Here is a 141,843-nt window from a genome sequence, read left to right on the forward strand (position 1 = left end):
GCCAGTGGTCTGCAGAGAGCTGGCTGGTCACTTAGTGTTGGCTCTCCTCCTTTTTTCCACCTACTAATTTGTATTAAAAGAGCTAAAATTATATTAAATAGTTTCCCACTGTTAATTTTCGATGTAAACAGTTGCTGCAGTTGGTACAGGGATATTACACAATCATGAATGGGTGAGAAAGTGGTCCACACACTCACAAATCACAGAGGAATTAGTCCATGAGACTATTCAGGTGTGGTCCATACTGTGAAAAGGTTTAAGGTCCCCTAGCTTGGTGATTAGAGCACAAGGCTGGGAGTTTGGGCTGCTGATGCTGAGCCCAAATTTCACTCTTCTTTACTCCACTGTGAGTCGTGAGTAACTGGGTTGGTACTTATGTAACAGGCTTCACCTTTGCAACATGGTAAGAAAGCCAAAAAGTGCTGTTTAAACAGCAACACTCTGCTGAATTTTCTCTGGTGTTGTGTGTGACAAATCCTTCAACGTGTATGTCTTTCTGCCTGATGTATGGCTGTATTCACATGGCAGAACTGGCCTGGTAGGAATGCTCTCTCCTCCACACACTTGATCTTGCTTTGGGCTTATCTAGAAGAAGTTGATTAAAGATAAATATATTTTCCTTGGAGTTGAAGAAAGTAGTAATCTCTGCCCTGGATAAAGTCTCAGGAGGGTTATTCAGCCCCTGCCAGATTGGGCCTCAGTTGTGAAAGCCTGAGAGAGTGCCTATTGTAAATGTCATACTGTTGTGTGTTTCCATTAGAGGTCATACGTCTACACTGCATTGTAGCCCAGGATTTGAACTCAGACTCAAGCCTACCCCCCCCCCCCCCCCCCGCTTTCCATCTATGCACAAATAGCACTAACCCAGGGGGTGGAGGGTCTAAGCCTGAGTCAAGCTGCCACCCAGGGTTCAAGCCCTATTGCTTTGCAATGTAGATGCATCCCCACTGGAGTTGTGCTCTGGGAGTCTGCCAAAAATATCCCACAATCCCATGGGTCAACTTTGTCCTCTAGACCAGTGCTTCTCAATCTATCTGATGTGGGGGACCGGCAATTTTTCCCCCCAATGTGCCAGGGACTGGTGTCATATTATTATCCTATTCGACACTCTTATGAGGAAACTCGCCGCGGACCGGCAGCCGATGGCTCACGGACCGGCACCAGTCCGCGGACCACCACTTTGAGAAGCACTGCTCTAGACAGTCAAGTTTTCCCACACTGCACCACAAACATAGGACTAAGGCAGCCACATTTTGGGATGGTGCTAGGAAGTGTGGGATAAGCATAGTTGGGCTCGGGCAATGTAGATGCTGGAGCCCAGGTTCGGGCCCAGGGTTCAGAAATTCCTAACCTGGGGTTACAAATGAGTATAGATGCTCAAGCACAAGGTTAACAACCCCAGGGTCTGCTCACTCGAGTGCTACTAATCTTGGGCTTACATTACAGAGTTGATATACCCTAGGTGTCCATCCCTCCCCCTTCAGCTCTTTGGTTATCCCAGCTTCCTCCCTCTCGGTTTTATTTGTTAACAACCCTTTAATGGATATAGAAATATAGTGACATTTACAGGAGAAAAATCACTCTGTACTGCAGACTGGGAGCAAGTCTGTGTTATTAACACTTAGCATATTGGATGGTCTTTAAAAATCACAGTTGAGATTTTCAGAAGTGACTAATGATTTTTTGGGGGGAGGGGGCTCTCCATTTTTGGGAACCTCACTTGAGGCTCCCCTAAAGGGTCCTGATTTTTAGGGAGTGTTGAGCACCTGCCATCTGTGGGGGGGGGAAATCTAGATCCTTTAAGGGGTCTCAAGCTGGACTCCCAAAAAAATCACAAGTTGCTGTTGAAAATCTTAGCTCATATTTTTTTAACAAGCTACAAGTTACAAACAATACCCAAGATGATTAAAACGGAAAGAATGTTTAAAGTCTCACTTAGCCTTCACCATTTCTGCTACTTATTTGTATTTTGCAATCCTCTCCATTTAGGACAATGAAAACACAGCATTGGAGATCACCAAGACTGCCTTCAATTGCTTTACACTGCAAACAACCCCTAAATCCAACCTAAATGCACATGCACAAACAGAGCATTGCAAAGCAGGGATGGGAAGATTCTTGCTAGTGACCAGTTGAGACTCCAAACTTGTTGAAGTGCTTGGAAGCAGCTGAAATACAGAATTTTTTATCTTAAAGTGTATTTGCACATACAGGAACACTGCACTGTTCAGACTACGAATGTGAATTAGTCTGCCAATGACGATCTACTTAAAGATGTAAGACCAAATGTCAGTTAGAACCCCTGGCTCATGTAGGATTTATACCTGTGGCAGCAGGGCTCCATTTGCATTACTTCCTTCTATTCCAGCTGCCAAGCTGTCCCAAATCAAGTGACTGATACTGGTTTGCAACTTGTCACAGAAGGATTAAAGTTACAGGTTTATCTTTCACCAAGATACTACTTTCAGTTTCTAATTTCAGATTAGAACACCAGTGTGCAATCTCCCCAGCATCTCTCCCAGACAGCCAGTTTTACATGTTGTTAATGCTACAGAATGCTGTCTGCAAGATCAGATAAACTAGCAGCTGTGCGGGCTCTGAGAAGCAGAGCCAATAGCTTTCTGTTTATGCATTTTTTCCCTAGAGCTCCGTTAGCAGTTGGACTAGATGATCTATAGGCATTTTCCTGTTTTAATTTCTATGGACTTCAAGACGCTTTGCCAAAATCATTGGGCTGATACATTAAATACTATCCTGACGCCTTCACGATACCCCCACTGAATCCATATACACCCACACACACCCCGCCTGGCTCCCCCCCCACACACACTCCTTCTCCCCCAAAGATGGTAAATGTAGACAGCCTTGAGTACACAAGGTGTGTTCTTATCTGACCCAGTAACTGTACCCCAAAACAATGAGCTTTTTCTTTGTTCGTTGGTTACTTCCCTAGATGATTAATTTATCTTCTAACAACTGCTAATGGGGAACTTTGAGATAATCACATTCTCCTATCATGTATTTAAAATTTTTCCTTCTTGATGTAAGATAATGTTATCTAAGTATAATGCTGTGACATGCATAAATGTGCATGTCATTTGTAAAACACTGATAAGAGAAGTGTCCAAGCACTGGAAAATTGGAAATTCTCAATCATCACAAGGGTCACAATGAACAGCTTACATTCATAATGTATTTGAAATTTTTTTTTGCAGTGTTGTAGCTATGTTGGTCCCAGGATATGAGAGAGAATATAGATGAGGTAACATTGTGAACTTAAATTCATAGCTCGGCTAGACACCATTGACTTAACAGGGCCTCTGCCTTTATAGCTTACTACAACAGTTTGTAACATACCACACTGCCTGATACCCTTAATTGCCCACTTCAACCCCTTTATGCATAACAATCTAACCTGCAATTGCCCACTTCATTCCAAGTGACCACCTCCACCATGTGTTACCTTGTCTGCTTAACAATCTTTCCCAACTTGTATTTACTTCAAGCCATGTCTACATTACAAAGTTAAATCGACCTAACTTATGTCGGCATATAGCCGCTACAGTAATTACATCACTTGTGCATGCCTACACTTTGCTTCTTGTGTCAGCAGTGTGTATCTCCTCACCAGGAGTGCTTGTATCGATTGTACAGTTAGTGTGGGGCATTATGGGAGGGCTCCTGAAAGCCAGTAACAGTCGACATAAGCAATGCAGTGTCTACACTGACACTGTGTTGACCTAACTACATCAGCCTTGACTCTATACTGTTCATGAAGGTGTTTTTAAGGCTATGTCTACACTACAGCCTACGTTGACAAAACTATGGCATTCAGGAGTGAATATTCCATCTTCCTGAGCCACATAAGTTACACCGACATAAGTGCTCATGTGCATAGCACTATGTCGGCAGGAGAGCTTCTCCTACTGACAGAGCTTATGCTGCTCCCGTTTTTTTATGCCAGTGGAAGATTTGCAATGGCATGCCAGAAGCTTGGGTATGTAACACAATAGGTTTGATCTTTGCTGACAGCGCCAATAAACCAGTCCCCCAAAGCCCCAAAAATGAACAGGGAACTTTTCAGCACTAGCTTGTCTTGAGTCCTAATATGCTTCATCCTCTGCCCTGTGGAGATCTCAGTAGTTGGGAATTTCTCTCTTCTCTCAGCCCTTCTTGCAAGGCTTCCCATGCAGAGTGTTGGAGAAGATGGGATCTAAAGAGCCCCTCAGCTTAAAATCTAGTGGGGGAAATGAATTCGCATGAAGAATCGGTAAGTGTAAAAGTGAGGATGGGCCTTTGGCAGGGGCGTCTCTCCTGTCTGATCACAGGATCAGAGAAAAAGATGGAGCATAGGATGAAAGCGTCACTGTGTGTGTTTCTCTGTATTAATTAGTGAATTTCAGTCAGAGCACTCAGCACAGAGGAGGCTCACAGATTCCTGTTGGAATCACTGCTCAGAATTACTGAGACATGCTCCCCAGCTAATGAGATGCATGATGTTATAGTGCCTCTAGCACAGCAGGCTGGGGCCTTTCATCTCCCCTGGCAGCTTTGATTTGCTCCAGGCTAAAGGGAAATGGGGAGGGGGAGAAGGGCAATGGGGACCTTCCCACCAGCCTGGGGAGCTCAGAACCAGACCCCATCATGTCTGCCCCTGAGTAACAGCTGGCTGCAAACAGGCACTTTCCCAGGGGGCCCCCACAGAATCTGGTGGGAATTGCAGGTGCTGGGCACCAGTGAGACTCTCCTCAGTGATGCAGAAGCCTGAATATCTTCAGGGAGGCCCCCTGTTGAGATTGGCCAAAGATTTTAGTTTCCTTCCCATCCCTGACAGCCAGCACCAAGCCCCACTCCTCAGAGGAGGCAGCAGCGACACACAAAACAAGGCAGCAGAGTGCCCCCCATCCTCACCCCCCTCCCAAAAAAACCCCCATGGCAAAAAGAGAGCCCAGTGTCAGAAAAGAAAGTGGAATAACACTGATCTCCTAGCAGAGCAGTTCCAGCCCCTTGTTGCAGGTTCATATGGGGCAGCTGTGAAAACAATTCAGAGCGTGGCCATGGCAGGAGCTGAGCTGAGTTGTGGGGCCCTGAGCCAGGAGGGCCACGTCATGCGCACAGGGACTTGCACAAACCCAGTTCCTATGTATCCTTTAGCTGCAGTTCTGGAATCCACATTCACATGCTCCACAGCAACAGCAGCACCGTCCCGCCTGGTTCCCACATGGAGAAGCCCCTGCAGGGGCTGCGGGAGCTGGACCATGCCACACACAAATCTCGACAACTGCACTCTCGGCTCACTCAGGCCCTCCAAGTCGTCAGGGTAAAAGCAGCCTGTGGGCCTAGCTCTCTCACCTGTGGGTTCTGGCAGGCCCAGGAGAGGTAACGGACGGGCTTTTGCTGAGCACTGGATGCGCTCTGTTCTGAGGCACTGCAGATGCAGCAGGCTACCATCTGCTACTCTCAGGTCCCCACTGCAGACCTGGGAAGGGAGCAAGGTGCTCTGATGCCCCCCCAAGGCCGTACCTAGCCCTAGAGTTGCTCTGTGCATGTGTCAAGGGGTCACAGAAGGGGCTGGGGGGTAGAAAGAGGATTGTCAAATAGCATTTAGCTGTTGCTTCCCCTGTGCCTCCTTTCACAGAGCTGCATCATGTCTTTAAGGGCACACACCTCCAAACCAGGCCCTTAACTATTACACTAGTGACACGTGTTCTCTTTCCCTTTGCTTTGCTGAAAACACATTAGCATAAAAGCAAGAATATCATAAACCCAAGCTGTTTCAGATTATATGTCTTCACACATGACCTATCTGGCATGGCTTCACATCCAGAAGAAGGATTTCAACGTATATTAGGTCACAAAACAATCTAGTTTTTCCATCCTGTGAACACTGTTCTACTGCAGCCTGCAAATGCTGAGGACTGTTTCTGGAGAGCACTGCTGCATTTCAGACTTCCTCTTCTCTGTGACACTGGAAACTAAGAATCACACTGGTCCTCCTTCCAAAAGCCTTCATCTGAAACCACTGAATTGACTCAAAAACAAAAAACAAAAACAAAAACTTAGCCGCATCAGATCAATCCCATCAGAACTGGGAATTCTTTTCAATACGCTTACTCCCTGGCAGCAAGATCCTTACCCAAAGGATTCACCTAGGCAGCAACAAACTGAGAATTTAACATATAGTTCCACTCTGCAGTGTGACTTTGTAAACTAGCTCTCATTTACACAGCAGGCCTGGTCCCTCTGGGCATTCCCTATCCGAAGAACTGATGATTTATTTGAGGCCCCTTGTTTTTTTTTTGTTTTTTTTTTTTTTTTAAACATATTACATCTGTTAGAGCCAATGCAGCTAACTACACTACCCGCCTGAATCGGCGGGTAGAAATCGATCTCTTGGGGATCGACTTATCGCGTCTCGTCAGGACGCGACAATCGATCCCTGAATCGACGCGCTTACTCCACCAGCGGAGGTGGGAGTAAGCGCCATCGACTGGGAGCCGTGGCAGTCGATTTTGCCGCCGTCCTCACAACAGGGTAAGTCGGATCTGATACGTCGAATTCAGCTACGCTATTCGCGTAGCTGAATTTGCGTTTCTTAAATCGACCCCCCCCTGTAGTGTAGATGTAGCAGAGAGACTGAGCTGGCTTCTGTTCCTTGTGCACCCGTAACACATTGGCTAGCCCTGTGCATGGAACTTGGAGAACATTCATGCTATTGCCGACTCACTGAATACAGCAAGTGTTGCACAGGGCCTCCAAGGTTTCATGTGGCCCTTTGTCAAATGTCTCTGGTTGGTGGTGTAAGCAGAGGATTCAGCTTGACTTTCAGATCCTGGGAGGTAGGAGGGTTATTGCAGTGCTGGTGTGCTCGTAAACTGCTGCACTGCCACAGAACCAGCCCAGCTTAGGTCAAAGAGAGAGAGGCTAGGGCCAAGATCAAAACATTCCTCCAAACAGCATTGTCCCAGCACCAGCAAGAGGAATGAACCCTGCTGGAGGCAAAGAAAGAGATTGAGCAATTGGAACAAGATGGGAGCTGCACTATAGGCTGCAGTTCAGTGCCTAGATAACCCGCTGACAGATGCTTTAGAAATCCTACTCAATCGTGAATAAGGGACACTCTACCACTAATGGATAGTCATGTTTTATATGCAAATACGAGATTCCAGTGCCAGAAAGAGATCATTTTGATGATCTAGTCTGAGCTCCTGTATGACACAGGGCATAGAACTTCCCCAAAATAATCCCTAGAGCAGATCTTTTAGAAAAGCATCCAATCTTGATTTAAAACTTGTGAGTGATGGAAAATCCACCAGGACCCAAATACAGTGCACTGGTTTAAGAGCTTGGGGCTTCCAGCTGCAACACATTCTGTAGTTGGAAAAAAGATGGGAAATTCCAGATCCCCAACGGGGGTATTTAGACACCTCCACGATTAGTGCAGTATAACAGCCCAGACAGTTCTTTATGGAGGTGACTTAAAAGTGCCACATGGTTCCCAAGATGCAGGATGTCACTGCATAGAGTGCAGAATAGACTTCTCAGTCAGTAGGCCAGTAGCTGAGCATGCATGAGAAATTCATCCCATCCCGTTCCAAGACCCAGAACTAGTGCCAAGTCTCCTAATGCAAAAGATTTCACGTCATGGGCTGACAGAGTTCCTTTCTTACCCTTCCTTCCGCCCGCACCCGTTCCGATAACTGACTACTCAGACATAGAGCTATTGGTGGGAGAAAGCTCAGAGGATGAAGATCCTGTCGCCTTACGTGCTAAGGAAAGAAGCCCCAGTGTTTTACTGTTAACACAGGAAATGCTGCCAAATCCTTCTGGACAATCCCATTGTTGCATTAGCAAATGTAGCCTTCACTCAAGGTGAAAATGACAGATGGCACCACTCATTGAATGGAATCAAAGAAGCTAGAGACGGAAGAGATCAAGGAGGTCACATCTAGTCCGTTCCCTACTGTAGGACTGGCCCTCTTGTATCTTTACTAGTGCTTTGTCCAGCCTGGTTTTAAAATGTCACAAATGATGGTGCAATATTCAGTTTAAGTTCCATTGAATTCCTCCTTTGTTCTAATGTAATTCTTTTTTATTTATACAGATTTAAATTTTTGCTCACTGAGAGCAGATGGGTGGCACAGCAAACTGCAATGTAACACAAACACCAAAGTACAAGACATACCGGACCACACAGAGTTTCTAGCTAGGATGCATTAATATCCAGAGGTTTGTTCCACAGCTAAGGATGCACACACGCATGCACAGACACTCAAGAGTCTTAGCAAACACTAAACCCCAGACACATCTAATCCACCTCTATTTCCTGTTTCCATTACTGTTCTCACCTTCCTCTGCCCATCAGGGTTGCTGTCCCCTACAGAATTATCACCACAAGGTACCTTTTCATAGGGGGCTCAAATCCATCAATCCAGCCAGCACATGTCCCCTGGCCATCACTTACAGTGCCAAAAAAAGCACCAGTTATTTATTATTTGGACTACACAGAGGCTCCCCAGCTGCCCGCCTACCTGTCAGTCATTAGCTAATCTAGGCTGTTTGTGCTTCCAGAGAGGTGAGGAAGATGCCTCAGCACCGGAGTCTCCCTCTCAGGAACGTGGAGTTTGTTCAGCCTAAACATTCTCCAGTCCCAGATTTACTGTTCACGTCCTAGAGCCAAATGGCGTTAGAGACAAAACAATGGGATAAACACCAGACAACATGTCCAGGTAGGGTGACCAGATGTCCCGATTTTATAGGGACAGTCCCGATATTTGGGGCTTTTTTTTATATGGGCTCCTATTACCCCCCATCCCCTGTCCTGATTTTTCACACTTGCTATCTGGTCACACTATGTCCAGGAGGAAAACAAAACAGCAGCAGAAACCATGAAGCAACTAAACAAAAAGAAAATGCTACACCATAAGGGCCCCTTCCATAAAGATTTTCCTTTGTTTTGCCAAGTTCTCTGGCTCTCCCAGGTGTGGCTGTAAGCAGAGATGGTTATGTTTAGCTCTAGAGTGTGGGGGTTTGTGCAGGGCTGAACTGTGGTTTCCTATAACAATAGAGAATGATCTCGGGACAAACCAGCTCTACATTGGCAAAAGGAATCCCTCTAACTCCGAGTCAAAGTAGCAGTTACCACTTTCCCCTGCACCCCAACTTCAACAGCAAACATGGTGGCAGCTTAACAAGGGAACTAATTCCTATTAAACCTCTGTAAATGCTTTCTATTTCCTGAAGGCACTTTGTATCTCAGATTCAGCATCAAAATCCTTCACCATCATGTGTTCCTGGTGTTGCCATGGTATTGAGCAGAAAATGGCCATGTAAAGCCAGCTTTACTTGAGTCCTCATACATGACCAATGCAGGGAGACATTTGACATACCAGCATCAGAAACAAAGCACCAATATACCAGATTCCCCCCACATGCAAAAGAAGCACAATTTGACCAAATATGCAACTCAGTCCTCTTCCAAAAGGGGATTTAATGCTAATGTGGCTGAGACAGGAATCCTTCCACTCACCTCAGTAGGCTGTGGACCAGGCCCTTACATTCAGAAATGTTGTCTGTACAGCTGCAAATCTCCAAAGCAGCAGTGCACAGCCATGAGGCACTATGCTAGGCATGTGCCTAACCCACATCCCAAAACTATACGCCCCAGGATATACACTTGGGATACATAAGGCTGTGTGCCTGCATGATCTCTTTGTTAATCCTTGTCTAAACACAAAAAGCTGTACCAGTTTAACTGAATTGGTTTAGAAACTGATGTAGCTAAATCAGTGCAACCTTCCCCACACACTTCTTGTGTGGACATTCTTAAATCAGTTTGAGAGAACCACACATCTCTGTGGCATAAGTCAATTCCTTACTGGCTTGTGCTAAATAAATACAAGGCTATCTTAAGCAGTTTTAAGTGCCCATAAAAAGGAGGCGGCACTGCTTCAGCTACATTAGTTTCCAAACTGATTCAGTTCAAATGGTAGCTCCTGTATGCACCTTAACATGGTAGAGCAGGTGGGTGAGCATGGACAGGTCTTCTAGCGAGCTGCAGGGTTATAGAATCACATTGGCACCCTGGACAGGTGTGACTGACAGGGTGAGGAAAACATAGCTTGGGCATTAAGATCCCACTGTTGAATCTGGAATTCTGATTCTTCTTCTCCACCTGAGGTTCAATTTCCCTCCTCCATTGGGGATTTACTGTCTAATGTGTGAAGCCTGATTCAGCCACATTTATCTTTACAGGGTTCCCTCCCACACCTTCCTTCTTGGTCTATTTCTGCCATAATTCAGGTGTCACAGGGATGCTTAGCATCTGCTCCACATACAAGTGAGATTTTATCACCTGCTAGGGATTGTAGGATGCTGTAGAAATAGAGAGCTCATTGGATGAGTTACAGCACTTTGCAGCAACCAACAGCCCATGCTGTCACTGCTGCTGCAAGTTATTGGCTTATTGCTAGAATGAAATGGAACTAATGTGTGTGTATCATTAGAGATTGGAGGGATGCAATGCCACAGTACCACATTCAGGACTTCTAGGCAGTAAACTATGCTCCGACTCCATCCCTTTTACGAACTGCTAGAGTAACATTGTAATATACTGATAGAATCTAAACATGTTTTTTGTAGGAGATAAAGGGATGAACTGATAAGTACTATGCAGGGCATGGCCAGTCCCACGGAAGGAAGAAAGTGAGCCTACACTTTGTGAGATGCTGCTGTTCAATGCACACAAATGGCTTTCCCTCCTGTGTCATTCACTTCCCTCCTTTTGTTATGACCCCCTTTGATGTGGCATCCTAAAATCAACAAAGCATGTGGTGTTGGGGGTCACGTTTTCTCTCCAACTCGATGCTGAGGGCTCCAGCAGCACGTTGTCCCAACGTACACTAGGAAATATCCCCTTTGCATACCACTCCTCTGTCAGACCACCACAGTTGAGATGGGATTCCAAAAGAACTGGCACTTCTCTAGCAGTTGAGAAGCAATGAAGAATGAAGCCTCACCCGTGTGAGGTATTATCCTGTATTTACAATGGCAGCAGAGCAGGGAAGGGATTTGCCCAGAGCCACATGGGGAGCGAATGGCAGAGCCAAAAATAGAACTCTAGGCTCCTGTCTGTTGCTTTCACCATTTGACGAACTGCCCCTGCTGGCCCCCGTTTTGGCAGGGTGGCCAGTCCATGAGGTCTAGTACACAGAGTCTTTGTATGGCATAGCCAATGGAAAACACCCAGGACCAGCTAACTGCTTTACCACCCAGCCATGGGAACCATTGTGTACAATGCTCACCTCTTGCTGTCTATGGACCTGTTGACACCCACAGACCATTCACCCTAAGAAATCCACTAAATCATCTGCTCCAGCTGTGGCCGGAGGACACGGCTCTGAAACAGATATTAAAAAAGTCTTTACCAAGGGTTACTGCCAACAGAGCTCAGACTGATTCACAGCCACTGTTGCTGCCAGGCCTGGAGGCTGCTGTGCTTATTGGCCTGACATGACCCAGGTCTCTAACAAAGGTTTTCACTTTACTGCCTGACAGCAGGTAGCCTGCCAAAACACCCAGCCTCTCTTGCAGAGAGGCACAGACCCATGCCAGACAAATGCATCTCATTAGGACTTCCCACTTCCTTGGGGAAATCAAGCAATTCTCCATTAACTGCCTTTGCTACTCTGTCTGTGACCGGGGGGGGGGGGGGGGGGCTCCTTGGAGTCTCCTGCTACAGAATAGGGCTGATAGTTAAAGCATCAGCTTATGAACAACAGTCCTTGCATCAGTCATGAGTAAAATCATCATTCTGCCCAGAAACTGTATCAAGGGCTTGTCTCTAGTCTGAATTCTTTACTTAGCAGGTGCTGGGAGTCTGCAACTTCTGAACTAGACAGACTGACCCATGAGGAAAGATTAAAAGCTACAGACTGACTTGGCTAAGAGAGGACTGAACTGAGAATACTGTAACAGTCTACCACTATTTGAAAGGTGTAAAAATTTAGGAGAAAGGAATTATTTAGGGTGGAGCATGGGATGAACTGAGGAGATGGAGTGTTTAGGTTGAATATCAAGAGGGCGGCCCAATCCTGGCCAATGCTCTGCCCCTTTGCAGCACACTCAGGCAAAGAAAATGGGCCCTGAGACCCCATGGTGTGGAGGAATCCTCAGATGAAATAGGATCTCTGGCTCCAGGCTCCCCCCATTCTGAAGACTGCTGGCAGGAAACTCTACTGGGTTCTGGAACTAGTGGGATTATTGAATTAATCTGAAACAAGTGAAGGTCACAGCTGCCAATTAACACAACAGAGTGATCCCACAAGAGGAGTTCAACTAGGTGGGAAAAAAACCAAATTTGTGAACAACAAATACTTCAGCTGCATAAGTCGTTACGGTTTGACTTGACGACTTGGGGGGGGGTCTGGCCATGGGTGGTTAATGTTTCTCATGAATTAACTGCTGCAACTGTTCATTTCTCTCAGGGCTTATTGCAGGTAACAGGCTGCTCAAAAATTAAGTCAGCATTTATCAGGAAGGCAGGTGAGTATCTACAAGAAAATGTGTTCTTTACAGCTCAACAAGTTTGGTAACCTATTTATGAATTAACACAGGGGGTCGGTGTAGATCAAATCGTACAATCAAAAAATGCTTTTTAAATACAATCGTTAGCACCTCTCCCAAGAAGCCAGTCTCTCGCTCGTTTCTCTGAATAGACAGCCCCCAAACAGTAGTCAGTCTCATTTTCCTACCAGCCTTGATTTTAGAGCATTATACAACTATTCTCAGCAATCCTGCTGAGAGTAACAGAACACAGCAGGCAGGAAGCACTAGTAACATGGCCACCTAGTGGTTCATAAAAGTGATCTCTTCTATTTCCTTCCCTTCCTCACAAGCGATTTAAAAATACTTGAACACCAGACACACCTATCTATCTTTCACCAGCAACTGCACTTAGAAGAGCAATGCAAGTCCTGCCTAATTTTGAAGAATAATTTTCCAAGTGTTTCTCTGGGTCTGTTTTGCACATACACAAGTTTCTCTGCCTTGGGACCTGGAAACTAGATTTTTTCCTGGATGGAATAGATGCTTTTCAAGTACTCTCATTCTGGGCTGGGCTTCGGATTCCACAGGCACAGCCTCTCTGCCCTCTACACCCCCCCCGCCTCCACTTTACCACAGTCACTCTCACCCTAACCAAGTATAATTTCAACAATACCACTCGTCTGATTCTGGACATAGTAACCCTTCACAACATCACGTGAAGTCTGATCAACTCTAGCAGGCTGTAATTGATTACTTTCTCTGTACATCACCACCCTACATCCTACAGAATGTGGATGCAAAGTGTTTGTCAACAAAATACAGCCTGGACCAAAGTCGGCCTTGACATAAGTGGGTGCAAGTCTCATTGCAGTAGATTGAGTTTCATCTGCTTACGGTAAGGCTAGAGTTGGCTCACTTCAGCCCTGATCCTACAAGGAGAACAGTCCAGGCTGAGCCCCATCATCCACGCAGGCCTAATGGGCTCCCATGTAGTTCTCACTGCAGGATCAGAGCTTAGATATACAATGCATTACAAAGGTAGCCCATAAAGAATTAGGAAGATGCACTTTTCAGCTTTCCTCTGAGAGGCACCAGATGAAGGCAGGAGTTTGGAACAGTGATAGTTTTCTTACAACGTGAAGTCATTAAGGAGGATTTGTGTGATGTTACAAGGTACACATTCTACTACGGATGGGTTTGCTCTTAAATCTACCTACATGATCTGCAGGAATACAGATCACCCCAGAAGCTGCAGTGTAGTACTGTGCAACATTCACTTGCTATAGAGAGAGAAGATGGCAGTTGCTTCTAATTATGAAAATCATATAGTAATAAATAAGTCCAAGAGAAACCAATACAAACTTGTACAAAATAGACAGCAATATACAGAATACCAACAGTAACAATTTGTAATAGTGAGAATGGTTTAAACTGAAGTGAAAGCAGGCAGTTTGCAGTACTGATGCTTTAAAAGTTAGGGCGAGAGAGAGACAGAATCACACACTCTCTTTATGAGCAGGTTGGGTGGGATGATTACACCACTCTCTTTTTCACCCAGTACAGCAAGCCAGCACTTCATCAAGAGCAGAATATGGCTGAAAACTTCAAAGTATCTCCCACTAGAAAAATGATAAGAGTTAAGGAAAGCAAACATGCAAATAAGCCTAGCTCAGAAGGTACATGCCGATTTTTTCCTTAAGTAAACGCCTTATTTAAAGAGAGACCAACTTCCTCAACTCTCATTTTATAGTGAAGCAACAAGAGGCGTAGGCAGGCAGGTCTGCAGAGTACACTGCATGTTTAGGGCTGAACAGCCGCCATCACCTGCTTCCTGAAGGAATGGAATAATGGTAAATGACACGCTCTGTCCTTCGGTTGGATGTTAGGGTTTGTGATTGTAAGAGGAGATGAGTGAGTTTGTTCAAGCTTCCCAAACTAGATGCTTCCAACCTCTGTCTTCTCCCACAATTCCAGGCTTCAGGAGACTTGAGTGACCAGCGTCCATTTGGCAGAAGGGCAAGGCTGTGAAGTTAATTTTCCTTCTTGACTCTCTAACTCAAGGGGACCCACTCAATAACAATGCTCCCTCCATATCTGCTACAGGCAGGTTACAAAGACAATCCTAGCAAGGGTCCTGTTAAAGTCAGTGGGTTTCTAAAGAGCAAATATGGTCTTTAATCCTTCCGTTGTGTACTGTGCTCCCTTATAGAGGAACAATAGCCTTAACCACATCTACCAAGGCACCTGGAATGATCTATTTCTAGGGATATTCCACTGCCATCTTTATTGCAGTTTCTTTCTCAAGAAACAAATAACCATATTAGCCAAGCAAAAGGGATATCGAGTGACCCAACTTAGGAAGCCTTTCACAAGGTGTCCCACCAACTCCAGTAAGGACACAAGGAAGGGATGGAAGACTAGGCCCTTGGTGACACCCTTCAGGATAGGATCAGAGGTAGGTAACTGCCTTACAGTGAGTGCTTACCAAACTGGTCAAAGAGACTTGCTGGGACTGAGCAGAGGGTCACATACTGTCTAGCTTCCTACCTGTTGCTCCTGGAGGCTATACAAGTTATCGGAGTTTAGGGAAAATTCTGATAAAGAGGATCATGCTAATAAAAATAAAACAAACTACAATTAACATTATCCAGAGCAGCCAGTTGACAGATTTCTTTGCATGCTGCTCAAGGCGTTCAGATTCATCCTTCAGCTTCTCAAAGTTATGGTCTGCCATCCTGAGAGAGTGAGATAATGTCTAGGGAACAAACAAAGAGCAAGCTGTAAGTCAGATTTGATTTGCAAGATGAGAAAGACGACATCTTAGTGCTTGTCATTGATTAAGCCAAGTTGTGTGGATGCAGCCTAAACAGTAGAAGCCATATTTCAACAATGGAGAAGAGATGATTAGGCCAGCCATAAATACCAAACACCACGGTTTTCAAACCTGAGTAGTTAAAGGTAACTACCCTAAAGCCATCTGTAGGCACCAGATTGTCAAAGGTGTCAAGTACCTACAACTGACTTCAGCAGGATTTGTGGGTGATCAGCACCTGAGAGTCGCACCACTTTTACATCAGGTTTGAAAGTTTTGGCTATTTATTACAAAACTAAAGAATCTATAGTAAGGACCAGTTACACTATGGAGGACGACAGGTCCTTCAAGCAAACTCCCCCTGCTCCAGTCATATTTAGAATTAAGTTACAGATATTCCAGTTTACGCCATATCTTCGCCAATTAATGTTATGGATTGCAATACTGAGAATCTGAATGGTTTCTTCCACTGCAATCCGGGCTACCTGGTTATCCTGTTTAATAACGTTCTGTGCTGCCAGGGTGTTGTTTTTGAGACTGCGCGCCAAACTCAACATTTCTTCAGCCAGCTTCTCCTGCATGCTGCGATGATGCTGTAACACGGCATCCAGCTCAGTTGCTGACGGCGTCTCTTCAGATGCAAGGCCTCTGCAGAGCACAAGGGAGGAAATTTAGGACTCATTGGGAGTTCTCGTGGACTGTTCTCAGTGGTTTTTAGATCACCATTAGGTGATTCAGAGTTGCACTACAGCTCACAAATCTGATTAGATGGCAAGAGCATTCAGAGCAGCAGTTTGTTAAAACAGCTAATAAGAAACCATTCATGTTTGGTGCGTCTACCAATGGGCATTTAAACCTTCCTAGCTGAGTTAATAAAGTACATTCAGGAGTCAAAGGCCCTTGCTTCCCCATCAAAGAGTCAAAATATTAAACTATGACTTACTTCCGTTTCCTTACATTTAGCTCCTCAGACTCTGGGGGGGAAAAAAAAAAAAAAGTTTGTATTTTAGCAGATAAAAATCTCCAGGCCTGGATCTCTTGTGGAAAGCTGATGCACCAGGAAACTAAGCAGGTAGAATTGAAAACTGCAGAAACAAAACTAAAGACTCTGTAAGAGGTACGGGGGGCAGGGGAGAGAAGAGGTTTAAATCTAAATTTAAATTTAATAGGTCCATCTAGCCCAGTATCCTGTCTTCTGACAGTGGCTAATGCCAGGTGCCCCAAAGGGAATGAACAGAACAGGGAATCATCAAGTGATCCATCCCCTGTCGCCCATTCCCAGCTTCTGGCAAAAGCTTGGCTTGTTGCCTCTAGTCCTAAGTTAGATTTGTAAACTGTTCAGGGTAAAGACTTCACTATACAGAATCTAGCCCAATGGGTCCTTGATCCAAACTGGGAGCTACTGCAATCTCAGTAACCAAGCAGACACTTTTAGTTGCTTTATGTGGTGGCTCACGAGAAGAGTCCCAGGCTGGCAAACTACTAAAAAAAACAACAGAGCATGCTCTGGCTTGTCAGGCAAGATGTGTCACCCCTTGTTCCTCCCCTTCCACCTCCCCACACACATTCCAGCCGTCTGCTTTGAAATAAACTTACCATTGACAGACAAGGGATCCTGGGGACACGGAGGAGGAGAGGAGAGAGAAACACAGTAAGATTACACATGCACAGATGCAGTGACTGCAGCCTTGCATCAAGCAACCCCCATGCCCTAGAGTATCCTTTGTTCCCAACATTTCCGATCATAAAATCCAACACCATGAAGCAGGGGCCGGCTCTCCAAGAGTCCAGCACAAGAGGTGGAGAGCGCCCAGGCTCAGAATTGTAGCTCAGCCTCTGAAGGGCAGCACAGAATCAGAACTGGAAGGGATCTTGAGAGGTCACCTGGTCCAGTCCCCTGCACTCATGCTGCCAGCCGAGTCTGTGCTCTCCCAGGGAGAGGGCTGGTTTAACCTCTGTACAAGGGGCCTCAAAGCATGAGTTTCCATTTCACCCGAGTCTACACGATTCCCCTTGGCTCTGCTCCTACCCCCACGCTGGAACTAGATGGCTGAGCACTGCTACTAGGCAGGGTCATATGGACCTGGTCACTTTTGGGTTGGAAAGGGAGTGCCAGGGGAGCAGCTGGCTGAGGCAGCAGATCTCTCTTGAATTAACAGTAGCGACGGGCCAGCAGCAGAACGTAACTTACCGTACCAAGCAGTTCACTCCTCATCTTGCCTGTGTAGCGAGCCTTTGTCTGCAGATGAACCATTTTAGTAGCTGGGGTTCGCTCTTTGGTTGTAGTGGGAGTTCGGCCGGGGGCCAGGAACTGATTTGCCAAGGCCTTTTCTGCTGACGACGACTATAAAGAGAGGGCCAAATTAATCTTGTGCTCTGCAGAGGAGGCTAGAGAATAACCAGGGAGATCTTCTGCTGCTACTTCCTGCAGAATGGAAGGTGAGTGAGCGGGCATGACAGCACAGACTCAATCCAGTCTAACTGCAGCACAGCTCATCAGTAGTCCATAGCTCAGTAGACATACACAGCACTGTACAAAGGGCAAACGATGTTAAGCAAAGACAGCCTGCTCCCAAAAGCTCACAGCTCAAAGGCGAAGGGGACACCGTAAACCACAGAAGAAACATTTCCCTTCTTGGTGGTTCTCTGAGGGGTGGGCAGAAAGAGTTTGTAACTCTAAATATCAACCCCTTACATTTAACAGACAAGTTCCCAAGACACATTCACTCAGGATTTTGAGAGAAAGATTCTGCATGGGTGCACGAAGAGGCCTGCTTATTGCTTTGAGATGTGAGAGAGACAGACAAAAAAACCAATGCTCAGGTGGTCACTTCAGGATGGACAAAAGGTTCTTACCAATTTTTCAGCTTCTAACATTCCCTTTAAGAAGTCCACTTTGCGGGAGTATTCATTCAGCAGTTCAGGGGCAGGCTTGCTGCAAGAGTCAAAAGAAACGATGAAAGCCAGAAGGGTCAGTATTTCCTATTGCAAGTATTTCAGGAAGTCACATGCACATGGAACAGTCAAGAGATTAAGGCAGCATTTTCCAGCAGAGAAAGCTTGGAGTTAGGGTCACCCTCACTTGTAATTTCTGAAGGACAACGGATTGAACTGGGCAGAAAGATCAAGTATCACTTCTAGAAGTGGCCTCTCTAGGACAGGGCTGAAATGCAGCAGCTAGGGATGGTGAGTGGGGGAGGGGGTTGTAGCTTGCTGTGCTGCTGCTTATGTTGCACCTTTTCGGGTGACACTTGCATGTATTTCCATGGGGATGACAGAGTGCAGGGGAGGCACACAAGAGCAATAATGCTGGAGCACCAGGGAAATGTTGGAGTCTTTTTCATTTAAATGGCCCAATACGACATTTTGACACTTCTATGCCACCTGTCTGGCTTGTCTGAATAGACTGTTAAGGGCTTTGGGGCTGGGACCATGTCTTTCTGTAGGTTTGTGCAGCACAATGGGGTTCAGATTATAAATTGGGCTTCTGAGTACTCCTGCAACGTAAGTGAAACAACAGTCCCTGAGCTGTCTTTACCAATATTCACACGCCCTCCCAACAGCAAAAAACAACTTGCAAAGTGAGCTCTAGGGCCATAACTACAAAGGGCATCCCCTAAGCACAAACCATTCTGCTATCCCCACAGTCCTGAGTGTCCCACAGCTTCAGTGTTCCTGGGTTGTGTCTATTTCCCACCTAAGAGGTTACTTGAAAAAGAACACACACAATTTCCTTCCAACCTCAGTCTCAGAGACAGCATCTCACCTTGAGTGTTTCTTTAATGCAAGGAGCATCTCTTCGAGAGCACCTACATACTAAAAAAAACCCAGACAGTTGTAAGTTAGGATTAACAGGAAGCAGTGTGGCAAATGCTAAAGGCTGTGCAGATATAAAGCACTAATGATAATGAGGATTGTCATTGTTTTCATAGGAAGCATCAGTGTTGTTTTTACCTGGGTTAACGTGGCTTGTCTGACTCTCACATACACACACCCTTTAGAGTCTGCATCTTACAGTCTTAATGAGAGGATCATCACTGGGAGACAGGATAAGGAAATGCAGAGTCTAGCAGCCTGATCTTATCAATGGCACTTATGAATTAATGAGATAAAACTAAGCACTGTGGGCTACTCCCAGCTTCTCTTCCCTCACCCTCCATCTCATAGAGATTGACAAGGAATACAATTGGCCTCTCAAACCAAAATTTCCTTCCCACAAATGGAAATAAGCCTCCAAGAATAGCAACCATCAGCTTGAAATCTAAGATGCAAAAACCAAGTTAGCAAGTTTCAGATGCTATACCTGCCCTTGAGGCTCCCTGCCAACTTCTGTTATTTCACAATATTAAAAAAATAAGAATAATAATAATAATAATAAAAAAAAGTTTCTCCTCCATTACTGCTGTGCTGAAGAGACACACTGACCAGAGGGGTGAAAAACTGATTGCACCAACATATACAGTGTTGGAGAAAGTGAATAAGGAAGTGTCATTTACTCCTCCTCCTAACAGAAGAACTAGGGTCACCAAATGAAATGAATAAGCAGCAGGTTTAAAACAAACACAACAAAGTACTTCTTCACACAACGCACAGTCAACCTGTGGAACTCTTTGCCAGAGGATGTTGTGAAGGTGAAGACTGTTTGCCAGAGGTTGGGAGTGGGTGGCAGGGAATGGATCATTTAATGCTTGCCTGTTCTGTTCATTCCCTCTGGTGCACCTGGCATTGACCACTGTTGAAAGACAGGATACTGGCTTGGCTGGACCTTTGGTCTGACCCAGCATGGTTGTTCTTATGAAATACTCCCAACATACACTGAAAATACTCTTTAATTTTTCAGATATAGTGACTATGTATAAGTAGTAATATTAGCAGATGCAAATATTTCAGACAGTGATTTTTTAAATTGTAAAACAACCCTTTAGAATCCAAGACCCACCCCCTCATGGAATTTACAGCAAACTGGACTGGAATCCTGCTGTGAGGCCCTCTGGTTTCTGAGAGCTATAGTGCAGAATAAATGACCACAATGGTCCCTTCTGGTCTTGGAATCTGTGAATTCTGCAACTTCATGTAAGTTGGAAGTGAGGGAGAGGGGTTACTGAATTAACTATAAAAATGAATAATGCAGTCAGTACAGAATTCCTTCTGTTATTCAGTTTTTATGGTGTCCAAGGTTTTACTGCCACACTTTTGCAGAGAGTACACACATGTATTGTGAATGCTATCAGGGAGGGACACTGGAGGTTTTGGCAACTGGGTAGAAGGCAGCTGAAGACTTTGGCACCCTGATGGTGTGGTAGGCGAAAGTGAAGGGTTTTCACTTCAGGTCCCCATCCCAACCACCGATGCTCCACTGAATAGTTCATTGAAGTCTAAGGGGACAATGGTCATAACATCTTCACTTCAGCAGGAATAAGACATCTTTTCAGTAGGTTTTGGGTACTGCGAGTTGGAGAAAGACCTAAATAGAAAGGTCCTACTTCCAAGCAGCAGGACTGAGCTCTGCAATTCTCTGAACAGGCAAATGTCTGCCCTGCCAACCCATAGTTTACCCTCCATCATCACTGAACTTTTTGTTTCCATAAACAGCCACCCACATGGTACAACCAACCAGTTCCTTCTGGCAGAGAAAGAAAGCTGCCAATAGGAAGCCATCAGAACTGGGCAAGTTAGACTGTGGATTAGTGAAGTGATGCCCATCTGGCTGGGGACACCATCCCATTACATTTCCTGCTGAGAGATATTCATGTTCAGTTTCCATCCAGTACATCCTATTACAGTGCCCCTGCGATAGTGAATGAACAGGAATTCACATGCCTGGAAGGAAACTGGCAAAACAAACAAACAAAACAAAAAACTGAGGCACAAGGCCAATTACAAAGCAAAGATCAAGTGGAAGGGAGTCCCTCCCAAGAAACAGCTCTCTGGCTCCCAGGTGCAATGTAGAGACTACAGAGGAACAGCTGGCATGAGAGAAGCAACACCTGCACTGCTGGCTCTCAGAAGTCTCCTGCCTACATTGACCAAGGGCAGACTGTGGAACATGCTCCAAGCTATAAAGAGATCGCTTTGAAGTTTATTCCCAAATCTTAAAACTCCTTCTCCAAGGGGAATTCTAGCAATAGCCTGAATAGAATACATGTTCCCACAGCCATCTGCTTTATTTATCACAACCACAGAAGCCATGGAGTGATGCTGATTAATTTGCCGGTGTGTCTCATCTATCTGTAAGCCAAGAAATTGTATCTCTAGGCAAAGCCTTTTGTGCCTTATGAAGTACCACATATCTACTTCAAACATGAACACACACTGCAAAGCCCTGCTATACCACAAGCTACAGGAAAAAAGTGGTATGACATACAGCATAAACCAGAGGTTCCCAGATGCTATTTTCATATGGGTCCCTCAACTTCCATAGAGCAGCAAGATCTCTCCCCCCGGGGCAAACAAAGGACTGACATGCAAGGGGTGTGTGTGCATTAATGATACAGGCTGCACACATCTTGGAATATTCTTGCTTACACTGGGGCACAGAATTGCCTACTGCTCATATTCAACTTTTCTAGGAAAAATTGGGCAAACTGTATCTAATTTCCCTCTCAGGGATGACAAGATAGTACTTGGTTTTTAGAGAACAGGATTCCCCTAACTCTGAACTTCCATCTCCTCATATGAAAGCAGGGAGTCTGGCAATCACAACAGGGTTCTTCTACAAGAAGAGGGGTCTGCTACATGTGTGTGGAATAAGGGTGACATCCAGTGGCCACAGCCAGGATGATTAAACTAAGATCCTTTAAATCCTGGCAGATTAACATCTCCTTTCTTCACAACAGTATAGTTCTGAGTAAATTAGGCAATTCTGAGAGGCCAACATTCCAGGGCTTTGGAGCTGTGCTCCGGCTCTAGGCAAAAACCTGCAGCTCCGCTGCTCCGCTCCAAAGCCCTGCTTGAAGGCCCAAGTGAAACACTATAGTGAAGCAAGTCAAACAATCAATGATCTAACAAAAAATCTGAGACACAAAGTGGGTGAGATAATATCTTTTATTGGACCAATTTCTGTTGGTGAGAGATACAAGCTAGAAGCTTCCCACACCTGAAGAAAAGCTCTGTGTAATAGCAAAAGCTGGTCTCTCTCACCAACAGAAGTTGGTCCAATAAAAGATATTACCTCACCCACCTTGTCTCACTAATATCCTGGGACCAACACAACTACAACACAGCATACATTAAAAAAAAAAATCCTCAGATTTAAGATAATCTCACTGAATAAAGCTGGAGAAATCTCCAAGAGAAAACATGATGTGGCTTTAAATTTTGCTTCAATACTAAAGTCCGAGGACACCTATATTAGATTTATCTCAGTAAAGCTGAACGATATCTCCCAGTCAGAAAGACTGGGCTCTAGCCAAGGAAACCAAATACACCAGCCTACCCACAACCCTGGACATTTCAGTCACTGAAGACTGATACTGTGGCAGGGAAACTGAACATCTTCCAAGAAAACATCAGAGACTAGAAACATAAGATTTCTCTCCTACAGCCGAACTGACTCAAAACAAGTTCTCTGTCAAGGGTATCTCCCCCCAGTCACATCGTTTGCAGCTACCAGGGTAACCACGGCGTTCTTCAAACACATGAGCATGTTAAGGTTTATGAATAAGACTATGACATTCCGTTATAGCACAGGCGAAGCAGTTCAAAGAAGCAGCATCCGGATCCCTCTGAGAAGTTTGCAGACAAAATGGCTCATCAAGCTGCTTTGGTCACTTCATCAAACTAGGGCCTACACACCAGCAGGAAAAGGACCAGGGCCTGCTCCCAGCCTAAAGAATGGGATAATCTAGCCAGGCAGAACTGTGCTGCTACAGTCCCACTTGCAAAATCCAGTCCCACCCTCCGTACTTGCTGAGCTAGTGCGGCATCGATTAAATCATAGACTATCAGGGTTGGAAGGGACCTCAGGAGGTATCTAGTCCAACCCCCTGCTCAAAGCAGGACCAATTCCCAGACAGATTTTTGCCCCAGATCCCTAAATGGCCCCCTGGACTGAACTCACAACCCTGGGTTTAGCAGCCAATGCTCAAACCACTGAGCTATCCCTCCCCCCCATTAGAGGGCTCTAGAGCCGCGTTACGTCCCCCGGGATCCTACGAGCGAGAAAGAGCCTCATGCGCTGCAGACCGTCCCCTGGGCGCCGGGCAGCAGCCAGTGCACCACAGCGCTGTGGGACGGGCGGGCCGGCAAGGGAAGGTGCCTGGGGCTGGAGCCCCGCTCGCAGGAAAGCAGGGGGCACAGCCGGGGGAGGCGGGGACCCCTCTGTCCCCGGCGCCCGCACAGGGGGAGGCAGCCCAGGGAGGGGCTCTGCACCCCAGCACCTTCTCCAGCCGCCACTCGTCCGGCTCCCGCCTCTCGGCCGCCAGCGCCTCGCAGCGGCTGAGCAGCCGCAGCAGGTTCAGCTCCAGGCGAGTAGCCGCCATCGTTCCGACCCGGAACCGGAACCCGGCACACGAACAGTCCACTTCCGGGTCAGCGGCGGCTGCCAATGTAAACAGCAACGGCTGCCTCCACGTAGCAGGGGCGGGGCTGCCGCCCGCGCGGACACGTCACCGGTGGGGAAGCAAAACAGCCCGGGGTGGGGGGCGGTGCGCGGTCCCCGGGCTCAGGGCGCGGCCGGGCTTCCCCAGCGCAGCCGCCGACACGATCCACGGGTGTCCTGCTCCGCGCGTGGGGCTGCCGCGGCGCCTGCGCAGAGCCAGCCCGGGCCCGCCCCCAGGGCAGCTGACTGGGCCGGTGCCGTAGCCCCCGCAGGCCTGGTCACTGGGCAGCCCGCTGCTGACTTGGGGGGACGTGGGCGCAGTCCCTGGGTGAAGCCGCGTTCTCTGCGGGCGCGGCCGAGCCGCCCAGTCTTGGTAGCCAAGTGCCCCCTACAGCTGGAGCGTAAATAACGCCCGAGCAATTCAAGTCCGTCGGAGCTGCCAGGGTCACGCAGGCCGCATAAGGCGGCTGGTCCAGGTCATCGTACATGCAGCCTGGAGGTGACACAGCTCCGTGCTAACGAAATTCTGTAGGAAAGGCAATTTCAAACGGAAAGCCTTTATTAGCCCACTGATATTTCCACCTATCACACACCTCCCCGTGCCTGCGCACGTTAACATCCCAGTCCCTAATGAGTTAAGGTAGTTAACCTCACAGACATTGAACACTGAAATAGATTTAAATTTGAGCTACAGCCTTTGTTTCATTTAACCAGCTCACAGGCCTGCTGTTAATAGTGACCAAACAGCTGCATAATTCTCCTAACTTGGGAGAAAATTCCTCCTTGAAACATGTTTCTTCACTATAACCTTCAAACAATAATCCTCCACTGAGAAGTACCTGGGGTATGTGGAGGATAGAACATCCCCTGGCAGTTGATCTAGTAGACTGTGTCTGGGCAGTGTTGTCTGTCCACTTTAGCTTATGACCACCTAGGGTAGGACACTTTATGCCTAGCTATACAGTACTGAACACACTGACAGGGGTTAGCCAAGACATGCTGGATTTATTCTGTTCCTGTGACATTCCCTTCCATTATGGCCATCTAGGTTCTGCTCCATCATATGTATTCTGATGTGACACTACCCCTCAACGCAGAACCCACAGATGGCAAGCAAGAACAGGATGAGGTTAGTCCAGTTTATAAAAGGCATAGTCATTTTTGTATATGTTTTTGCTATATTAAAAAAAAAAAACCACTTTCAAGGTATATGGAAGATACTTTAAAGAGTCTTAGTAGCCTGCCTCAATTTGTGCTTGGGGCTACCGGATAGTGCACAGTAGAAGAAAATGATTACTCAGCAGCATGGGGGTTAATTCTGTTCTGATCTCAGATAGGAGGTACAGGTTTTGTTTGTTTTTTAAATTATGCCCACTAATTTCGTGTCATATGCCAAGAAAGAAAAAGGAGCACAGTTTTTGTTCATGATGCCCTACCTGATGGATGGGGGCATTCAGCACCTATTTGTAAAGTTAGTGAAATACCTTGCTCGAGTTTTCCAGCTCACCTCTAAGCTTTAGAGCAGCAAACTCCACAGGCCAGGGTCTACCAGAGTGCCTTTTGATGTCAGTGTGTGCTCCCCGCTGACTCAACAGCAGCTCTAAATGCAGGGTGGAACGTTGGTTCCTTCATCACTAATTGTTACAGCAGCACATTTAATTATAATAAAGCAGCAGGACTGGCTGAATGTTCTCCATCAAGACTTCTTTCCACAGAAAATTGGGTTTTCAGTTAATTTTTTTGTAAAAAGTATCTGCATTCTATGGAAAATTTTGATATTTTTTATTGAAAGTCTGAAAACTGAAGAGTTGTAGTTTGGGTCTCCTGTGCTTCCATTCTTCTCTCTGGGGCAGGCTCTCCAGTTAGACTTCTTCTCCCATGATGCCCTACGGCTATGTGACTGTTGTAATGCCTGGCCCTTCCCACTAAGACACCCTGGTGTATCATGGGAGATATAGTCAGACCAGCCTTTAAGGAGCATGGCACTGAGGCATCCAAACTGCAATTCCCATGAGCCACCATAACAACATTTCCAAATCCAAATGTTGTGGTTTTGGTGGTTTTTTCAGTTTGTTTTTTTGCTACAATATCAAAATTTTCCATGGGAAAAAAGCTCCATCTTCCTACCAGCTCTAACAAACATGTATGTAGTGCTTGGCACTCTGCAATGAGGAGATTGGACGGGATTCCTGATTGGAGCCAGTAAGCGGAGTTCCTCATATCAGCCAGAAAGTCAGCTGGCCCCCATCTACACTCACAGTTCACATTGGTAGAGGAGAGACTGAACGGTAAACTCAGACTGACTCACACAGCCCAGGTTTTAGAAGCTGTTTGTGCTTGCATGTCCTCATGCCTGACCCTCAGTGACTTTTGCAGCATTGTGATACACAACATATGCTGAACAAAGCCTTGCACAAAGTTGCCCACTGCGACAACTGCATTTGCTTAGCAATGCGGTTATACTTGTACACAAAACATTGAACTCTCAGAAACATTCCATGGTTACACGGCCTTTGGTGATCGGTATTTACCCTGCAGAACCCTCTCCAAATCCTTTTATGGAAGTGGTGGGAAATGGCATCCAAATCTCAGGGAAGCAGATCCACTTTTGCTCAGAATCAAGTGTCTTCTCTCCTACTAAAGGGCTCTCTGGAAAGGGCAGACACTGTAGCAGTAGGACACTGATAACCTAACGCAAGTATTTTTAAAAAGTGCAATGTATTAATAAACATTTTGATATATTTTTGGTCTCAGTTAAGGCTATTACATTAACAATTCTGTAAACGACAAAGGAACTTGTCATAAAACATACAAAAAAGTGGAGTAAGGCAAAACCTAGGGACTCTAATTCACCTTCGGACCTATTAGAGCCCATCGTAAGCAAATACAAAAAGACACAGCAGGAGAAACTAAGGTCACTAGAGTCTTCCTGCAGACTCAAGTCTCCGTATTTTACTCTGACCAAAGCAGATTTAGATTCTACTTTCCCCCTCCCCCACCAGTTTCTTTTAATTTGTTTACAAATAGCACGATATTGTTTGTTTTAAGCAACCCTGCTTAACCCTTAGAGTGCTGAGAGTTCCAGACTGTGACTCCAATGACTTCTTAAGGCAAGTGCACAAGTTCACAATCCTTAAAGGAGGGTCAGAGCTAAAAGTTGTGGTCCCAATTTTTAAAAAATTCCAACATTTTAAATATTTCATTCATCTATGCATGAAATGCGTGAGTAAGGGTCTGAAAACCTCCGCTTCACTTTTGCTGTTGGTTCATATTCGTCCAAAGGTTCCTGAGTTTGGGCCACAACAGACCCTTGTGCAATGTATACAGAGTGAATTTTATCAGTTCGCCTTGCTAGCCGGTCCCTCCGTCTCACCACTGGCTGAGACTCTTCAGCTGATGTTCTTCCCTGGGATTCTGTCAGTTTGGGAATCCCATACGGAAGTTTTATATTTGCCGTCGGCATCACTGGATTTCGGCAGGGGACTTTCATCTTGACCAGCATTGATGATGGTCTGCGCCTTGTAACTGAGGAGAATGTAGAGGCCAGTGGAAGAGAAATGCTGGGTTCTCCGCAAGAGTCTTTGGCAGGCACACTGGGGCACTGACCATGGCACTGGAATTCAGACAGCGTGGTTCCTTTAAAGAAAGGAAAAGCTACTTGGAATTAAAGTGCATTTAAAAAAATGTAAATTGACATGACTGGTTCTGACCAGATGTCACAAAATATGTAAAATATGAAATAATGTAGAGGGTAAAAAAAAAAGCACACACTACCTTAATACTGACCTTCAGTATCCAGTCGCCCTATTCGGTCCTCTGGCAGGCTCTCCGTGCTCACTGAGGTCTCAGAGTCTAGATTTTCCTCATCAGAGCCTTGCTGGTCAAGCTCAGGTAATCGGTAAGTTATGTCTTCCCTGCATCAAACACATATAGATCGTAGCACTCCAGAAAGACACTGACTTACAATATTTACCAATGCTGCTGACATGAACTATTCTAGGCAGAGCAGACTTTAGAAGCAAAGCAGTCCTGGACCTATACCTCACCAAATTTCATCTGAAAATATTTCCTTTGCCTGTTACCTTTTACTGCCTCTCCTCTTCTCCATTCTGACTTTGTAAATTATGTTTGAAATGCAACACAGAAGTAAAGCAGCATGCTGTGTTGCCTCCCAGGACATGAGGCATAAGCTCAATGGATGTAATTAGAAATGTGAAGCCGGGACTCACTTTTCCTCTTTTATTGACTGTATGCGTTCTATCAGAATCTCCTTTTCCCGGTTATCAACATCAGACACCTCGTCTTCCTCCCGCAGTGATCCCAGCTCAGGGAAGCTGTTGTCATTTCCCTTGTCTTGGGGGCTTTTACTCTGTAAGAAAGTTGGATGTGTCATGCTTCATGATCAGGAGTAGGATCTCTCACATTACCTCCGGACAGAAAGTTAGTTATAAAAGACGGGCAGGCGAAGATAGGGCAAGTGAAGGGCTCCCACAGAGGTAGTGAGGGGTGGAGTGTTAGTAATCCATTCCATATATACAGATATGTTTGAATAGGTCACACAGTAGTTTTAATTTGCCTTGAAAGTTTAAAATCACCTGATTTATTTTAACATTTTTCTTTTTTCACGTTTTTCAGTGTAGAGAGTACATTTGCCAACACTTGTTTAGCTGTGAGAGTTAACTACAAATTCTTGTTCCATTCAGTATGAGCACAGGTTAGAACTTCATTAATAAGAAATAGTGAAGTGAGGAAGGCATTGGATAATAGCAGTGCATGCATTCTGGGGAAAGGGCTGCAGTGATGCATGCAGTCTGGAATGTTTTGAAATTTATTTCATACCACATAAGTTATAATAAGCAGCAAATGTCCCGTCATGCTGTGGTGCCATAGGAGAATTAACCATGCACTATAAACACATCAGGTCTTGTACATACCAGCACCCCCTCATAAGGAGAAGAAAACCCAAGTTTTACAGGCCAGAGCTAGAGAAAGATGAAGACCAAATTCACTACATCATGGTAACTTCAGAAAGTTGTTTTTTCTGATCAGAAGAGTTACATTAAAACTTTGTATGTCAGACTTAATGGTAATGTCGATAGTTCTATTACTGATATTTTGCATTATATGTGTTTGGAGGTTCCATAAAAGCAATATTTAAGGTTTTAAAAACATTTTGATCTACCCAAGCACAGAGATATTGGATCTTTCATTATCAAAAAGAATAGGAGTACTTGTTGCACCTTAGAGACTAACAAATTTATTTGAGCATAAGCTTTCGTGGGCTACAGCTTATGCTCAAATAAATTTGTTTGTCTCTAAGGTGCCACAAGTACTCCTGTTCTTTTTGCGGATAGACTAACATGGCTGCTACTCTGAAACCTTTCATTATGGAGTAAGACCTTCTTACTGCATTGAACGTATTTTAACCTGCTAAAGCAACTTGTTGGCAGTATCAACTGGAGTCATATCAGTAGTTTTCTAATTCTTATTATAGGTCAGACAGATCTAGGTGGTTTTCGGGGTTTTTTTTTTTTTTTTTTTTTTTTTTTTTTAACTCTAAACTGATTTTTCACTTATATCAGATTTCTAGTATTTTTCACTTATATACAGACCAGCTGTATCAGGTTTTGAATCAGCAAATAGAAGGCCACTATCTTGAGGTCCATATGTGGAATCTCATTGCTTGGCTGTCACACTTCTTACATCCAGGATTAAAAACAGACATGCAAGGTTAACACATACTTGTCTAACACTATTTAACTGCCAAACAAAAGGCTCTCTTCATCCCATTGATTTTAAAGCAAAACTCCACAGTGAAGTCTGGAGGGAAGTTCTGCTTTAATTTTTTTTTTTAATCAATGGCATGATGAGGCCAAAGAATTGTGAAGAAGTCTCACTCAGTGCAAGTTCTGTTTGGTACTGAGAGCCTTTGTTTGTGCAGTTAGACTGCAAGTCCTTTGGGGTAGAGGTGGTCACATGTCTGACACTGACGGAATCTCTTGTAAAGCACTGGAAGCGCACACAGTGATGTGTGTCAGCTTCTCACTTGGGCTGACTCAAATCCTAGCTCCACATGTACAACAGTTTCACAGCAACAGAGGGGTAGCCGTGTTTGTCGCTTTTTACAGAACCAGACTAAGAGTCCCGTGGCACCTTATAGACTAACAGACGTATTGGAGCATAAGCTTTCGTGGGTGAATACGTATGCTCCAATACGTCTGTTAGTCTATAAGGTGCCACCGGACTCTTTGTCAAGTTTCACAGCAAGTTCCTTAACTCCAGTTCACTCCCTACACTTCTACCTCTGGCCTCCAGATATGTTCCCAAAGAGCTTTTCTTTTTGCATTTTAAATTAGGAAGTTTTGTGGTACCACTTCCATGAGAGCAACTATAGTTAGGGTTACCTCAGCATTTCCATGATAACCACCATTTTCAGTCACTCATAGCTTTGTAAAACTTTCCCCCCCTTTGGGCTGAAATTTTTCCAGGCCTGGTTCCTGCTTAAAGCGGATTTTTTGTTTTTTTACTTTCCCCCAAAAATTATTCAGCCATTTAAGACAGCTGGAAATTAATTAACTTTTACTAATTGTTGTGAAGGCCAAGACTATAACAGGGTTAAAAAAAGAACTAGATAAATTCATGGAGGATAGGTCCATCAGTGGCTATTAGCCAGGATGGGCGGGGATGGTGTCCCTAGCCTCGGTTTGCCAGAAGCTGGGAATGGGTGACAGGGGATGGATCACTTGATGATTCCCTGTTCTGTTCATTCCCTTTGGGACACCTGGCATTGGCCACTGTCAGAGCACAGAATACTGGGCTAGATGGACCTTTGGTCTGACCCAGTCTGGCCGTTATGTTCTTATGTAATTATACAAAAAAATATATTTGTTTAAAGCCACTCTAGTGCCAAAAAAGGAGGGAAATAGCCCTCACAAAGGAAAGTGTCCTGGTGACACTCCGTGTTGATTGTGCCACATTTGGAAATTGCTCTTCTTACATGGGCAGTAGCGTGGGCAGGAGTTACTACTCTGACAACGATCCCAGTGCTGGCAGCCTGTACTGTATGCACACTTGAAGCTATACACTCATCTCTCGAGTCCCCTAGTCCCAGTCAACCAGTATCTGGTAAAGGGATGCTTGTCCCTCTGATCTCTCTGAACTGCCTCCTCAGCTGAGAAAAATGAACACTGGGGCTAGGAGCCCGAAGTTGTAGGCCCACCTCTTCCATTCAAGGGCCTTAATTCTCTGCATTCCACAACTTCTTAGGAAAGCCTCACACCACTCTTTTTGGCAGGGGGGCTGGAACAGTTTGTATAGTGGGGGTGCTGAGAGCCATTGAACCAAACTGTAAACTCTGTATATCATGGAAACCACTTCAAGCCCCAGCACCCGTAGTTCCAGGACCTATGCCTTTTGGGAGGCAAATACCATTGCCCCTGCTTGAAAGAAGCAGTAACTGAGTCCCAGAGAGGTGACATGACTTGCTCAAAGTCACACACAAAGTTTGTTGCAGAACTAGATACAGAATCCAGATCTCTGAGTGGGTGACTCCTGTTTTATACTAAACCACCGTGCCTTAGAGAAAAGATATCAGCTTTGTACTATGCACAAATATATACATAATTTATGATTGCTCCCACCCCAAACATTATGCTTTTGATCACCGTCCATGCCATTGCAGAGCTAACTATCCAGGAAGCTGTCAGAAAGGGGACTTTGGCACACTCAGCATAGCTGAGCTTTTCATGGAAGTATCAGAGACTAAGCTGAGAGCACACTTTGAACAAGTGAATCACCATATCCTCTGAAATGAAGGAATCCCCTTTAGGTTACTTGGCACCGAACAGGCACAACCACTTCACAATCCTACTTACAGAGTTGCTGGGCTGGTGCCCAGATGCTCTCTGTACTTACATAATCAAGAGGGGCTCCCTCCCCAGCACACTGAGCTCATTCAAACTCAGACTTCCACATGGAAAGAGGCCTAGTTCCCACTGCAACACTGGGCTGGGCCAACCCCCTTTTCATTATAATCCAAGATCAGTAACCAGCATTTGGTCTTTGACAAGCTGAGCAGGCTGGGAATGGTGAGGCTATCGTGCATTTCCCCCACCCCAAGGAGTCCACGATAGAGCCCCTGTTGGATGTGGGGGCTGTTACTCATTGTAGCACTTACCGTGTTCTGCCGGAGCAATGAGAGTCGGCGGAAAGCAATGCTCTCAGCTGCTTCCAACTGGCTAATTTCATCCATTTTAATCTTGTATTTTCTCATCTGCTCCTTTATTAGCATTTCCACACACCTGTGTGAAAGTGCAAGAGTTCATTCAGCAACCTGCTCCCTGGATACTTACACATGCTTTGGGGACAACCATGGGGGATGGGATGTGTCACTAACACATGGACAGATCTTCAAAAACACTGGCAGTGAATATACCCAGCTCAGGGATGTTAGACACACATGTGGATGGCCCCCTCTCAAACCAAAGTCTTCAGAGGCACTTTCTTTACAGGGTGGTGCTGTATGAGTGCAGGGTGAAGTCTACACACAAACAAGCAGGACTGGGTGCAACCAAAAGCAGTGCTACAGATGATACATGTTCTTACTTGGATACCCAGAACCTTGCACACTGTGTCTCCATGCAACAATGGTAAGTGAACAAGCATCACCCACGGCGCTAGCAATTTCTATTTCCTCTACCTGCTGTCCTCTCCCTGCTCCGGCACAGACACTGGTGGGTATAGAATGTTCCCGCAACTGCCCTTCTCCACCTTTACAGCCCCACAGGAAGAGCAAACGGAATCAGAAGTTGGAAAAAGCCACTGCTTTATTATTTTTCAAACACTTCTTTCATTTCTGCTCTGGCTCGTTATTTAAAATGACTGAGGCAGGTCCAAGGCCAGCAACGTAGGAAGGGTGGGGATAAGCAGAGAGAGCTAGAGAAGCTGCAGTAAGGCCAGCGATGCTAGTGATTAGCACAAAGAGGATATGGGCACAACTCTCAACTATGAAGGGAGGCTCAGAGGTAAAGGCTGAAGGGCTCCCAAGTAGGCAAGTGACAGTGTTTAATTTCTGTGCCATACCATGTAAGTAATGGCTCCTATCTCAATACAGCTATAGGACAGCTGTTTATACAGGAATGGTGCTACTTTTTGGCCCAATTATGATTTTTATTTTACACATATAGATTAATACCACCATGCTGTACATATCCCCCTCCATCCATCCAAGCCCTGCTTGCAACACAAATAAAGGAATCAAATTTATAACATTTTCTAGCATTAGTTTGAATTCAGAATTGTTAAGACTCTTAATTGTTAATAAAGTTACAGTAGTACCCTGATATCCTCATCAAGATTGGGGCCTGTTGTGCCAAAGCCACAGACATCAGTGGCAGAGCTAGGATTAGAATTCAGGATTTACTGGCTCCTAATTCTGCACTCAGTCCTCCAGCCTATCCTGCCAACAGGGCTCGAACAAAGTTTGTTACATTGGATAGCTCTAACATGAATCAAACTGCAAGAGGTAGACACGGTGCACATGACAGCACCAGAGACACACACCAGCTGAAAGAGCAATTTCACCTCATACAGACTTCTGCAGCAAGCCAAGTGCTGAGACTTACATGGTTGTCTTTGAGACGTCCTTCATACTGGTTAGTGGGTCAGAATTATCAGGGCAGCGCAGGAGACATGGAGCAAAGACAATGGCCAGAGCATTGGGTGACATACGGTTGACGTCTTCTAATAGAGCCACTCTGAAATTCAATGTTTGGAACAAAATGAAAGTTTCTTAGTAAATCTTGATAGAAAACAAATGATCTGATCAAACTTTGCTAGTGTCTCAGCATGGCAGCTGAGGGGGGAAGCTCCAGAAGGTTCAATGCACACAAGAGGTTAGGGAAATTTTTTTTTAAACAAGTGAATTTTACATCTTGTTGCATGAAAGAGAACATGAATCCACGTAGCCGGAGGTAGCCTGGATGTGCCTTGGCCAGCCACTCTGTGCCCCCCTCTCTTGTGAGTCAGTTATCACTCTATTTTCAGGTTCCTACTTGGGTCCCCTCAGCTGAAAGCAGATCCTTCCACTTCATGCCCCCTTGCCAGCGGTACCCAGCTCATCACTAGAACACTCACAGTGCTCATGTTGCTTCTGCCATTCAACTGCGCTAACATCCTCATAGTATCTGCCATCCAACCACACGAATCCCTGCATTCCAGGCTGCTCAAACCCATCGCCACTCAACCAGGACTTACAATGCTCTCAGAGCTAATGCTGCTTGGCTCACCTGATACAATTGGACTGGCTTGCAGGAAAGAGAGAGCACATGCGTGCACACAAACTGCCAACCCTAAATTCTCACCCTTGTCATGTCAGTCTTTCACACAAAGCAGTAAAATCCCCACTCAGATCCCCAAAAGGGTCAGGCTGTCAGAAAGCTTCCAAGACAAATTCAAAATCCCACATGATAAATATACTTATCTCTGGTTTATGTGGCTTTTTTAACAGTAATTGGAAAGTGAGACCAGAGAGAGAACGGACCCGGCGCAGAGAAAACCCAAAGGAAAGGAAAGGTCATTACTTGACGAGGTGAAAGATGAGTCGCTCCAGGGTGTTGTGATTGGCTTGTGGAAGCTGTTCAAGGACACTGTAAATGGCAACAAGTTGCTCCTGCTTTTCCGGTAACTCTGCATAAGAAGAGACGAGCACAGCGAGATCAAGACACTCAGGAGCTCACAGCAGTTCTAAAGCACCAGTCAATTAATGCCAGAATATGTGAATGCTCTTGAAGGTGTTTGGGGATCTTAAGCTAAAACCATCTCTGAACCTCTTGTGTTGCTTAATACTTCAGAAGCCTTGGCTGTCACTTCATTTACTCACTCGATTATAGTGAGTGACAACAGCACACACCAGATGGTATTAGTTTCCCCCCCTTTTCACATGCTTGTAACAGCATGGCAAGGACAGAGTGACAAATGCAAGGAATGTCAGACTCCAGGTCTGTTCACATATTTTGCACTTAATATACTAACATTTCCCCCCCCCACCGCCCCAAGAAAGGGGAGTGTCATTATAGATGCTGCTATTCTGAAAAGTGAGACAGGAATCTTGACATCAGAAAGCCAAAAAATGGATTTCCCCCCAGGAATTTCTGTTTCCTAGGACAAATTTTAGAGTGACTGCTGTAGAGATGACTAGGAAGAGGCCATATAACACACAGAGTTAGTGCCGGGGCACTAAATCCTTCTCCAAGACAGAGAACAAGTGAAAACATTCCTGTTGCTCTAGAAATTGTTGACAAAACCCACCTACTGCTCGGAGAAAGTCACTGTACTGTGCAAAAGTCATGAGTGGGTCAGGTAACTCTCGCAGCCATTGCTTCAGGATGCCAGTGATGGTGTGAATGGGATAATTCTCTAGTTTCACTGAATTTGGATCTGAAAAGAGAGTTACTAGATTTAGCCCATCTGATTCCTTTGATGCACACAATCAGTTCCCAAAGAAGGGAGCCTACAAAGAATTCAAGCACTAGCCTATCTACTCCCCTGGAGCCCATGTGACTACTCAAAATGTGCCTGCAAGATATACATTTATGAGCATGAACAGATTAGCAAGCTAATCAGTAATACAGGCTCCATACTGCACAAGTTAGTGCAGAGCAGTTTTTCTGATAAGAAATAGTCTTACAGATGCTCTCAGAATAGCAGGGCAGCTGAATTATGTGCTGGGAAGCAGGAAAGGTTGACAGCATTATTTAGACATACCTGTCTGCAGCAACTGTTTCAGCTCCCTCATGCGATTTGCTGACCCTGATTTCCTGTAGATTCCTTCTGTGTAGAGGCCATGCATCTCCACATACTCTAGTAGTTTCTCCATGACAACTGGGACTGAATTCTTATCGCTAATTAAGGAACTCACACACACTCCGAAGTGACGGGAGTCTACACCTTGGTCGTTCTGGAATTGATACAGGTCAAGTGTCACATGGATTCCTGTTTCCAGGCTACCAACCTCATTTAAGTTAGGACCTCCTGCTATACCTAAATGAAAGCTTCATGTTTTATGCCATGCTTGTTACTAACTTTTGGTCACAAGACGCCCACTGGTGAGAATGGCATCTGGGCTGTGGCACTGGGTGAGATTTTCAGTTGTTGGTACAATCAGGCCATCACTGCCTAACAGTTGGTTTAACACATTACACATGTGTACTCTGAGGGGAGGACTTGACTTCTCTTACCTTTTTTCCACAGGGCGATGTGCAGCAGCTCTGAGTTTTGGACATGCATTTCTTGTGGCAAATCAACTTGCAGGCTACAGAAGAGAGGGACTGTTACCAACAGATCAAAGCAGATTCAAATGCAGAGTTTCCTCTGTTTCCCATTTGCTGTTAGTCTCTATATAATCTGAATAAACTGCATACTGGAGTTTTCCCCAAAATACAAATTACCCTCTGCATGGGAGATGGAAAAATATTCTTAGCTGTAGGACTGCTCCAGTTGGGATATGCCAATATCACTTCAAGTCATTAGGAAACCCAAGTGGTCAGGAGGTTTTCCTCCCTCATTTCACCTCATCCTGAACTCTTCAGCCACAGAAAAGGGACATGTAGTTTCTTTGAGTGATGGTGTTGCTGCTGCTCCATGAAGTGGCTGGCAAGAATTGCCAGAACCCTACCTACCACCTGTGCCAGCCAGCTTGCACATGCACCCCCATGGCAACTTGTTCAGGTGCCCTCCACCTGCAAGGTCTTTCCTGCCCAGGCCCCACCACTTGCAAAGCGCTCTCAGCCCAGACCCCACCAACAAGGCTATGCCTGTGCCCATCAAAGTTGTAAGGATCTTCAATTTTTAAAAACCAAATGGCAAGAATGAGCCATTTCCACTTACTACTGCAAAGACAGGCCTTCTCCATAGGCCAGATGTAGGACAAGCACTGCTCACATGACTGCCGAATGCTCACTTGGTAGCTCGTGAACACATGGCCATTGTGCTCCTCAATCTGGGTGGGGGAAGGGGAGAAGTTAATGGCTCCCTTTGTTTATTTTCTTTAGAAACAATCTGAGCTATCTCCACCTTATTTTTCCTCCTCTCTTCCACAATTAAAACTGATAGAGGGAAATCTGGCTTCTGGTGTAAGGCTAAACCAGTGGCTCTCAACCTTTCCAGACTACTGTACCCCCTGCAGGATTCTGATTTGTCATGCGTACCCCAAGTTTCACCTAACTTAACGACTTGCTTACAAAATCAGACATAAAAAGTACAAAAGTGTCACAGCACACTTTTACGGAACAATGGCTGACTTTCTCATTTTTACCATATAATTATAACATAAATCAATTGGAATATAAATATTGTACATCTATATAGGATACACTGTAATGTAGCAGTATAAACAACTCATTGTTTGTATGAAATTTTAGTCTGTTCTGACTATGCTAGTGCTTTTTATGTAGCCTGTTGTAAAATTAGACAAATATCTAGAAGAGTTGATATACCCCCTAAAAGACCTCTGTGTACCCCTGGTTGAGAACCACTGCTCTCAACCCAAGATAATTAGTGTTGGTCTGTTTCATAATTAAGGCATTTATTAGACACAGTTACTTTAACCCAGTCACCCATCAGATGCAGTCTGCTACTAACATTTAGCAGTCAGCCCTCCCCTTTAAACAATTTCCTCATTTAAAAAAACCAGTCTGTCCTAAAAAGCATCCCAGGTGAGGTGAGATGTATGCATTTAGGAACACACAAGGCTGCACAAGACAACAGACCAGTGATTCTTCTAATCCAGAAGCCAATGCTAGAAATTTGATGCAAGTGGTGAAAACCCACACTGACACCTAATTGCCTGGATTTGGCTCAATAACATCCTACCACTGCAAGTTCCACTGTGCAATTACACGCTGTTTTAAAATTGTCGCCTTTCAGTTTCACTAAAGTGCTCCTTGCTTGCTTGATGGGACAGGAATAAACAGAACCCTGACAGGCTAGAGGGATATAAAACAACTGGTGATGCTGGGAGAGCTAATCTCCTAGGACACCTCTGCTTTCCAAAAGAAAAAGCCCTGCTCTTTCAAGAATCCTTCCAAATGCTTAATCATTCTTGGTGCTCTTCCTTGGACCTTTTATATTTCTTCTACGTAATTTCTGAGAGGAGAGGACCAAATCTATAAGGCAAGGAATTGCCATTATTTTTTGGTGTGATATTTTTCTCTATCCTTTAATAGAGCTGCTATCTTATTCCCTTTTCTGATGGCTCGTGTGCACAATACAGTACAAATATTTTCATGGAGCCATCCACAACGCCTTGATCTTTGCCCTGAGAGATTACTTGACATTCAGCCTCCAAGAATGGTGATTGGAGTTTCAATGGCATTACTGCACTTGTCCAGGGTGAGTTACATCTGTTACATTGGGTTGGTAGGGCTGGTGATTATCTTCAGCAAAACTTGTTTTTTTTTTTTAAACATTTTAAGTAACTCTGGAGGTACCCGGCCCACCTCCAGGAACGGTTCTGCACACCTTGCTGCATTGTGGAAGATGACAGCTATAAAGCTCCGTGATGAAGAGATGACGTTAGTTTGGTTTGCAAACCAAGAAGCCACATTAGTATAAGCAGCTTTTTGCAGTAGGAGGATCCTGTGGCACGTAGTACTGTGCGACCTCATGCATGGCGGGGGACTTTGTGCGTTACCACAATAAAAAAAATAATAATACTCACTGAACGCTCTTGTTTTCGTTTCTTCTTCTGGGTTTTGCTTTGCTGCAGTGAGATACACAAAGGCATATTAATCTGTGAACTCCAAAGATTTCCTCTCCCTCACAATCAGGGGGTAGCCGTGTTAGTCTGTATCTACAAAAACAACAAGGAGTCTGGTGGCACCTTAAAGACTAACAGATTTATTTGGGCATAAGCTTTCGTGGGTAAAAGTAACTTTCACTCTCTGCATCCGAAGAAGTGAGGTTTTTACCCACGAAAGCTTATGCCCAAATAAATCTGTTAGTCTTTAAGGTGCCACCAGACTCCTTGTTGTCTCCCTCACAATGTTACTGCCCCCACTCCAGCTTCATCTCAGGCTCTACATTGCAGCCCCCACCTGTTAGCATAACACAGCTGGATACGGCTCCTCTCAGAGTTCAAACCATCTCCTGAATCCGCTGGAAGGGGGTCACTGTCTGGTGATAAAACATTGGAATTGCTGAACCCTACCAAGAACTTCGGAGGTTTTGCAAAAATCTTTCCCAACTTGATCTTAGTATTTTCAGTATCTTGAAAAATGCATAATAATGAGAAGTACCTTCAAATAAATTGCCCAAAGTCTGTAAAAATCTATTACCAGGTGCTGGATTCAGGATTAATAAATGGAAAAAAGTTTCCGAAAAGAACACCAAGGTGGGAAAATGTTCTGCAGTAACATGGACTATGTCAACGATATTGGAAAAATGTGGTTCTAATTCTTTAAACAGTTTTAAAACAACTTTTCCAACCACCACGACTAGCGGGAAGGAAGTACTATACCTTATGCTGCTCTGACTCTTCTCTTTTTGCATATCCTCGGGAAAACTCATCGAGAAGGGATTGGAAGAGATTTAAAACCAGCTTGACGTCTTTCTCTTCCCTCTCTTTTGCAAGATTTATAACTAGAAGCTGATAGTTTTCCATCAGATCTTTATAGCCGACATGGATTTGCCCGTTCTAGTGGAAGTAAAGGCATTATTCAAATATGAATAATCAGTGCAATAAAGTGCATCATTCTTTTTTTCAGCCATTAATTTAATGTTGAAACACTGTTGGATAATTTTTAATGGTCACCCACTGGGTAACTAATGCAGCAACATGGATGAGCTGATGACAATAAAGTCCTGCCATCTTTGCTGCAGCACTGTAACCAGTGGCCAGAGAGATGATGAGAAAGGGAAAGAAAGAAATGCATCTATTTGTATGAGTAAGTTTGCAGGATCTGGCATTTGTATCCTAATTTTCTCATTAAAATAAAAAAGTACTGAAATATTTAATCAGTGTTAGAAATTCCTATTTGGATGCTGAAAGACTAAGGATAATACAAACAAGTAATGCTAGAGCATTCATTTTAAATGTTTCACTTCAGCTCTGCAAAATCAGTGTGATATTCACATCGCTTTTTGGGCTAACAAGGTATATTACTTACAGGAACAGAGTACATTGTTTTGATATTTCCTCTAAACTTTTCTGTGGCTTCAAAAAATAAGCATTCAGTAGCAGACTTCTGGGAGTTCAAGTCATTTATCTGAAAGGCAATGATATTTGTCACTATCATATTTAAGGAGAGAACAGCCAGTCTGTACTACATTTAAGCTAATCCTTTTGGATCAGACATGTCTGAAGCTTCTAATTATCCAAAATGGGATTTCCTGATGCATCTTGAGAATACTAAGGGGTTCTGTCACACATGGAAAGATAATACTTGTCTCTGCCTCCTTCTCCAATGACTGTGCTCTTCTTATCCATACATTCTTGTTAATGTCACCTTACTGCCTGCATACAAGAATGAAGGCGACTTGCCAAGGGAGGGAAACACCATATGCATTAGGAACACCTGGACTGAGAAAAAAATCCAGCAGGATCTAGTTTGTGTCAAGTTATTAAATCACTTCCCTCCTCCCCTTAAATCATCACTGAAGACGATGCCTGGGAGAATAACCTTTCAAATTCCACACTGGTGAGCTGGGCACCTCCAGGTTGTTAGGAGTGGCAACAACATCCCATCAAAGCAATCTGACATTTCTACTCAGCACTTGCACTTTTGCATGAAATTCTACTAGCAGCAATTTCAGATTTACATTTTGAGAAAACCAAAAAGATACAGCACTTTATTCAGTGGCAAGTCATGATGAGCAATAGTACTTTGAAGGATATAGCTAAAGACCCAGTTCCATGGCCACTCTGTTCATGGAACTCCTGGTCAAAGGGACACCCCCACATACAGCAGCTACAGAACAGGGCTGAAAGAAATGTCCCAGGTCCGTTCATATAACAGTTCTAAGCAGACCTTCCTTGGAAATCTAGGCATAAAAACATCTTAAAAGGTGAGAAAATATACAACGTAAAATATAAATCGTGAAAAGCTTCCACCCCAATTTATATTAGCTGACAAGAAGTAAAAATGGAGTGAGAAGAACCATAATCGGATAACTGGTCCTACAACACTGATCTGCATTCCATTCTATTTCACTGCATCTCACCTTGTTTAGAAGGAACTCATCAAGGTATTTCAGCTCATTGGCATTTGTGATCTCACGGATAATAGAAGCTGGCCACTTCTCAGACACTGCTGAAATCTTCTTGATTTTAAGAGAACGGTACCTCTTCCCTTTGCTAGTTTCTTTCACAGGTCGCTCTCCTGCCTGGGGGCGACGTGGGTGTCCAGAAGGAGCTGGGGAAAAGAATCAGTATATATTCTAGGCAGAAGATAGAATTCTGCAGCTTTACTTCCCTCAGCTCCCTTGCACTGCACAATGGAAAGCATGGCACCAACAATACGGGAAACAACTCATTTCATAGTGATGTCCAGTTAACACAAGGCCAAGTCAAATCCATATCACCAGAAATATTTAAAGTAAACAAAAAAAGTCTACAATTATCTTATTCTCTGCACAAACTTTTAGGATAATGCAGTTTCTGGAGAAGTTTCTTTGGATTGCAAGATAAGACTTGGACAAGACTTTGCGATCAAATCTGGGCATTTATATTGTTAAAACTACAAAGAAACCACTGTTAAATTCAAGGAAGCCAAAAATTCAGAACACCATTCTGAACATGTCCAATTGCATCTAGCTGGAGTGGATATGTCTGCATAGAATATATTGATGCAATATCCATCAAGAGTGAGTTTTAGATGCATACAGCTTCTGATTTTAAAATGTATAAATTTAATTCACCTTTCTAAACAAACATTCTTGCACTTAAGACATGCCAACCACATTTAAGAATTACTGTTTCCATATCTATAATTTTGGTGACAAAGCCTGGCCAAATATAGCATTAAGATTAAGGCCTTGTCTACACTATAGGGGAAAGTCTATCTAAGCTACGCAATTTGAGCTACATGAATAGCATAACTCAAGTAGACATAGCTTAGACCTACTTACCACAGGGTCCACGCTGCGCCGTGTCAACGGGAAATGCTCTCCCGTCAACTCCCTTTACTCTTCTCGTTCCCATGGAGTACAGGAGTCGACGGGAGAGCGATCTGCGGTCTATTTAGCGGGTCTTCACTAGACCCACTAAATCAACCGCTGATGCATCAATCACCCGGTAAGTGTAAACAAGCCCTAAGACTACACAAGAGAAGAAGCCTTGAGGACAAACTAAGTCTGAAACTCTGCGTAGATTACTTCCCTTTTGCATAGGAACATGCAGCTTATTTAGTAAAATTAGAAGGCTTATTGAGAAACATTGCCTCAATGGGAAGCAGAACAGAATCTAAAGTTTTGCTTTAGTCAGATATGATTTGATTATTCTGAAAAATGAAGATAACTTTGATCACAGAACATTTCTAATGCTTGCAGAATCTTAATTTCACTGAACACACGAGGGTAAACTGCCATCCATAGGCACCACTGGGAATTTGAAAGGGACAAGTTTTGAGATGTTCACTGTTGGGTCTAATGCTGTGAAGGTTCTGCATTCAACCCATTTTTTTATTTCAACTGCTTGCACATTCCTGGCTGAAACAGAGCGGAGTAAACTCACCTTCTGATAATATTTGTGACTCCACTGCTTCTGATATCAGAATACACGATAGAAGAGGGAGATTCTCTCCTTCCTCCATTACATCAGGACTCTCCCTAACGTATTTCTTGTCTGGTTTCTTTCCCAGCAGCTTACGCAGAGGACTTTTAAATGTGGATCTGAAAGTAAAAGCAGGTTGCATGTTTCTTTTACATGTTTGTAATGGAAGCTTGTTTTATACAGACACAGACAGGCTTTAAGAGAAAGGGTGTGTTTAACTGTACAATTAACGGCCATGATAGAGAGGAGTAAATCTCCAGAGCATAAGTTCCAAGCACTAGCAAGGTAAAGCATGAGACAAGAGGAAGGGAAGGGAAGGAGGGAGTGTCTACCTGGATTATAGTTACTACACATATTAATTCACAGCTTTCAAGAACACAGAGAGAGGGCATAACACATTATCTGAAATGGTGATTCAGTCAATAAATTAATTATAGATGTATATAATAGATTTTTGGGGAAATAATCTATTGCTAGAACCAAAGCTCCAGGGACAATGAATGCACAAAAAATGCAATTCACGTCTATCATTGGTACTAACACATTTTTGCTGATTGGCTGAAAAAAATATTTCTTGTTTTTCCTTACCTTGTCCCACAGCACTATAATCATACACAGAGACATGTGCAATACCTGGGCATAACAGGGCATGCTATGGAAAGGGCATGTTCTTTGGTTCGTTTGGTTGAAGTCAATCCCATAGACACACACACACAACACGTACTTGGCATCCATCGGCTGGCTAGGTGGCTGCACTGAGACAGCTGAATCCAAGGGCGATAACTGTTCATTGGACTTCTTTTGCACAGTCTGTTTCTTGTTGCTCTTCTCCTGCGCCATTGTTTCCAGAGATGGCTACAGAATATTAAAGAAATAGAACTATCTTTAAAATCCAGTCCATGAAGGAAGTGCTAGTTCACGTATTTTAAGAAATCTACCAAGTTCTGTTTTTGTACAACAATCGAAAGAATCCACTTCACTCAATTTGTAGATCCCTCATGTGGCGAGATGATGCCCTATTATATATAATGCCTCATCTGGGACTCCATTTGTGAAAGCATATAAAATTCAATTCACAAATTACCGTGTAATAGCTAGCACATGAAACCTTTCAGATTTAAAATTTTTATTAAAGCTAATGTTTAAAATCAAATTTACACAAGTTAAGAGGGAAGGTACTGTACATCTGGGGTTATTACATGGAAATTAAGCCAAAGATTGACTTAAAAGGAACTTGCATTTACAGTACACACTGCAGTTCAAATATACACAAGGTCCTATGCTTCACACTCCTAATAAGGCAAGTAAGGAAAATAGAAATACACTTCTGAAGAGTGTGAATACCTGAATCATGGTGACAGACTGAGCAAGGTTAGCAATATCATCCAGCGAAGAAGTAGTCCCCTTTTTTCTATAAGATTACAAGAGTATTACTCTGCATTGAAAAACCAGATTTTATACTTTAAGAATCAAAGTTCATATTGTGAGATAGTTCAGGACAAAAGCTTACTTCCCATAAAATAGTTATAACCTACTGAGAAGTATTCTGCAGATTTAAGCATTTTTAAAAAATTCCACGTTGATTTTTAACCTGTGTAGGAGAATCTTAATTGACACGTATTATTGTAATCCACCACTCTTCCCATATATTTGCATTTAAAAGTCAAAGATTCTTTACTTTACATTTTGTCTACCATAAACATGGAGCCAATGCTGGGGATCTGAAGAGATTGGCCATTTTGGAGCAACATTTTATCCAGTGATGTAGGAAAGGAAGTTCTTTGAGAGATGCAGACAAACAGCAGATACTAATGTACTAGCTAAGGCCCCAGTCCTCAAACTGGATCCACACAGTAGCACTGGATCCTTTGGAAAACCCCATTAGCTTCAAGGAAGCTCAGCAAGAGTGCGAGGTTTTATCCACATGGATCTAACTGCAGGATCAGGGCCTTAGAATCCAGGAATTTTAAAGCTCAGATAGAATTTCTTTACCCCACACTGGGGCCAGGTGAACAGGCTGCCACAATACCTCCTCCCCCATCCCCATCCCACCTTTATTTTAAGTATTTTTGATAATGGATTTCTCTAAAGCCAGCTGCTACTGACCACAGAATTGTCAAAGCAATTGGGAAAGCTGTTCTTACGCTAGTAGGGTCTGAGGGGATTGGCCAGTTCGGTTTCTTTCATCCAAAGACTGGCTCAGTACATCATTCTGACCAGCCTCTGACTGCCTCTTTCCTTTCCATTTCTCCCGCTTGTCCCTCAGTTCTCCCGGGTCATGCAGATACCTCTGAATCTGGAAAGAGGGGGGGCTGTCCGGATCTTTGTCCACCTTCGAGAATCGGTGTTTATTTTTATAATTCTCATCTGCAGTTTGAAAGCTTCTGGTGGGAGCAAGATTCTTTTTAATGTGCAGTGAGAGATCTGATGGCCTTTCAGGACAGGTGAAGCTCTGGCTGCCTTTTACTTGATTCTTTTGGTTCTCTTGAATTTTCAGTTTATCGATATCCTTATTATCTAGTATTTCCTGTTTTGATTCATTGGCTTGCTTGGGAAAGGAGACATCACTGTCCAGTATTTCACCTGGGACCTGTGTGTCTGAAAGGGTTTTGTTTTCTTCCACTGGGATTCTCTCTTCCTCTGTACCTTTTGGAAGGACTGTCTCATCTGCTGTGAATTTGTTTGGCTCTTGGACGGTTTCTGGAGTCTCTTTAGCAGAGGTTTCTTCTTCCTGACATACTAAAGACTGCTCCTCTAAGGGGAACAGGACGTGCTTATTCTGTAATTTATTATGTTCCAGACCCCTTTGCCGGCGAGATTCCCGTTTCTCCCGACTGCTTGTGAGCTTCTCATGGCCATCTGTTATGCTCTTCTGAGAAGGAATGGCCTTTTCAGTAGCTTGGCTCAGTTTTTCATCTCGATCATTTTGAGCTTCATCTACTCCTGCTGTCATCTGTTCAACACCTTGATCCGGCTGCATTTCAGGTTTTACAGCCAACTGCTCCAAAGCTAGTTCATTACCATCTTCTTGGCTTACACTATCCTCTCCCTCTTGAGCTTGTTGCATTTCCTGTTGCTTTTCCACAATCATTTGTTGAAATCTAGGTTAAAAGACATTAAAGACAGGACATGTAAAGGCTTAACCCAGAAGTGGACAAGAAGCATGGCTGTGGGTTAAATATGGCTCACAGAGTACAACCAGCAGGTAACCTCAATTTTAAAGTCCCAGCATGGCTGCCTGGAGCCTTGTAGTCTCTGCAAGCCGCAGCTTTATAGTATGATTAGGACATCTGCAACCTGCTCCATACTGATGCAACCCTTGCACTCCGGGCAAGCTGCCATTGTAGCCTGCTTGGGTACTCTGGCTTAACCCGAAAACTTCAGTGCCTGGGCTGTCACATCCCAGTTTAAATCTGGCCACATGCAGCTTTTACTCTTCTTTCTTAAGGGACGATGATCAGATTGTCACCAGTTATTGGTAAAGCCAATGCACCATAATGAAGAATTCATTCCTGCAACCATAGCAAACTAGCTCTGAAGCAGCCTGAGTGGTATCTGAATTTTGGCCTGGCTGAACCATATCACTCCTTTTCCTTTACCTCTTGCGCTGTAGGTGTCCCCTGACAAGAGCCTGCACAAGGGAGATTCTCTTCCTCTGCTGATGGTAGGATTCTCTCTCCCTGTATCCTCGCCATACCGACTGAATGTAAATGGCAGCATTAGTCCTCTCCAATGCCCTCCTAATACTGTATGAACGCCAACAAGTCTAGAAGCAAGATTTCATTGGTCAGAAGCAGCCACAGAAGTGTTTTTGGTGGAGATTTGCAGCTCACACTAAAATCAAGTTGCACATACCTGCAGAGTAATGGTTGCCTGCCGCATTCTGAGAAAGTGTCTCCTTTCCAAAACCATCCGGAGCCAGCTCTGAAGGAGAACAATCTTCCTGATCACTTCTTTATGTAGCGTGTCCTGTAGCATCTGTCGTTCAGCCTCCTTCATGAACACCTACTCAGTAAAAAAGGTCACATGACCATTAATCAGTACCAGACTGCTCCATCTCTTACAAGGATACATCCCAGGGATACTATACTTGGGTGTGCATATACTTTGCTTTCAAGCTATAAGAGTATTGCATTTCCTTTCCTATGGCTGCCTCCTGCCACATAACATCTGTTCATTATATCGGATATATTAATAAGTCTTTCCATCCCATTTCCTAGTTTTCTGGGTATTAAACATAAATGGAGGACAGATAGTGACAATTCTGTCCCACACAGGGCTGGGAATATGGTTCACTTGTAAAGCCCAACATCATGAATTCTTCCTCCCAAAAATCTATTTTAAATTCTGTTTTACTAACTAAACCCTCATGTTCAGATTCCACCACACACTTCTCTGAAGGCAGCACAAATCTCTTCCTAAATGGAAACACTGATCTTTGTGATAAAAGCCAGTGGTGCCCACAGTCCACAGAGCCAATGTCCTTAAAGTATAAAGGCTGTCTCTGCAGGGTACAGCCCTGCACCAAGTCCAGGAAACTGCCGTTAGCTGTCTTAATAAGGGATTGGAGGAGCTACAAGCAATTGAGATATCCCGGAGAAGACAGAGTCAAATTTTTAAAACAGTTCATTTTCCTGTGGATAGGAGAAGAAAGAAATTCAAATATATGATGGGATTGCCTAGCAAAACATGCAGACTCAGCACATTAGTGTTTCTTACAGGGACTGAAGTGGAGGACACATTTTACAGACCTTGGTCTTCCCTATTTGGTAGTTGTTTTTGTCCAGTTTCAGTTTATTCAGATGAGCTGAGATCTCTTCCTTCGAGGCTTTGGCATTTTGGGGTAGTAACACTTGAAACTGGTCTATGAAATCCTGAGTAGGTAACAAACAGAGACAATGAGAGACCAGAGTCAGCAGACAATTCAGGAGTCTGGAGTTCTAACTAGCTCTAGTTTCCAAACCGTTGCAGGCCAAATAACTTAGCTTAATTTCAAGAAGTACTAATATCACCAATATCAATATTCCAAATTGCACTAATATTTTTTAACCTGTAAAATGCTGGCTCCTTCCAGTTTCACATCCAAGTTAATGTTTAGTACATGGATATGTGTGTATATCTGCCGTATCCAGAGGATATAAGTATATTACTTTATAATGGGATAGGCCTATTGACATATACATAGCGGAGACATTAAAATTTTCTACATGCAATAAATAGAACAGCACAGATAATCCTCAAGAGCAGTTCAGATTGTGCCTTGTCAGCACATACAGGACCTGTCTAGGTTAATGATACATGCTTTTAGATAGCATTTCATTGAGGTTTCAGAGCTAGATTAAGCAGATATTTCCTAGCACAGAAACTGAAACGGAGTCCAAGTGGTCATCAGCAGCATATATTACAGATACACAGGTGAAGACACCTGTGCATCTCATAAGTGGTGTGTTTTTTATAGAAGCAGATGCTTCCCAAATCATACTGGTCTGATCCCACCGCACCCGAAGTACCTGGAATGTATATTTGGCACTGTAACCAGATCTTCGGATTCGCACAGTCTCCAGCATGCCAGTGTATCTCAACTGCTGCAACACTAATCCCTCATCAAAGAATAGCTCCCTCTGAAAGAGACACAGGGAAACAGAGACCTAAATACAGGACACAATTTACACTATCTCCTCAAAGACAAGATCTCTTACTGAGAATTTACACTGATTTTCTGTCAGTGACTCCTTTCTCCTACTCACCTAAAGCAAGCTACCCCAACATTTACATTTCTTCCCTCCAGATCCACACAGCTGGAGATAGTATTCTTATGGCAGGAGTCAAAAAGTGGCACTGTTACATAGTCTTTAAAGTTCTTTTTAGCATGTGAGCAGTGCAGAATCTTTAAAGAAATGCTACAGTAGAACCTCAGAGTTACAAACACCTCGGGAATGGAGTTTGTTGGTAACTGAAATGTTCGTAACTCTGAACAAAACGTTATGGTTGTTCTTTCAAAAGTTTGCAACTAAACATTGACTTAATACCGCTTTGAAACTTTACTATGCAGATGAAAAATGCTGCTTTTATCCATCTTAATTTAAATGAAACAAGCACAGAAAGTTTCCCTACCTTGTCAAATCTTTTTTTTTTTTAACTTTCCCTTTATTTTTAATAGTTTACATTTAATACCGTACTGTACTATATTTCCTTTTTTTTGCATCTGTGCTGCTGCCTGATTGTGTACTTCCAGTTCCAAATGAGGTGTGTGGTTGACTGGTCAGTTTGTAACTCTGGTGTTCATAACTCTGAGGTTCTACTGCATACTGTTAATTTTGTGATGTAGGTTCTTTGAGGAAGCTTGGAGAAGTTTGCTTTCTGCCTTAATTTCTCTAACTAGAATTCTTGGGGCAGAACTGCTTCCTGGAAATTGGACATTGGTGTTTGGACTAGATTCCTGAATAAGCATATTACCTAATTGCAGTTTATGATCTCCTCTCTTCGAGGACTGGTGTCTACAGTGTAAATGAACAAGCTGCAAGAAGAAAATACCCAGACTCCACATTGGTTTCCCTTTGGATGAGGAGAAATCAGCAAGACCCTGGCACCTGCTACCACTTGACAGAAGAGCAACAGCACTTTACACGGCATAGCAGAAAAAATAACCAGAGTAACCAAATAATACAAAGAATTGCGTGCTTGTTACTATTCATCTTTGGATTCTTCTTGGTACTTCTGCTAGAACTAACAGCGGAACAACTAGCGCCAAATTCCTGAGGTGCAGACATCTACCCACAAAGAACTGTACTGAGACCCACTAATTCATTCCACACATGCCACCAAATAGCTGTCTGATGGTAACTGCATCCTATTGCTACCAACCTGAGTAGAGCTAGAACTGGTTGCCAGTCCCTTGAACCAGCCAGAACCATAATCCCCAAGGCTGCTGTGATGACAAGTTTTATAAGAGGCCTCCTGTGGCTATTTTGACAAAAGCCATTTGTTGATGGCATCAATCAATTAATACCTCCCCACAACACACAAGAGTCCCTTGCTTTCATTATATTCTCTTCAAAAACCTAAGAAAGGGCTAAGAATTATTTCATGCACTTCTATCTTTTTGTCAAGTATCCGAGAAAGCACAATTTGCCTTTAACACATGCTAGTTGCACGCTGCCTTAAAGCAAAGTAAAATCGAACATGTTGACAACGATACATTGATGGGGATGCCCTATCTGTACATCCAATAATCAGACCAACTTAGCTCTGGGAGGCAGAGTGACCTACCTTCTCAGCATTGGAGCGGATGCAGCGGATGAAAAATGGCTCAGCTTTCCCCAGGGTCTCCAGTAATTTATTGAGGGAGTTCTGGAATGAGACATTCAATACACTCATTCTTCAAATATCACTATTTTGATTTGCCTTTGGCAATAGCTAAGAATATTCTTTAGCCATGTTGCTTGAACGGACAAAAACACCCCACGCACACTGTGCTCTCACTCTCCATCAATGCACAAAGGGGTGCACACCCAGATCATACCTGGCACTGCCCATGGGGCTGCCCAGAGATTGGCGTTCATAGGATAAAGCCAGATCTAGGAACTTCACTACATGATGCCTGGTGTGATGCTGTCACCTGTGGTCACTCTGGTTGGCACAACGGTCCTTAGTACACTGTGTGTGTTTGATGATGATGATGATGATGATATTTTGGCAATAGCGGACCTTCCTCCTCTGAGCACAATTCCCCTCTAGTCTTATGGCTAATCAAACAACAATTGGTCTGATAGGGGGCCTTAGGTGCCACCATTTCATCTCTTTTGTGTTAGTTTTTTCCTTTCTCTGCCAGGAACATCGAGGACACCTTCACCTCTAATCCTTGGAGATACTCAAACAATGGCAAGAACTAGGTGTTTGTGTAGCTTATTACTGATCTATCACCGCCTACCCCATAGGTGCTGACTGCCAGAAGGTCCTATTTTTTTGGTGACACAGGGCAGACCACAAGTGTCAGAAGATTGCATAAGAGCTAGGAGAATGAGCTGATCATCTATATAGAGAACTTGCAAACAGGTTTAGGAAATAAACCAGAAGTCAGATCTGTTCAGGGACAGGTCCTCAGTGGTGTCCATTCACTGCATACTCCATGGCATAGCAGTGGTTTCTGATTCTCTATGAAGGCTGAAATATCTATATATCTCCAGTTCAGAAACTCGTTTACCTGAAACTGTGCACTTATGCTAGGTGGTTTCTTCTTTTTGTGTAGGTGTAAGAGGGATTTTGTAGTTCGATCATGCAGAGTCATGCTCACTATAAGCTTCAGAGACTTGGAGTCCAGCAAGTTCTAGAACAGAGAGATTTGCTGTTTTCACTCAGTCAACATACATCTATATAAACTGTGATCACACTTGTTATATGGAAAACGTTGAAGCCCTCAGTGAGTCTCATGATTTTTATTTTAAACCTAAATCATCCTCTTCCAAATACCAAAACCATTTCTTCTTCAAGGACAGGAAAGGAAAACACACAGCCTCCCCCCGATACTTCTGCCCCTTGTGGACTAGTCAGTGGCTCTGCACATGTGCCATCTCCTCCCGTATTGTAATGCAGGTAGGTTCCATCCACAAGTAGTCTCTACTGCCCGGCTGCGTCACAGATCACCTGTGAACTCTACTCAAGCTCCAGAGCTCTAGAATTCAGTAGGTTTACTTCAGATAATAGTATCTAGACAAGAGTGTTCCTGGCTTCTAGGAACACTGAAATGTGCTTTCTCCACATATTTAGCTATTCCATAAGCCTTCCAGTTACATGCACACCGCTTTACAGAAAGAGGATTCAAGAAATAGTTGTGTAACTCTTCAGATAAAAGAACAAACTGTACCTATAAAGCAAACTCATCTTTTGGATGTGAAAGGGCGATGGAGATTTTTCTATATTCTAGAACAGTCTTTCCTGACGCAAGATGCATATTCATTACTTGCAAAACCCAAGACATCTTAAAATGTGCTGAATAAATTTACCTTGGGAATGATCTGCTTTTGTTTGGTACCTCTACTCTTCCTGTTAAAATATTAAAGATTGTTTAAGAAACAATACATAATATGATTTTTGTTAGTTCAGCATGTTAGCCATGCCTTGCAAATTAGACCATGCTAAGATGCAGAGCAGAAGAGAATGAGTGCAAGAGCTTCAGGAGGTGTTCATGCATACATAGGAGTTCCTTATAACTGATTAATGCAGGGAATGCAAGCCACTTTGTGAGGAGACGGTTTTGCCAATTTCCAATACCTGCAGTATTAGCAAAAAGGAAATGTTTTGTCTATAAATATAATTCACAGCTGTTAAAGAAACACTAATTGCTGCATATGCTGTATTTGCTTTAAAAAAATAAAACAAAAACAAAACACATGCTATTAGTCTATACAACCAACTGTGCAGTCTTTGGAAATCTCCTTATCACACTTATGCACTGCCAAAAGGCTATGCCTGCTGGTCCCAGCATCACTTTGTGAGAGCAGGGAGCTGTTCACAGCTGGACAGCACATGCCCCAACATGCCAGTTAGGAATTCTAAGGCCTGACTAATGGGATCATCTCCAGGACTTCCTAGGCTAAGGCACAAAGATACCAAATGGAATGAGGCAGTGAATTGGAAAATGAATCCCTCGGGAATGGGGCTGCATTTCACTCCCTGCTAATTCCTGCAGTGTTAACCCTTTGGTGTAAGGTGTGCCCCAGATCAGTGTCAGGCAATTAATATCCCATTATTATGCAACCTATTATAGATTCATTTTCATACATATATACACCTGACAGTTAAAGCCACTGGATCTAGGAATGTATGTATTGTTAGCCTATGTACTGCACTTTGGGAAACTATTCGTTTATATTTGCTTATGTTCATAGGTGCTGGAACTAGGGGGGTTGCTGCACCCACTGGCTTAAAGTGGTTTCCATCATATACGGGGTTTACAGTTTGGTTCAATGGTGCTCAGCACGCCCGCTATAAAAATTGTACTTATGTTGTGAAACTTGGTTTTCTATAGTGTTCCAATAACTGATTTGTTCTATACAATTTGTGTTTAGGGGCCAGTTGGTATCAAAAGCAGAATTTAGCATTAGCTAGTGCAAAGGAAGCAATGTAACATTCTCTGCAGCCACTACAGAGGAAATAGTTTGCTCACAATTTCTGTATTGTTTAAATTAATCTTAAGAGAAGCTTGCTCTACTGTCACAAAAATAACCATTTTGTTTTGGACTGTAATAACTGCTTCATTATTGTTGCACTTGCAAAGCAATACCAGGAGCACCAAAACTCACAGGAAATGGATGTGAGGTTGCTGAAGTCGGCTGAGTGACCGAAGCAGCCTACAGGGATCTTCACCCTGCCAGGGAAGTCCTTTTATGCTCTTGATGATTTGGTCATGCAAGTCTCTAAACGATCCACAGCCAGATAGACAGCCATGAGGGAGAAAACAAGGGGATAAAAAGGAAGTCCCATCACCCAGTATGTTCTAAACAACAGCAGGTCCATCCTAGGCTACTTTTTCCCTAAACATGAACATTTCTGGAAGAGAAAGTGCTGGCTTGACAAATCAATTAGTGCCCCCATGTTTCAAATATCAGGGTCAAGCGTCAAGTTATTTTCTAGGACTACTGTCCATTTGATGCACACTTTTGGGCCATCAATTCTGAATGCACTGAGGATCACAGCTTTTCACAAATACACAGTCAGCAAGTCCTTAATGAGATGTCCAAGGAAAACTGTGCAAACAAATAGCTAGGAGCAAAGGAGCAAAATGACCGAAAAGTGGGAATTGCTCCCTTGTAGAGAAATAAAATTTTAAATAGCCTAACGTGCAAAGAAGCAATTTTGTGAGCTATTTGAATGGTCTTTAGAGACAATATTTGAGACTTTTTTGCACTTAATCTTTTAAACTCATGTTTAGCTTTTAAAAGTCAGCCTGGGATGGTCTCTAATTAGTGGTTGAATCAATCAGTTTAACCATGCACCATGCTGGGGAGTGTCACATCTTGGCAAAAAAAACTTACCTTCTTTACTTTCCAGAGAGGCACAAACCAAAAATATAACAGAAGTGTAAGAAGTCACTTCTGACCATAAAATGCCATCGCCATTCTACGCTGCTCAGTCAGGCAGCACCAACCATTTTTTAAAAAGGTATTTATTCATTGTCTCTAGTTCCTTTGACAGTGCTTTTTAAGAAAGCTGTTAATTTTTTCCCCCATTAAAATACTAAAGGAAATGAGTGACACTATGGCTGATAGTTTTATTAGCCTACTAAGAGTTCAGTGTGGACTTCAGTTGCACTTGGCTGAAAGTGTCTAGTTTGCTATGAACCAATTATTGTATGATGTGTAACACTCTCTGAGGCTTGTTTTCTGCCCTGACCATGCTCAGAAGGTGCATCTGCCCAGGAATGTGCCTCCCTGGTCTCCAACTACAAAGTCTTCTCACTTCTACTTACTTCTTGCTTTCATAAAAAGCAATGATGTCTTCAAAAGCATTTATATCGAAATCCTCAGAGCAATCAAATGAGAAATCAAGCACTGAGCAGCTGCAAAAGGAACATGTATAGAACCTAAATATTGTATGGAAAGGTAAATATGCAGAGACAGAGAGATGATCAGAACCAGCTCTGTAAGGAATCTCCTTGCTCCCAACCACTTCACTGCATTTTCAGTGATCAATGCCATACTCCTAGAAACAAAGGCTACAAAAGTATGGGCACTCTTATGGATTTTTCAGTTTTCAGGGTCCAACAGCAAGGGAAGGCATGTACAACATAGAAAGCAACATACAGTAATTACAGATGGATAGTTTAGAAACTTAGTGGTAAGGCTAGGTTCAGAGTTTACGTCAGTGATATTCGGTAGCACTGTTTCTTATTTAACAACCAGGTGGAGCATCTCCTTAAAAAGACTTTATATGTATAAACAATTCTTTCTTACATGCAGACAGATCTTTGTTATTTTCCTTCCTGTCTTCAGAACATTTCAAGTAAAGCAGCATATATGAGTTTATCTGCTCCTTATTTCCAGCTGAAATCTGGTATCCCAGCCAGAGGCTGGGAAATTGGATTATATCTGGATTATTACTCCAAATTGGGTATGAGTAGGAAGAGTGGATATGCTCCAGAAAGCAAAATCTTAAAATTCTATAGCAGTAACAGAATGAGGGAAAGTTGGCACAGAAGTGATATCTAGATGAGAGAGCATATAGACAGCTCCAGTTTTCTTCATAGTGCACTTTTACATCATATTGGTATCCTATGCTGTCAAATCCCTCAGTCAAGGACTGTCTTATTTAGATATTTCTACAGCACCTTGTACAAGAGGACCCTGATGCTTAATTGAGGCCTCTAGGCCAGGGGTGGACAAACTTTTTGGCCCGAGGGCACATCGGGGTTGCGAAACTGTATGGAGGGCCGGGTAGGGAAGGCTGTGCCTCCCCAAACAGCCTGGACCCCATCCGCCCCCTCCCACTTCCCACCCCCTGACTGCCCCCCTTAGAACCCCTGACCCACCCAAACCCCCTGCTCCTTGTACCCTGACCGCTCCCTCCCGGGACCCCCCCGCCCCCAGGATCCTGCCCGCATCCAACCACCCCTGCTCCCTGTCCCCTGACTGCCCCGACCCCTAGCCACACCCCCGCCCCGACAGGTCCCCCGGGACTCCCACGCCTATCCAACCCCCCCGTTCCCCGTCCCCTGATCGCCTCCCCATCCAACCGCCCCCTGAGACACCCTGTCCCTTATCCAACCCCTCTCCCTCCCCGCCCCTTACCATGACGCTCAGAGCAGTGAGCTGAGGCTGCGGGGGAGGGGGGACAGCAGGGGAGGGGCTGGGGGCTAGCATCCCCGGCCGGGAGCTCAAGTGCCGGGCAGGATGGTCCCGTGGGCCGTAGTTTGCCCACCTCTGCTCTAGGCACTACTGTAACACAAAAAATTAGACTGCATGCTCAGAGGTGCAGGGACTGCATCTTCCTCAGTGTCTGGAAAGTGGCTAGCAAATGGAGGGTGCTACTGTGTAGGTTCCCTGCCCAGCACCTTGGATCTTGTTTACTGGATACTTCACCACAAGGCAACATTCCTTCTGTTCCTTTCTCCATGCTGCTCTCTATGCATGGAGCTACAGTAGAACCTCAGAGTTATGAACACATGGGAAATGGAGGTTGTTTGTAACTCTGAAACGTTCGTAACTCTCAACACAACGTTATGGTTGTTCTTTCAAAAGTTTACAACTGAACATTGACTTAATACAGGTTTGAAACTTTACTATGCAGAAGAAAAATGCTGATTTTAACCATCTTAATTTAAATGAAACAAGCAAAGAAACAGTTTCTTTATCTTGTGAAAAAAAAAATTTTTAAACTCTCCCTTTATTTTTTACGTTTTTAACATTATCGTTTACGTTTAACACAGTACTGTACTGGCTTTTTTTTTCTTTCCTTTTTTCCCTATCTCTTGCTGCTGTGTACTTCTGGTACCAAATGAAGTGTGTGGTTGACTGGTCGGTTCGTAACTCTGGTGCTCGTAACTCTGAAGTTCTACCATAATTCCCAATGATAGCACAGCATCCTCCCCACCCTCCTCTTCCAAATCCCTCCTAAAACCCACTTCTTCCACATTCATTCAATGTTATTCAGGCATCTTTGGCCTCCCAACATTTTAGAAGAGGGGTAATTAAAGATAGATATTCCAAATGAACAGCTTCTTCTGAGTCTCTCGTCATAATTTATACAGCCTAAGCATACTAAGTAGAGAGCAATTATGCCTCATATAGTGAATCTCCTATTTTTTGTACTACTTCCAATTGTTATTTGTATTAATAGGAAGAACTTGACACATTTGCCAAGATATTGAAAAAATAAATTAGTTGTCAACCAAGCGTGTGGATAGCAGTGACACTAGGTACTATGTACAACATGGCCCGGCAGCGTAGGGCCCTTCCCCACAGGGCATATCAACTCTTCCCTACTATCCTTAGGATACTGCCCATTGTTCTGTTTAAATGGCTCTGATTTAGAGGCCAAGCATATGTCTCTCACCGATAAACTTTTTCTACTGGTGTATTTGCTCTCTGGAGTTCTCCCAGGGGAACCCGGGGTCCGTGACGCACCACACCTGTTGTGGAAAGTAAAGGACAGTGCTCATTAATTTTGACAAATTTATCCACACAATGGAACATACAGCATTTCAATCACAACTGCAGAAATATACCTGAGGATCTAAAGTTTTACTCCAACTACAGCTGGCAAACTCATCTCTTCAAAAAGCTCTTAAGACTGAGTATTAATTATTAAAGGTGAAACAATCTAGTTTATAAAATTGGGATCTCAGTGGGGATGACAAAATGCCATTAAATAAGCAGTGACAGGCAGACAATACCTGCTATGCATTAGAACTACCTGCATCACAACTAGCTTTACAAAATATTTTATCATATTTCACACACTGTTTCTAAAGCAGGCACTGGTGTCAGACTTTCATGCTGGGTGTAGCCATAACACAGGGTTTAAAAGCAGGAATTCCTGACTTCTGAACTCAGGTATAACAACATCTATGCCCTTCTTGGCCTTGGACAAGTTATTTAAACTGTAGGACACAGTTTCCCCTTCAGCATTAAGCTTTAATACTTTCTATCCTACAATGTCTGTAGGATAGAAAATCCCTTAGATCTGTTGATATAAAGATAACAGCAACTGTTTGTATTTAAAAATATTTCCAGAGTGGTTTCTCTGTGCTCAGTACCTGCAGTTTTCTGGGCTCTTTGACGTCCTGCTTCTGCAAAGACAGCCATCGCTCGAATTGCTGCCCGCAGAATAGCCCAGCGGAACACAGCCACTGGGTCCATTCCTATCAGCTCCCGAACGTAGGCACTGTCACTACTTCGCAGCAAAGCAACAATATCTGGTCTCATGTAATCCATGTTCTTCTCTCGGAAATCCTGCAGAACAGAATCACCAAGCCCGAAACACTAAATCAGAAAGGATTCCCATGGAACTGTGTTTTGACTAAGGGGATATGTCAGCCTGAATAATTCTTAACGTGGTCTTGGTCTTCACTCCAAGACTTTCACAAAAAAACTAATCGAACTCTAGTGACACACCAAGTTTAACCCAGACCCAACAAGTTTTCTGTTTATACTGAATTGTAGGGTAGGAAAGGGAAAAGGAAAGGAAAAGGGCCTTTGGTGACTATTCAAAATCTGCTACATACCTTTATCTGATATTTAACTTTCCCTGCAAAGTGCCGGATGATAAAAGCAGGTTCCTTCACTGGTGTCCCAACAAAGAATTTGTTCTCCTCATGCTGCTGCTTGAACTTTGCAAGTAGGGTCTGGTTGGTGGCGTGTGGAAAGCTAAGGACATAAAGTAGGAAACAGAGTGGGAAATGTCAGCTTCTTGCTCTCCAAGTATGAATGAAGGTAAGCCTGCTCATAAAGAGAGCTGTGAGCTGGTACAGTCCAAGATGTCACTAGCAGTGACAAACTGGATAAATATGCCCTACACAGGGGTAAGCAGCTTACAGTCCCGCTTTGGCACTTAGAGAGCTGAGTTACAGAGTTAACTTTTGAGCAGAAAGCAGTCCACAGCAAAGCAGAATACTGTATTTAGAAACATCTATTGTACATATAGACATTTCATACCCACCTTCCACTATCAAACTTTGTAAGGACTGGTACTAAGTAGTTACATCTTACAGCACTTTCATAATTACATTCCACAGCCATGTGCTTCATACTATCTCCATAATTATACAGTGAAAACTCCAAGTTTTGTTTACAGCAGCACTCAAGAACACCAATATACTGGCGTAATTTCTCAGAGAGGAATCCGATTTAGCTGTACACTGTACATACGAAGATCCCTCCCTCCCCTTAATCTGTTATCTACCATAACCATTAACTTCCTCTATTTATGACATTTTCCCTTATGACACACACAGCAAGTCCTGAGGAAGAAACTTGATACTTACTTGCTTTCTTCATCTAGCAGATAGAAGAGGCCAGTGGGCTTCTTGCTGATTAAGTGAATGCAGGTCACGTTATCTGTATAGTCAATATTGTGCCAAGCGATCCCTTCACTTTGATACTCCTCCTGTGCAACTCAAGAAAATTTCCATATCACCACAGCAGCCAACCCTGTCAAGCCCTGCTAACTAAACACTGCATCCCACATCAGGGCTTCCTTAGATAGATACTGCCAGGTTCCAAGTTTGTTAGTTCATACAGCGGCAGTCAGAACCAGAACAAAAATATTTCACTTATAGATACTAAAGCATAGATTCTCTAATTAATATTTTATTTCATCTCTGTATGGTAAATTCCATAAGCCAGGCAGACCAGGCCTACAAAACACTGGGGAGTGAGACATGGAATCCATTTCTCTAAGGGCGACTGGCAGATATGTCTTGCCTGCAGTAAGCATTGCCTTGGTTCAGAAGATTTGGAGTTTTGTTTGATTAAGCTGTGCAAAGTACACCGCCACATACTTCTGTGCCAAACAACCTAGCAGTGCCAGCTCCACAATCAGCTTTTCTTCATGCTGTGAAAGCCAGAGGCAAATTGGTTTGGAGATAATACATTACTCAGAATTGTAAGTGTATTTACACACCGGTGAAAAACAGAACCACATGTTTAAAAAGAGAGAAGCAGCAGAATGTGAAGTGGAGGTGCTTTCTACATGATGGATGTTAGAAAATGCATCCTTGTCAATTGAGTGGAACTAAATCTGTCCAATTTATCTACTCTGTGTGATTTATATGCACAACACGCTACAAAAAATGGTATTTAAGTTCTATGAACAAGTCCCTACTCAAAAAGATATACAAAGAATCCCTGAGGGAACCCACGCAGGCAGAGATACAGGAAATGAATTACTTAAGGATTAAGGCTGTTTGGGAAAACAGAACTAGAAAAACAAAAAAACAGCATATAACTATTTACTCTGGTTAGTCTGGATAACAACCCTGTCCTAAATTACTACGCTGCTGGCTCTCTACTGTGTTTACTTATGAAATGTGTGTGTTTGAGCAACTTTTTCCTTTACTTTTTTGTTTAAAGCTATTTACACACTGTTCATAAGATACATAATACAGAGCAATTTATCCCTCACGCAGATTGACCATAGGACAAATTATTTTGTCATGACCCAGAAAAGTTTTTGTTTTTTTCTAAAGCCAGCAGCAAGAAAACAAAGAAACAACAAGCCTAAGGACACAAGACCAGATTCTAATCTTGAATGCTGCACCACACATCAAAGCACATTGTAAAATCAAATACCATGCACACACAAAGTGCTCTAGCTGATTTTACAGGACACACAGCATGTAATTGATATGTATCCATGCAGTTAAGTACATTCTCTAACCACCACCAAGAGGGGGAAGCAGTGAGAAAAACTGAATATTTTAAATACTGAATGTGTTAATGAAGACATTTAAAATTAGGAAAGTGATACGTTTTTCCCAGATTGCAGAACAGAAGATGCAGCGTACCTTATTATTGGATAGTATTTATGTTTCTGTGCTCTAGAGATTTGACAATTGAAAGATTAATAATTTTTGGTTCCAGACCCAGGACCAGTTAAAACCAGAGCACAGAAAGATAAATCTCTATTATCCCATTGAGCAAACAAATGAGACTTCTCTCAAGCACTTTACTGCAGTTAAATACAAGTTAATAAAGAAACTGGACCCACAGGAAAACAGCCAGCTAACCCCCCTTTATACTGTTAGCTTCTGAAGTCGCAGGGATTGTAGAAACACCTGTACAGAGACTTCTTGCCAGCCAAGTTGTTACAGAAAGGTTAAAGACAGAGAAAAGTTTACATTCTCTGTGGTAACCATAAAACTCCCTCTTGCTTATATATAGTCTGATTTACTATTATTGTATATGGCTTTTGTTCTACATTTGTTCAGAGCCTAGCACGGGGGCCGGGGGAGGAGAAGAAGAGGGTGTGTGTATCCTGGTCCTGGTCCATGACTAGGGCTCCTAGCTGCTCTGGTAATAATAATGGCTTTTAATGCCGTCTCATCTACATGCAACATAAACTAATTATGGACATGCTGAGAAGCATCACTCTGAATCTCCTCATTCTTATTCGTTTAGAATATTGGCCAGATGTTTTCACATTTACCAGGTACCTCCTATTTAATAACAATATGCCAGTGCATACATGTAAATCCAGTACCATCAAATAAATGCACATTGTGACACTCTGGTGCCATATGCCCCAGAATGGTAATTTCACTCTATATGCACACACCCAAAAATATGACCCATCTATTTTAACTGCATTAAGACTAATTCACTGCAGGATATCCAGGTACAAGCAACTAAATCAAAGTATTTATGAACGGATGAAATAATTTGAAACGAACCTCAACTGCTTTCCCAAACCTTTCCAAATTAACTTCCTTTTTGGCTACAGGAAGTTGATGAAGTTTCAGTCCCAAAATTTGTAACTTAGTTTCATTGTTATCTTGTGCTCGCCTGGTGTTGTAGCCCATCTTCTGTTTAGACTGAGCTCTTTGAGGCAGGAGTCGTCTTTGTTGTGCATGTACAGTGCCTGTTACCCGAATGGGGCCTCTACCATAATACAAACACACTCCACAAAATAAACTAGGACCTGAAACAGGATTTTTAACTAAGTACTTTCACAACTATAATGTTACAGCATAAGCTTTTGGAGAGGGGATACTTTTAATTTTGTGCAATGGTTAGGCGCTTTATAAAGCAAGACAAATCAATACATGAATAAAAGGTTTTACTACCCTCAAACTTTTGCTGGGAGATCATGCCTTCAATATGTGCTTTCTTACCTGTTCTAATTTGAAAATGTGTTGATTGAAGTAATACTGAAGCTGCTCATTTGCATAATTTATGCAGAACTGTTCAAAACTGTTGGTTTCAAAATCTTCAAATCCAAATATATCGAGCACACCAATGGACAAGCACTAAGAAAACAATGCAGAAATCCTGTTAGGTAGGCCATCATGAAAGTGAGTTAATCATACAATTACAATTGTGGTTGTTGACCATGCACTAAGCATGAGTAATATTGTCTATTCTAATATGACTGGCATGTTTAAAATTTTAACAAACACTTTTCAAGATGATAGAAGATCATTGCCTTTTTGACACCTATCTTGAAATCCCAGCTCTAGTGAAGTCATTGAGAATATTACCACTAATTTCAATTGGGCCAGGATTTCACTCCAGATATTTGAGCGTACTGTCTTGTTGGGTGATCTTTGGTAGCGTTATGTGCACAACTACAATAGCTGAGTTTAGAAGGGTATTATTTCTGGTGAAGAACTTACTGTAACAGATTCTTCCATATCTTTCTTATTAAGAAGCGCATGATTAATTCGCAGAACAATCCAGTCAAACAGGGCACTGTACAGTGACTTTGCCATTGAATCACGAGCTGTGATAGCCTGCAGATAAAAAACAGCTCATTAAGTTGGCCTGAAATATGAGGACTTTCCTACAGTGGTGCAGTATCAGTCAGAAAAAATAAGATTACTCCACTGTTGAACTTTTCACTGACACAGTATAAGGGCTTTCAGTGCCCTAGCTTTGGTTTTGTTTGTTTTTATTTTAACATTCATTTGTATTGACTCACTAAATGTATAATACACAACTTTTTCCACAAGCTGACAATGGGAGTTTGGCCATGTCTATTTAAAATATGTATTTAAGTTAAAATCCCACAGCAATCCAACAACATGATATTCACAGCTCAGATGTAATCAGGGACTATTTTCTGGTTAGTGATTTTAAAGAGCAAGAAAAGCCCAAGACAACTGTTCTAACATTTTTACCAACAGACTCCCAATGCAGGTCAGCTATAGGGTAAATGGCCAAGTTCCTTCTTCTAATGCCTTTAGACACTCACCTCGCTGAGACTATATGGCAGGATAAGTTTGTCATTAGCAGTCACCGTTTTTCTTTTTGTCAGCACTTCGACTAAAATTTCTCGTTTGACCTTCACACAAAAAGCAAGAAAAACAAGAATTACTGACAACCTTAAACGTTAGCTACCTGACCAACAGCAATATGGTGACAGCGGTAGTTACTAATTCCTCAGATACCGAAGTCAAACCCTTAGGACAACTACAGCTGTGGTTGAATAAGTTTTACAAGTCCTTGAGCTTCTTAAAATCCTTTTTTCAGTTTACATGCAGTTAGGATTGATTTCTGTAGTGGGAAGGCCCCAATGCTGACAATCTAAGCTCCACTTCTCTGCTCCTGATACAGAGCTGAAGAACTAACAGAGTAACCAGATTTTACCATTCCCATCTTTTGGGTTGTATTTCACCCCCTTTATCTCTCCCTGTCCCCAAGAAAGTCACTCACAGCATGCACATTCCTATTCAGTATAGCAAGCTGGCTCCCTTCCCCAAGAAGATACCCCTATAATACTCCTATGCCAGTTCTGGGGCATGCTGAACTTGAGCAACAAAATGCTCCCAAGAAGTTATTGAGGCGGAACATGACAACAGCTTAATGTTTATGGCACTCATTAAAGGGAATACTCTACCTTCAGAAGCTGAGAGAGGGTGTCCAGTACTTCTGGGGGTCCCACGTCCAACCCTTCATCCCGACCTGTGGCTCTCTTCTTGTAGGTAACATTGCCCAAGTAAAGAATAGCTGAGAGTACTGAAAAGATCCTGAAGAATAAAAACAATAGTGACTTTTTTTAAATTGCTGTTCTAATTAAAGTTAACAGGTTAATACAGCCAGAGTGCATAACAAAGAAACAGCCACGTCTATTTGAAGAGATGTAGATAACACAACTGGCCTACAGCAGCCCATAAAAGTAGCCCTCTACTTTCCCTGCTTTCTAATGGGCTTAGCAAAGTAAATATAGTTTTGATGTCTTACAAATTAGAACACACCACACCATTCTGTTCATAATGCATTTTTACAGCACAGACAGCAATACAAACTACTTCACATCAATTTCACTGCCAGCTGTCTGCAAAAAGAGGCTAAACAATGCTACTTACTGTTTTTTAGTTGCTGGAAGAAAGCCAACCATCTCCATGGCTTGTTTTAATCTTTCAAAATCATGGCGCAGATCTTCCCCGTCTTCTATTTTCAAGTTATGCTACAGAAAAGCCCCACAATAATTCAATTCACATAAACACATTGAACAACAGAGATACTGGCACAACTCTTATGCAACCACTCTAATGAAGGAAGATGAACCATCCAAAGTGCAGGCCTGAAGCAACTTTTGTTTTGCTCTGGCAAAGTCCAGAATTTTGTTTATTTCAATTTTCTTACAGCAACTGCAAGACTAAGCTCTTACTTCAAATGCATACTCTGTCCCATTTCCTCAACCAGTCTCCAGCTGAAAGATGCTATAAGCACAATCAACAGTCTTCAAACAGAAAGTGCAGTCTAATTACTGATATTGAGGTTGAGAACATCTCTAAAATAGTTCTACAAAGGGAATTTTGTGTCATGTCAATATGGTGCTCATAGGTTCATCTTTAGGACCTGCCATGATCTCTGATATGGGGCCCAGAAAGCTGAAGCATAGACAAGTTTGGTGAGGGTTAAGTCTCATCCACAGAGAGAAGAGTAATGAGTGGTTCATACCACGGTTTGTGCTGTTGATGATCATGTTGCTGCATAGCTAAGAAGCAATGTTTTGTCAAAAAGCCACCTTTGCCATTTGAACTAGTTTCTAGATAGAGAATCATCACAGGACACAAGAGGAAACAAAGATTCTCTGCTCTGGTGTCCTTTATCACTACATCTCAAAGAGGGACACAGCACCTTCATCACTGAAGTTACACACAGAGTACCAACGTTTACCTGATTGAGGTAGAAATAATCTTCAGGCTGCTTGAGGTGAAATTCTTTACGTTCTTCCTCACTGACTCCAAGTAACAAATAATAAAACACATGGTAGTTCCTATAGATTGAAACATATTTCTACTTAATGAAGATATGACATTGGTTTCTCTTTAAGCTTTACATGCTTCCAAATTGATAAAACGGCACCTTTGCCATAATTACTACATTACATATCATTAGTGACACATACAGTGTTTAGAAAAAAATCCCAAGGAAGAAAATTACTCTTATCCTCTCATTTGTTCTTTATTATTAAAGTAATATATAAAGAATTGTACTTCTATTGTAGAGAATTTACTTAGAAAAAGTAAAAGTGCATAATTTGTTTTCCCAGCACAAGATAAGCAGCACTGGTTCGAGAAGAAGAAACCTTTATATGAAATCTCAAAATGGCTTAAGTATTTCCTCCTTCTGGGTCCACTGTCACAAATTCATTTGTATGTAGCAGTGTCCAAGTGCACAAAGGGAAGGTGCTTAAAGGTGACTTGCAAAGGGAAAAGAACTGGGCTGGCGTCCTTTTTGCTTTTATGATGACTGGAAAACTAGTGTCAAGGAACAGCATTTTAACTTCAATTGCTAGTTAACATGTTGGATAAAGAAGGTCTTTGTACTCCCACTCCCATTAACGTCATAGAGCTCACAAGTGATCCGAGACAGACCCCAGCCTCCAAACAGTTCTTCCACCAAAACTGGGCTTGATACTTCAGATATTTAAGGTAAAAAAAAAAAAAACCCAAACAAGCAGAAAAGTTCTCTGAAAAACCTTCAGGCCTTCTACATAAATCATAAGCAGTGGGAAGGGGTGTGTGGGGGGGGGGGGGAGGGAGCCCAATTTGTGAAAAACTTTGTGCGGCTCACCTTTAAAATGTTTAATGTCTATTAGCTCTAACAAATACTGGCACCATGACATGACTGAGCTAACTTTATTTTCGTAACTCTAAATAATCCTTGTTATCTGATCAGGACTGGCAGCCATCATGCTAGGAGTATATTTCTAGAGAGCACTGATCAGTACATATTTAGCCAGTATTCATTTGGGTTCAGTCCAGCCTTTTGACAGATACACAAACTGCTGATGACCTGCCCACATGTACCAACAATTCACCCCAAACTCTTCTCATTGTGATCTAGTCTCTTGTCAGGAGAATTAGACAATTGTGGAATTTCATTTATATGAAAAGACTGTGCTTAGAGAGGTGGACATCACTGATTATGGGAGAGACATTCAAACAGACAGTACAAAATACGAATCTCCTATTACCTTTCATCCTTTTCCTGAGAGACCAGGCGAGATTTTTCAAGCAGATATTTTTCAACAACAGCCCTGCAATCCCCCAAAAGAAATAAAACATGAATGGGGCAACACAGTCAAACAGAGCATCTGGATATTAAACACTAAACAGCAACTAGCTACAAGTGAGTTTATGAAGATTTCATACACCCTAGAGCTCAGGGTAGAATGGCCTCGTTGTCACCTCTGATAGCCTGAGACAAAAAGCTCAGTCGTATTGTGCTGGCTTTGAGAGGATACAATGAGAATGCTTGAAATGGGCAGCTACCTTGAGGAACATTTATCTTTTTGGTGCTTTATCTTGGTAGATCTGAATGGAAAACGATTAAACTAAGATTAGCTGTTGCTGTAAAACCATAAATACTGTACACAACTTGATTTTGCCAATAGAGCTGCTTATCACTTTAGGGACTCAAGCAAAGGCCACAACATGCAGAGAGAATATAATAGAAACATTGTTGCCAGACTTCCTGAATTTGCTGGACCATACTGGACCACCCCACCAGCCACAGCGGGAGGTCAGAAAGCAGGGAATTCTATGTTGGAAACTGTATGGCGAGTAAGCGACAGAACAATCTACTCTTCCACAGGGGATACAAATGGACAAAGAATGAAGCCAGAGCTGAAGTAGCCTTTTCTCATGCTGGAGACAGAAAACAAATGAATTCACATGGTACCAATCTCCTGAGTTGGGGTGACTTCATCTGTAAAGATGCCAAATTAATCCAGAATAATACTTAAAGCACTGAAACAGAGTGGAGGCTTGTTGTTCATCTCTGACATGTTAAGAAACAGCAATGATATAAATAAGACTTTTCAATGGAACATTGCATCGAAACCCCAGAAACAGTTAACTGTTACAATTTCAATACCTGGCATAACACAGACAGGTTTGCGGCATAAACCAAAACTCCTTTTTAATGTTCTAAACTATCTCATTCCACCTCATGAAAGCAAACATTTAATGTGTTTACAGAAATGTGTGGTGTGATGCTGCTATGTATTCTGCATACATACATACAAAGTTTATTCACCAAGACAGAAATAGATTTCAGTGTATGACGTTAGATGGATAATTAAGTGCAAAGACGACATATCGAAGGCAATTATTGGACAAAACCTATTACTTGTAATGAAGGATCCAGTATAACATCTAACTGTTGCTGTAATAAATAATCTTTAATCACTTTATACAACTGATATAAAGTTACTCCACTTTTGGACAGGAGCACTCCTAAAGAATAACCTGCAATGTTTAGTGTCTATTGCAGAGTTCAAGTTATATTTAGACACCATCATATTGATTTTTTTAATGCGTTTTGTAACTACGATGCCCTAGCTAAAATGAATCTACATTTGGGAACATTTTTTGCCAACACACATCGAATCCTCCACTCCTCTTCAGCTACATTAAGCCCAAGTAATAGCTAATGCATGTGTACAGAGTTTTAACTACCTTGTTTAGTGTCATCATTTTCTCCTGCACCTGTCTTTCAATTGGTGTGTGACTTCTCTAAAAAAAACAAAACAAAACAAAAAAAACTTCCTCACTTCTATTTCACTTCTCCCCAAACTCTTTTCAAATAGTAGATCTGAAACTATTTTAAATTACAACATGGAGAGGACAATGGATGACATGGAACAGCCACCATTTAGCAGGAAATTAAATATACAGTGACAATCTTAAGAACATAAGAATGGCCACAGTGGGTCAGACCAATGGTCCATCTAGCCCAGTATCCTATCTTCTGACAGTGGCCAATGCCAGGTGTCCCAAAGGGAATGAACAGAACAGGTAATCATCAAGTGATCCATCCCGTTGCCCATTCCCAGCTTCTGGCAAACAGAGGCTAGGGACACTTCAGAGCATGGTTTTGCATTCCTGTTATCCTGGCTAATAGCCATTGATGGACCTATCCTTCATGAAATTATCTAGTTCTTTTTTGAACCCTGTTTATAGTCTGGGCCTTCACAACATCCCCTAATTTGGTGACCCCTAGTTCTTGGGTTATGAGGAGTAAATAACTCTTCCTTATTTACTTTCTCCACACCAGTCATAATTTTATAGACCTCTATCATACCCCCTCCACTTGTCTCTTTTCCAAGCTGAAGAGTTCCACTCTTATTAATCTCTCCTCATATGGAAGCTGTTCCATACCCCTAATCATTTTTGTTGCCCTTTTCTGTACCTTTTCCATTTCCAATATATCTTCTTTGAGATGGGGCGACCAAATCTGCACGCAGTATTCAAGATGTGGGCATACCATGGATTTATATAGAGGCAATATGATATTTTCTGTATTATCTATCCCTTTCCTAATGATTCCCAACATTCTGTTAGCTTTTTTGACTGCCGCTGCACATGTTTTCAGAGAACTATCCACAATGACTCCAAGATCTCTTTCTTGAGTGGTAACAGCTAATTTAGACCCCATCATTTTATATGTATAGTTGGGATTATGTTTTCCAATGTGCATTACTTTGCATTTATCAACATTGAATTTCATCTGCCATTTTGTTGCCCTGTCACCCAGTTTTGTGAGATCCTTTTGTAACTCTTTGCAGTCTGCCTGGGGCTTAACTAGCTTGAGTAGCTTTGTATCATTTTTTCCAGATCATTTATGAATAATACCTTGAACAGCACTGGTCCCAGTACAGACCCCGGTGGACACATTGTTTCCCTCTCTCCATTCTGAAAACTGATAATTTAATCCTACCTTTTGATTCCTATCTTTTAAGGAGTTACTGATTCATGAGAGGACCTTCCCTCTTATCCCATGACAGCTTACTTTGCTTAAGAACCTTTGGTGAGCGACCCTTGTCAAATGCTTTCTGAAAATCTAAGTACACTATATCCACTGTATCACATGCTTGTTGACCCCCTCAAAGAATTCTAGTAGATTGGTGAGGCACGATTTCCCTTTACAAAAAACAAGTTGACTCTTCCCCAACAAATCATGTTCATCTAGGTGTCTGACAATTCTGTTCTTTACCATAGTTTCAACCAGTTTGCCTGGTACTGAACTTAAGCTTATCGGCCTGTAATTGCCGTGATCATCTCTGGAGCCTTTTTTAAAAATTGACATTGCATTAGCTATCCGCCAGTCATCTGGTACAGAAGCTGATTTAAGTGATAGGTTAGATGCCACAGTTAGTAGTTCTGCAATTTCACATTTGAGTTCCTTCAGAATTCTTGGATGAATACCATCTGGTCTTGGTGACTTACTGATGTTAAATTTATCAAATTTTTTCGAAAACCTCCTCTAATAATACCTCAATCTGGGACAGTTCCTCAGATTTGTCACCTAAAAAAAATGGCTCAGGAGTGGGAATCTCCCTCACATCCTCAGCCACGAAGACTGATGCAAAGAATTCATTTAGTTTCTCCGCAATGGTCTCATCTTCCTTATGTGCTCCTTTAGCATTTCAATCGTCCAGTGGCCCCACTGGTTGTTTAGCAGGCTTTCTGTTTTTGATGTACTTAAAAAAATTTTTTGCTGTTACTTTTTCAGTCTTTGGCTAGCTGTTCTTCAAATTCTTTTTTGGCCTTTCTAATTATATTTTTACACTTCACTTGCCAGAGTTTATGCTCCTATTTTCCTCAATAGGATTTAACTTCCATTTTTTTTTAAAGGATGCCTTTTTGCCTCTGCTTCTTTTACTTTGTTGTTTAGACAATATCTTAACTTGTATTAATTACATTGTTAATTGTATTACTAATTTAAACTGTGTTATTAAAAACATGGCTGTGTAGGGATATATTCAAATGAGATTAATTATCTTGGCCAATGTGGCCTATCATACAGAGCACTGAACTGGACTCAGGACAGCTGGGCCTATTTCCAGCTCTGCCAGTAGCATGCTGGGTAAGCTTGGGCAAGCCACTTCCCGTGTGTGCACCTCAGCAAACTGGGGATGAGACGAATACTGACCTCTGACCTACTGAGGAAAAGCACTAGGTATTGTTTTTATGTGGGCTATGAAAAATCCAAACGAAATGAAGTTATGTATCTCTGAAATCACCATCCACAGAAACAGATCATTCACATATGAGGAATGCTCAAATGAAAAGATATTTCATACTCCATCAAGTCTGCACAAGAACATATAGTTTAGCTCCAGAAAGAACTTCATGCCATACTTACCCTCGGACAATACCATTCTCCAAATAGTTAACTTGAATGAATTTTCCAAAACGACTGGAGTTGTTGTTATGGGCTGTTTTTGCATTTCCGAAAGCCTGTAACAAAGCACAGGGTGAATCTATATTTTCATCAGTGAAACAGAGTAAGCTGGTACATAGCTTCCACTGTTCATTGTTCATCCAACTACTGGTTGGCACTAAACACCCAAAATCCTAATGAAAGAGCAAGATGCATGTGCTATAAGAGTGAACAGTTGCTAAGACTCCTTTCTTATTTGTCATATATCAGTACATTTTGCTCAGACAATATTTCAGGATTTGAGGAAGGGGGCTCTTAAATGTATTAGAAATTACTTTAATATGCAACACGAACAGCCAAGATTAAAGAAAGCTTAACAAAGGAAACCTCAGTTAAACAGCTGAATTCATTAGAAAGCAAGTATGAGCTTAGAGAAGGATCTTGTGTAGGGGAAAAAAGCTGCAACTACCAAGGAAGTACCTCTCCGTAGTCAAAACCACAAAGTGAGCAAGCTTCCTGTTCCCAAAAATGAATCCCACCCTCTATGTTACAAAGTAATATAAAAGTTGCTTTGTCTTTAAAGAGAAAATATGAAATTAAAGTCTGATTTGCAAAGTTAGCCTATTTGAATTCTGAGGATTAATCAAACTAATCTTGTATGAAAAATGGAAGTTCACAGATATGGCTTTGCTTACCAGAAATTCATCTTGGAATTGCTCTCAGAGTGAACTGGTCCTTTCAACATTTTTTTCAACTAATGAATGAATTTTAGGTTCATTAGTATTTGTCATGAAGAGACTTGCATGAGCAGCTTTCAGGAGTAGAATTCAGTCTGACAGTCTAAAATCTCTGACCAGAGAAACAATAATTAAGCTGCTAGAATTTGTTTCCTCTTTTTTCACTTTAATGAATAACTTTCCCCAGGCTCAGAGAAGGATGGAAGAGGAACAACAAATACTGCAGCCAGGACACTAAAGACAGTAGATCACTACCTCCAATGCCTCTAACACAGGGGTTCTCAAACTTCACTGCACCACAACCCCCTTCTGAGACCAAAAATTATTACACGACCCAGGAGAGGGGACTGAAGCCTGAGCCTGCCCAAGCCCCGCTGCCCTGGGGGGGCAAGGCGGAGCCCAAGGGCTTCAGCCCCAGACAAAAGGCCTGTAACCTGAACCCTGCCACCCAGGGCTGAACTCTCGGGCTTTGGCTTCGGCCCTGGGGCTCAGGCTTCAGCCATGGGCCCCAGCAAGTCTAAGCCAGCCCTGGCGACCCCATTAAAACAGGGTCACGACCCACTTTGGGGTCCTGACCCACAATTTGAGAACTGCTGCTCTAACACAATGACATGTCTGTTCAGCTTGGCATGCCCCATCCGCAGGGTTCCAATTTAAATGTCATTAACCCACCTACTCCAACTCTGCCTGTATTGCTGTTACAGATTATAGATCAGTTTTGGCCTAAAATTATTTGAACAACCTTCCCTCTGTGGGCCAGTTTATGGACCAGACAGCAGCACATTTACTTGACCTTGATAGCCAGACTTTCAGATTGAAATACGTCAGCAGCAATTTTATTGCCTTTAGCCTAAGGGGAATTAAGATATAAAATCTGAAAGTACCAGCCTGTCTTCAATTAATTTTCTGCCATAAACTTCGGGGGGTTTCATCCCTCCTACTGGACTCTAGGGAAAACTCCTTACTGGCAGCCCTGCTACAGGAGCCTGGTGGAAAAGTCAAAGGGTTAATTTAGGAGTAGCTGAGGGCGGGAAGCTAGGGATGGGTGGGGACGGTCAGTTGGAGATGAACTTTCAGGAGTGGGGGTTCTTAGGATGAGCAATGTGTATGTGGAATGAGCAGGTAGAAAGAATGTGTATGCATGATGAGTGAGGAACGAATGGTGTCTGGAATAGACATGGTGCACATGGAATGGGTGGATCTGAGAGTGGAATGAGTGGCTATATCTATGAAGAGTGAGTGGATGGGTGGGTGCAGAATTAGAGGGTGCACAACTGAAAGGAAGTAGGTGCAGAAAGAATTTTGTCTGTGGAATGCATGTGTAATGAGTTGGGATAAAGTGAAAGAGGGTGTGTAATAAATGTGTGGAGTGGGTAATTAGGATAAATGGGCAATATGTATTTACAGATATATGTACATTTATGCAAATTAATGTAAATGACCACAAAATTATTTTTTAAAGAATCTGCTAGGTTTTGTTTCCAAGTGTTGCAGGTATTGGCTCCCTTTTGTTGTAACTCTCACCCGATGTTAAGACTTTAAGATGCATTCCATGCCAGGCAGTCTCCCTGTGGAATCTATACCCTAGAAGTGCCCATAGATTTCATGATTATTCAGGTTATGATGGCTCTCGGATGCATAGTCTGTGTATTAATGGAGTGCACCAAATCTGAAGATATCAACAGCTCCAGCACAGGAAGAAAACATTATTGAAACCTATGTTATACTATACTTAAAGTTGTAAATTGGTAATTCTGAATAGGAACACTTGCTGCTGCTTAATAGACAGCACTGAAAACAGTGTAATGTCCCGCCATATCCCTAACATTTAATTGTGACTTTTAAAAATGTTTATCATTTGGTATTAAATCTTAATAAAGATCCTTTATACATTTTTTTTAAAATGGCCAGAAGTCAAGACAAAAATCAAACCAAACTAAGGTTTTATAGCTGAGATATATTTAAGGGGATCTTGTCATTTGATTAAAATGCACACAGAAATGACCTAGTGCAGTCAGAGTGTGGAAAGGCAGCAGTTTAGAAAATATTATACCCCCAAGTGTGAACTTTATCTGCAGAAAGTTCTGCCACAAACATTTCCTGTGAAAACTTCAAGCAGCCCCAGTTATGAATTCCTAGATGAAATTTGTGTTTCCTAATATAACAAATCCATGGAATGATTTCACCGAAAGGCCATGTATGACAGAATCCTGAAAATGACAGCCATAAGTAAACCACTGGGACAGTTACGGCGTAAGCATCAATGGCGCATTGCATCAACGCTAATCACACTGTTTCGTTTGCAGTTCTCATTGGAATCCATATTTGTACTAGAGTACACTACACTGTTGCAGTTGCACTGTCAAGGACACATTTTCAGGATTGCAGTCAATTAATGTTTACATCCTTGTAAATTGCATATTACACATCAGATGCTGAGCATTAGCTATGGATTTATGATTACAGCTTTGCTTGTGTTATATCACCAGCATTCCTTAATGTATTCTTGTAACTACCACCTAACAAGTAATTCTCAATGTTATCTCTCTGATTTTACTCCACTCACAGGCACGGACCTCTGAGGGAACACGCAGATAACCCATTTTGGATATGTCTGGTATATTTAGAAAACCTGGCTGATTAATCTATTTTATAGCTAATGGAACTGATGCCAATCCATAAATAGGAATTCTTGTGACATCAGAACAATGAACAATCCATGACACAAGAAGTTAAATCTGCCCCTCTCCACCAGGCATTGGTTTAGCTATGGCTTTCAAGATAATGTCACCAATTACTTCCCATTTAGAGTAAAAAAAAAAATCAGCAGTATTAAACCTCACCAAACTGCAAACTAGGAAAGACCCCCTGTAAAGGATTCGTAGACCTACTCTGCAGAGAATCAACTACACCTCTACCCCGATATAACGCGACCCCATATAACACGAATTTGGATATAACGCGGTAAAGCAGTGCTCGGGGGGGGGGGGCTGGGCTGCACACTCCGGGCAGATCAAAGCAAATTCGATATAACGCGGTTTCACCTATAACGCAGTAAGATTTTTTGGCTCCAGAGGACAGTGTTATATCGGGGTAGAGGTGTACATGCAAAAAATTAGTCTTAAGGCTGTCAGTTTGCCACCTACTAAAAAATCCACACAGTGTACTAGGTTTGCCCAAGTACAAGCTATCTACAAGCAAGCAAGCATCCTGGAGTTAGTTAATAAGAAATTCCATAATCCTTGTTTGCTGAAAGACTTTTTACTGATTACTCATGCAAGCAATGCATATGATTTAAAACTATCCAATGGCTCAGATGACCTCACCTCTGGTATTTAGTCTAAGCACACAGCAAATTCTCAAAAGATGATGTAAAATATCTGTTTTATATAGTTTTTTTAAACATATTTACTGGTTTTGTCTCATTGTCAATTACACCCATTACTCCCTTTTACACATTCTAAATAGCCAAAAATTTCAAAATACTGAGTAATGTTTGACCTTACACCCAAAATCAGAAGCAAATACCACTTCAGCATGCTTTTTACCCCTTACTTCATAGTGCTCTATATCATGGAGGACAGGACTGAGCATTATTTACTGTATAATTTGGTGAGGTTACTAAAATCAAAAGTTACATTTTCCTCTTAAAACCAGCAAGGCTGAACAATGTTTTAACAGGATTTACAGGTGCAAGCTACACCAAATTAAGTGGATAAAGAACTGGTTAAAGGGCAGACTTCAGCGGGTCGTACTGAAAGGTGAACTGTCAGGTTGGAGGGAGGTTACCAGTGGAGTTCCTCAAGGTTCGGTTTTGGGTCCGATTTTATTTAATCTATTTATTACTGACCTCGGAACTGAATGTAGGAGTGGGCTGATAAAGTTTGCGGATGATACAAAGTTGGGAGGTATTGCCAATTCGGAGAAGGATCGGGATATCCTGCAGGGAGATTTGGATGACCTTGTAAACTGGAGTAATAGTAATAGGATGAAATTTAATAGTGAGAAGTGTAAGGTGATGCATTTAAGGATGACTAACAAGAATTTTAGTTATAAGCTGGGGACGCATCGGTTGGAAGTATCGGAAGAGGAGAACGACCTCGGAGTCCTGGTTGATCGCAGGATGACTATGAGTCGGCAATGTGACGTGGCCGTGAAAAAAGCTAATGCGGTCCTGGGATGCATTAGGCGAGGTATTTCTAGTAGGGATAAGGAGGTGCTGGTTCCGTTATACAAGGCACTGGTGAGACCTCATTTGGAGTACTGTGTGCAGTTCTGGTCTCCCATGTTTAAAAAGGATGAATACAAACTGGAACGGGTACAGAGAAGGGCCACTAGGATGATCCGAGGAATGGAAAACCTGTCGTATGAAAGGAGACTCGAGGAGCTCGGTTTGTTTACCTTAACCAAAAGAAGGCTGAGGGGGGATATGATTGCTCTCTTTAAATATATCAGAGGGATAAATACCAGGGAGGGAGAGGAATTATTTCAGCTCAGTACTAATGTGGACACGAGACCAAACGGATATAAACTGGCCGTCGGGAAGTTTAGGCTTGAAATTAGACGAAGGTTTCTAAACATCAGAGGGGTGAAGTTCTGGAACAGCCTTCCGAGGGAAACAGTGGGGACGAAAGACCTCTCTGGCTTTAAGATTAAGCTTGATACGTTTATGGAGGGGATGGTTTGATGGGATAACGTGATTTTAGTCAACAGGTCAATAACGTGCCATCGCTGGTAATTAGTAACAATGGTCAATGATGAGATATTAAAAGTTACTACAGAGAACTTTTTTCCGGAGGGTCTGGCTGGAGAATCTTGCTCGCATGCTCGGGGTTCAGCTGATCGCCATATTTGGGGTCGGGAAGGAATTTTCCTCCAGGGTAGATTGGCAGAGGCCCTGGAGGTTTTTCGCCTTCCTCCGCAGCATGGGGCAGGGGTCGCTTGCTGGAGGATTCTCTGCGACTTGAAGTCTTTAAATCATGATTTGGGGACTTCAACAGCTGAGTCAAGGGAGAGAATTATTCCAGGAGTGGGTGGGTCAGCTTTTGTGGCCTGCATCATGCGGGAGGTCAGACTAGATGATCATAATGGTCCCTTCTGACCTTAAAGTCTATGAGTCTATGAGTAAGTCAGGTCTAAATTAATTTAAGAGGGTCCACACACAAAGTTTCACCAATTTATCAAAGTCTGTTGTTTTTTTTTAATCACACCTTTAGTTAAAACAGTACAATTTTGTGTGTGGACCAGGCCTAAATAAGTTTTAATTCACAGGTTTAGTTATTTCTGAGCAAGTCTGTGTGTGGACACACTTCTTTTGGAATAAAAGTATCCATACAGACTCGTGTTGAAATAAGAGGTGTGAATTAATGCCAATTTAATTATTTCAGTGCAAGTTTGTGTGCAGACCCCAGGTAACTGAAAATAAGGGTCTATAAATGAAAAAAAAATCCCTGCTCACAAAACCCTCCCAAAGTGAAAGTAACAAGAAAGGAAAACTAGACAGTCATAAAGTAGACACTGTGGTTGGCTATTAAAGCACATTTAATGAGGACTTGTAGAACCACAAAGGAACAGACAGAGTCCACAGATTGCCTTATAAATAGGATATCATTGGCCACAATTACAAAAGTGAGAAATATTATGACAACTGAAGACTGGATTGGGATAGGATTGGGTATAGGTATAGGTATAGGCATAGGCATAGAGCACTGGTACTTGAACCCAACATTTAAAATATGATAACTCCTAGAGGCCTCAACCTGGACAGGGCCCCATTGTGTGAGATACTGCACATACAGATAAAACAAAGACAGTGCAAGCCTAGAGCTCAAAATGTAGAATTATGAGGAGACAACTAGTGGATAAACGGAGATTTTGAGGTGGAGTGAGGAACACGCAGAAACACCTCCACAGTCAGAGAATCACCACAGTTCTACAATTTCACTCCGAGCCACTGTGTATGTAAGGACCAAAGCCAGAATTAGGTCCACAATGTCCATTTCTAATGATAGAACTGTCCATTTTTATGCGATTATGCATATTTATTATCATCATCAACAGTGAACTAGTTTCATTACTCTGGGAGATAAAGCAACCCAATAAATCAGGCTCACCATAGTTGGATCCAGTGCTTGATGGACATCTGCACCCAACTAGAAAACAGGAGCGGCAAACGGAAGTTTTGCGAGGAAGTTCTCCAGGTGAAGGAGAAGTGACTAGGTGACCTTTGGGATGAGTTTGCTGTCCGCTGTGTGCCTGCTTGACTGAAATGTATAATGTGGTCTGTTGGGAAGTGGTGGGGGCCTGTATGCTGAGCCTAGTATAGTTTCCTAAGGAACTCTATCCTTTTATCCTAATCCCTTTAGAATCCCTTAACAAGAGAGTGGGTCTAACTCAGGGAGAATGAGCATTTAAAATGCCAGCTAGTAAGCAACTAGAAGAGCTAGAAAACTGGAGAAGCAAGTGGGGGAATTAAGAGAGGGAGCAAGAGAGCTAGATATACCTAAAAATACTCTCTAAACTTAGGCCAATAACCCCCTCACACACAGGGCAAAAAACAACACACACACACCAAGACCAAACACACACAAAAGAGTAAAAGCAATGCAGTCAGAAGTCTAGCAGCAGGGTAGGGGTGTGTATCATTTTATTGCACTGAATGCAGCACGTCTGATTACCTACCTTGTGGGCTGGTGACATGTGTCTGCATTTGGTACAAGCAGCTTATGGCCCTCAGAGACTGAGTACAGGCTCCTGAGACCGGGGTGGGTGAACTGCGGGAGCTAAGGGATGCAGAGAGGTATATACATGAGACTTTCTGGGACAACAAAGCAGCCCCACCCCCAGTCTGACAGCCGCCACACTGGTGAGGAGGATGAAAGTCTCAGGGAAGGATAACATTACGGTGGAACCATCCTGTAGTTGGGGCCCTCCTTCCACATGATGTCATGGTATCTTCTTGCACTGAGGATACCTCTCCGTGGAAGGGGACTCCAGTTATTAGGAAGAGACAGGTAAAAGTACTGTGAGATTTGATTATTAGAAATATCTGTATTTGATTTTGTGATGACCAGGAGAACTGCATGGAGAATGGCCTGCTGGATGCAAAGTTTGTGGACCTTTTGAGATATCTAGACAGATGTATGTACAGTGCTGGGGAGGAGCTGGTGGTCGTGGTACTTGTAGATACCAATGGCATAGGTAATGAAGGAGATAGCTCCTGGAGGCCAAATTTACACTGCCAGGGAACAGATTAAAGTCCAGGACCTCGATGGCTGCATTCTCTGAAATGCTGCCAGTTCCACACACAAGGCCAGTTGGAAAGGCAGAACTGCAGGGTCTCACTGAGTACATGAGACAATGACATTTGGAGGAGGGATTTAGGTTTATTAGGAACTGGAGAATGTTTTAGGACAGGAGGAGCCTATACAGGAAGGATGAGCTCCACCTACACCAAACTAGAAGCACAGTTTGGACAGACACATCCCTTAGGGGAGGATTTATTAATGCGAATATTCTATATCCTAGTAAAACGGAGGGGATAGAAGTTGACAAATAGAGTTAGAAACTGAAGAGAGAGTCAAATAAAAAAAGAGTCCCATCCAATTGCATCACACAAAGGCAGACAACTAAATATTGACAAATTTTATAAGTTCTTGTATACAAAAGCAAGAAGTCTAAATATTAAGATGGGTGAACTTGAGTGCCTGGCATTAAATGAGGATATTGATCTAACAGGCATCACAGAAACTTTGTGTAACAATGAGAATCAATGGGACACAGTAATCCTAGGGTACAAAATATATAGGAATGAGAGTAGAATGCACTAGTAGGGTAATGGCACTATATGTGAAAAAAGCATAGAGTCAAATATATTTTAAAAAATCTTAAATGAATCAAACTGTATCATAAAACCACTACAGAAAGAAATTCCACGCTTCAATAGTATGAGTATAGCAATAAGAATATACTACTGACAACCTGACCAGGATGGTCATGACCTTCTCATAAACAAACTAGGGAAATACAACCTAGGTGGAGCTACTATAAGGTGGGTTCACTTATAGGGTTAGAAAACCCTTTCCAGAGAGTAGTTAAAAGTGGTTCAATGTCAAGCTGGAAGGGCATATTGAGTGGGGTACCGCAGGGATCGGTCCTGGGTCCAGTTCTGTTCAATATTTTCATCAGTGATTTAGATAATGGCATAAAGAGTACACTTACAGAGTTTGTGAACGATAAAAAGCTGGGAGGGGTTGCAAGTGCTTTGGAGGATAGGATTAAAATTCAAAACGATCTGGACAAACTGAAGAAATCATCTGAAGTAAATAGGATGAAATTCAATAGGGAAAAATGCAAAGTACTCCACTTAGGAAGGAATAATTTGTTGCGCACATACAAAATGAGAAATGACTGCCTAGGAAGGAGTACCGGGGTAGGGCGATCTAGGGATCATAGTGGATCACAAGCTAAATATGAGTCAACAGTGTAATACTGTTGCAAAAAAAGCAAATATTCTCGGATGTATTATCAAGAATGTTGTAAGCAAGACATAAGAAGTAATTCTTCAGCTTTACTCCGCGCTGCTAAGGGCTCAACTGGAGTATTGTGTCCAGTTCTGGGCGCCACATTTCAGGAAAGATGTGAACAAATTGGAGAAAGTCCAGAGGAGAGCAATAAAAATTATTAAAGGTCTAGAAAACATGACCTATGGGGAAAGATTGAAAAAATTGGGTTTGTTTAGTCTGGAGAAGAAAAGACTGGGGGGTGGAGGGAGGGGGACACACACATGATAACAGTCTTCAAGTACATAAAAGGTTGTTACAAGGAGGAGGGAGAAAAAAATTACTTGTTAACCTCTGAGGACAGTACAAGAAGCAATGGGCTTAAATTGCAGCAAGGGAGGTTTAGGTTGGACATTAGGGAAAAACTTCCTGTCAGGGGAGTTAAGCACTGGAATAAATTGCCTAGGGAGGTTGTGGAATCTCCGTCATTGGGCGTTTTTAAGAGGTTAGACAAATATTTATCAGGAATGGTCTAGTTATTACTTAGTCCTTGCTTGAGAGCAGGGGACTAGAGTAGATGACCTCTCAAGGTCCCTTCCAGTCCTACACTTCTATGATTCTATGGTGACAGTAATTCTGAAATGCTCAGGGAGATTAGAAAGGCTACATAAAACAGAAAACCAAATCATAATGGGGGATTTCCATTAGCCCCATATTGATTGGGAACATGTCACCTCAAGGAGGATGCAGAGATATAATTTCTAGATACCATTAATGACCACTTCTTGGAGCAGCTAGTCCTGGAACCCACAAGGGGAGAGGCAATTCTTGACTTAGTACAAAGTACACAGCATGTGGTCCAAGAGGGCAGTATAACTGAACTGCTCGTAATGGCAACCAAAATGTAATTAAATTTAACATCGTTGTGGGTGGGTGGGTGGGGCCTGAGGAGAATACCAAAGAAACCCACCATGGCTCCATTTAACTTCAAAAAGGGGAACTAACCCCTCCTCCCCCCCGGAAAAAAAAACACACACACACAAAAAACAGGAGGCTAGTTAAGTGGAACTTAGAAGGAACAGTCACAGGAGTGAAATGCCTGCAAGTTGCATGAAAACTTTTAAAAAACACCATAATTAGAGGCTTAAACCATTTTCTACCCCTAATTAAAAAAAAAGTAAGATGACCAAAGATATGCCACCATGGCTAAACAGCAGAGTGAAAGAGGCAGAGAGAAAAAGACATCTTTTAAAAATTGGAAGTTGAATCCTACTGAGGAAAATAGAAAGGAACAAACTCTGGCAAGTTGAGTATAAAAGTATAATTAGTCAGCCCAAAAAAGAATATGAAAAGCAACTAGCAAAAGACACAAACTAACAGCACATTTTTTTTAAGTACATCAGAAGGAGGAAGCCTGCCAAACAATCAGTGGGGCCAATGGACAAGCAAGGTATTAAACATAAAGAAGTACTACTTCACACAACACAGTCAACCTGTGGAACTCGTTGCCAGGGGATGTTGAAAGCCAAAACTATAACTGGGTTCAAATTAAGAATTAGATGAGTTCTTATGTTCAAGGAGGATAGGTGCACCATTGGCTATTAGCCAAAATGGTCAGGGATGCAACCCCATGCTCTGGGTGTCCCTGAGCTTCTGTCTGCCAGAAGCTGGGTCTGAACAACAAGGGATGGATCTCTTGATAAGTAGCCCTGTTCTGTTCATTCCCTCTGAAGCAGCTGACAGTAGCCACTGTCAGTCGGACCCAGCATGGCCATTCTTATGTTCTTAACTGGAGAGAACAGCACAGTCTTGGTCTGTAAAGGCTAATGACCTGACCAGTGCATGGCATCTGAATGTCTGGGGAAGTCTGGACAAGCCATGTGATGAGTGCACTTAAGGGCAAAGAAGTATTTTATCAGTAAGATGAAAAACTCAACATGTCAAGCCACATTTGACATCATGTAACTAGAAGCTACTAAGTTTTAAGTGAATAAAAAAAGGGAACTGCCATGCCTTTTGTGACTATGGTCGTTTAAAAAAGTGTATGTCCTCAGAATAGCATCTACTTTAAATAGAACATAGTCTACACCCACTAAATATATTATGCAGGCTTTTGCGGCAAATGTGAATGAAAACCAGAGCTGAAGTACCACTTAGTCTTGGCCCACCTCATACCAACATCACAGACTCAGCAGATCTGTAATATAGGAGACTGAGGGCTGGCAGCAAGCTCAAACTATTTCACTCTGTTTTCCATTTCTAGCGGGTTGGAAAATTGAGAACTTTATTTTCCATAACTAAGTTTGGCAGCTTCTCCCTAGTATGAATTGGCTGGGCTCTGGGAAAGCCTCCCTTTTTCTCCCTTTGGGGTTCTGCTGTCATATTAGTTCATTTTTTGCAATTTTTTATTTATTACAGAACATGGCTTACAAGAGAAAACACAGGCAGTATTAATAGCTTGGGCCACACTTATTTGGAACCATCCTTTGAAGAGAATTAAGTTTCATGAAGATGCCTCCAGGAATACATTATCCAAATGGCAGAAGAGTACCTAGTGCTGTTTTTATTTCACCTGTCATCTCCATAATATCCTTGAGTAACCTGGAATCCTCCTGTCAAATCAAACTAAGACAAGAATCAAAATTGTTGCACAACTGAAGAGGTACCTCAATCTATTCCACAGTCTGTGCTACCATCCTCCACTTCAGAGGCACCATGCTTTATTATTTCAGTGGATTATGAAGGCCACTGTTGTAATGAATCCAAGATATTCACATGTACCAATATTTAGTTTCAGAAGCTGGCTGGATATTTTAGCTGAGTCTTTCAAAAGTAGACATTTACAATGAATTTCTACCACTCCCAAATTATGCAAGTGGGTTTGCCAAGAATGGCTCTTATTTGGAAACTACTGCCAGTGAAGTTTATCAGCACTTTAGAAGTCCAGTATTTATCTTTTTACCAATCTTACAAAATCTCTAACACATATTCTGTGTGTCTTTTAAATATATTCCATACTTCGCATTTTTCCTTGACAAAAGTGACCATACAGAATTCTTGGAGAGTTTCAAAACTATGTAGTGAAGTAAAGCCTTCCCAATCATGTGGAATAAGCCTGGAACATAAGTTTCTAGAAGGACTAGTGCAAAAGTCTGATTAACCAACCCAAACGTTGTCCTTATAAAAAGCTCCCAGGAGATGCAAATTCTTTCAGAGGGAGATCAGGATAGATCACTCCATAATAGCGCTCTTCTGTACACTCCCCCTGAAGCTCCAGTATGGGCCACAGTCAGAGACAAGATACTGGGCAAGATGGACCATGGTCTGACCCAGTATGGCAGCTCTTATGTTCTTATAACTTGGTTCATATACAAATTTCTAAACCCTATGCCCAACCTTAGTTTAGTTTTCCTAAGCACTGCCCATACCAAAAGGCAATCCTCCACTTCAGTAAGAGATTACACTTCAAAGATTAAATTGTTTAAATTGTGGAGAGGAAAACAGAGCCTGCCTAGCTTTACGCTCCTATCCATCCTCTGGCACCCACCCAAAACCTGTCCCTGCCATTTGTTGCAGATTCCCTATCTTGTTCTATAGTATCAATAAGGACAACTGTAACAACCACTCTATAGTTAAAACAGCAACAGTTTCATTTCTTAACTCGCATTTCATATTTACATAACTTTAAAGAGAAATTAATTTTTTAAGCTGAACCATAATCGTACCATCTTTTACCTCTCTTTCATTCCCTCCTTTGTTCCTGAAGAAAGAAAGAGATGCAAGTGACTCCCAAAGGTATCAACTACCACCGCTGGGTGGATCCCAGTAACAGGTCAGACACTGGTGCCTCATCAGTTAGAAGGTGGGTCACATCCAGACTAAAGGTTGGGAATTCTTAAATTTGCCTTCAAACCAGTGTCTTGCACATTAGCACAAAACAGTTTTAAAATTATCTTCACACATGTACTCACCAATTTGAGAGTGGGGAGGGCAAGGAAAAAGCACTTTGGATGACAAATAGTCCATAATCTGCTAAACACAAATATGCTGAAATCAGTGTGTTACTGCAGTCCAAAACAGTAAACTACAGTGTTTTGTTAGCATTTGTATATTAAGGGCAGTGCAGTGGCAAATCACTTAATTAGGAGGAAAATATTTCAATCCTGTTTTTTCTCCCTGAGGAATTCTGTTAATTAGTTCACTTTTACAGTTTTGTCTTCCACAGAAAATGAATAGTCTTCACAATCTATTTTTCTAGATCAGGAGCTGGAAGGAAAACTCCAAGAAAGCTACCTAGGCAAAGCTGCCTGCAAGTTGCATAGTCAGGTGAGTTCTGTCCCAGAAAAGAGGGGCAAATACCACCAACAGAAGTTATGAAGAGGGAGAAAGTGAGTTAAGCAGAAAAAGCTTTCAGTTAGTCCCCAAACTATTTCCTAATGTATTTAGCAGCTTGCTGGCTACATTTCTTAGCACTAAACGCTACAGTGGAATAGCTTTTCCTCTCTAGCAGCTATTACTATAAAGACCATAAAGGCAGGTCTTCACTACCCGCCGCATTGGCGGGTAGAGATCGATCTATCGGGGATCGATTTATCGCGTCTCGTCTAGATGTGGATAAATCGATCCCCGAACGCATTCCCCGTCGACTCCAGAACTCCAGCTTGCGAGAGGCGGAAGCGGAGTCAACGGGGGAGCGGCAGCGGTCGACTCGCCGCCGTCCTCACGGCCAGGTAAATTGACTTAAGATACGCTGACTTCAGCTATGCTATTCGCGTAGCTGAAGTTGCGTATCTTAGGTCGACCTCCCCCCCAGTGTAGACCAGGGCTTAATATCCTGAACGTTCAATTGGTCCCCTTGCAGTCTTTAAACAGCTTTTAAAAATTACATCTTGGAAGCTGGAAATTCAACAAAATACCATTCCCAGGGATGTTACTGTTAGAGGTTTTATTAGAATGTTTCGGCATGGCACCTGACAATTTCCCATACAGAAACAGACACACGTGGAAGCTACAGTGTATAAACAAGAGATGCTTTTCATGCCTATTATGATATTGCATGTGATTGCTATACTATTGTTGTATGTAGCAGCATGCCAGATAAGTGATCCATGTTGTATTTCCTTTGGTCAAGTTGTTGTAGAAGTATAAGCAACCGCAGTCTATTTTCTGACCACCTTATTTTTCCAAGATCCATGATCTTTTACGCACTAAGTCCATATTAATCCATGACTGATTTGATATACAATATATTTCATAGTTAACTATGACACCTATGAATCATTTTGTCATATCTAATGTCTCAGATGTTGGAGAAGGTAATTACAAGAAGCATTTAGATTAATCCCATGGCAAGGTATAGTTGTAGTTCTATTTTTTCCATAGTCTGGTTATTCTGAGCAAATGATTAGATGATTCAACACTTTCTACTAATTTGAGGAAAGCTGAGCTACCAGCTTTGGCTAACTAGTCTTCACATAAAATGAACAAACAACATGCGGTAAGGGAAAAAATGTAGTTTCAGGTTTCCTGACAGGCTATTCTTAAAGTATATTAATTTTTTTAAAAAATTACAAACCCACCTTGCCAGTACAATGCCACCATTCACCTTTTTTACGATACATTAGAAATGCTGATATGACTCACTTGAACTCTATGAAAAGGTCAGCCCACGAGCAGATGCCTGGCAATCGGGTGTCACTAAAATAAGAGGTCACCGAAAAAAGGGGGAAGTTCTAAGCCAGTACTTAAAGGCTCTTATAATCTTACTGCAATCAAGCAGACTTCATTAACGTTAATAGTCTTTCACATTTGCAAACCACTTCAGAAGGACTCAAAATATAAAGCAAAAATGAAACAGAGTATTGCCAAATGACTAAAACACACTTCAAAGTGTTCTTCTGCACCAAAATCCACAGGAACATTCATTTTCTAAGGAAAATTCCTTGTTCTGCTTGGTTCTGTTAAATGAAAAGCCCAAGTGACTCTCACTGTAGCCAAATCACCAACTCTGAAACAGGACATTTTGGTTGCTAAGACTTCAGTTTCTGTAAGACAGAACGTTTGCTACAAAGATTTCATTGCATTCTCCTATTAAACTCACAATTGACTTAAGTATTCATCATCACTTAACAGAATAGGAATTTGCACTAAGAGGACATCTACACTAAGAAAACTGGGACCCATAATTCTCCACTTCATAAGCTCCAGCTGTGATAACAATGGAGGCAGTAGCACAGACAGGACTTGAGCAGTTTTTATTACCATGTTGTCTAACCCTACTGTAAAAATGTGAGTTGTCTATACTTCAAACCTTCACTGCTCCCACTGACACTCAAGCTGACCTCTTGGAGAATTATAGGTCCTAACCCATATGCAGACATAACCCTACTCATAGTTCTTGGTTAGAGTCACAGGTGCCTCCATAACTTCTCTACACGCAGGATTGTGCTGCCTTATTAACTTTCATGCACCTATGAATGCTTTATTTCCTCCTTTTTAGTTTCAAGCTGATCAGTAGCACCCTTCATACAAACTTGTGCTCATCTCTGCAAGACATTTTGGGATACAGCTGTACTGCATTTTGTTACTTTTATTCAGAAGCAAACAAAGGGATTTACAAAAGTACAGTCCCAGATATGAGTTTAGGTTGAATCAATGTGTGATGGACAAAGGCCCTTAAACCATGAGAAAAGTTCTTGCCTGAAATACTCATAAAAATAAACTATCAAATCCTAAATTTTAGATGGTATATGTTCAAATGTCATCTTTATGTGAAGGTTTATTTAGAAAATTCCCAAGTTTAGGTTTCAATCTTTACTCATATTTCTAGCTAGGAGTGGTTCTTTACGATACACCTAACATGGAAGTCTGAACCAATTTCTAAGAATGCTTGAATAAAACAGCATTTATTTTTTATTGCATAACAGATCATTACAAATCTAGCTGCTGAAGTTTGGGGTATTTGCATTTCTCATTCAGCTGGCAAAATATAACATGTGATTTCAGTCCCCTCTATCTGATTTGATTATGCTGTATCACATCTTGCAAATTAGAGTCCAAAAGAGTTAATGGTATCAGATACAGCAAGAACAGCTGATTAAATAGTGCTTTCCACAGTGACCCCTTCCTGTTTTCTGTTCTAAACTGCAAACTTGAGCTCCAGCAACTAGCAAACCTCAAATTCTACTTCTGCTTTCAAGTAGAAAAAAGCAAGGCAAAATGCTTGCATGCGCTCCCTGTTCTGTAAAGCATCCTGGGTAAAATTTTCAAAAGCACCTAAGTGACTCACATAGAAAAATAAGACAAGACAAAAACCCCTTATCACTGGTGGTTGAACACTTTTCACAAAGTGATCACTCCATATCTGACCTCTCAGCCTTCATCCTCAAAGGAAACCTGCACAACACCTTCAAAAGAGGAGCAAGGGAGCTTAAATTCATAACTTTTCTAGACACTAAAAATCAAACTCAATAGGGACTAGGCAGGCCACTCGTCTGGTTTTTAAACCAACAGTCCTGCTTTTGTAATGTTTGTTCTCTATCCAACGATGCCATAATGGAGAGCGCCCCACTCCACCACCACCAGCATAACCTTGCAGACACTATGAGGTCACACCAGTGGGGGCAAGATGACACAATCTTCAAAATGGTGCCCCTATATGGCGTGACCCTACACGCGCATCACACTGACAGGGATGGGATCACGCCCACACCATTCCCAGAAATACCAGAATTTCCAGTATTCCGGGTATATATGAGTGGCCACCCTAATAAGGACACTGGATTTAATGCTTATTACAACAATCTGTAACTCACTAACATCCCTCTTTTGCCCAATGAGTGCAGAGGTGTTAACTATTTACGCTAAACAATCTGTTTCATCTTGTATTTAGCTGTGACATTCTGGGTACCTGTCCCAGACCAGAAGAAGAGCTCTGTGTAAGATCAAAAGTTTCACCAACAGAAGTTAGCCCAATAAAAGATATTACCTCACCCACCTTGTCTCCTGACTTGGTCACTTCTGGAAACTTTACCTCATATTCCTTCTGCACCAAAATTAATGTAGAATTTGGAATCCTTCACAAATGATTGTATTAAAACTTTTACACATTGTTTGAATACAATCCCTTGACAATTTTAGAATTAATTCCCTCAGCATTTCCCCTGCTATTAGTCATGCATTCACTGGTGGATTACTGAAGGGTCATCTGCATCCTGCAAACTTACTATTTTAGAAAAATATATTCTAATTTAGAGTAAAAAATGGAAGAGATTAAATTCAAGAACTGTTTACGTTTGCCCTCTTGTTATCTCGCACTGTTCTAGACTGATTTTACCACTGTTTGAGACTGGTGGTTGCCGTCTTTCCTTCTGCTGGAAACGATGTAATAATTAAAACAGAACACTTACGGGTTAATCAAAATTTCTCCCCAACTGAGAACATGCATCTGCCTGAAGCAAACCTTTACAGCAGAGAAATAAATCCCTGCGAAAGGGAGTTCACAATGGAAATGCTAAAGACATCCTCACCATGCAGAAAAGCACCACGGGACTCGGAGCGGTAACTATTTCAATGGAGAGCTATTTACTTAGGAAAACATTCACTGTATTCCTGATTCAGTGGAACCAAGTGACTGGTTCTGCTTGATCCTAGACTCAAATACTGACAGTGTTCTAATGAGAGACACCCAATGAATCCTTCACCCCAGCACATTGAGCTCTGGCTGTGAAAATATAACCGATCAAAACTGACATCTTTGAAGACGAGAATGTAACTTGCAAAGGCAAAATAGAGAAATAGCCTATTTCGAAAGAGGAGTAAATGGTCTATTTTATCTATGCAGAAAGTTAGTTGTAAGGAAACTTTAGATATTAAAAACAAAAATAATTTAAAAATCTGTCTTCAAAGTAGCAGATCAACACAGACTTGGATTTTCAATGCCTCTGCAAGAGAAAGGCCTTCAAAATCCTCCCTAAAAATGACACATACCAGCAATTATTCAGAAAGTTTTTAAGAAGTTATTTGTGCAAAGAAAAATTTCAGCCTAAGTTTACCTCCAGTACTGGTCCAGCTCCCAAAATAGTTCTCTCCACACCACTCGCGTACCCCTTCTGACTCAGTGCGGTGAAACAATGAATTAAAAAGTTTGTACTTTGAGTTTTTCCAGATCCACTTTCACCTGAAATGACTATGCACTGGTTGACATGTTTTTTAAGCATTGTGTGATAAGCCACATCAGCTATGGCAAAAATATGGGGCTCCAACTTCCCAAGTTGGTGATTTTCGTACATCTTGACATATTTGGGGTTATAAATGGGCAAGAATTTGAAGGGATTGATGGCAATCAGAATGCTTCCTGCATACGTATAAATCTTGTGTTTTAGAAAGCGGCGTTTGAGATTCTCTAGGAGTGTTGTTTCTGTTAAATTGGAGAGATTGCATAAATCATCAAAGTTTTCCTGATGCCATGGAAGAAAACCCCTTTCAACCAATCGTCGAGCGTCCTTCTCCTTGGACACCAATTGCATATGGACATATTTGATGGTCCCATCAGTGTCCCTCTCTTGCAAAAGAAAGTAGTACCCATCGTTTTGTGGATGCTCATCCTGAGCACGGCGGGGCCAAAGCAAAACCCTATGAACAGGAGAGTCATTCAAATCAAGTACCCATTCTTCACCTCCCGATTCTTTCACCTCCACAAGCACATAATGCTTTGAGACATCCAAGTTCAAAATATGTATCACATCCTTGATTACATCTGAAGTGGTGCTGTCCTTAGTTGCAGTGACTGTGCAGCAGGTGGTGCTTTCTGTCGAGAGCTGGGGGTAAATATGAAGATTATAGGCCGCCTTCTCCTGGCAAACTGCACTGCCAGCATCTTTTAAACTCATTCTGCCCCCAACCTGACTTCAGCATACCACCCCAGGTTGTTGCTCAATGCCCATGATCTGCAAAAGGAGAGTGAAGAGAGTTAGATGTTAAAAGGTATCCTGTCCAACCGGTTTCCCTGAAATACAAAAGCAACTGAACCAAAAAATAAAAAATTATTCGAAATATAAGATGAAGTTATTACACAGGCAAATTTATGGAAAGGAAGGTGTTTTCCTGAACATCAGTGATGTTATTGCAAACAAACTGCCCATTTTTACTTAGGATCTCTCATTGGAAAGGTTTGCTTTATGAGTGAGACTCAGATGGAAGAGGTTGGGGTGGAAAGAGTTTGAGCATCTGGGTTTCACAAGCTGTTCCTTCCAGCCTGCATTTTCTCAGATAGTTCTCTCCTCACATAAGCACAGTAACACAGTGGCTATTTCTTTCATAAAACACCCAGCAATTATTGAGAAGAGACACAATTTAGAGTTAATTTCATTACTATCAATCAACAACCACACCCTTAATACCCCAAAGTGTATTTTTGCTTTTCACCTCCTATTTGAGGAAGAGATAAACTAAAATTAGTCTAAATTGTAGCACATTTCAGTTATGATTTTGTAACTAGCTCCTCTGGGATTCACAACTCTCATTCCATTCCTAAAGAACCCCCTGTTCATTCCTTTACCCTTGTCTTTCTAACTATTGCTTCATCTCTCTCCTCCCATCTGTTTTCAAGCTCCTCATGCATGAAGCTCCTGTATGGTCATTGATTCCCACTCCCTTGATTTCCCCTCCTCAGCTCCTAGTGGACCCCTGCAATTGAGCTTCAGTTTCATGGGAGTAGAGAGAGTTAAAAGATGCTGGTCTGTACTCCTCTTTGATCTGCAACCCACTCTGAATCACTGTCCTTCGCTCAGTGTGGTGCTTCACCAGGCATTCAACTGCCATCTAGTTACGTTCCATGGGTAGTCACACTACAAGTACAAACCATTGTGACTGTGGTACACTGAGTTCAATGACCTCTATTATTAACTTATCAGTGGAGAGCAGTTTCCCAAGGGAAATCTTACAGCTTAGGCAGATGGACAATGAAGCTCTATCTTTGCTCTCTTCAATTTAAGTTGCTCTATTACAGTATACTCGGAGGATGCTACTTGAACAAGTGACCCAAATACAAGTCACAAATTAAACCAAAACAGTACAAAAGTCAATTCAAGTTACAAATTAACATGCAGTCATTTTCAATGGCAGACAATTTTAGGCCAAAGGGTTCCACAAATAAGATCCACAGAGAGTTGGAAACATTCTTTTGTTGGCATTTCCACCACAGGCAGGCGGTCGGTCAATGAATCACTCCAGAGAAGCACATGACAGTTCTGCCACTCCTGAACATAGTCTAAAAATGGAGAACTTCATTTCTAAGCAATTCTGTGTAGAAGCAAGAGTTTCTGAAACATTTTCTGTTATGCAAGTTTCTTAGATTATCTTCAGTTCATCTTTATCAACTGGGAGGCAGAATGAACTACAAACAGTGGGACAAATAATGGCACTTCTCTGATTAATCCACATGATCCCTTGCAGAATGGTTTCTTATTCTGCATAAAAATTAAGTCTATCTTTCACTTCTAAGAGGCTCGTTGTGACACTCACACAGGCAGTTGGATCAGAGGACTCAGGAAATCCCATCCATTTCTTAAATCTATAATTATCACTAATTTTTGACTCGTAGCAGACACTCAACCACAAACGTTAAAGGGCTATATAAGAGCAAGTCCACACTTAAAATGTTTCATCGGTGCAGCTGTACTGGTGCAGCTGCACCACTGTAGCACTTTAATGAAGATGCTCTAAACTGACGGGAGAGAGCTCTCCTGTCAGCACAGTTAATCCACCCTCCCTGAGGCAGAAGCTATGTCAGAGGGAGAAGCTTTGCCAAGCAGCAGCAAAGTAAAATTTACAAGACTCTGCTCCTTTCACCACTGCTACTCAGAACCCCAGTCAGCAGTGACACTATCAACAATCAGAATTTCACCTTACTGCTGCTTGGGAAAGCTAAAAGCAGTAGAAGGGACCATGGAATTATTCATGGAAAACATACAAAAAACCACTGAAGCTACAGAAGATGAAGAGTGACAAAGACCACTTCACCTTCTCTCCTCAGCCAGGCAGTTCTGGGGAAAAAGTAGAGTAGCTTAGACCCTCCCCAATCACAGAATTCCTGCTCTCTTCCAGCAGCGAGAAGTTTCAGACACTTACTAGCCAGAGACTGATATGAAAGATGGACCCAAGCAGAGTCCAGAGGCAGCATTCCCATAGAAATCTCAGCAGCCTTCTATTTCCCAGCTGTTGAAGGTGGTTGAAGGCTGCTTTTCTTACCTAGGCATTGACCTTGTTGATAAAGCCCACCTAACCTCATCTTCTACCTAATATAAAGGCTGTCTGGTACATTTTTCACTCATCCATCACATTTTCCAAAACTACAGTTTTGGATAGCTGCTGGGGGAAATGGAACACAGTAGCCTCAGCTCTGTTCATGGAAGACAAGAGGCACATTATAACATGAAATACTGCTTGTTTAGGGGACAGCTGGTGGTCTAAGCTCAGGAGATTTCCAAGACTGAGAAACAGGAAAAAGAAATATTTCTCATTCTGGGGAAGGCTGATCACTGACAAAGCAACATGCAGACGGTAGACATCAACCTGAAAGTATTTATGCTAGACACAGATTTGCAGTACATGCAGTCATCACAGGCATCTGCTTTAGGGGACATCAAACAGACAAGGCAGTTCTGTTTCCTCACTGGGATGGTCTAGGGCACAGAGTTTTCAGTGAAAAGAACTTGCTGCAACATGATTACTACATACATTCACAGAGGGAGAAAATAGGAAGAGTCACCATAATGGTTGCTTCACTTCAACCAAATACGAAATCCAGATGCGGTTTGCTTTATTTTAATACTGTTGAATTTTCAGAGGCCCTCTTCCTCCTTGTGGAACAGTCACCTCATGTAAAATATTTAGAGAGTTATTTAATATTGATGTTAAAGGTTATTTTAATGTTAAAGGCTGGGATTTTCAAAGGACTAAGGAAATTGGGTACCCAGCTTTCAATGAATTCCTTTTGAATTGATTTGCCTTTGAAAAATCCAGATTAAATTATTCAATAATTACTTTGCGTGAAGGTGACCAAAACCATTAAAACTAAAATGTTAAAGTTCACTTTGGAGTAGTCTGAAATGCAATGTTGCAATAATCCACTTCAAATACAAACAGGAGGAGAACCTCAGCGCAGTGTCATAAAATTAGAAACTTTAAAGCATATCAATTGTTAGGCCTAATTACCTTGACAGTATCCTTTAAAAAGAGCTAAAAGTGGTCTCATGAAATCTTCAAAAGCAAAGCAGAAATGAACATGGATGTTCTGTGAAGCAACAGGCATTCAACAAAATAGGATGTAAATATCTACTGTTCTACCCATCAATCTGCTTACAAATGCCAGCAGAAGTTGCCTCCACTATTCATCCCAACAGCTCAAGGCCATGATTTGGCAGGTAGTGAACTGAGGGCTTCTCTGCCTACAAGTTCAAAAACTATACTAAATCATAACCTAGAGCAGTGATTCTTAAACTTTTGTACTGGTGACCCCTTTCATATAGCAAGCCTCTGAGTGCGACCCCCCTTATAAATTAAAAACACTTTTTTATATATTTAACACCATTATAAATGCTGGAGGCAAAGCAGGGTTTGGGGTGGAGGCTGACAGCTCGTGACCCCCCATGTAATAACCTCACGACCCCCTGAGGGGTCCTGACCCCCAGTTTGAGAACCCCTGACCCAGAGGCTGAAATACACTTCTCTTGGGATAAACATTTAAAATCACTCAAACAGGAGAAATCAAACATTTCAACTAAACTAGGCCTCAAGCCAAGACGAGATATACCCTAGAGCCCTGTTGGACCCAGCAAGGGGTTTGGTGGGCCTTTTTTCATATTTTGCTCAATGACAGCTCCAAGGACTGCCCAAGCAGATAGGCCTTTTCTGCACAGTGGTGGGAGGGGACTGTCTGAGGTTTTAAAATACTGGCTGGGTAGTGTGGCTGAGGAAATAACCTTTTGGAACATGCTCTAGACTAGGTAGAAACTAGTCAATGCTGGTCAGGCAAACCATATAAGCAAATTCAGCACAATTTTAAATAACAGTTTTATTAGCTGGTTCAGACACTTATCGCTTCAGTGTAAACAGGGCCCTAAATGATACACAAAACTGAGGTCAGCTGTAGCAGAGACATTTGACACAGAAGAAAATTAGACTCTTAAGATGAATGTCTGTTGCCACAGACTATTACTGGAATTTCAGAAGGAAATAGTATGTCTAAGCAGTCTGCTAGAGCTAGTAGAATACATTACAGAAGTGAAGTCATGATGTACTACTGGAGAACTACTAGATATCTAGGCTGATACAAAAAAAACCAAACCACAGACCTTCAGATAAAATTATCTTCTTCCGCCTCTCTTGATTTCCTTATTGATTTAAAGTAGGACATTTATCATATGACCTAAGCAATGTTATTTTTTTATTATTTGTATTACAGTAGCACCCGAGGAGCCCTAGTCATGAATCAGGATCCCATAGTACTAGGTGCTGAACAAACAGAACAAAAAGTCCTTGTCCCAAAGAGCTTAAAAATCTAAGTATATGACAAGAGACAACGGATGGATACAGAAAGACAGGGAGTACAAGAAAACAATGAGACAATATTGGTCACCATGACAGGCAGTGGCTTCTGCACACCAGCAGCAGCACTGTCACAGAACAGGAGAGTTTTAAGGAAGGATTTGAAGGAGAATAAAGAGGTAGCTTTATGGATGTTTATAGGGAGCACCTCACAAGTCTGAGAGGCAGCATGCGAGAGAGCATGAAAGATGCTTGTCTGAAAATTTAGCAAGTGGGCAATGCACGCTGACAACATGAGCCAACAACTGGCTTCAGTCGTTCTTGTTTACTTCCCTTTTATAGTTGTATTAATACAAATAGAACCTTGCCGCATTAAAAACTAATAATTTAAATAGCACTTAGCCCTTCATCTTCAAAACATTGTACAAAAACTATTAATCCTCACAAAGCTATGAGGCAGGTATTTCCCTCATCTTACAGAGGAGGAAACTTATACAGAGATAATTAAGTGACTTGGCCGTGATCGCAGCAGGTCACTGGCTAAGACATGGTTAGAACTAAGGAGTTCTTGACTCCCAGACCTGGATCCCAGTCCACCAGACTCTGTTACCTCTGCAGACATGAACAGAGGAACAACTACATGGAATCCGTGTGCTGCAAAAGAGTTAACAAAGCATAGCTCACTATTCTTATCGCAACCTGAAGTACTATTATATATGCTGCACTTGCATCATCTCTATCTCCTCTTCCAATATTTTGGGAAAGTACTTTCAGGCTTCAGCAAGCCAAATTGATGTGACTGCTGAGATTGGAGGCAAATGTAATCTGAAACAATAGGGCAAGACAGGTAAACTGAAGCCGAAATTATAGAAAATTATAGGTCCCCTTTCTCTGACCACCTCGTCTGGAGCAAGGATACCTGCCAGCCTGGAACAGGGAAAGCAACAAAATAGCAAAACCTATTTTTTTTTCTGTTTCGGTTTTCATTACTCTTCCCTTCTGACTATATAATATACAGAATATTAACAGAATACTTACAAGAGGCACTAATATAATCAGTCTGTTAAGGATCACTGCTTAAACCAATATTCATTTTTATGCTAAGTACATGCAAATTGCTCAGCACTGAGTATACTGAAGATTTCCCAAACAATAACCTATTCAACATGAGAGCGTCTCATTCACTCTGTCACAGAAGAAGGGAGTAGCTGCCATTTACATCATTGGAGAAGAGCAACATCCCAGAACACAAATCATTTTCTTTGGGTGGAGGAGAGGGGAAGCAACATGCTTTAATTTTACCAAGTGATTAGCACTAACTTTTTAAATTCTCTTCTTGCACAGACAGACAATGTGAAGAGGAAGACATTGGAGTTGGGAAACTAGGCTAACAAGCAAATTTCAATGACTAATTCTGTAGATAGTTTCAAACTGCTCTTGAGCCACAATAATATCAATTACATTTTGTAAAGTACATAAGAACACTCTCTATTTTACAATCTGGTAAGCTATTGGAAAACAGGACAGTGCCTCAACCAGTATAGGGTAGCTGTTTAGTTTAAATAAGGCCATAATTTGAAGCTGCATATTTATCCAGTGAATCATACTGAAGCTAAAAAGGGAAAGCTACCATTACAACAAAAATGTGCAGGAAGAACGGTTCATATATTTCAGTTCTTTCCATTTTCATGTACACTTGGACTGCCTCATACTTAGGGCCCTTAGTTTTCAGGTTTTATTTTATTTATTTTCCCCCCAGGAATTTATCTGTGTTTATTTCTACTACAACAAAAACAGATGAAAATCAGTGCAAAAAATTAATTTTTCTGGGTAAATATAGGGGTTTATTTTAGTGGACGGAAGGACAGGGGGAAAAGTATTCAGTAGATTAATGCTTTGATGAATGGAATTCAATGTGGTTGCTGCAGAACTAAAACAGAACTCAAAACATAATGCCACCTCTGAGTTTAAGAAAACAATAGGTCTCTAATCCAGAAATGAAACTGTTTATTCAAATGAAAAGTTATCTATTGTAGACTTAGAACTATTAGCCTATAAATATTTACATTTAATAATTGGGCCACACCATTTGCAGCGCATAGACTCAACTTCATTCTCTCCTCCTGTTTTTGTTTTTTTTAAACTTTCAAATACTGCCTTGTGTTCTGATACAGATTTTTGTTTTCTTCCCATTTTAGTGTATCAAATATTTAAACCGTTGCCAGCTAACAGCTTGAAATGCGTACGTGGTGGGCGTGAGATTCATCAGTATGTTCAGATGCTACTCCTGGGGGAATTCTGCATCACTGCATGTGCGCATAATTCATGTTCCCCGCAGATTTATTTGTTTCCCTACAGAAAAATGAATTCTGCTGGGGAAACAAAGGGAAGCCACAAGATTGGCCACGCGTCCCGCCCCCCCCCCCCCCCCCCGACAGTGCAAGCAGGTCGGTTTGGGCACCTGGAGCAACCAGTAGAGACGTAAATCACTGCTGTGGGGGGTCTGGGAAGTCATGTGTGTGTGAGAGAGAGAGGCACTCTTTCCCTCTTGCTTGCTATTGCAGCACACTTGGCATGGAGGGGCAGGGCATCAGAGTGTTTCTGAGAAGGAAAGCGTGGGGCAGGCTCTGTCCCCTCAGGAAGAGCAAATGTAGCAGCCTGCCTGCCTGCTTAATGAATTGTTCCCATTGTCTTTGTGAATTCCCCGAGTATAAAACAGGTGTAAAAGTTTTAAGGCTCCTTTACATTGCCAGAGTGGTATAAAGGACAGTATGGCCTTATAAATGCTTATGGTGCTTTAGTGATTAGAACTGAGCTAAATTTTTTGACTGAAAAAATTTCCTATCAAAATGTGCTCTATCAGCTGTTTGCTGCTGACTTTTCTGGAGATGGTCAGTAGCCAATATAAATTGTGAGTTTGATTCCCCAGCCATCACCTGCTCTTCAGTTGCCTATTATGTAACACTGAGCATATGGCTGCATATATTTGTTGACTAATAACTAGAAATAAAGGGTCAAACCTAGCTACATTACTATTAGACAAAGGGGTTTCAGAATTTTCTCCAATGCGCCCCACTCCCATTCTCCATCCATTGTATTGTAGTTTAAATAAATTACCAAAATAATTGAAACCAACGTGATTATATTGCGTTATTTTGATAAATAAAATATGGAGAATTTTAAAATATTGTGTGCATAATTTTTAATTTTTGGTGCAGAATTTCCCCAGGAGTAAGATGTGTACGCACTTCAGAGCTTGCATTCATGCCTGTTTGTTTATTGTGTGTATCTTCTAGACTACTTCAACTGGCAGCTTTGCATATCCACACAGACTAATGTAAAAAGAACAGGAGTACTTGTGGCACCTTAGAGACTAACAAATTTATTGGAGCATAAGCTTATGTTAGTCTCTAAGGTGCCACAAGTACTCCTGTTCTTTTTGCGGATACAGACTAACACTGCTGCTACTCTGAAACAGACTAATGTATTATTTGAATACATATATCTCATGCAATGTACTGTATTTTCCTAATAAGTTATTTTTTATATATTTGAATGATACAAAAGTAGGGTAAAAATCAGAAAAAGAGAATAATGCTTTTTGTAAAACCCGGGATTTTTTCTGGTAAAAATCAGTTTAAACTGAAAACAAAGGGGCTTACTCATACTACACAGTTTCAAAGATGCATGATTTTATTTTGGCAGTGTTCATTGTTATGTATTTTTCAACATGAAAATAGCAACAATACGTGCCTGATATCCAAAGTCAAATACAGTTCAGTAATATTTAATTCAAACCACAGACTTTACAAGATACTAGTGTCCCTGAGTAATGTGGAACACCAATTTTCAATTATTTCTTTGCTTCAGAAACATACAGTTATTGACTATGACAGCAGCACGGTTTCTTAAACTGAAAAGGAGAAATTCTCCATCTCCCATAAGAGAGGATATTATAGAGGTGCCCCAACAACTCCAAGGCTGCACTGAGCTTTTCCACTTAAAGCAAGATTTAAATCCCTTAAATTAACATTGAGCTTCCCAAACATGTACCACTTCTTTCAATAAAAACAAACTTGAATTCTCTTGAAAATGTTCATATTACAATCAGCTGCAGACTGAGAAGTCTAAGCAACTTGAAATCCTTCTTTCTGGATATTTTACATACAAATGTAAGATTTTATTGGATTCACTATAACTATTTTAATGCTCTTAGACTTGTAATTTCCCACATTAGTTAATCCTGAATCAAACATCATCAAAGATTGGTTTTTGATGGCTAAACGTTATTACATTTTTCTTAACTGTTGTAATCAAGGAAACCAAGGGACAAAGAGTCTTTGCCATCGGCTTCCTATCACAGAACAAGCTGGAATATAGTAGGGGAGGCTGCAGGGAAAAAGGGAGCAAGCATGCTTCTTACCTCACCCTATCCCCACCCCAACCTCAGCTTTGCTGCTCAGTGCTGCATAAGGTAGAGGAGGTATTCCCCACCATCTCAACTACCTGCTCTGCTCCTTACCACCCCTCAAGCCCCTGCATCACAGCCCCACTCTGCCCAGACCCCAAAGTCCCTACAAATCACATACAATGCACACATCCAATTCCTTTGAATCACACTCAGATGCACAGCTTAGTTCTGAACTCAGCAAAATTAAGATCTCTATTGGACATAATTTTACTTCAAAAGCCTATAATGCATTATTACCTAAATTAATCTGATGTCAGAATTAAGGCTATGGTGCTTATTAAGTGAGATTGAGAGGAATAAGATGTGTGTGGCTGTATGGTGGAAACAAAATGGAGTTAGCTGTGGAGGCAGAGTCGGAGCTTGTTTGGATACCATGAGGATTGTGTGGCAAAGTGCATGAACGAAGGTGGCCTGGATGTTAATGTTGTCTTTCCTGGTGATTTTCTTAAGAACATAAGAATGACCATACTGTGTCAGAAACAAAGGTCCATCTAGAACGGTATCCCGTTTTCTGACAGTGGCAGGTGTCAGATGATTTAGAGAGAATGAACACAACAAGGCAATTATTCAGTGATCCATCCACTGTCGTCTGGTCCCAGCTTCTGGCAGTCAGAGTCATAAGGACAGCATGGGGTTGCGTCCCTGACCATTTTGGCTAATAGCCATTGATAGATCTATCCTCCATGAACTCACCTACTTATTTTTTGAACCCAGTTATATTTTTGACCTTCACATCATCCCCTGTCAACCAGTCCCACAGGTTGACTATGCATTGTGTGAAGAAGTACTTCTTTATGTTTGTTTTAAACCTGCTGCCTATTAATTTTATTGGATGACCCCTGGTTCTTGTGTTATGTGAAGGGGTAAATAACTCTTCCCCATACCATTCATGATTTTAAAGATCTCTATCATATCTCCCTTCAGTTGTCTCTTTTCCAAGCTGAACAGTCCCACTCTTTTTAATCTCTCCTCAGATGGAAGCTGTTCCATAGCCTTAATCATTTTTGTTGCCCTTCTCTGTACCTTTTCCAATTCTAATGTATCTTTTTTGAGATGGGGTGACCAATACTACATGCAGTATTCAAGGTGTGGGCATACCATGGATTTATATAGTGACATTATCTGTCTTATTATCTATTCCCTTCCTAATTGTTACTAATATTGTTAGCTTTTTGGACTGCTGCTGCTGAACATTGATCAGATGTTTTCAGAGAACTATCCACTGTTTCTTGAGTGGTAACAGATAATTTAGCCACCATCATTTTGTATAATTGAGATTATGCTTTCCAACGTGCATTACTTTGCATTTATCAACATTGAATTTCATCTGCCATTTTGTTGCTCAGTCATCCAGTTTTGTGAGATCCCTTTGTAACTCTTCGCAGTCAGCTTTGGATCTGAATGATTTTTTTATCATCTGCAAACTTTGCCATCTCACTCTTTACCTATTTTTCCAGATCATTTATGAATATGTTGACTAGCACTTGTCCCAGTACAGGTCCCTGGGGGATCCTGCTATTTACCCCTCCACTGTGAAAACTGACCATTTATTCCTACCCTTTGTTTCTTATCTTTTAACCAGTTATCGATCCATGAGAGGACCTTCCCTCTTGTCCTATGACTGCCTACTTTGCTTAAGAGTCAGTGAGGGACCTTGTCAAAGACTTTCTGAAAGTCCAAGTACACTACACCCACTGGATCACTTGGTCCACATGCTTGTTGGCCCCCCTCAAAGAATTCTAATAGATTGGTGGGGCAGGATTTCCCTTGACAAAAGCCATGTTGATTCTCCCCCGGTTCTTCATTCAATTAGTAGTAGTACTCTGCTAGGGCCTAGTTTCCTGAAGGAGGCTGGGTCCCCATTGTGCTGGGTACTATAATTACACCCATGAGAATTCACTTAAGGTACTTTATCTCTACGTTTTATGGGGTTTAGAAATAATTTATTCAGCCATACCATAATCTAGGCATATCTGAAACAGCTTTACAAACACTGTGCAGCTAAAGACCATTGCTCTTTGAAGTAGTAGAGCATATTATCTCTGCAAAGATCTCCACCATGTTACCAATTGAAACTCAATATTGTATACGGTATCATAATAAAGCCCAGGTAAATCCAACTCTACATGCTCCACTTCATTATTAAAAAGGCACTTGATGTAATCAGTAAACAAAACAAGGCACACAAGAGAAACTGACCTCAGTGAGGAGGCAAGTAAAGTCAAAGACCAAAACAAAGAGGTTCTGCTAATCCTTTCACGGATGTGCCACCCATTATTATTTTATTAGTTTTTTATACAAGGAAGAATTTTAAATATGATGCCTGGAGCGCTCTCTCTGCTTGAGACAGGGGACTTCTGGGAAGTTTTCAATCTACTTTTTTTTGTATGCTTGTATTTGCAAATTGAGGATTGGTAGCATCAAGCCTTGAAGCACAGTTCTTGCAGCTAAAGTTCATGGCACCTGAGGAATACAGTGCCCAAGTCTATTTTAAATGGACGCTTATTTTTTACCACCCCCCACCATAGGTAAGATGCATCTCCTCCACACATGAGGATCACACATAGGCTATAGCTACACTGGCGCTTTACAGCGCTGCAACTTTCTCGCTCAGGGGTGTGAAAAAACACCCCCCTGAGCGCAGCAAGTTACAGTGCTGTAAAGCGCCAGTGTAAACAGTGCCCCAGCGCTGGGAGCCGTGCTCCCAGCGCTGTAAACTAATCCCCTCGTGGAGGTGGAGTACCTGCAGTGCTGGGAGAGCTCTCTCCCAGCGCTGGCGCGTGACCACACTCGCACTTCAAAGCGCTGCTGCGGGAGCGCTCCCGCGGGAGCACTTTGAAGTTTCGAGTGTAGCCACGGCCATACAAATGACCTATTGGACATTGTTCTTAAATTAAAGTTGCTTCCATATATGGCCAGAGGTTCCTCTTTAACCCCCATTTTAACAGTGTAAAAATATTAAACTATTTTTAAGATCATGGCTAAATGCTAGAAAGGAATTCTACATAGACATGAAACGTCTAGTTAAAAATAAATTAAACAATATCTATTCAGAGGCACTTTTTACAATCTTTAAGTCCCTAGAGATGCAATATATATCTATTTTGTATAATGGCAAGGAGAATACTTTGATCAGTTTATATATAAACATCAATCAACTATACCTTAAATCAGATAGAATAAATGCCAATTCTCACTGTTAGTATTGAAGTATGGTATACCAAATCAATTTTAAAGAGAAATATTTTGTATTTGGGATTCAAAGCTGAGGACATTTTATATTTGGGACATAAGCAATGTATCTGTAGAAATTCTTAGTGTGTTATTTAAAAATTACACACACTTTCCACACCATAAATGTGTAAGAACAAGTACCAAATCCTGGGATCTTTAAATAAAATCAGTTAAAAGTTATCAAGAGTTGAGACAACCAAGATTACATATTTAAGGGTTTTTTCTTTCCAAATTCCTAAGATATGAGAAACAAGACATTTGTCCTTCCAACTAATAGGTCATTTTTTAAGCTGGGCAGACTTGGGTTATAAGTATATGAGTCAAACAGTTTATTCATACATCAGATTGTTCAACAGGTCTAGTGCTTGAATCACTATTTGTCAGAAAGCTCCGTCTGTACGAAGTTTCAATTATGGATAGGTCTCATTTAAATTTTTCATCAGCTGCATTTACGGTTTCTAAATTATTCAGCCCTACAAGCATTTTAAGTTCCATAGCAAAACTGGAACAGAGACCTAAGAACTCCCCTATTCCTATACTGGCTAGAACTTCTGAGTTTTTGGGCTGCCCCATTTCACTGACATACAGCATAACAGAGTCAACTTCTGGAAAACGCTCTTTATTAAGCCATTATTAAGTCATTCTCAAGTATAGCAAGAAAGCACGGTTCAACTTGATACAGTAAGGAAGCTAAGCAGAAAAAATCTAGTACATAGCACTGTGGGCTCTCCCACGCTTGGGAGTAAGCCTGGGCACCAACGCTTAAAATTTAGGTGTTTCCCTGGTTTTTGGGAATGGGACAAGAAGGGAGCACACTGGTGCAGCAATGGCACAATAGTTGCTTGGAAAAAAAAAAAAAACTCCCACATTGTCTCCAATGGGAATCACCCACTCCAACACCGAAGTTCATTGGGGGTAAAGTACAGAAGTGAATGACTACTGAAAAAGGAAAGCATTTAAATACAGGATGCTGATTAATACCACCACCATCACTACCTACTCTTATATAGTACTATCCATCAATAGAGCTCAGAAAGGTGGCCAGTCATTTACAGATGGTGGAACTGAGGCACAGAGGCGGGAAGTGACTTGCCCAAGGTTACCCAGCAGGCCAAACACAGAGCTGGGAAAAGAACCCATGTCTCTTGAATCCCAGTTCAGTGCTCTGTCTTCTAGAGCACACTGCCAGAGTCAATGGAATGGCAGAGATTAACATGGATTACAGTGTAAGCATAACAAGAGAAGAGCTGATAAATTGAAATGAAGCAACAATTGCTTTTATTAAAGTCTATTGATCATTCAGGTACACTGCAACCAGATGTGATATGCTGTCGTATATGTCACACCCGATTAGAGTGACTGAATTTACTCCTTTTCTTAAGGCAAGGAAATGTTAAAATTTTGCATTTTTAGTTGTGCTATTTTATATAAATTCTGGATAATAGCATCATGCAACTTTAAAGGGAAAAAGAGTCAAAACTTTTGAAGAAGAAGAATCTTTTTAGGCAAATAAGTATATATACCCCTCTCCACAAAGTTTACAGCTTGTGGAGAATTATAAACACAGCCGTCTTGTTTTTCCTTCAGTTTTTTCTATATAAATCTGTTCCTGATGAGATACAACATAAAGAAACCAAAGGTTTACTGAAGTCAACGGGGGTGAATATTCATGTGCTAATTGGAATGTAGGATTGCCTCATGACAATTTTAGGACAACTGCTCCTGTTGGCCCAGTAATAGGTCTGAAATTCCTGAGCCCTTCTGAATGCTTGCAATAAATATCTTATCTGCAGATAGGAAAGCAGGCAAACTGATATTAATCCACTTTGAAGTGTTGTGTGTGGAGGGTACTGATGCCATCATCCTTGAAAAGCTGATCACATGTCAGAAGTCTAAGACCACCTCCATGACCTCTGCTACCATCTTACGGAAGATGGAAACAAGTAATTGGAGAACTGTTGTGGGCATTGCTTATTTCTCACCAAATTCAGAAATTCTAAGTTGTGAATTCCCCACGATGCTCACAAATGGAACTAGTTACGATATGAATATTAGTCTTCAGCCATTTTTCTAGTCAAAGTACAGGAAGCTAGAAAAAAATGTAAGCTTCCTAGCTTTAAGACCTTAACATTCTTTGGACATAAGACACAGTGGCAATAGTAACCACATTGCAATCCTGTCTGCTAAACACAGCAATGCAGATAGATGCAGCATAGCATAGTACAACCTACAGGCACTTTCTCTTAAAACTTGAGCACAGAGTAGGAGTCTGCCCATCACTACAGGCCTGAGGCAGCCTGTACAGTAGATAGGTCTGTAGTGCCTCCTGCTCACTGGTCTCAGTTGTAGAGCATGGAACAGAGAGCACCCACAATCACACCCGCGTGCTTGGGTTTACTTCCAAAGCCCAGGCACCAGAACGGCTTAGGAAATAGCTATGAGCTGGAAAAACCAAACTCCACTGCCAATAACAGTTCCAAGTAGTTCCGATTCCCCAAGCAAACCTTGAAGGACCTTATCTAGGGAGTTGGGGCAACCAGAATGTGTCTTCCTCCCCCTAACCTCCCAAATCCCATGGGCAAGCCCTGCACCAGCTGAGAGGGCTTGAAGCTACAGATCCCCCCATGTATTTATAGAGGATCTGATTCAACCCACCCTCCCGCACTTCCTCTCCAGGACTCTCCTCCTCCCACCATCGCCCCCTGTATGACACTTCCCATGTTAGCCTCCAGTTCTCCATTACCCATCACAAAGCAACTCCCATCTGAAGAACTTTATATAGCATTACCGCCTTCTCCTCCCAACCAGCCTCCATTCTCCCCACAACCATCCCACACTCCTTCTTCCAACCACACCTTCCCCCCACCGATCAAACCAGCCCCCTTCTCCCCCCAACCAGGGCTGCTAGAACAATTTGTATAGTGGGGGTGCTTAGAACCATTGAACCAAATTGTAAAGCCTGTATATAAAGGAAACCACTTCAATCCAGGGGGTGCTGCAGCACCCCCATCCCCCTTCTCCCAACTGCCCCCATCCTCCCAAGCCCTTCCCCAACCACCCCTGGCCTCCCCATCCCCCTTCTCCCCACGCCCTTCCCCGGCCTCCCCTGTTCTCCCCATCCCCCCCACGCCCTCCCCCAGCCTCCCCATCCCCGCGCCCTCCCCCAACCGCCCCCGGCCTCCCCATCCCCCTTCTCCCCACGCCCTCCCCCAACCGCCCCCGGCCTCCCCATCCCCCCACACCAGCCCCTTCCCGCTCACCCACCGAGGGAGAGGAATGAGTGGGGCAAAGGCCCGCTCTCCATCGCGTTCCTTTGGCGGCTCGGTTGGTCGATCACTCCCAGCCCGGCGGCGACCCCTCCTACTAGGCCCCGCTGAGGCACCGCTCACTTCCGCGTTTGAGGGGAAGAGACAGGGCAACGCCGGGCAGAGCCTCAGGCGCTCCGAGCAGCTAGTGCGCACGCGCGCGAGAGCCTCGCGGTTGCAGAGCTGTCTCCTTTTCTGTTCCCGCTCCTGCGCTCATCCCGGGAGCAGTTTCTCCGCAGCCTCGGTGGGTACAAGGCGGGAACAGATGTTACTAGACAAGTGCCTGGGAAGCCCAGACTCCATCGCGGGGATGTACATAGGCCATGTGAGCCAGCAAAGAAAAATTCCCTATGAGCCACGCAGCCTCTTCCCGGCTAGACAGGCAGGGGAGCAGATTGTGATGTGACTGGGTAGCTACAAAGCACAGCCGACTCCATTCAACTCTTGTTATTGCCTGGCAAAGTTCTGGTCCCTACTGTTATCATCAGCCTCCTACAAACCCTAAAATTCAGTGAAAAACAGCGCACCCACCCCGCTAGATGGCAGCAGAGCTCAGCTCCTGGAAGGCAATATTTGGGGTAGCCAGAGGCACTGGACTGGGAGTAATGGGTGGCGGGGGGCAGCAGGTTCTGCGTTTCCTTGGTGCTTGATTTGTGCCAGGGCTGAGCCCCTGGCACCCAGGGCCGGCTCCAAGCACCAACGCAGCAAGCAGGTGCTTGGGGCGGCCAACGGAAAGGGGCGGCACGTCCGGTGGCAATTCGGCAGGGGGTCCCTCAGTCCCTCTCGGAGGGAAGGACCTGCCGCCGAATTGCCGCCGAAGAATGAAGCGGCGGTGGTAGAGCTGCCATCGAAGTGCCGCGATTGTGGCTTTTTTTTTTTTTTTTTTCCCCGCCGCTCGGGGCGGCAAAAACACTGGAGCCGGCTCTGCCGGCACCTCTAGGCTTGGCAGTTCATAGCCCAGCACCTCTAGGCTTGCTGCATCAGTTACGAATGTAAAAAAATTGCTTGAGCCCCAACATCTCTTTCATTACAAAGTAAGCACTGGGTTTGCTCTATGCCCAGCTGCACTTAGTGCGCCAGGTGGCAGCTCAGCACCAAGAAGCAGGTCAGTGCTGCATGAAAAAGGAGATCGAATTGATACCTTTCCTTCTCTCACACACATTCCTAGCCACTCTGATCTCACCTGTAGACTAGCATCACCCCATTGAGACCACGACTCTAGGTTTTTTGCCGCCCCAAGCAAAAAAAAAAAAAAAAACCCTCCAGGAGCGCAACTGCCAAAGCAAAAAAAACCCAAAACAAACAGAGTGCAACTGCCCTGAAAACGTGCTTGGTTTCTTGGTTTGCTGGTGCCTAGTGTCTCATCCTCACTTCCGTCCCTTTACGTCTCTGTTACACAGGAGAGGTTCCAGTTGCAGGAAAGGGTGGCCAAAATCAGGAGCCTTAAAAGATCTGCAGTGTTGTCAACTCTCACAATTTTAACATGAATCTCATGATAATTAGGTTTTTTTCCTTAAAGTCCCAGATGCTGGAGTCAAAATAATATATGAGAATCTGAGCTTTTATTTAAAAAAAAAAAAAGGTAAACCCCTAGTACTTGTGATGGCAGATAAACCTTGACAATATTACCCCCTACTCCCAAAGACTCAGAAACAAGAAAGAAAGAAACAATTAATATTTTAGCTCACGATTTTTAAGCCTAGCTCATGATTTGCCGGGGGGGAAGGGGTGCTGACTCATAATTTTTAACATTTAGGGTAGGAACCACTGGATCATGGCCTGCTGCAGATGGGTGACCCTGGCTGGCAGGTATAAGCAGGGAGTGGTTTCTGGTGCCCCAGCGAGGCCATGAGCAGGCTGGCGGAAGGGTCCCAGTGAATGTATTGTCCTGCGCTTACTGCCCACCTTGGCTCCCCGAGCTACTGGCCGTGGTCCCCCGGGGGCGAAGGTACAAGGTCCCTGCAAGGACTTGGGGTGGGGTGGCAGGGGCGGGAAATAGCTGCGTCTGCCTTTCCCCTCCAAGCCGGCAGGGGGCGAGGCTCGGAAGTGGGCGTTCTAGCTGCTCCGTTATGAACTCGATGATGGGGCTAGAGCGTCCCTCGCTCAGCGCTTGCCCGGCAAGTTTGACTGGCATGGCGGCGGCGGGAAGCCCGGCGGGGTGAGTGAGGGGCGCTGCCCCGTTATTGCCCCTTCTCCCCGGGGCGGAGCCCGAGCGGGCCCTTCGCCCCGCCTAAGTGTGCGCTAACCGCGTGCCCGTGTTTGTGTAGGGTGCCCCCGGGAGCGGAGGGAGCTGCTGAACCGGATGGGAGCGCGGGGGCGAGGCCTAAAGGTAGGGGCAGCGCTGCGGGTGGGCGATAGGGTGGTGGGGACCGGGTGGGCCCGTAGGTAAAAATCCGCCGATTTCTGCTTCCCCGGAGACACCTGTGTCGGATCCGTGCCGCTGCCCGTTCTCCTCACCCTCCAGCGCGTCCTGCGGGTTGTGACCAGGGACATTGGGCCGCCCCCGCGTTCACCCCCCCCCCCCCCCCGCGTGTATAGCTCCTCCCTGCCTCCTCCTCCTGCTAAATAAGGGGTTAATAATCACCATGAGCCGGAAATCCCACTAGTAAAATATTCATCGGTTATAATTTATATCGTTATGTCGTGCATTTGCCTAAATGCTTAGTCGCCACGGTGCTGAGAGTGGTGTAATTTAGATGGAGATAAATAGTCTTATTGCTGGTCAGATTTCATTTTTTCCCCTTCTTTTCAGGTGGAAGAGTTGTGAAGGCTCGCTACCTTCAATATGATAGAAAACCTGTGGGGAAGGTTAAGTCTGGTTTCAAATTACCTGCTTTAAAAAAAAATGCTGGCCTCTAAGATAATAAAATGAAAGCTGATTGAAGAAGGCAATTTTAAAAAGTGAAATATATCAGGCGTCAACTGAAAAACAAATATTTTTAAAGAGACTAGACTATGGTTTAGAAATATGTTTGGCAGCCTCTGACGCTGTAAGAGCTCATCCACTCTGCTTAGTACTATTGGTTAAACAATATGGGTTTCTTTAACCCCAGTCACTGAGAGTTCCCTGCTGCATTCTTATGAGCTGTCACCAAGTCCCAGAGAGAAAAATCAGGATAAGGAATTAAAGCCAAGCCCAGGCCTCTTATGTGACTTTGCAAAGCATTGTGATGCCCCAAGGCAGTGTTTTGGGTTTTGTTTTGTTTGTTTGTTTAAATTATCTGTCTATTAGTGAAATTCTGTAATGAAGTAGGAGCCAAGACAGGACATTACACCTCTTACTCATAATTAAATTGGAATATTTTCTATTTTCTGGTTGGCAGAATACCTCAGCAAATTCCTCTGTAGTGTCTGGTGTAAAAAGATCTGAAAAAGGGGAAACCCCAACTGGAAGAAAAGGTCTTTTTCAGAAATGCAAAGCCACCACAAGTAAGTGGGGGTTTTTTGTGTGTGTGTTTAGCAAAACTATTCTTTATGGACTTATCTCAACCTGTGTTGCTGTAGTATCACTGCGGGAGCAGTGACCACCAACTGGTCGATCATGATCAACTGGTCGATCCTAGAGGATCTCCTAGTTGATCGCGATCTCCAGCAGTGCAGCGGGGCTGCTGCTAAGGCAGGCTCCCTGACTGCCCCGGCAGCACACTGCTCCCGGAAGTGGCCAGATGGCCCAGATGGGGGGGAAGGGTCTCCCTTTGTGGCTGCTCCTGCCTGCAAATCCCGCCCCCGCAGCTTCCATTGGCCACTGCTCCCCGTTTCCGGCCAATGGGAGCTGCAGGGGCGGGGCTTGCGGAGAGGGGTAGCGCGGAGTTGTGTGCCCTGCTGGGGGGGCGCATTGGCCCGTTCCAGGAGTGACATAAGGCCTGGATAGGCAGAGACCCTGCTTTAGCGGCAGCCACAGCAGGAACCACTTCAGGAAAGTGCTGCCTGGCAGGAGCAGCCTCCTGCACCCTGAGTCCCTGCCCCAGCCCTGACCCCTCTCCCGGAGCCGCACCCCTGCCCCAGGCTCAGCCCTGACCCCCCTCCCACACTGCAAACCCCTTGGTCCCAGCCCAGAGCTTGCATCACCCCCCTACCCTGCCCAGTGAGGGTGGGGGAGAGCAAGCAAGGGGGGGGTGGAATGGGTGGAGCTTTGGGGAAGGGGCTGAGCCTCAGGGAAGGGGTAGGGTAGATCTGGGGTTGCCCTTAAATTCAAAAAGTGATCTTGGGCGTAAAAAGGTTGGAGACCTCTGATCTAAAGATCATAGACTAGATAGTCTAGAGGCCTACAAAAGCTTTTCCCCCCCTTATCTGACAATATAGCAGCATTGTGACTCCTGTCATTGATACTTAATACTATTGTATTTTAATGTAATATGTGTAGAGAATGTAGAACTAATCTATCTAGAAATGAAACACCATATTAATTCTCTAGAATAAGCAGATACCTGTCATTCTGTAGATGGATTGGGCTGCTACTTTAATACCCAAAAATACTTCTCTAATTTTTTGTATAGATCTAGACGAATGAACAGTAAAACCCCACAACATATAAATCACTAGTAATGTTGCAAATCTACATGTGTGTACAATGATCTTGTATGTGACTCTCAGTGTCTGAGCACTTGTCCAGGTGATCATCCAGTTTAGTCTGGTAATGTGGGAAAGGAATATTTTAAAATTATTTTAATTCAGCGTTACTTCTGTAGAGCTTTAATCACATATACATTACCTTTTACTTCATTTGGGTTCTGCTCATGTTGGCAAGCTATGAAATGGCTAAGATAGCCGCATTCTGAACAAGTTGAACCCCAACTAAAAGGAATTCTGCAGCAAGTTACACCTGCTATGTTTGTTGACTTTTGGAAGACAAAAAAGGTGGCAATATCCAGATGACACTTTTCTGTGGTGTGTTTTATTTTAAAAAAAAAAAAAAGAGCTATTGTGCAAGCGCTTGTGAACTTGCAGAACTAGGTGTTCTGGGCTGCTCACTTACGTTCTACCACACTAAAATAACGTATGTTTCTACAGGCACTGCCCCTAGCACACTAAATCGTACTATCTTGGGAAAAGATGACTTGCAGTCCACTTTATTAGAGGGCCATAAAATTGCTCGACCTGACCTGGATCTCTCAGCTATTAATGGTAAGTTTTCTCCTTTAACTCGCATTCTAATTTTAACAATGATGTTAAAAGGAATGTTAATGGTATTTAACATTTTTCTGAAGATCTCAAGCATACTACAAAAGAGGGTAAACTATTACCCTCATTCTGCAATTGGAGAAACTGACATAGTGAGGTGAGGCCTAAATTTTTAAGTGTGGCCTCTAATTTTCAAATCCTCAATTTTTGGGGTGCCCTACTTCTAAATTCCTAGGACTTGATTTTCAGAGCATCCACCACTCTGATTAGTAGTAACATATTGAATTTTTTGTAAGCGCTCACCCCTTCTGGAAATTATGCCTCAGGTATTCGAAGGTAGGCACCTAAAATTAGAGGCCAGTTTTGAAAAGTTGGTGTGGCCATGTTCATCGAGTCAGTATCAGAGCCAGGAATAGATTGTGTCTGCTTGGGCTCTTTCTTCCCTTGATAAAATCAGTGTGGATTGATTTAAATCAAGGCAATTTAAAATCAGCAATTTAAATCGCCAAGTGAAAAGACTTGATTTAAATAATGGATTTTAATCCTCTTCCATTTTGTACTTCCTTTATTTTCTAAAGAAAGGTACGTTCTCAATTATATAACCATTAAAAGATGTTGATTTACAACTAAATAGGGCCTTTACACTAGATTTGATATGTATTTTTGCTACCTAGGAAGGTACACTATAACTATATATATTCATTTAAGTAAATGCATAGCTGAGTATTTTCAGATTCTTATTAATTGTACATTTTTAGTATGTTAAAAAATGGTGACTAACTTTTTGCTCATGATTTGTGTCAAGCTGCATTAGGATGGTAACTGGAATTTAAACACACAAGACCGTATGTAAAATTTATTTATGTTAAACAAAACAACCCCTTAATATCGTACATGATCCATTGTGCCATATTTATAAAGCTTGACCTTGGAATCAGAGAAGCTTCTTTCTTTACATGGAAAAATAGCCTTTAACTCAGTTTATGCTAGAGGCTCATGGAGTCAGCATTATTTTTTTATTTAAATGTTTTAAGAGATTATAATTTTAGATCTTCACATATTTTGTATTAAATTCAGATGTCATTTTAAAAAAAAAACTTACTTTAAATAAAATAAAATCTGATTAAAAAGTTTTAAATCAGTTTTTATCCACCCTGCATAAAATCATATTAAAACTGTCTTTTTTTAAGAAGCTGATTGTCTCACTCAAAGCATTTTGGCAGAGAAGCGCTGTGTGTGTACAGATTTTTATTTTTTTATATATATTTTTTCTTTTGTGGTTTAGACAAAAGTCTCTTAAAAAAGATTCCTGGTTCAAAGTCTCTCTTCAGAGCAGAATCAAGAACACGAAAAAAAGAACAGAATTCAGTAAGTGACACTTTAAATTAGCTGGAAATTGACACCGCTGTATTGACTGGGAATGTACTGAATAAGGATTTTTGTTCATCATTAACTTTGGCAGCAAGAGTTAAGACTTCCAGGGAGGAATGAAGACTTGTCCCCAGAAACCATGTGGTAACAAGTGTTTCTGTAGTGTGTTGTGGTGGTGAGAGTGTTGTCATCTTGAAAGCACTAAGGACTACTATGGGCTGAAGAGCTGTTGTAGGGCTTGTGGGTTAATGTTGCATGCAGTAGTTCCCAAAGGACTAGAATAAAGAAGCTGCCAATAAAACTAAAAGCATTGGGTACAAGCAGCTTTGCTAAAAATAGCCTGATAAATGCTCACAGAAGGAAATGTAATCGATCAAATTCAGCCATGGCTGTAAAGCTCATTAGGTTTGGACCTACTTATACTGGGCTAACCTCAGCTCTATATGTAAAATTTTACATTCCTTTTTAAGGAAAAAGATCTGCATTTTGCCGGTGAAATGCACCCTATCCTAAGCATTCTAAAATTTCTATCAAAGCATCAAAATATCCTTTGTTCTGACAGCTGCCATGTTGTATAGTGAAGTATCACCTTGAGTATCCAATATCATTTTGAATGGAGGAATAGAGAATGTATAATCCACTATGGTGCTTTCTTCATGTCACTACAGGGATGGAGGCCTCACCTTAGTGTGTCACCAAGCATATCTGTCCTCTAAAGTGTGACCAAGTACAATTAGTAAAGGCTCACATGGTCTCTGCTGGTGGGGATTTGATTTGTATACCACCAGCACTCCATTGTATGAGTCCAGCTTCCATTTCTTCTTAAACTCTACTCTTACTTTGGCTAGTCTTCCAGTTAGTTCTTCACCTTGCTGTGCTCTTACCCATGCTTTCTAATGATGTCCCAATGTTCACAAATATGCATGTAGGCTACTTGAATCCCATGACTTGTATAGTAGAGTACTTGAAAATTAAACTGAGGTCCCTTTTACGTTGACAACGATTCATCCAACACAGCATAGAAACTTCATATCCTCTAGCGGTATTGTGAATCCTTCAGAGAATACACTAGGTAAGGTGACAGGATAAAAGAACAATAACACAAAGATAACTAGCCTCCATGCTGTTAAGTGAGAAATGTTCCATTATTAAGAAATACACCCATTTAAAAAAACAATAGTCTGTGTGTAGTTGACACTTGGTGATAACAGGACAGACTTTGTTTGCAAATATACCGGTAATGATCAGAGATGCTACTTCGAACACAGACTCAAACTTTAGTTTAGAAATACTTGTTTGTATTTAATTTCTAAATGTGTGCTACCATTGATTTTAAAAAAATTTGATTTCCTTAAGAAATCTTCTGATCCTGATGATGTGATTGGGATGTTGGAATCTCAGGCATTGCTATTAATCTATGCATCAATGAAGGTAAGATACAAATAGTCAAATGTTTCGTATTCTAGAGCTACAAAAAACATAGACTATTGGAAAACTTTCTAAATATAACTGAAACAACCTTTCTGCCCCACACAAGTTAAATTTGTGCTTCAGATATCCTTGGTTATGCAATTGTGATTCACTTCAGACACTTTCTCATATACAGCATTCCATGCACTTCATTTAAATAATGATCAGAGTGAGAAAGCTGCTGAGATAGTTGGGAGGAGCCTCCAATTTCCAGACGAAGTGCACGCTTTGAATGACTGTTCTTATTTTTGCAGTGGTATAAGTGTGCATTATATACTATAGACAAAAGTATTGAGCCCCTGCTCCCAAGAGATTACAATCTAAATTAGGATGATTTAAGGAGGGAGAGCACCATAGTGGGAGGGGAATACGGATGGGAGGACAAGTGATTCAGCAATAGGCTTAGGTAGTCACTGAGGTTAATGATACAGATTTACATAGCTGTTTCTTATGATATGATAGCTTATAAACCTAATGGCAGAAGAATGTTTGGGGGAGAATTTGGAGGAGAGAGTAGAGTCAAATGGGGTGTGGTGGGGGATTTGGTATTAGAGGCTGCATGGAAGGTGAAGAAATAAGGGACCTGATGACATAGGGGAGTGGTTAAATGTTTGACTTGGCTGGAGTGAAGTGGACAAGGTGGGGAGTTGAGACTGGTACAGGATTCTGAAGACCTGGGTGGATATGATACAGAAGATGAGGAGAAGTCAGTGAAAACCTTTGAAGAAGGGATGGTCATGTCAGAGGGGATGAGTAGGGCATATGACACATCTCCCTCTGAAAACTCAGATAAATTTTTTTCCCCCTCTACCTTTGCACACTTCCTAAGTTTGCCCTTTATAGACTAGATGCCATCTTGACTTCAGGGAGCTGTAGTAAATGATCATGGAGGTGAGAATCTTCCTTTACAGAATATAATAGCATTTTAGTAACTATATAAGGTACAGAAAAATCACCGCATACAGCGAGTTAACTTCTGAATTCAAGCTTGTTTGAATTTCTCTTCTCTCTAAAAATATTTTGGAAATAACTTAACCCTTAAAGTACTTAGCTGTGGTTTAATATTGGCTCCAAATACATTCTTGGATTTCATAGATAGAAAAAAATATTGCCCAGCTGGAGGAGAAAGGTGAAAGAAACTTATCAATATTGTGTGAAGAAAAGGAAAAACAGCAAAAAAAGCTGTACGAGCTGAAACGCCAACTATTGCTCAAGAAGAGAGAGCAGAAGCTTGAAGAAGTGCTGGATAAACAGGTTAGTTTATCACACTTCATGTTTCTTCTGCAGTTTGCAAGTGCTCTGAAGAAGCAACCTTTGGCCTTTTGGTACATTTTGTGCCTCAAACAAAAAAGCATCAAATTTGAACCCTGCTGTGGCACTTTATGCTTCTCAGGCAATGTAAAGGGGGTAGAATACCTATAGCACCTGCTTTGCTGGCCTCTCCTGTATGGACTGGAGGAAACACATGGAGGTCTGAAGGCAGAGCAAGAGCATATTCTGAGCTGTGGGGAGGTGATAGTGCCCCAGTCACCAGAGCAGCTCATAATCTGAGGCATGTAAGGCTTAAAGCCACACTAACATCCTTTAGTCTTCTGTGATACACCTCTTGCGAAGCACAGCATCTGGCCCCAAACATCCTGGGCTACTACAGTTATCGGGGCCAGAGCAGAAGCACTAATCACCTCCTGGGTTGTGGGATGTGACACAATGGCATCTCCTTACAGTGTGTTTTCTGTTTTGCGGCATGGGATCAGCATAAGGAAAACTGCAATGGACTTTGATGCATTGGGATAGGTGGCAGCAGCTTCACCTTGGCAGTGGTAGCTGAGGGAACTTTTTTAAAACATCACTTAATGGGAACACATTGTAAAACTATAATAACCAAACACCAAGAGCCTTTCTAATAGTGATTTAAGCATCCCTTTAGAACTACCCCAACAGGTTAGAACAAAACATCTTCATTTTTTCAGTTTATTTTCTGCGTTGGCAGCACTTCCAAACAGAGGAAGTGAAGAAACAGATATTGGAGCAGGCCTTCTCAAACATGGAGGGGTAGCACTTTTAAAAAATAGGAGTATGTGATGATACAGCCACAGAATTGGTTGATTTCTTTAAACCATATTGATGATCTTTTTAATACTGAACTAGACTCAAATCTCACTTTATTCTTTAAGATAAACCAGATAACACATTCTGTCTGCTCTTTCAGAGTGGCTCCTCTGCATTGAGGTGCTGGGTTATCATGTGTCCCTTTTTCTTTCCAGATTGAAGTCCTTGCTCCTCTTCTTACTGTCTGTGAACAGTTTAAGGAGGAGTATAAAACCTTTGCGACTGCCCTGGATACCACTAGACATGAGCTTCCCATGAAGAACATTCACATAGAAGGAAATAGACACACATATTTGGGTATGAAAACTCCAAATGAGCAGGATTTTGCTTTTTTTTTTTTTCTTCAGTATACTGGACTCTTGTAATTCTGTGACTTGAAAGGTAACTATAATCTTGTTAATTCCATGGCATGTCTCTTGTTCGCTGCCCTTGGATTTTCTATGGAGGGGACACTGAAACGTTAGTCCCAAGCTTTGCTTTGTCTGCATATTTGTTCATCTCTAGTTAATAAGCTGCTTCCATCCAATTTATTTTTCTGTAAGAAGAGCAGAGCACACTAAACTAAGAGCATTTGTGTAGCATTTATAAGAGGGTTCATTATTACTGAAAGTATCTGCAAGGTTTGACATTTGGATAATGTATCAATAGCAACATATAACTAGCCAAGGAATTCTGAATAAATGGAGCTTGCGCTCCTGTTGTAGCAATACATGGTCTTGGCTTGTCAACTTTCTGTAGAACCTACTAATCTCCCAAACGGAATTGAGCGAGTTACCTAGTCTCCTGCTGTGATTAGTCCTAATGTAATTCAAGACAATTTTGCTCTCATAGTAATATGCTCCTGTTGTGTGTTCACCAGTACGCTCAGTTGTTCTTCAAGCTCTTGGGTGACCACTCAAGCTGCTGACATCTTTCAAATGTATATTATTAACAGGTGCCACTGTACATTCAGTGATAATAGCTGTAACATTTGCTCTTTCGTAGAGGATTTACAAAAGCATTTAGCTGTCACACAAAGTCTTTTGGTGGAAGCTGCGCCTGGCTACTTGGAAGAAAATTCAAAGGCATTCCCAGTACTGAAAGAACTTAAGGAAGTTGCTCTCAAAATGGATGCAGAACTTGAAAGGTATTTACAAAATCATGCTGAAGACTCCAGAGTTCTATAACGGATCTTAAAATCTGTTTAAAAATCTGTGGGTCCTATAACCTCTTCAGACAATCTATATATGAAATGGCTAGTGCCACTAAGCCTAGCTCCTGTACCCTTGTTTAGAGCTGGCCACGAATGGCCAGATTTTACCCCTTCCCCTACAGAACAAGAAATACACACCCATTTACTCCCTCGTTCCCACCCCCAAAGATCTACCTGCACAAAAGGCAATGAAGAAAACATCTTTCCTTTGAGAAAGGATCACAGAAGGGGGTGGTTACTGTGACACATAATGACTCCTCCAAACAAATTTCAACCAAGGCTAGCAGTCCTAAAGTCCTGAAAGACAAGACAACAGCAGATATCAGGGGTGTGGGTTGCAGGGATCGGCAGTGTGGGCTGCAGCACTCTGTCTTCAAGAACAAGAATGCGAAGAAGGCCATGACTCTGCTCTCCCATTCTTCCATATGGCTTTGCAAAGAGGCTCAAGTAATGGATTATACCTCCCCTCTGCATCAATGTATGTCCCTGGGAGGATCCTGGACCCAATTTCTTTCCCCTGCTATACCACATGAGTCACCACTTCAGTAAAGGCTTGCTGCTGGAACCTCCACTAGAGGTGGGAGAGGGACATAATGCAGTAGGGTAAATATTCCCCCAAGAAGCAGACTAGAGTTGAAATAACTAGGGCTGTCAATTAATCGTAGTTCACTCACGCGATTAACTAAAATATTAATTGCTATTAAAAGAATTAATTGCAATTAACCACACTTATAACAATAGAATACCAGTTGAAATTTATTATTTTTGGATGTTCTACATTTTCAATATTGATTTCAATTACAACACAAAATACAAAGTGCACAGTGCGGGGTTGTAGCCCACGAAAGCTTATGCTCTAATAAATTTGTTAGTCTCTAAGGTGCCACAAGTACTCCTGTTCTTTTTGCGGATACAGACTAACACGGCTGCTACTCTGAAACCAGTGCAGACTTTATTTTTGTTCACAAATATATGCACTGTAAAAATGATGAACAAAAGGGTATTTTTCAATTCACCTCATACAAGTACTGAAGTGCAATCTCTTTATCGTGAAAGTGTAACTTACAAATGCAGATTTTTTTTTTGTTACAGAGCTGCATTCAAAAACAAAACATATAAAACTTTAGAGCCTACAAGTCCACTCAGTCCTACTTCTTGTTCAGACAATGGATATGACAAACAAGTTTTTCAACATTGATGGGAGATACTGCTACCTGCTTCTTATTTTACCATGTCACCGGAAAGTGAGAACAGGCATTCGCCTGGCACTTTTTTGTAGCCGGTGTTGCAAGGTATTTACGTGCCAGATTTGCTAAACATTTGTATGCCCCTTCATGCTTTGGCCACCATTCCAGAGGACATGCTGATGATGCTCGTTAAAAAAATAATGCGTCAATTAAATTTGTGACTGTACTCCTTGGGGGGAGGATTGTATGTCTCCTGCTCTGTTTTACCCACATTCTGCATATATTTCATGTTATAGCAGTCTCGGATGATGACCCAGCACATGTTCGTTTTAAGAACACTTTCACAGCAGATTTGACAAAATGCAAAGAAGGTACCAATGTGAGATTTCTAAAAATAGCGAAAGCACTCAACCCAAGGTTTAAGAATCTGAAGTGCCGTCCAAATCTGAGAGGGACGAGGTGTGGAGCATGCTTTTAGAAGTCTTAAAAGAGCAACACTCTGATGCAGAAACTACAGAACCCAAACCACCAAAAAAGAAAATCAACCTTCTGCTGCTGGCATCTGACTCAGATGATGAAAATGAACATGCATCAGTCCGCACTGCTTTGTATCGTTATCAAGCAGAACCGATCATCAGCATCGAAGCATGTTCTCTGGAATGGTGGTTGAAGCATGAAGGGACATATGAATCTTTAGCGCATCTGGCACGTAAATATCTTGCAACGCCAGCTATAACAGTGCCATGCGAACACCTGTTTTCACTTTCAGGTGACATTGTAAACAAGAAGCAGGCAGCATTATCTCCTGCAAATTGTAACCATCCTTGTTTGTCTGAGTGATTGGCTGACCAAGAAATAGGATTGGGTGGACTTGCAAGACTTGAGAGCCTACATTGTTTTATTGTTGAATACGGGTTTTTTTGTTGTTGTTGTTGTTGTTGTTTTTTTAACATAATTCTACCTTTGTAAGTTCAACTTTCATGATAGAGATTGCATTACAGTACTTGTATGAGGTGAATTGAAAAATACTATTTTGTTTTTTACAGTGCAAATATTTGTAATCAAAAATAAAGTGAGCACTGTACATTTTGTATTTTGTGTTGTCATTGAAATCAATATATTTGAAAATGTAATAAACATCCAAAAATATTTAAAATAAATGGTATTCTATTGTTTAGCAGCATGATTAGTTTTTTTAATCGCTTGACAGCCCTAGAAATAACATGAAATGGAAAAACTCACAGGCCTGCTCATGACTGAACCCAGGGACCTCTCCCTGTACAACACCCCCAAGTTCTTGCTATATTGGTAAGCAAATCCCCATCTTCTACCACTTTACTGCTCATTTAATTAAGTTAAAGCAATTACTGTGGCTAATTGTAGTCTGTCTGACTTGTTTGCAGGAGCTTCAAGAAAGTACAGGACCTGTCCTTTGAAGTCAGTAAGGAAGTTTCTTTGCATAACCAAAAAGTCTGTGAAGAGACCCATGGAATAGAGACCCTGAAACACTGGTACTTCGATTAGCTTTGAAATGTTCCTCAGTTAGTGACTTGAACACCTGTGGATGCTAAACCAAGGCCAGGGAGCTGCACAGAAAAACAGAATAAAGTTAAGGACATCTGGCTGGTACATTTCCTCACTTAAACGTATGATAATTATAATACATTCATGAGACATGATGTGGAGCATTCTTATAACTGAACCAACATGGCATGAGTCCCTCATTTTAGACTCAAACCCTCAGGCCTACATCCTTTGTGGAAGCTCATTGTCGGTTGGTCACTTAAATGCTCAAATGTGGAGTAAGAGCTATAGGAAATGTTACTGTTGACACATTCAGTGCACGCATCCAATTTGTTTGTTTTCCTTGTGCCTCATCTCAGCTGCAGCAGGGCAAGAGATCTCTTCCCAAGGGAAATGTGGCTCAGAGGTCATTGTGTCAATATGTAGTTGCAGGAGCAAATGTGTATGCGACTGTGCATTATTGACAGTAGCCTGCAAGAGGGATGCCTGAGCTAATGCAGTGTGCACTGGTCATTCAGTGAGGAAGTGTAGCAGGAAGTCTAATCGCCCCTTTCCTATGTGATTTGGCAAGAGGAAAAGTCCAGAGAGATGGCTATCACTCTGTGGTAGTTAAATCAAATGATGTTGAAGGGGGTGAACTGATCACTGACTTCCCTGTAATATTGTGTTTGGCAAAGCTTGAAAACCTCGTGCTTAAATTCTTGTTCTGTATCTTAGTACTTCTTTTGTATTAGGTTAGGTTTTGTTTGGAAGGAGATCTAATATATCTTTCTAAAACTTACTCTTGTCACTAATGGCCTTATTGTACAGTTCACTCTTGCCAGGTCTTGGAGAAGGTCGTGTACAACTTCCCAGAGCCCTTTAAATACACACAAATGTAAAATAAACTTATTTCCTGAACTGTCTGTTCTGTTTCCCCATATTATTACTTTCTACAAGTTTTTTGTAACGGAGCAAGCTACAGCATCATGTCCTGTATGGAAAGTCCATGTATAAAAGCTGCTGCAGAAAGGTCTGTCCTCCTTTATAGCACCGTTCAGAGCTGCTCTGTGTCACTCTCTCGTGCTCCCCCTAGATCTCTCAAATGTGTCTCCACTGCACAGTCTGGGTATTGAAACTCATCCAGGAGCAGCCTGGCTGGGATCCCATCTCTTCATGGGGGTGCCTTCTGTCCGGGCCTAGTACCAGGAGGGTCTGAATGATCCATGGGGGGGCGGAAAGGCTCTAGCCACTAAGCCATTGGACTTCCCCTGATGCCTGTGACTACATCTAATTCCGAGGCCAGTCTAACCAGCTTCCCCAGGTTGGCATGGGTTGGGTGCAGTCCACCTAATTACTGTCTCAGGCAATACACCTCTACCCTGATATAACGCGAATTCGGATATAACGCGGTAAAGCAGTGCTCCGGGGGGGCAGGGCTGTGCACTCCGGCGGATCAAAGCTAGTTCGATATAATGTGGTAAGATTTTTTTGGCTCCCGAGGACAGCATTATATCGGGGTAGAGGTGTATATACAACAGGGAAGTATAGGCACCAGCTGGTGTCAGTATCCGATCTTGCGCTCCCCAAATCCCTACAACAGAGTCTGTCATGTAGGGGGTGCCCGCTGACTGGCAGTAGCTTTGTTCCTGCCAGAGGGACTGAGGTCTCCATGTGTTCACATGCTTAAACAGAAACAGTTAAGGGGTGTGAGCTGTGGTGCTGGGTGGCTCATGTCAGGGACAGAAGATAGCACTGGCTGTTTCCAAGTACTTTGCACCCAATCATCCTGGGCCAGTAACAGTTTGATTCCCCCATCACTAACACCCCAAACCCTTCTAGTGGGGGCAGGTACAAGGACCTGTACAGCCTAAAGACAAAGGCATGCAAATCCCTGAATGAGAAGTTCACTGTACCTTGACAAGGAGCAAGCTCCACAAGCAGGGCCCCTTTCCTGAAAATCCCTCCTCTCCTGTTCTCAGGTTTAAATCTAGTGCTGTCAACACAAGCCCTTCAGCTGTCTCCGCCATACAGCAGCTACAATGGGCCAATCTGTTATCAGGTCACTAGGGAGCACACTACTCGATTTAGGACTCGATTAGGATTTACTAATCAGAGAGGAGTTTATTATGTGCTTCTTGTCCAACACTATGCCAGATGACCAATTAGTGCAATACTGTCTGTTCTAAACTCTAAAGCTAAGTCCATCTATTGGCTTTTGATACATCAATTTATATATAAATTGCAAAACAGTAGTAATTTTAGTACTCTGGACTTTCTAGTAGTTTTAAGGTGACAACTTAAATCTTGTTGATGAAAATGTTACATGTAGAAGAATGCTATAGGTCAGTGGTTCTCAAACTTTTGTACTGGTGACCCCTTTCACATAGCAAACCCTTGAGTCCAACCCCCCTTATAAATTAAAAACACTTTTTAATATATTTAACACCATTATAAATGCTGGATGCAAGCAGGGTTTGGGGTGCAGGCTGACAGCTTGGGACCCCCTGAGGGTCCTGACCCCCAGTTTGAGAACCCCTGCTATAGGTGAAATGGGTTAGACAAAAAATTTTACTTTGTAAAAGCAAGTATGAGCACAAATTAGCACATATACCTTCAGAACTTTGAATTTTTCAGTATACTAGAGTCTTGTCTATTTCTGTGAATAGAAATCTGTAGTCAACTTTATTTCATGACCTTTGTCCACCACCTTTGGAATTCTGTCTGTGGAGGTTACACTGCAACATTGGTCCCACGCTTTGCTTTGTATTGTTGCAGGTTTGTTCATCTGTAGTTAAGCTGTGTCTGTCCAATGTGTTGTTTCCCTGCTGTAAAACAAGTAGAGTTCTCTAGGTGAAGAGCATCTTCCTCTCCTCTCCTCTCCCCCCCCCCCCCCCCCCCCGTTCTTGGTATGTTTCTGCACTTCCTCACAGTTGTTGTTCTTAGGCCCTTTAAGTTTGTCCTTCGTGGTAATAAAACTTCATCCTGAATTCTCTTTTGTTTTGCAAAGAACAGAGACACACACCATTCTGATTCTTGTAGTTAGTTCCTTCCTGTTAGTCTGGGCCTTTACATTAGTTTCATGAAAGAAAACAAATTTACTTGTTTAACATTAATTTGTTGCTTCTTCTGGTCCACCAAAACTCTAAAGAATTCTTAGAATTCAAGAATGCTATCGTGTCTTCAACACTGTAAACAGACTTGAGCATTTTAATTTCTTATTGATTTGTTGCATGTAGGGATCAAAATAATCCATGGCATGTTAAATTTGTTTTATTTGTAGTCTGGTGCCCTACCTTTACCCTGTCCTGCTCTTCAGTGTTCGCTCTAAAGATTTTTATCTATTCATCTGCATAAAGAAGGATAGTTCAGCAAGGCAGGAGAGAGAATAGCCTATTTCTGAATCTGGATTTCTAAATTTTCAATTGTCGTCTTCCTCTGTTTTTAATTAAATGGATGCAAAAATTAAATGTACAGGAATTGCCATTGTGGATCATGCCATGGTCTGTTCAGTCAAATATTCTGTCCAACAGTGGACAACACCAAATGCATTAAAGGAAGGTGCAAGAAATGCCAAAGTTGGCAGAAGTGGGGTAATCTGCCCCTCATTAAGGACTCATCCTAACCCCTAATAGTTAAACTAGTTTCATAGTACAGTGGGTTTTAGGTCTCGAGCAGTTCATACCTTGAGAACCAAATTCAAATTTTAGCTCTGTGGGCTTATATCACAGCAATTACAGCCATGGACAGAAGTCATTCTTGATCGGTCTGGAAGTGATGGTGGGGCGGGGGATGTGGCATTAGGTCAGCAGTTGCCATATGTTGGCATACCTGCATAGGGATGCAAATGCAAAACTGGATTGAGGTGTTCTAGATTAGGGTTGAAATGTGTTGATCGCTCAGGAAAAAAAATAATCAGGAAGTCTTTATCAGCTGCTGTCTGAGATTTGGCAAGATGTGTCCAGAGTGGTGGTTATTGCTGCATATGAGTAGTAACATGTAAAGAGGGTGGATGTGAGGAAAACTGAATGTGTAGGTCATGACTGAATAGCCAACAAGATGCCTCTCTTTTTTTTTTTTTTTTTACAAGTTGTTGGGAAGGAGACTTAATGCATTTTTCTTATTTTGGCATGACTTTTCATAAATCTATTGTAACTCGAACAATGCCTTGGATGGGAAGTCAATGTATAAAAGCCACTGAGACTCTTCTTATGCATCATTTTGGTATCCTATGAAGGGCTTCCACTGCAGTAAAACTTAGGAGGGGCCGGTAAGTTATTCTTTCAAACTATTCATTTGGCACCGATTATTCCACTAAAACTGTAGGATGTACGCTGAACAGTTCTCACCTGAGCAATGCTTTTCACTGCTCCAGCTGGCACTGTTCTTGGGTGACAGCAATCTGGATCATTTACTACAGATGCCTACAACTCAAAGAGGGGTCTCTATTTGAGTCTCTGCTGTAGAAAAGTGAAAGATGCACTTACAGAGACTGACCACTGGATGGAGGACTTTGCTAACTACTTAGGTCTAGTATGTGGCCACAAGTTGGCAGATCATCAGCTAATAACTGCTTCTGTTTTTTAATGGGTGGAAATCTGAATAGATGAGTTCCTACATAATAAATGTGTTGGTTTAATATGCTTTTCAAGGTTAGGGTAATCACCATTCATCAGTCCCTGTGCCTTTAACTCCTGCTCATCCTAAGTGAGTCTCTAAAGCACTAACTTTTCTTCAGAGAGTTAATGGTATTTCTTTTAACTCTTGTGAAAAAGACGAAAAATCCAATTTATGGTGCTTTTATAATTCTTTTGTGCAGTGAGCCTATACAAGACATATCTATAATCTAATAGCTTTGGTAAGAAACCCCTGGAGAAATGAAGACTTCATAATTCCTTTATTCGGTGAGTCTCTTAAGGTGTTTAAGGTATTAGTTTTATACTTGGCCAGTCAAAAGTCTTTTCTATTTTGTTTGAAATAGGCTGTATTCAAGTTTAAAACAATCTTGCATCTTTATCAATGTAGTGTATATGCCAAAACACTATTTATCCAATAAACCTTAATACAAAGGTATTTTTTTAAATGAAAAAGGATTTTGAAAGATATGTATTAACATGCTAGTCCATCTCAATGCATAGTCAACTCCTGTATACTCCCTTCTTAAACTAAGCAAATGTAGACATGCACAACGGATTTCAATGACTAAAACTATTTACCAGTTAGATGGAAACTCTTCTTAGCCATCCCAATGTTATGTAGTGGTTTCAGTACATGTTATGTAAAGCCTCCTGCTCTTTGCAATTTTCGGGGGTTAGGAGAGGTAGTTAAGGGTGGAGTTTCAGCTGGCTCGAGTCAGTTTTAGCCACACCCTAATTTTTTTGTAGTATGTGTAAAACAAAGTTCACTAGAAGAACATGTTAGTAAGCTTTTGCCCTACAACTCTTCCCCCCAAAAATAGTTTTGCCAAATGGCAATGTAGAGTGGAAATAATAAGGGAACCTATATGGCTCTTCTTTCTTTCCACTGATGGACTTGTAAGATGGTGCTTGGCCTAGTCCTCTCAGAAACGCACCATTTCTTTGTGATACTCATCTCCAGCCCCAAGCTTATCATTTATATGAAAAGTTGCTTATGGGACATCACAGGTTGACATTCTATAACTGATTCTTGTTTTTCTGTGAAATGGTCCAGACATGGCCAGCATATCTCTGTGCTAAGAGGTAATGGAGTCCTATCTTAAGACATTGAATTAAGCTTCACAGAAATCTTTTAATTTCTGAAGCATCCAAATTCTGCTCTGTCGACAAGAGAAGAGAACATGCAATTCCATCAGTAGACACTTTTAGACTAAATTAAATCTCTTTACTTTGTTTCATCAACAGGAAATGCAACAGGCATTCATAGAAAGAATGAGGGGTAGCCATGTTGGGGGGAAAATCAGTCTAGGGAGGATAAGGACCTGTCTGTCCGGAATCACAGACTGAGGAAGCTAATTCTGCATAGCTATACGCCAATAAATGTGATATGCCATATTGCAGCATAGAATAGAATGTGATTACTTTCTCACATAAATACATTTAGTTAGACTATTACATTTAAACTAGGTCAGTTAATTTGCTGTGATTTGATTCCCAGCATGAAAACATTGAGTCCAAACCTGATACTCAGAAGTAGTGAGAGAGATTAAAAGTAGCGGGGTACTTCAAAAGGAGTTTTGTAACTGGCATGTGAGAGAAAGGAAACAGTTTGTCCTGGGAAACTTGTGCCATTAACCCTTCCAAGTCAAGCACAGGGTCAAATAGAACTGGGAGGAAAGCTAAAATGCAACTATACAGAACAAATATAGAGGAGTAGAATTTCATAAGCACACCTGCTCAAAATCCATACTATAGTTTGAATCCCATGATAGGAATTCTACTTTTGTCTCTTAGTATTATTAAGTGCAGAAAAGATAGCTATATTGATGATTGTGGGTCTTGTGGAAGAAGTGAATTGGGGCCTGGCATTGGGATGTTCCAGTAGATTTTAATGTCCTTTATCTTTTAGGTGTTGTTTTCTTTGAAAGGCTAAAACATACTACAAGTTTAAAAAGGTGGAGGGGGGAGCACAAAATAACTTTAAAAAAATTAATGCATGAATTTGAGGACAGATTTTGTTTGACATCCTAGCAGAACCAGTCTAGTATTCAGGAAACAAATGATCTTGCTTCGCTTCATGCCATCGCCTCAGTGAACTTGCTCATATTCGTTCCATAATTAAGTGTGATAGCAGTGGTGGTGTTCTGTTTTGCTTCCTAAATCATATTAATATCCTGATGCCACTTTGGACCCATGAAACAATAGTTTATCAAGAATAGAGCAATCTTAACATGGAAATAATAGAGAGGATTCTGAGCAGTGAACTTGGCAGTAGTCTACTTCCAAGAACATGCAAGTCTAGTTTATCTCCAGGCATTTATTCCTTCTCAGCTGGGATTGGGTTGTTTCGTAGTTTAACGCGATTCACAGCAGAGCTCGTATCATTTTGAAGATGAGATTCACAGTATGTAATAGTTGCACAAAATGAAGCTAGAACAGAGTCTGAAATTTGAGATTATAGGGAGCATAGTGTTATAAGCAGGGGGAATAAATTACCGATGGGCTAGGAAGGAGATGTTTCAATGATCTTAGAACTAGGAGATCATCAAAAAGGGGAAACCAAATAATAGCTCTACTTCCTAGTAGAACTGTGTTCTCATAGTGGTAAATCCTGTTTCCTCCACAAAAAGTGTTTAGCCACATAATTCATTACCTAGTAATCTCTAATACCCCAGATAAGGTATTTGCTTCCTTGGAACAATATTTCCTGTGTAATTTATTTTACACACAACAGACTATGTAATCTTAATAAAGGAGGGAAAGAACCACACTTAAGCTTTATACTCTGTCTTGTTATGTGAGTAAATGTTAGATGAACCAAATAAGTCTGTTCCAAGTTGCCAGAAGCAATATTTTAAAAATAAATAGGGTTGCAGGTGTAACTTTTGTGGATAAATTCTCCAGTGAAGCAATCAGATTATTAATACATAGGGATTTAATGCTTTGTTTCTCTAATCCAAATTAACTGAATGTGTACAGTATCTCTAAATATGAGGGATTTGTAAATCTTTTGGGGCAGCATTTCCTTGCTGGCGCTGCAGACAGCAGTCATCTATACTATGGGTATGTCTACACTACAGGATTAATTCGAATTTATATAATTCGAATTTAGGAAACCGATTTTATAAATTCGAATGTATTCGGCCACACTAGGCACCATTAATTCGGTGGTGTGCGTCCAAGCTACCATAGTAGCATCGATTTCCAGAGCGTTGCATTGTGGGTAGCTTTTACATAGCTATCCCATAGTTCCCGCAGTCTCCACCCCCCTTGGAATTCTGGGTTGAGACCCCAGTGCATGATGGGGCAAAAAACATTGTCGCAGGTAGTTCTGGGTACAGCCTCCCCCTCCCTCCCTGAAAGCAACGGCAGACAACCATTTCGCGCCTTTTTTCCTGAGTGAACTCTGCAGACTCCATTCTGCATCAAGCATGGATCCCGTTGTGCTCCAGAACGCAGTCTTGAACATTATAAACACCTCGCGCTTTCTCGTGGAGTTTATGCTTACACAGGACCAGAAAAAAGAGGCGAGGAGGAGGAGGAGGCGGCGATTGCAGCGCAGCGACCAGCGTGATGAGGACATGGACACGGACACAGAATTCTCTGAGACCGCGGGCCCCGGTGCTTTGGAGATTATGATGTTAATGGGCCAGGTTATAGGCTTTGAACGCCGATTCTGGGCCCGGGAAACAAGCACAGACTGGTGGGACCGCATAGTGTTGCAGGTGTGGGACGATTCCCAGTGGCTGAGAAACTTTCGCATGCGTAAGGGCACTTTCATGGAACTTTGTGACTTGCTTTCCCCTGCCCTGAAGCGCCAGAATACCAAGATGAGAGCAGCCCTCACAGTTGAGAAGCGAGTGGCGATAGCCCTGTGGAAGCTTGCAACGCCAGACAGCTACCGGTCAGTCGGGAATCAATTTGGAGTGGGCAAATCTACTGTGGGGGCTGCTGTGATGCAAGTAGCCAAAGCAATCACGGAGGTGCTGCTACGAAAGGTAGTGACTCTGGGAAATGTGCAGGTCATAGTGGATGGCTTTGCTGCAATGGGATTCCCTAACTGTGGTGGGGCAATAGATGGAACCCATATTCCTATCTTGGCACCGGAGCACCAGGGTACCCAGTACATAAACCGCAAGGGGTACTTCTCAATGGTGCTGCAAGCACTTGTGGATCACAAGGGACGTTTCACCAACATCCATGTGGGCTGGCCGGGAAGGGTTCATGACGCTCGCGTCTTCAGGAACACCAATCTGTTTAAACGGCTGCAGCAAGGGACTTACTTTCCGGACCAGAAAATAACCGTGGGGGATGTTGAAATGCCAATTGTTATTCTTGGGGACCCAGCCTACCCCTTAATGCCATGGCTCATGAAGCCATACACAGGCAGCCTGGACAGGAGTCAGGAGTTGTTCAACTACAGGCTGAGCAAGTGCAGAATGGTGGTAGAATGTGCATTTGGCCGTTTTAAAGGTCGCTGGCGATCCTTATTGACTCGCTCAGACCTCAGCCAAACCAATATCCCCATTGTTATTACTGCTTGCTGTGTGCTTCACAATCTCTGTGAGAGCAAGGGGGAGACCTTTATGGCAGGGTGGGAGGCTGAGGCAAATCGCCTGGCTGCTGATTACTCGCAGCCAGACACCAGGGCGATTAGAAGAGCACACGATGAAGCGCTGCGCATTAGGGAAGCTTTGAAAACCAGTTTCATGACTGGCCAGGCTACAGTGTGAAATTTATGTTTGTTTATCCTTCCTGAAAACCCGCCCCCTTTATTGACTCATTCTCTGTAAGGAACCCACCCTCCCCCTTCCCCCAGCTTGCTTTCAAAGGAAATAAAGTCACCATTGTTTAAAAATCATTTATTCTTTATGAATTGATTATAAAAAGAGGGAGAGAACCTGAGTGGGGTTTGGGAGGAGGATCAGCGGGAAGGAAAAGCCCAGTAAAAAAAGGTTAAGAAAATGGCAGCCTTTTGCTTGGGCTGTCCACTGGGGTGGAATGGGAGGGTGTACGGAGCCTCCCCCCCCGTGTTCTTACACATCTGGGTGGGGAGGCTATGGAAAATGGTGAGGAGGTAGGGGGGTTATACAGGGGCTGTAGCGGCACAGAACCTGAGTGGGGTTTGGGAGGAGGATCAGCGGGAAGGAAAAGCCCAGTAAAAAAAGGTTAAAAAAATGGCAGCCTTTTGCTTGGGCTGTCCACTGGGGTGGAATGGGAGGGTGTATGGAGCCTCCCCCCCCGTGTTCTTACACGTCTGGGTGTGGAGGCTATGGAACATGGTGAGGAGGTAGGGGGGTTATACAGGGGCTGTAGCGGCACTCGGTTCTCCAGCAGCCGTTCCTGAAGCTCCACCAGACGCCGGAGCATGTCTGTTTGCTCACGCAGCAGCCCCAGCGTTGCTTCCCGACTCCTCTGATCTTCCTGCCGCCACCTCTCATCTCGAGCGTCTCTCCTCTCCTCACGTTGGTCCCTTCTGTCCTCACGTTGGTCCCTCATGTCCTCACGTTGGTCCCTCATGTCCTCACGTTGGTCCCTCCTGTCCTCACGGTCACTGGCTTCTTTCCTATACTTGCAAACCGTCTCCTTCCACTCATTCAGATGAGCTCTTTCATTCCTGGTGGATTGCATGATTTCGGAAAACATCTCTTCTCTCGTTTTTTTTTTACGACGCCTTATCTGGGATAGCCTTCGGGAAGGAGGAGGGAGGCTTGAAACATTTGCACCTGCTGGAGGGAGTGAAAAAAGGAGAGAATTTTTTTAAAAGATACATTTTTCAGAACAATGCTTATACTCTTTCACGGTGTATACTATTCACATTACATAGCACATGTGATTTCTGTGCAAGGTCGCATTTTGCCTCTTAATATTGAGTGCCTGTGGCTTTGCTGCTAGAGATCACAGACGCAGGTCGGGGCAACAGAATTCACCTTGCATGCTGCCATGGTAAGCCACTGTCTTTAGGCTTCTGCGCCCTGCTTTCCCACATACCAAGCAAAGCCCGTTGTGCTGCAGTTTTCCTGTTAGCTTGTTTTCTGCTGCTGAAGGTTAACACCCCCCCCCCCCATCCAATTCTCTGGGATGAGTGCTTTATCCCTCCCCCCACCGCCTGGCTGGTATCAGGGAAGATCCCTGCAGGAACCAAACTAACACCCCCCCCCCCCACCACCACCCGCCATGAATTCTCTGGGATGAGTGCTTTATCCCTCCCCCCACCGCGTGGCTGGTATCAGGGAACATCCCTGCAGGAACCAAACTAACACCCCCCCCCCACCCGCCATGAATTCTCTGGGATGAGTGCTTTATCCCTCCCCCCACCGCGTGGCTGGTATCAGGGAAGATCCCTGCAGGAACCAAACTAACCCCCCCCCCCCCCCACCCGCCATGAATTCTCTGGGATGAGTGCTTTATCCCTCCCCCCACCGCCTGGCTGGTATCAGGGAAGATCCCTGCTAGCAAAACGCGAAAAGCTCTGGGCCAATCCTCCCCCCCCCCTTGCACTTGGCTAAATGCAGGGAAGGATTTCTTTTCAGCCACAGGCAAACAGCCCAGTAGGAACGGCCACCTCAGTCCCCTTAATTAAATTCCCTTATTTCAACCAGGTTACCCTAAGCGATATCACTCTCCTGAGGATTACACAGCAAGATAAAGAACGGATGTTGCTTGAATGCCAGCAAACACCGGGACCATACGCTGCCAGGCTCTGTCAGGCAATGATACCAGATTACTTGCTACTAGCATGGCGTGGTCAAGTGTCCTACCATGGAGGACGGAATAAGGCTGCACTGCCCAGAAACCTTGTGGCAAGGCTTTTGGAGTACCTCCAGGAGAGCTTCATGGAGATGTCCCTGGAGGATTTCCGCTCCATCCCCAGACATGTTAACAGACTTTTCCAGTAGCTGTACTGGCTGCGAATGCATCCCAAGTGCTCAGGGCAAATTAATCATTAAAAATGCTTGCTTTTAAACCATGTTTTATATTTTAAAAGGTAAACTCACCTGAGGTCCCTTCCATGGGGTCATGGTCTTGGGTGCTGGCTTGGGAGGCTTGGGAGGGTACTTCAGTCAGGGTGAGAAACAGTTCCTGGCTGTTGGGGAGAACGGAGAGCTGGGTGCTCTCTGCCAGCTCGTCCTCCTCCTCCTCCTCTTCCCCTTCCGCGGAATCATCAGGTGTCCCTGATGAGATTATCCCCAGCTCGGAATCCACAGTCAGAGGTGGGGTAGTGGTGGCGGCCCCCCCTAGAAATGCATTTAGCTCAGCGTAGAAGCGGCATGTCCGCGGCTCTGACCCGGAGCGACCGTTTGCCTCCTTTGCTTTTTGATAGGCTTGTCTGAGCTCCTTGACTTTCACGCGGCACTGATCTGTGTCCCTATTGTGGCCTCTCTCCATCATGCCCTTGGAAATTTTTTCATAAGTTTTGGCATTTCGTCTTTTCGAACGCAGTTCAGCTAGCACTGAATCCTCTCCCCATATAGAGATCAAATCCAGTACCTCCTGTACGGTCCATGCTGGTGCTCTTTTTCGATTATCAGCCTGCATGGTTACCTGTGCTGATGAGCTCTCTGTGGTCACCTGTGCTCTCCACGCTGTGCAAACAGGAAATGAAATTCAAATGTTCCCGGGGCTTTTCCTGTCCACCTGGCCAGTGCATGCGAGTTCAGATTGCTGGCCAGAGCGGTCACAATGGTGCACTGTGGGATAGCTCCTGGAGGCCAATAACATCGAATTGCGGCCACACTAACGCTAATTCGAATTGACAAATTCGATTTTGGCGCTACTCCGCTCGTCGGGGTGGAGTACAGAAATCGAATTAAAGGGCCCTTTAATTCGAATTAAATGGCTTCGTTGTGTGGACGGTTCCAGAGTTAATTCGAATTAAAGCCACTAAATCCGAATTAAAGGTGTAGTGTAGACCAGGCCTATGAGTATAGTGGGAGGCTTACTGGAGCAGAATGATCAAAAGGGTGTGTACAAAACATAGCACATGTGGGAGTGTCTGCTCAGTATGTCCAAATTAAGTCACTGCCTACTGGTCATTCTCAGCCTCACGTCAGGCACTCAGACAATACTGAGTGTGGTGCTGGTGACTAAATAGGCTTCTGCCAACCATTAGATGAATAATGCAGATGAGCTCCACTAGGAAAGAGAACAATAGACATAATTCATGACTCTTACCTTTTCTTGAACTGTCAAGAATATCTGCTCAGGTCAAATGCTCTGAGCTTGGCTAGTATTATGAACAGATTCTCAAGAGCTGTAGCATTAAAGTTTTTTTCCAGTTTATTAATTAGGGAATTGGAAAATTGATGCAATTCATCTTTCCCTTGAATGTTCCTCTTAAATCTTTATTCACACAATACTTTAGGCTTGTCCCATCTGAACTATTACACTCCTCTTTTTCATGTTTATCTTAAATTGCTAATGTCTAGGTATTCATCTACCAGGCCAGAGGTACAATCATGATAGTTCATCCGCTAACCAGATGAACTATCTTTAGACCTCTTACAGTTGCTTTTCGTTCTGTTTTTGGAAAACATATGCTAACCAGTTCCAACAGCCATTTGCACCAGGGTCTCCTCCTTTGTATGTCTGTCTGCTTCCTTGTGGATAGCAACTTTCTGGCCCTGATTCTGAGCTTGCTCTCTCTTATGAGGCACAGTCAAAAGGTGCCGGGAGGCTTTTGGGTATAGCTGGAGTGCAGCACACTTCACCTCTGCCTCCTCGGGCTCTCTGTGATGGGGTGGGAAAGATTCCCTTTATGTCACTGGGGGAATGTAAAGGACTGCAGCCACAGAGAGAATTGTGGCCTGCCTGTCTCTCTTTCTTCCCCCCACCACAGTCTTTGTACATGCCGGATGCAAATGGAGCTGATCCTCAGTTCATCAACAGTCAGTGAGCTGCTCAATGCCCAGCAGATGTTTCTGCATGTTAGGCTAATGGAATTTATTGGATTGCTGTAGTTTTCCCCTCCTTGGAGTAAATACCACTTTGTTGGAGATCCGGAAACTCATACTGAATATGATAAACAAAGGGCTGACTGGACCACGAGTGCCAGGATATGAAAGGAGTTCCAGAGCAGCAAATGATTCACTGAGCCACACCAATTAAAGGCATTTCCAGTGATTATGTGAGCATTCCTGTTCAATTCACAGAAATAATTTTAGGTTGTTTCTTCTGCTGTGTGGTTTTTAAAGCAGACACAGAAATGGAGGATTGTTTTGCAGAATATTTTGTAAATGATATTCACCCAGTCTCTCTGTCTTTAAAATTTTATTGAAATGAGTATTCAAGGAATAGCCTGCAGTTTCCGGAGCAAGGACAATGGAAGGAATAGTCCATTTTATTCCATTGTACCTAGCCACAGGTCCCCTATTTTTTTTTTAATTAATTCTCAGTCTATATATCAGATATTCAGAATTGGGACAATGTGAAACTTCTAAAGCCCTTTCATGTAGAATGGGAATCTTTTTTTCTAATATCTACTGCATGTGACACATAAAACTGCACAAGAGAAAAGAATACACTGACATAGTTTATTTGTGAGAAGAAGTAAAATAGTCTTCAGGAAATAGGCAATATTTACTGTACATTTTCCCATGCTTTTGCAGTTTTATACAATGTCGTGATATAGGTATTAGTCACAGCCAGTTTCTCCTCATTGCCCAAAGTATTTCCAATGGGGCTCATTGCTAATCTGTTCATACCTATGACTGTCACCCTTTATCTTGTTTGGAGGTTAATCCCTTTACTGTCTTCAAATCCAATCTTGTATCATTTCTTTTCCCTGCGGGAGCCAAATAATGCTTGCACAAAAAAGTAAGCTCCAATTCCCCAAGTTTTCCCATTTCCCACTGCCATTGTCTAGACCTAGTCTGACCACTTATCACATTATGTGATTTAAACACTGTAGTCCTAGCTGAATATCCACGTTCCATCAACTGCAATGCATATATGTCTGTATGCATGGCAGTCTATGAAACAAGTGATACTGTAGATATTAGTATCTGCTGGGAGAGCAATACAGCAGTGCACAGACAATCCAGGAAGTTTTTGGAGACTGTTGGGGACAACTTCCTGGTGCAGCTACTGGAGGAACCAACCATGGGCGGTTCTCCTCTTGGCCTGCCGCTTACAAACAGGGAAGATTTGGTAGGGGAAGTAGAAGTGGGTGGCAACCTGGGCAGCAGTGACCATGAGATGGTTGAGCTTAGGATCCTCACAAAAGGAAGAAAGGAGAGTAGCAAAATATGGAACCTGGACTTCAGAAAAGCAGACTTTGACTCCCTTAGGGAACTGATGGGCAGGATCCCCTGGGAGGCTAATATGAGGGGGTAAGGAGTCCAGGAAAGCTGGCTGTATTTTAAAGAAGCCTTATTGAGGGCGCAGGAACAAACCATCCCGATGTGCAGAAAGAATAGCAAATATGGCACACGACCAGCTTGGCTTAACGGTGAAATCTTCGGTGAGCTTAAACACAAAAAGGAAGCTTACAAGAAGTGGAAACTTGGACAGATGACTAGGGAGGAGTATAAAAATATTGCTTGAGTATGAAGGGGTGTAATCAGGAAGGCCAAGGCAGAATTGGAGTTGCAGCTAGCAAGGGACGTGAAGGGTAACAAGAAGGATTTCTACAGGTATGTTAGCAACAAGAAGAAGGTCAGGGAAAGTGTGGGACCCTTACTGAATGGGGGAGGCAACATAGTGACATGATGTGGAAAAAGCTGAAGTACTCAATGCTTTTTTTGACTCAGTCTTCACAGACAAGGTCAGCTCCCACACTGCTGTCCTGGGCAACACAATATGGGGAGGAGGTGAGCAACCCTCAGTGGTGAAAGAACAGGTTAAGGCCTATTTAGAAAAGCTGGACATGCACAAGTCCATGGGTCCTGATCTAAAGTATCCGAGGGTGCGGAGGGAATTGGCTGATGTAATTGCAGAGCCATTGGCCGTTATCTTTGAAAACTCGTGGCGATCGGGGGAGGTCCCAGACAATTGGAAAAAGGCAAATATAGTGCCCTTCTTTAAAAAAGGGAATCATAGAATATCAGGGTTGGAAGGGACCTCAGGAGGTCATCTAGTCCAACCCCCTGCTCAAAGCAGGACCAATTCCCAACTAAATCATCCCAGCCAGGGCTTTGTCAAGCCTGACCTTAAAAACCTCTAAGGAAGGAGATTCCACCACCTCCCTAGGTAACCCATTCCAGTGCTTCACCACCCTCCTAGTGAAAAAGTGTTTCCTAATATCCAACCTATACCTCCCCAACTGCAACTTGAGACCATTACTCCTTGTTCTGTCATCAGGTACCACTGAGAACAGTCTAGATCCATCCTCTTTGGAACCCCCTTTCAGGTAGTTGAAAGCAGCTATCAAATCCCCCCTCATTCTTCTCTTCTGCAGACTAAACAATCCCAGTTCCCTCAGCCTCTCCTCATAAGACATGTGCTCCAGCTCCCTAATCATTTTTGTTGTCCTCCTGGACTCTTTCCAATTTTTCCACATCCTCCTTGTAGTGTGGGGCCCAAAACTGAACACAGTACTTCAGATGAGGCCTCACCAATGTCGAATAGAGGGGAATGATCACGTCCCTCGATCTGCTGGCAATGCCCCTACTTATACAGCCCAAAATGCCGTTAGCCTTCTTGGCAACAAGGGCACACTGTTGACTCATATCCAGCTTCTCGTCCACTGTAACCCTTAGGTCCTTTTCTGCAGAACTGCTTCCTAGCCATTCGGTCCCTAGTCTGTAACAGTGCATGGGATTCTTCCGTCCTAAGTGCAGGACTCTGCACTTGTCCTTGTTGAACCTCATCAGGTTTCTTTTGGCCCAATCCTCTAATTTGGGCCAGAAGGAGAACCCGGGGAACTACAGCCTCACCTCAGTCCCTGGAAAAATCATGGAGCAGATCCTCAAGGAAACCATTTTGAAGCACTTCGAGGAGAGGAAGGTGATCAGGAACAGTCCACATGGATTCACCAACGGCAAGTCATGCCTGACCAACCTGATTGCCTTCTATGAATAGATAACTGGCTCTGTGGATATGGGGATATCTTGACTTTAGCAAAGCTTTTGATACAGTCTCCCACAGTATTCTTGTCAGCAAATTAAAAAAGTATGGATTGGATGACTGGACTATAAGGTGGATAGAAAGGGGGCTGGATTGTCGGGCTCAATGGGTAGTGATCATAGGCGCCGACTCCGTGGGTGCTCCGGGGCTGGAGCACCCACGGGGAAAAATTAGTAGGTGCTCTGCACCCACCGGCAGCCAAGGTCCCTGTGCCACCTCCCCTCCCCTCCTCCCCTCAGCGTGCCGCGTCCCCGCTCCTCCGCCTACCTCCCAGCGCTTGCTGCCACCAAACAGCTGTAGCAGGCTCCGTGAGGGAGGGGGGAGGAGTGGGAACGTGGCATGCTCGGGAGGAGGCGGGGCCGGGGTGGGGTTGGAATGGAGGCGGAGTTGGGGCGGGGACTTTGGGGAAGGGGTTGGAATGGGGGCGGGGCAGGGGACAGAGGGGGGTCAAGCACCCACCAGTTCCTGTAGAAGTCGGCATCTATGGTAGTGATCAATGGCTTGATGTCTAGTTGCCAGCCGGTATCAAGCGGAGTGCCCCAGGGGTCGGTCCTGGGGCCGGTTTTGTTCAACATCTTTATTAATGATCTGGATGATGGGATGGATTGCACCCTCAGCAAGTTCACAGATGACACTAAGCTGAGGGGAGAGATAGATACGCTGGAGGGTAGGGATAGGGTCCAGAGTGACCTAGACAAATTGGAGGATGGGGCCAAAATAAATCTGGTGAGTTCAACAAGGACAAGGGCAGAGCCCTGCGCTTAGTACGAAAGAATCCCATGCACCACTACAGGCTGGGGACCGACTGGCTAAGCAGCAGTTCTGCAGAAAGGGACCTGGGGATTACAGTGGACGAGAAGCTGGATACAAGTCATCAGTGTGCCCTTGTTGCCAAGAAGGCTAACGGCATATTGGGCTGCATTAGTAGGAACATTGCCAGCAGATTATTTAGTTGGTGTTGGTCCTGCTTTGAGCAGGGGGTTGGACTAGATGACCTCCTGAGGTCTCTTCCAACCCTAATCTTCTATGATTCTATGTAGTTCAGGTTGCATTGGGCATAGTCCATTCTAAACACTTTTCCATTACATTTCTCAGACAATTCTTTATGTTGAAATTTCTCATAGTTGGTCCCTTCCAAATAGAACAAATCACCTTTGGGCAAAGTTGCACTAAATCTGTTTAGTTGTTACTGAGCTAGGGAAACATAAAACACTGGGGTGCTCTATACACTTTTTTTTACTTCGTGTTGCACTAAATCTGTTTAGTTGTTACTGAGCTAGGGAAACATAAAACACTGGGGTGCTCTATACACTTTTTTTTACTTCGTGTTCAAATAATGTGGACATGATTTTTAAAACATCGTCAGCACATGGCAAGTATGAAAGAAAACAGTTCCTCAGAAATAATTTAGTTACAAATTAATCTCCCTTGCTGATTAAGAGATGCACTCAGGTTCACACCTAAGCAAGTTTTAGTCAGAAGTTCCCCTACTTGCTCCAAGCAAACCAGTTTTCTCCTCTCCCAAGCCTCCATGCTTACACTCCTGCCTTTCAGAAGATGCCAGAAAGGAACCATCAAATTGACAGAGAGACTGGGATGTACAATTTTATGTTCCAAGTGCTGGGTCTTGTTGTGCCTTTCAGCATATGAAATCTGAATTGGCAGGAATTGTCCTTTTGGGTCCCTGGATGCCACCAGAAAGGGAGCAAGAGAGTTAGAACTTTAAGATCGCATATGTCAGCCTTTTTGCTGAGCCTTCCTATGTAGGTTTTGTTGAGTTAATGTTGCTGTTGAATTTTTATTCCCTGGAGCATTTTTGCAGCTGTTGGATATGTGGAAGTTACCAAACTTACAAATTCTGTGTGATGAGCCAAGCTTTACCCCCACTCCCTTTTAGGTCTTAGGTCACCCCTCCACAAATCCCTGACTTAAACACCTTCTCCAGCTGCATTTACTACCTGCTAATTAAGTGTTTCCATTCCTTTGTAGCCTAACTGTGAGTTAATCAGGTTTAATTAAACTGTCTCTGTATAAGCTTGTTTTCAAGTACTTGAACTGATAGCCAAATTGTTGAGCAAAGCAATTCACTTTTTCTTCACCACCTGCCTTTGATTATTCTTTTTTTTTTTTTAGCAGTCATTTGCAGAAATGCTTTCTATATTGTTTCTGAAAATCCTGGGCTCTCTATTGCTGCTTTCCTATAGGTTTCCCCAAGCTGCAGATGAACCATCCAAAAGTAATGGTCTCAAGTTGCAGTTGGGGAGGTTTAGGTTGGGTATTAGGAAAAACTTTTTTCACTAGGAGGGTGGTGAAGCACTGGAATGGGTTACCTAGGGAGGTGGTGGAATCTCCTTCCTTAGAGGTTTTTAACGTCAGGCTTGACAAAGCCCTGGCTGGGATGATTTATTTGGGAATTGGTCCTGCTTTGAGCAGGGGGTTGGACTAGATGACCTCCTGAGGTCCCTCCCAACCCTGATATTCTATGAAAAGAAAATTCCATATTAAAAACAAAAAAGTGCCCCACAAATAACAAGATTGTAGTATTTAAAATACTACAAGACATGGTGCTCCATAGGCCAAACAGGCCTGCGAACTACAATAGCAAAACAGCAGACTGTAGTTCGTTTTCTTAGATAAATTTTCCACACATGGCCCCCAAAAAAGCAAGTTCCAGTGGTAGGGAGAGCTCTTCTTAGAACCTTGTCGAAGACTATACTGTAGTTTGTGATCCAATTCAATCTACAAGTAGGGCAACAATTTTAATATAAACCATCACTCCATTTTCTTGAGACACATTACAATCTCTCTTGTCAGGGTTCTGCTTCTACCTAGCAGGCTACTTTTTTCTTCTATCTCGGGTAGTGACTCCTCTGTGCCAAGACCTGATCTCCTTTTCTGCATCCCAGAATGTTCACCTCACTTATTTCTTTTTGTGGACTGCTTAGCTCTCCCTTTAACTATTAGCTGTACCCTGATGACATTCATCTGTTCATTAGTTTTGCCTTCTTATAGTGAACTCTTTCTGATCATGCTCTCTGCCTTGAGCAAGAAACTAACTTTCTTCAGCTAAGATGAAGCTGCAAAACTTTTCAGAAGGAGATGCTATTCCTGTGAGCAAAAGGAGCCTCCTCAAATATAGCCCCATCTCCTCTCTCCTTCCTTTTACTTGCTTTTTCCTTTTGCAATTTCTCTCTCATTCTGACATCCTGCTTGACTCTGAACTCTCCTGTTCTCCCTAACTGCCTATGTCTGCAAATCTGCCTATTTGCTATTTTTACAACACAGCCTATGTATGCTACTGCCAGGATTCCTCTGCTGAAATCATTTACATATTGACTGCTGCATCTTCCTCCTTGGAATCCTCCCAAAGTCCCAGCGTTCAGCCTCTGCAGAATTCAGGTGCTCACCTGAAGTGCAGCTACATTTACCCCATTCTCAAACTACTCCATTGGCTCCTTGTTGTCATTAAACCCTTTATGGACTTGGTGTAGTGAAAACATTATCTAGTATCTCTTGGACCTCCCATGTTATTCTTGCCTTCTTCTACCACTCCTCCACATTCACACTTAACTGCTGATGGGAGAACCACCTTCTCTCAAGATCTTGCCATCTCTTACATTGATTCTCCACTTTCAAATCCCAGCTGAAAATGTCTTTTTCTTCATTCCATAAATCACTTCATTTCTCCCTCCCATTTCTGTTTTTCTCTTATTTAATGTGGCAATGTGTAACTTTTTAAAGCTACTTTAGAACTGGAGTTTCTTCATAGGTTAAGGCCAGAAGGGACCATTACAATCATCTACTTTGACCTCCTCCGTAGCAGAGATCACAGAACCTATAGCCCGTAACTTCTCTGTGAACTAGGGCAGATCTCTTAGAAAGACATCCAGCACTGGTTTAAAGAGTTCAAGTGTGGTGATTTCACCACATGCCTATATAAGTTCTTCCAATGATTAATTACTCACTGTTGTTTTTCTTAAGTGCATTACTTGTAGTTTGAAATTATCTAACTTCAGCTTCCAGCAACTGGATCTTATACCTTTTGTCTGGTAAAGAGCCCTCTACTATGGTTTATGTAAAAGATGCTATATAGAATACAGTTGCATTGTTCTTTGGGTATTTGCATTTAGACTTTTGTTTTTCAGTGGCAATAAAAATTGATTGGATCATCCCAAACAAAGCAAAATGTCTCTGACTTTTGAAAGTATGTGATTGTGTTTTATTGCTCATTAATACAAATGCTAATAGTTAAGAGAACATATGTCATGTATATAACACAACCCTCCATAGTAAGTTATAGCTCATAATTAAAAAGCAGAAAACTGAAAAATAACTTGTAATTAAACAAATGCACTAAACTGCAAAACGAGACAACCATTTAGATCTCTGATTAAGCTATACTGTGTACTAATACCTGTTTTAAATCAGCATCCTTTCCCACAAATAATTTGTCATTAATATTTCAAAGTATATGAGCCTTAAAAATATAATTTTACACTATAGAAAAATCAGACTGTCATGTTCTGGGGATGATTAATAGGCATACATTCATCAGCATTGTATAATAATGTTCTTGATATTATTATCTTTTTATTATGTGCCACTCAGATAACATTCTTATTTTGAATATGCTCTGTAATTATCCTTTCCTTGTCATTTTGTTCCAGAGTTGCTTGTGTTCCTAAGAGGCAGGATCACTCTTGTTTTTACTGCTCCTTACAACGGAACTGACATTGCAGTTTGATTTTTCTAAAAAAAAGGTGTTTTTTACTAGCTGTGTGAGAAATGTTTCCATTAATATGCAGAGCCAGCCTGCTGTTGCTTGTTCTGCAGTTACCTGTTTGTGCATCAGATATACACAGAGGGGTAATGTAGCAATTTAACCTCAAAATACAGCCTCCTTCCCATAACACAGAGGAGAAAACAAAAATATTGGTTAAATCAGTCAACTTGGTGCATTTTTTTGCCACAGATGTGATACTTTTAAAAGTTAACTGAGAAATGATAGTGTGAAATGACTGAAATTAAGATCTCCATTCCATTGGTTTATTCAGGATGTGCATGTGTAAATTAAGATCTTGGCAAAATCAATGGCAAAAAAACCCCTTTGAAATCTAATGAAAGCAGGCTTGGGCCCCTATTTATCCACAATAGAAGTCATTTATGGCTTTGTTTAACTATAACCTATTATCTTCAAATATAGGCTATGCTTGGAATGTTTGAAGGGATGCCAAAAAGCCATTTTTGAGCTAGAGGAGACAAATGGTAGATGAGTCAACATTTCAAATCAGGGTAACTGTATAGTTACCTATAACTCCAAAACAGTCTGATGAATGTTTTCAAACTTTGCAGGAATGATTGTCTGTCTTTGGAGTAAGTCTGTCAATGTATCAGATAAACCCATTTTCTAAGCCAAAGTTGCAGGGAGGGGCTAAAATGGGGCTTTATAATGAAAGCTAGTTGCAACTGCCTCTCCATAATACATAGGGAGGGATCTGGTTATGTAAGAAGTATTGAGGATATTTTAGACAAAATTCACAGCCACTCCCATGCTGTCCTGATTGGATATCTTTATTTATTTATTTATTATTCCCATTAAAATTCTATCTCCTAGAACTGGAAGGGACCTTGAAAGGTCATTGAGTCCAGCCTCCTCTCCTGCCTTCACTAGTAGGACCAAGTACTGATTTTGCCCCAGATCCCTAAGTGGCCCCCTCAAGGATTGAACTCACAACCCTGGGTTAGCAGGCCAATGTTCAAACCACTGAGCTATCCCCCCTAGTTAAGGCAAAACATAAAAGGGATAGGGTTGTGGAGATGAAAGTCTGAGAGACTATGTAGGTGGGCCTACATGTGGAGGCCTGTTTGGCGTTGGGTGCCACTGTTCATTCAGGGTTGGTTTTTTTTACTTGAGAGAGTTTCTGCAAAAGGAATAATATAGAGGGTTGAGGTTTTGTCACCTGCAGCACAACTGCTGCTGTTTGCCTTTTAAGAATTTTTGTATCTTGCTGTATGGATAGAACAAGCAGAGCACAGCTTTATTCCTGCAATACCTCTTGCTAGTGGGAGGTGGTATGTCTTGGTGCAGCTCCTCAATATAACAGATTTCCAGCCTCTATAGCTTCGACTGCGTGAAATGCAGCTGTCTCTTTCTATGGCTCTTAGATACCACAATTATAAGTGCGGTTGGCAGAGTAAGAAAAGCCTGATCACTCTGATACATGATAGACCACAAGACCACAAAGCAAAGCCTGACCCAAACGCTAGCAGCCTGTGGGCACTTCTTGTCACTTCCCAAACTGGAAGAAACCCCATCTTCCTTTTGCATATTGTCCCTGTTTAAAATAAAAACAACTCCGAAGTCACTGGAAATGTCTGTGCCCTACTGTGCTGATCA

General features: G+C 42.6%; 3 protein-coding genes across 3 annotated transcripts; 1 reads left to right on the top strand and 2 right to left on the bottom strand.

The window, feature by feature from the left end:
• Positions 1-13,769: 13,769 nt before the first annotated feature.
• Positions 13,770-23,855, bottom strand: USE1 (unconventional SNARE in the ER 1). The gene is made up of 8 exons (XM_065422411.1): positions 23,737-23,855; positions 19,125-19,174; positions 18,215-18,293; positions 17,550-17,702; positions 16,955-16,973; positions 16,302-16,332; positions 15,844-16,006; positions 13,770-15,301 (listed from the first exon to the last, which is right to left on the bottom strand). Exons 1-8 carry the CDS (start codon positions 23,836-23,838, stop codon positions 15,119-15,121), a joined length of 780 nt encoding a protein of 259 aa, XP_065278483.1. The 5' UTR covers positions 23,839-23,855; the 3' UTR covers positions 13,770-15,118.
• Positions 23,856-26,624: 2,769 nt separating this feature from the next.
• On the bottom strand, positions 26,625-104,841 carry MYO9B (myosin IXB). The gene is made up of 42 exons (XM_065422395.1): positions 104,750-104,841; positions 88,287-89,180; positions 69,978-70,072; positions 65,803-65,865; positions 64,500-64,599; positions 63,683-63,783; positions 63,214-63,343; positions 62,569-62,658; positions 61,991-62,107; positions 61,490-61,624; positions 58,643-58,764; positions 57,884-58,025; positions 57,416-57,611; positions 56,713-56,788; positions 54,131-54,220; positions 52,965-53,078; positions 51,666-51,705; positions 50,867-50,989; positions 49,933-50,013; positions 48,174-48,284; positions 47,415-47,537; positions 46,519-46,668; positions 46,263-46,429; positions 44,808-45,764; positions 44,008-44,074; positions 43,388-43,518; positions 42,625-42,782; positions 41,115-41,305; positions 40,061-40,159; positions 39,412-39,588; positions 38,614-38,655; positions 36,783-36,894; positions 36,134-36,207; positions 35,661-35,853; positions 35,205-35,333; positions 34,478-34,583; positions 33,521-33,652; positions 32,074-32,197; positions 28,832-28,879; positions 28,127-28,266; positions 27,684-27,811; positions 26,625-27,533 (listed from the first exon to the last, which is right to left on the bottom strand). Exons 2-42 carry the CDS (start codon positions 89,121-89,123, stop codon positions 27,097-27,099), a joined length of 6,648 nt encoding a protein of 2,215 aa, XP_065278467.1. The 5' UTR covers positions 89,124-89,180; positions 104,750-104,841; the 3' UTR covers positions 26,625-27,096.
• On the top strand, positions 93,819-119,705 carry HAUS8 (HAUS augmin like complex subunit 8). Its single transcript, XM_065422365.1, is given in 12 exon segments — positions 93,819-93,959; positions 106,850-106,967; positions 106,970-107,119; positions 107,543-107,598; positions 108,114-108,219; positions 109,801-109,914; positions 111,197-111,279; positions 112,639-112,713; positions 113,848-114,006; positions 115,017-115,158; positions 115,846-115,987; positions 118,644-119,705. Coding segments are annotated over 12 exon segments (1,407 nt in total). The 3' UTR covers positions 118,765-119,705.
• Positions 119,706-141,843: the final 22,138 nt, after the last annotated feature.

The sequence above is a fragment of the Emys orbicularis genome, chromosome 24 (assembly GCF_028017835.1).
Source record: "Emys orbicularis isolate rEmyOrb1 chromosome 24, rEmyOrb1.hap1, whole genome shotgun sequence".
Classification (NCBI taxonomy): domain Eukaryota; kingdom Metazoa; phylum Chordata; order Testudines; family Emydidae; genus Emys; species Emys orbicularis.

What these genes read in the sequence shown, in the direction of transcription:
- MYO9B (XM_065422395.1), bottom strand. Translation starts at nt 89,123, where the DNA reads ATGAGTTTAAAAGATGCTGGCAGTGCAGTTTGCCAGGAGAAGGCGGCC. An exon ending in AAGTTAAATATCAGATAAAG is followed by an intron (nt 57,612 to 57,883) that starts GTATGTAGCAGA and finishes TCTGTTCTGCAG; the next exon opens with GATTTCCGAGAGAAGAACAT. An exon ending in GACGTCTCAAAGACAACCAT is followed by an intron (nt 32,198 to 33,520) that starts GTAAGTCTCAGC and finishes ACTTTCACACAG; the next exon opens with GTGTGTGGAAATGCTAATAA.
- USE1 (XM_065422411.1), bottom strand. Translation starts at nt 23,838, where the DNA reads ATGGCGGCTACTCGCCTGGAGCTGAACCTGCTGCGGCTGCTCAGCCGC. An exon ending in ACGAGTGGCGGCTGGAGAAG is followed by an intron (nt 19,175 to 23,736) that starts GTGCTGGGGTGC and finishes GGTTTTTTTTAG; the next exon opens with TATGTAGGTGCTCTCGAAGA. An exon ending in TGTTAGAAGCTGAAAAATTG is followed by an intron (nt 17,703 to 18,214) that starts GTAAGAACCTTT and finishes CTCTCTTTATAG; the next exon opens with TCGTCGTCAGCAGAAAAGGC.